The 144,179-nt window shown below is 44.5% G+C and overlaps 2 protein-coding genes and 4 non-coding genes across 10 annotated transcripts; all 6 read right to left on the bottom strand.

Annotated features, from left to right (window-relative positions):
- Positions 1–36,607: 36,607 nt before the first annotated feature.
- Positions 36,608–50,827, bottom strand: LOC148534743 (P2R1A-PPP2R2A-interacting phosphatase regulator 1-like). Its single transcript, XM_088465845.1, has 10 exons — positions 50,481–50,827; positions 49,631–49,709; positions 48,339–48,395; positions 47,469–47,512; positions 47,187–47,241; positions 46,006–46,107; positions 44,772–44,860; positions 43,093–43,157; positions 42,075–42,168; positions 36,608–39,904 (listed from the first exon to the last, which is right to left on the bottom strand). The coding sequence occupies exons 1-10, from the start codon at positions 50,570–50,572 to the stop codon at positions 39,760–39,762; spliced, it is 822 nt and encodes a 273-aa protein (XP_088321971.1). The 5' UTR covers positions 50,573–50,827; the 3' UTR covers positions 36,608–39,759.
- LOC148534744 (small nucleolar RNA U109) lies at positions 42,881–43,021 on the bottom strand. Its single transcript, XR_015876933.1, has one exon. It is a non-coding gene; the product is annotated as a small nucleolar RNA U109 (small nucleolar RNA).
- A 39,702-nt stretch (positions 50,828–90,529) lies between the features above and the next one.
- On the bottom strand, positions 90,530–110,016 carry LOC148534745 (P2R1A-PPP2R2A-interacting phosphatase regulator 1-like). 5 transcript variants are annotated; one of them, XM_088465753.1, is made up of 11 exons: positions 109,645–110,016; positions 106,265–106,343; positions 104,823–104,879; positions 102,785–102,828; positions 101,276–101,330; positions 99,980–100,081; positions 99,104–99,192; positions 94,170–94,234; positions 93,709–93,802; positions 93,516–93,562; positions 93,305–93,390 (listed from the first exon to the last, which is right to left on the bottom strand). In XM_088465753.1, coding segments are annotated over exons 1-10 (678 nt in total). In that variant the 5' UTR covers positions 109,737–110,016; the 3' UTR covers positions 93,305–93,390; positions 93,516–93,561. The 5 variants fall into 5 exon arrangements, with proteins under 5 accessions (XP_088321878.1, XP_088321877.1, XP_088321876.1 ...); XM_088465752.1 differs by lacking the exon at positions 93,516–93,562 and having other exon boundaries at positions 90,530–93,390; positions 94,170–94,231; positions 99,104–99,189; XM_088465751.1 differs by lacking the exon at positions 93,516–93,562 and having other exon boundaries at positions 90,530–93,390; positions 99,104–99,189.
- LOC148534746 (small nucleolar RNA U109) lies at positions 93,958–94,098 on the bottom strand. Its single transcript, XR_015876935.1, has one exon. It is a non-coding gene; the product is annotated as a small nucleolar RNA U109 (small nucleolar RNA).
- Positions 97,788–97,924, bottom strand: LOC148534747 (small nucleolar RNA U109). Its single transcript, XR_015876931.1, has one exon. It is a non-coding gene; the product is annotated as a small nucleolar RNA U109 (small nucleolar RNA).
- LOC148534748 (small nucleolar RNA U109) lies at positions 99,646–99,783 on the bottom strand. Its single transcript, XR_015876930.1, has one exon. It is a non-coding gene; the product is annotated as a small nucleolar RNA U109 (small nucleolar RNA).
- Positions 110,017–144,179: the final 34,163 nt, after the last annotated feature.

Raw genomic sequence — 144,179 nt, forward strand, 5'->3', positions numbered from 1 at the left:
TTCCCCAGACCTGCTCTATATGTTGGCAGGGTACAATTTGTGACGGGGTATGCTGGGATATAGGGCAACCCTGTACCAAAATTACAATATATTGCATTTTGATCGTACACAGAAGGAAACAAAAGAGAACAATTTACCTCTCTAGGGAACAGCCATCCATCTTGCCTCTCCTCCGCAATGTGGAACAAGTCGGAATTGGCAAGTACACGTGAGTCATGTGCACGGCCAGGCCAGCCAATATATACATCTGTGAAACTAATTTGTACACGTTTTAGTTGTGGATAATAAATACACATTATGGGCCCAGCATATCTCTCACTTTAGAACATAACATACAACTTACCAATACTTATGGTCCACTACAGCCTGCAGGATGATGGAGTGCCAGCCTTTATGGTTGTGGTAATCCGCTGGGTTCTCTGTGGGGGCAATAATGGGTATGTGGGTCCCATCTATGGCCCCAACACACTGGGGATATCCACGTTGCAGGAATCCTTTGATAGTATCATCCAGCCGATCACCTTGTGGTAAGGAGATGAAGCGGTGGTAAAGGGTCTCCAACAATGCCTGTGTCGCTTCCCGCACTAACACACACATCATTGAAATGCCAATACCAAACAAACAGGAGATGGTACGATATTCCCCCGGGGTTGCATACCACCACAACACAATTCCCAGTCTCCTGCATGGCTCGATGGTCTTGCGGTAGTTGGTGCTTCCCCTGCTGAGTGCTGGGGTGGGAAGTTCCAACAGGTAGTTGAAGGTCCCACGCGACATACGAAAGTGTGCCATCAACTGCAATGGTGCAAAAGCTTCCACAGTTGCCCAGAAAGCTTCTCCATGCCTGCGGTCTCTGGTCCACAATGAGCAATTAGACGCACTGGTAAGCCTCAGTGTGGACATAATGCTGCCCAAAATCAGGGCTCTCCTTCTCCGCAAATGCCTGCATCGACTAGAAGCCCTCTCCACCATAAATTGCTTCCTTCTCCTCCTGGCATAAGATTGTGCCAGGTAGCAAAGTGTAAGCACCTGTATCATGCTTTCATTTGCTGTGTAAAACAGCAATAACTGAGGAGCACTTGGCTACTGTGTAGTAACTCATCAGCCATGGTTAATGCAATGCAGTGAGCAGTCACCACCCACTTTCATGAACTCATCTCTGTGTGCCATAAAAGCAGTCCATTTTTTATGACACACTGTATATTGCACGGATAATCTGTGTTCTGTGTGAAAGAGGTCGACCCAGGAATTTCCCGGGAATTATGTGCTGTGTGAAAGGGGGTTAGGAGCAAATTCCCGGGTCCTTTCCAGGTTGAACGATACGGGGAAAACCCGGGTTTTGGGGATTTTCTGTCTGAAAGTGGTATAAGTTTACCGCTGTTTGAAACTGCATCGCTCTAGCTATCTTTAGATGGCGAGAGTGTTGGAGACCCGGCAGCAGCCTTTCCAACTTCAGCAAAGCCTTTCAGGCACTGTTAGGTCCCCGCTGGGTGAAACTATCATGCAGATGCCCTGACTAACCATCGTGCATACGCATAGTAGCCCGTCGCTGTCAGTGGTAGGCTACCAGCAGCTGAGCAGGGGACCCCTCTGCTGGTATTAAGGTTTGTTAATAATTGGTTCCCATAGTGCAAAGATCATTTGAGCTCTAATCCATATCAACCAATCAGGTACTACCTGTCATTCAGTACTGACAACCAGGGGTGTATCTAGGGATCCAAGCGACCCTGGCAAGGTAATGGACTGGCGCCCCCCATAATTTCAGGAAGTGCCCTCCAGTAGTAGTCCCCCCTAGGCAGTGCCCCCAGTAGTAGTCCCCTCTAGGCAGTGCCCCCAGTAGTAGTCCCCTCTATGCAGTGCCGCCAGTAGTAGTCCACCCTATGCAGTGCCCCCAGTAGTAGTCCTCCTTATGCATTGCCCCCAGTAGTAGTCCCCCCTATACATTGCCCCCAGTAGTGGCCAACCCCCCCCATAATGTGCCCCCAGTAATGGCCACCGCCCTATAACATACCCCCAGAAGCGGCCCCATTTATACAGTGCCCTCTAGTAGCCCCACCCCCCCTGTGCTGTGCCAGAAAAAAAACACACACACAGGAAAAATAAGCAACTTGCCTGATCCCCGCTCCTGCCGCTGCCCGCCGCTATCCACTGCTTTGGGCCTGCTCTCACTCTGCACTATGGAATGGGAGACCATCACCCACTGCGTGGGGGAGCTGGAAGGCGGAGCTCATGAGTGAGCTCCAGCTGGCTCCCTCCATGGACACAGCAGCCAATGAGAGTCTGTCTGACATTGGCTGGCTGCTATAACAAACACACAGCCGCAACTGGCCACTTGTGGGGCCCGGGGGACTAGCGGGGCTAGTTCAGGCCTCTGCGGTAGTCCACTCATTAGCTGCTGGTGGCACTGCCGGACGGTGCGCCCCCTTTGGCCAGTGCCCCTGGCGAGTGCCATCCTGGCCAATGGGTAGATACGCCCCTGCTGACAACTAAATTAATTAAAGAATATATCTGTTTAGTTGCTGTGGATTACAGAATATCCCTGCTATTCACATATTTTATAATGTGATCCCAATTCTATTCATCAAAATATTATGGCCATGTCCTTTATAAGAACAACTTGTCTTGTTTTCTGCAAGAAAAGTTCTCATGGGACATAAATCAGGAAATTCACAGATGACTATGTATATATGAGAGAACAATGAGCTTCAAAGAATACAGGGTATAATTGTTATGGTTTTGCTACTTATGTATGAAAACAAATACTGCGTATATACCTCGGGATTTTAAAGGCCCATATTTGCTAGTTGTATGCAAAGCTGATATACTTTGTATTCTAAAAGGTTCCATGTGTGTTGTGTCCACTAATGTCATTGTAATACGGGACCAAGATACTGTACTGGACATTACAGCCCTTTATGTTTGACACAAATATAAATATATTTTTTCTTTAAAAAGATTGAACAAAAATAACCAATGGAATGTGACTGACAACGCAATTATTAGTTGTCATTCAATATGGGTTTATTAGAAATAAAAAATGAATGGAAATCCAAATAGTTGCCAGTAAAGTAATATACCTGCCAATAATCCAGCATTTCCCTGCACAGTAGTGATTTCTGGTGAGCTGGGCTGACCTTAGCAAATGCAGAGGCCCTGTGCTATATCCAATATAGGACCACTCCATCCAACTAGAGGGAGTGTGGCTATTGCCATTGGGTCGATACAGTGGCACAGTGGTTATGAATGCTGCCTCAAAGGGTCATGGGTTTGATTCCAACTAGGGCCTTATCTGTGGGGAGTATGTATGTTCTCCTTCTATTGATGAGGATTTCCTGCAGCTGATCCGGCTTCCTCCCACACCTCAAAGACAGGTCAATCCACTTGTTTACGAAGGGTGCGAGTTGCCGTTGCCACGGCGTTAAAACGCTGGCAGCGGCACCGCATCTTGCATTGCTCGCAGCCCTCTCTGAGTCCGAATTTTGCTCAGAGCCCCATGGGGCTACGAGCACTTCTGTGCGAGTTTGGGCTGCCGTCAAATGCGGCTGTTGTTGCAATGACTCGCACTTGCAAGATCATCGCAGACAATTGGATCAAGCCTACCAAGGGCACTAACAGGGCGCTAACAGGGCACTACCCGGGGCACTAACAGGACACTGTTTGGGTCTGTAAATTTTCCTATTATCATTCTCACTTGTAGTTTCCTCTTCTTTTATCCCCAGCATCTCCTGGCCTCCCCTATCTCTTCCCTGGCTCTTCACCATGAGGCCATGGCCCAATTTTGGGGGGGGGGTTGCCAATGCTCTCTCTGGCACAGGGTACCAAAAAGTCTAGTTACAGCTCTGAGCTCTACTTGGGCAGTGACTGATGTGAATGATTCAGTGCTGCATAACATGTAGGCACCATGAGCTGATTCTGAGTAGCACATAAAGTGTCCATAGTTCCATGCAGCCGCGGAAGCCTTATTTACTATTTTATGGTAATGGGACTATACATTCAACAAATGCAGTGGTTCATGTGTATGCAAGCGGAAACTAGTGCCACCCATTCATTTTACACTGGGTTCCCACATCCGTCATCATCAGTATCTGCACTCGCATCAGCCCCATGCTAAGTGCAAGAGAACAGTCTAATGGAGCATACACATGCTCAGATTTGTCAGATGAACGATTGATCGATTTTTGACTGCATTAAAATGAATGGAATCGTCCAAGTCTGACTGTAAACACATCAGATGTCAGATACCGTTATCTGACCATCGGAAATGCGCATCGTTCATCGTCCATCGCTCAGGCATGTCAGATATGTCAGATTTTCCTTCAGATATGAACGATTGAACAATTTTTTAAATCGTTATCGTTCAGATCTGAAGAAAAATCTGACCGTGTGTATGCACCATAAAACAGTTTTCCTATTCCTGTACAAACGGCACAGAAACGCAGAATAGTTTTTGATACACGCCCACAACAATGTCACAGGTCAGCGTAATTATGTGTGATCGCATTGTCGCCGCCCAGTTCATGCCCCAAAATGCCCTATATCAAGGAAAGACAGATCCGCTCAAGTTCCATCCAACTCAGTATACGACGCATGTGCTGTATGGAAAAAGTCACCATTTACATCCGAGAACAGAGATCCGTATGTCTCAGTATCATCACCTATACTGGTTATATGTATGGTGGTGTCACACAGGTGCTCTGAAAGATTGTCTAGCGTACATAACATTCAGGCTGCTCTGTACTACTGAACCACTGATCTATCACCAGAGAGCACTTACCCTTATAAAATGTGTGGTGCTGAATCTACTTATCACCATAATGTCAGCACAAAGCGATTAAAGCAGTTGTTTGGCTAGAAAAAAAATAAAACAGTCAAAGCACTTGTGTGACACCATACTAACACAGTCACAGCACGAGCCCTGTACAGTATATTTATGATAATTGGCGATGATATGTTTGCATTATAGTTTGAATAGTAAACTGTATAATTCATATAATAAATCCCACCTAATTGCTTGCATCTCTCCTCACTCATCTCTCTTGAACAGTAGGCACACAGCACGTTATAAAGTTCCCACATTGTTTTCAACTGACAAATTCCAGCTGATAGAATTTGTAGTGTAGAAAGATGAAAGATGTCCAACCTTGTCCACATTGTGTTCAGTGGCGGATCTTGACTTTTCTTTTAGGGGGGCAGTTTACTGTTTAGTCCTGACTCCTCCCCTCTCCAGTCCCGACTCAATTAAATAGCCCCCATAGAAAGCACATTGGTTGCTAGGAAGATTGACCTGGCCGCAGAGTCACGACCATCACTATTGGGCAGAATAATAAGAGAGGCGACCGCACGCAATTAATTTTTATAATACAGGTGGCCATATCAGATATCTGCTTTGGTAAAATTGGTGTATTCGGGGATATCTCATATATTTGTTGATAAATTGTTATATATATATATATATATATATATATATATATATATATTAGTTGGCTTATTAATTAAAAGTGACAAAAGGTTTGCATGAGGAGAATCTTGGGGCATACCTAACCATCAGTGGCTGACTAAGCTGCTGCTAGTGCCATGGTGGAGTGAGCAGCCTGTGAGCTACTGTGACAAACCAACCAGCAGCAGAACATAGAGGAGAATTGATAAGTGGGACGGGAGACAGAAGGGGAGGAACAGGCCTAAAAAAGAATGCAGCTGATTGGTGGCTGGTCCTGTGGGAGGGGCCAGAAACCAGGAAACAACACAGTTAAGCTGCCCATGATGAAGCTGTGATCGCGGGCTTGCGGCCGCCATCACAGTGAAAGTCCCATACTCCTGGTTGCTATGTGGTGGGGAACATGTCCTTATGCCCCCTAGGCAATCCTGGCGCTCTGCCTGTGAGACCCTACAGCAGGCGGTCTCAGCTGACAGTAAAATGCCAGCTGTCAGTGTACGGACAGTGCGTGTGTGCTTCCCGTCACAGTCGTACTGGAGGCAGCAGTGTGCTAGGGTTGGCGATCGCTCCAATCGCCTCCCCCTGGATCCGCCACTGATTGTATTATGTCTATATAGATCAAATGCAGAAAATAATTGTGCTAGCACATATCTGCTTGGTTACCTCTGTCTCACACCACAAAGCTTTGTCTGAAGGGCCTGCTGTGACTGACTATCTGCTCCAGCCGCTCAGTGCTGGAGATTTCCCAGAAGTCCCAGAAAAATGTACCACGTTATTCCAGATATTAACCTTTTGGTATTAGTAGACTGGAGGTATATTATTGTGTATTACTGTTTATTAAATAGTGATTTATTAAACTTCTTTTGATTCCTTGTGTGTTTGTGCAGCGCTTTCCACCTATATTTATTCTATTTTTACTGTTGGGAAGATTGGCAATTATTCCCAGGTGGCAAGCGGCAGCATATATCACCTATATATTTTTCACCTGATAAGTGACTGTTTGGCGCCTGATATATTGCATTTATTTAACAGTTCTTGTTCCTTTTTTTGCCATATTGGGCAGCCGCCAGCACTTAGCTTGGTAAAGATGAATTTGACGTGTTATACAGATAGATTACGAAGGAGACATGATGTTTTGAAAAATTATGAAATCAATCAGTTGGCTGGGAAGCCAAGTCAACATGATGATATTTTTGATGGTTTCAATCAGTTAGAGAATCTTTTCAAAGCTGAGGCACGTCATTGGTGGGATAAAACTTCTTTACTTAAATATATTGAATATTCTAAAATCCCACGTGGCCTCAGGATTTTCAAAACGCTCTCGTTTAATGAAGACCCAAATTTACAAAAGCAATCGGACTTAATTTTAGATAAAAGCTCTTTTGCATTAATGCAATTGCTAATTGACTATAGAGAGAATAAATTTAAAACACTAGACATGGAGATTAAAAGTATACAGGAACAACTTTTAAAATTTAAAGAAGAAGCACACTATAAGGAGAGAGAATTACTCACAAACACTCGTTTAGATAAATATGAAAATGAAATAATAGAGAGAAAAGAGAAAAAGTTCAACAGGGATCTTGGTGACTACAGTACAGATACAGTGAGAACGTATCATAAAAAACCTAGGTTTCGGGGGAGGATATCATCAGAGAATAGGAGATATCCAGAGAATCCCCGAGATATATACGATACATCAGATCGCTTTAGATCCAGAAATCCATCTAGGATCTCTAAGCCTAAAATATGGACAGATAGAGAGAATTTTGGGAGATTTAATAATAGATCACCTGTAGTGACTAAATATTATCATCACAATAAGACTGGTGAGTCTAGTTGGCACTGAGAACTTCCCCTAAACTACATTTTTTAGAGAGAAAAAGGATGGACAGACGGGATCCTCCGAACTCCAACTTAGAACAGTTTCACAACCGAAACAGATTCGAACCCCTCTATCAATCACCCAAAATAAATAGAGAACAAGAGCTAGAGGTAGAAGAGGAGGGAGAAAGATCAACAAAAAAGAAAAATTACAGGTCCCACTAAACACCAAAGGAGTATTCAATTTGTCTTCAAAAGTATTGAGTGATGATGAGACTCGGATTTTAGCAAGAGGTCTCAATTTTGCACCTACATCATCACCCAATTTTTTTTAACTATTCATAGAACTTAATAAATATATTAGAAGCCTTTGCAGAGCCAGATACTTTGCCTCTCAGAAGATGAATAGAATTAAAGAAGATGGCCAGATTATTGTTCTAGATGAGATGGATCAAATTGGAGTTGAGATCTTAAATGACCTACTTTTTGAGAGCAGTGAGTTGCGTACGGACAGGAACTCAGAGGAAATCTTCTTGTTTGATGTAACTTCTCATACTGAGTATAAATTTAAAGCTAAATCTAATTTTTTTCCTATACAACACAAAACTAGTGCTATTGAAACCTTTTACTATACCACCCTTGAACAATTTAGAAAACTGTGTGAAAATAAGATACACCCCAGCTGTCACAATCTTACTGCTCAAGAAAGATGTGCCCTTAAAGTATTAACTGAAGACTCATCAATAACAATAAAAATGGCTGATAAGGGTGGAGGGGAAACCCTGGAAATCTAATTACCTGTTTGTGACTTGTGATGTACAAACTCTATACACCAATATCCCCCATGGTAAGGGAGTAGAAGCAACCGATTGGTATTTGAGTCGTGATAGTGAGATCTCGGAGGGACAGTGTAAATTAATTTTGTCATCTATTTTATTTATTTTAACTCACAATTATTTTTTGTTTGATCACCGTCACTATCTACAGACACTCGGCACGGCGATGGGGACCAGGTTCGCGCCGAGCTTCGCGAATCTATACATGGGCCGCCTTGAGGATGAGCTTGTGTGGGGCGGGGAGTTCGCCGCGAACCTGGTCCTCTTCTGCCGATATATTGATGATTTGTTTATTATTTAGGATGGGGATGTTTCTTCTATCACGAATTTTATTAGTTATTTGAATACTAAAACTTTTGATTTATCATTTACACACATTTGTCATCCTTCACTAATTAATTATTTGGACATCACATTGGAAGTGATTGAGAATAAGATTTCGGTTTCTACATTTAGAAAAACAGTAGATGTTTCTAGCTTTATACCTTATACTAGTAATCATAAAAAGAAATGGCTTAGCAATGTTCCGAAAAGCCAGCTTTACAGAATTCGTAGAAATTGTACATCGGTAAATAAATTCCGTGAGCATGCGGATGAAATGATGAAAGACTTCTCCAGGAAAGAATATCCACAAGCAGTTTTAGATGAAGCATTTGATTTTTCACTATCCTTAGACAGAGCACATATTTTGGGTCATGATAAGGAAGGTACCAATAAGAATATCAAGAAAGATAGGAAAAATAAGAAAAATATAGATACTAACCGTAATACCTTGAGACCAACATTTATCTCTAAATACAATGTAGCCGCAAATAAAATGTGATATTCTGAGAAACAACTATAAACTATTGTTAACAGATCCTATCCTGAAGACCACCCTTGAACACAAACCATCTCTAGTATTTAAAAAAGCCACTAATTTAAGAAACATCTTAGCTCCTAGTTTCTTTAGTAGCAAACATGATCCAAATGTTGCTCCAGTGCAGAAAACTATTATGGGCCCTAAAGTACTTTGGTGTTTTAAATGTAACCACAACAAATGTATCACGTGTTCTCATATTCTAAATAAAACTAAATATGTGTCAGCTTTGGTGGCTCCTACTAAATTTGAGATTAGGTCATTCATCAACTGTAACTCACAATTTGTGATATATTTGCTAATATGCCCATGTAATTTATACTACATTGGTCGTACAATTAGGACACTTAAACAAAGATTCCTTGAGCACAGACGGAATATTATTAAGAAATGTGTCAACCATAGTGTACCTAGACACTTTTTGGAACATCACTCCAGTAACACTAACAGCCTTAAGGTGGTGGGGGTAGAGCAGATCCCACAGATGCCAAGGGGCGGTGACAGGTTCAGACATTTATGTAGACAAGAGGCTGCATGGATCCTTAAAATGCAGACACTAAGTCCGCAGGGTCTTAATGAGACAATAGATCTTGAATTCATCTAAATATATACTCTACTATTCCTGTCATACGCATTTCTGCAATTCAAGGTGTTCACCCTAGATACATTTGGGTTGTGGATTTTCTAGGGATAGCTAATCTGAATACTTACATTTATTCTAGCTACCCACATCTACCATCTAATGTAGTATTGATCAGAAATGTGGTTAGCTATTCTCCTTATTATTTTCCTCTAGTCTCTCTTCACTTTCTTCCATATATATGGTCCGTTTGTACAATTTAACAATTTTCCATTCAGACTCTACTGCTGGGTAATGTTTAGATCTGCTTTGTGGATTAGCTTTAGTATATATATGTACCCTTTTTCTCTATTTTTATGTCCATGTATGTACTTTTATTTACATTATTTAACTAGAACTCTAGCTAGATTATTATTCTTTTTGGTTTTCTTCATATTTTTGCATAAATGTGTGTTATTCTTTATGATATTTTGATCATTATTAAATATCTCTTAGTCTAGATTTAATCGCTGGGCATTGTCTGTATGCACTTATATGTGTATTATAGAAACATATGTTTAACATTAATAGATCTAATCTTGTATCTATATCTCTCTGCTCTATATAAATGGCTTGAGAGGAATTAATAATTCCATGTATTTATTGTCCTTGTGGTTTCCTCACTCTCCTACAAATATAATTTCCATATTATCTTTGCGATAATTTATATATATATTTGGTTTGTATTAAATGAGTGTAGTTGATTAGGTCCTGAATATTAATTCATAATTGTAAACTCTCTCACTATAGTATAACACGTCAAATTATTTAATTTACTATTTATTTTTTATCTGGATATATGTTTTGGGGAATTGACATATGTATATACATATTTATACACATATTGTATTTTACGGGAATGTGTATTTATATGCATATGGTCATCTCAATGTGAATATTTTTTATATTTATTTTTTATATATATATTTTTTTTTATATTCTGTTATGTATTCCCTCTTACTTTAGTTTCTATTATCCATAATTTTTTGAATAATAAAATATAGTATGTGCTTGCTGCTGGAACTATTGATGCAAATGGTGGATTAGGAATTAGCTGCACCTGGTATGCTATTTTAAGCCTGGGAATTAATCAACTACAGACAGGTGTTTGAGCCCAACTACAGGCTATTTAAACCCCATTGTGGACATGGACAAGTTATCCTGCTTTTTTGATAAAGCCGCTGCTAGCGGTGAAACGCGTTAAAGGGAACACGTCTGTTCAATTTGTGCACTCCCACATTTCTGGAGCTGTTGCTGGCTGTCCCGTGGAGCCGCTCACACCGGCGCCGCTACTCCACATTGTCGGTTAGCTGACAGTCCTGATGCGATCCACTCGCCCTGTGCGGTGTAGGACTTCCTCTCTACAACACAGCAGACTTTGGCTGTGAGAACGCAGCTCACACTGGTGCGGCACGGACATATCCACAGGAGGGGACGGGTCCTGGCACTGACCACAGGGCTATTATACAGCTGGTAGGAACAGCGATCCCACTGTGCTGCCGGAGGATATATCCATTGCGGCAGGGACAGATCTGTCTACCTGAGGAAACGCTGTGGGTATGTGCAATATATGTGGTCATTTCGTCAGCTAACAACAGCCATCATTTGTCCTGCCTCATTCATCTAGCAAAGCCACCACTGCTTTATTTAGAGTGTGGCTCCTAAGCATATAAAAATATCTTCTTTCCACGGACAAACATTACGGTCCTACTAGTGACTTTATTTTTATGTAGGAGGGACTATTCAGTCATTTTTATCCATGACTTATTTGATATCTTTTATTGTATCCATTGGTATTGTTACATTGTGTATTTATGCTAGCAGTGTACCACGTTATTCCAGATATTAACCTTTTAGTATTAGTAGACTGGAGGTATATTATTATGTATTACTGTTTATTAAATAGTGATTTATTAAACTTCTTTTGATTCCTTGTGTATTTGTGCAGCGCTTTCCACCTATATTTATTCCAGAAAAATGATGTAAGCCCTGACATCACACAGTATAGAAAAGCTTCTGCACTTCAACCCATGCCTCACTAGTCTATGGGCGCTGCCATCTATCTAACCCAACCTGGCACTCCTTTTACTTATATCATGCTGATTGTTCATTTGTTAGAGGTCCCCAAATTTTAAAGTGGTTTATAGTTCAATGCTTGTTTTGTATACTAACTTATGAAAAGAAGCTACAATTCTACTAATTGGAATAAAATGGTTATATGGAATATTGTGACCTTTTGATGATAAAATATATTAAATGTGACATTAATCAAGTTTATCCTCCAGTGAGATGTTTATATTAACTGTCCTATGACAATAAGTAAGCCCTGAAGTGTGCATTTGCATACATAGCACAGATGTGGTGTTGTAGAGTAATGAACATAAACCTGTCTGGGCTTGTCCCAGGGTCCCCCGCAACTCCCACATGCGCTGGCCGATGGCCATGCATGCGCAGAGGGACTACCGGTTCATAAACCCAGAAGCCCCCACACCGGAAGTCCTTTGCTTAAATCATCATGCATACAGCCGCGTTACACAACGCTGGTATATTCATGCGACGATTGGTGGGGTGCACTTGATGCATCCCACCCCAGACATGGTTGGTCTTTACTCTGGTACTGTAGGGAGTGTGGCCTAATTGCATGGGCGTGGCAACATCCCTTACAAAAAATGTATGAAAAAAATATTAAATGTGGCACCACATGCCACTCAGGGGGGCGCCCTGTACCCCTCAGCCAGTGGCAGATCTTGGAAGGGGGGGAAGCACAATCGGTGCAATCGTTCCCCTCCCCACACACATTGGGTGCAGGCAGTGGAGACTGATGCTGAGCTCAGCGGCAGCAGACACTCTAGCCCACTGCTGCCACAGCAGTGTGTGCTGGGCTTGGAGGAAAGGCTGCTGCCACTGACAGAAAAGAGGGGGGGGGGGCTGTGAGAGGGAGCAGTGGACATGGACCTTTAACAAGCCAGGGCAAATAGTACCCGCTCCCCCACTCTCGGAGCCCCTGCTCAACACCAATCCTTTGTACAGTACATAACAAGTCTCTTATCAAACTACTCTCTCTACCTCCCCCTTAAGGTGCGTACACACGGGACTATGTGCACAGTGAATGAACATCGTCCCGTGTGTCCTCGGCAGGGGTGTGCTCAGTGTCGTTAACGACATTGAGCACACACACTGAACGAAATCAAAAACGATTTAGCTCAGTGCCGGGCTCCCTCCCTCATCCCCGAACATGTCCAACCTGAAAATATCGCTCAGTGCCGGGCTCCCTCCCTCATCCCCGAACATGTCCAACCTGACAATATCGTCAGGTTGGACAGGAAGTTCGGACGATGAACGAAAACTACAAACGACAAGCGGGAGCGCGAATTTGTAGTTTCCGTTTATTGTTTTGAGGCAAATACTGAACGATTCGTTAACATCAAATCGTTCAAAAAATCGTCCCGTGTGTACGCACCATTAGATTTACATATGAGCTGTGTCTTGTATGTGATAACCACCGTTCACTCCCACCTATAATACTTCTTCAAACCTACTCACTTACAGAATTCCCTAACACACCCCACCAGAGTCTTAAGGTGCCCATCCACTAGGTGATGCGGGGACGACGGCACAATTATGACGCCGTCGTCTCCCGCGGGGTGAAATCTGGAGAGGTTTTCCTCCTGGGTCCTCAGCGGTGATGGGCAGCAGTCCTCAGTGGTGACGGGCAGAGTCAGCAGGGCACTGGTCTCCGGCAGGCTGCAGGACCCCCTCTTCAGCGGCTCCCAACAGCGGACATTCCTTGGCAGCAGCGTCTAGACAGGTGAGTGACAGCGCTCTTGGCACTCTGCTATATGGTGGCAGGTTCATCCCCGAACAAGGCAACCTGACGGCGGTCGTCAGGTTGACCGTCATGTTCGGGCGATGATAGATGTTAAAAATGACCAGCGGGCGCGCGCATCGCTGGTCGTTTTTAACCTTTTACTGTACAATTTGCGGGCGATTACCAAGCGATGGAGCGATAACGACCGTCGTTATCGCTCCATTGCTAGGTTTAATCGCCTAGTGGATGGGCAGCATTACACAGACTTCAAATATTTAAACATGAAAATTCATCTCTATTAGAGTTTACCCTACTCCAGTGTTGGCTAACCTTGACACTCCAGCTGTTGTGGAACTATATATCCCAGCATGCCCTGCCACAGTTTTAGCATGCCCCAATAGCAAAACTGTAGCAGTGCATGCTGGGTTATGTAGTTCCATAACAGCTGGAGTGTCAAGGTTAGCCAACACTGCCCTACTCCCATGTATATTACCCAACACTAAAACACCCTCACAACTCTCCTTACCCTCCGCTCTCAGCCACACTTACTCCCCTTGCCTCAGCTGTGTTAGAATGTTATCTCTCTCATGAGCAAGACATTCCCTAACCTTTGTTTGCATGTCACTCTGCATTCATATTGTCTACCTTGTATGTCCCTGCATGTGGTATAGCCTGTTCTTCTCTACTGTCTAGAGCTGCACAACACTGTGACGCCTAACAAATAAATAAAATAATAATAATAATAATTGGGAAAATGTCTAAAAATCTACTGAAAGTGAATAACAACCAATCAGGAATTTGCTTTCACTATGTATTCAGCATAGGAAAAAGAACATAATCTGATTGGTTAAACCATTTTCCTTAACACAAGTTTGAATAGATGTCCATCCCCCAATTTTTACGTTCAGTCTCACTGTACAAGGAATTTTAATAATTAAAGAAAAGGCAATACTGTGTTTCCTTTTTTAAACAGCAAAACTCAGTAGCACCAGTGTCTGTAGTTCCCCTGCCCTGCAGGCTGACTACGGAGTTGCCCTGGTGCATAACAATAGCTTAATCATGAACACGTTTACACACACTTCCTGTTGTTGACATGTACTGGATAATGAGCACCACAGACAGAGCTAGGATAAAAATAACCTACCTTGGCCGATGGATCAGTTGAAGTTTCAATTGTGTTAACTTCAAATACTGTATGTCTATAAACTTACAGCATATAATGTGCAAGGATAGTAATAAAGTAACAGTATTCAAATTCCTTTGAATCTGGAGTTAATGTGAACACATTAGCTTGAAACATGTCTGACAGTATATCCTATGTGCATACTTAAACCCTGAACTGTGGCAAAAATATGGAAGTTATATACATACATTTCCTATGGTCTACAGAGAAAAGAAAACAAGGACAATGATGCTGAGAATATACAGGTAACATTTTAAGTCCTGGATAACTATGTGACAAATAGTTTTTATTGTCACTATGATTTATTAGAGTAATTGTTCTTATGTTTATGGGCCCTATTTAACAAATATCACAGTTTCATATATCACAGCATATCTCTGCAATAAGAAATTATTTGTTGGTGTTATTATTCAAAAAACTAATACAACAATAGCGGCTCCGATGAGAGTCTGACCCATCAACGTGTCCTTAGAAAAGTGATAGCTTTCTCTACCACTTTACTTCCAGATCCTCACCCAGGACATGCTGGCATTGCACGTGCAGAGAAAAAAAATCAAGATAGAAGTGAGGGGAGGATCATGGATCCTGCCGGAGAGGGATCAGAAGATCCAACTCCATAGGATAGAATGGATAACACCATTGTCAGATGACGTTAGCTATCGGAGCCAAGCTTTGTAATGCTAATCATTTTGGAGCTTGATCAATTGGACTAGTACGCAGTCCTCATTTAGAATAATTCGGGACTGTGGTATTGTAAGTTACTTATCTTTTAGTAAATAGAGCAGATACTAAAAATAAGGGGCTAATGATGCGGAAACAGCCATTCCTGAATGATAAATAGTCCCCTAAATAACAGTTGATATTTTTGTTTATCAGTGCAGTACCTTCTTGTAGCCTGTAGCTGTCCATAAAGTTCTAGGTATGTTTAATGTTATTTGCAGCCAGCCCTCACCGCAATTTGCACCAATAAGGCATCTTTATTTGACTGATTGTACCGTAAATGTGTTGCCGGGACAGGGGCTCCAATAGGGGCTGCTGCTGCTGTCAGAAATGGAAGGACTGCGGCAGATATTGGAGATATCTGCTGTGGTCCCTACTTGTTATATATTGGGGGTATTTATTATTTAATATTTGGGGATATTTTCCTGCAATTATACTTTAATAAATAGGCCCCATAGAATCATTCTGCGAGCCCTGGAAATCATAATCTTCTTAAGACTACATGGTGTCCTAGACAAGATATTGGTTTGATTCTCCTTCCATAACATCTGTTCCTAAGAAAACACCAAAACAAAATCACACGTTTAGGGGAGACTGTAAATGTGTGTGAATTTTTGGCAAATTTCCAGTCAATGAAAATCATGACATGATTTTGGTGAATTTGGCCTCCATGATATGGGTTCTAAAAGCAGATGAATTTGAAGTCACTAACCTACCGGCATTGTGTGGCGGGTTATGAAGGCACAAATTGCCTTTTTTATAGTGTGTTGTATTGAAAAATAAACAATAAACATTTAAAAAAACATGTAGGATTCCACCTAGTAAAGCAATCAGCACTGACGCTTCTGCCTAGACTGGTACTAGAGAAATCATGGGGACAAAGAGAGTGGGTTCCCCAAAATTTTGACATTACCATCCCTAATTCCCTGCATAATTTATTTATTTGCATGATTCTACTAATGGAGCCAGGAGAGAGAATTGCATTAGCTTAGCAGCCATCTTGCTGGCCAGAGGGACCTCTTTTATATGTATGTTAAAACAAGTGTCATCCTCTTACCACCAGACAGAGTGGCCGTGTATTGCTACTACCAGTGCTGACCATGAAGCGGTGAATGGGTATGCTGTTGCTGGTACAGCAGTGCCAGGGATGGACAGCACATCTTAATTTAAAAATAAAAGTAACTTTTTAAAAGGAAAAAACACATTATTGTCTGATTTCTCTCTCATACTTATAACTACCCAACCTCCCTTGTGCATTGGTGAAGGAGACTCTGCTGCTCCCTATCAGTACTACAGAATTGCAATTTGCTGAAACATGTTTTGTGAACAAGCATTTATGTCTATGAGATATGTAGCTGTTGCACAATTTGTCATGACAAGACTGCTATATATAGCCGGGCCTCCTAACTTTAGCTGAGCTAGCAAGGTGTCAGCATATTATTAAATGCAATTGTGCAGATGAATACAGTCTTCAATCTAGAATAACTTTTCCCATGTGTAGGTCTGTGACGTGCTATGGTTATCTAAGGACATTGATCGTTTAGCCACTGGATGTCCCTACAGGAGAATGCTGATCAGTGATAATTAAGGGCAGGGGTGTATCTAGAGGTCTGAACGCCCCTGGCAAAATAAGGGACTGGTGCCCCCCCACCTCCAAAATATATATATATTTATACACACACATACACTGTATGTGTGTGTATGTATATATGTATATATATATATATATATATATATATACACAGTCAGGTGCATAAATATTGGGAAATTTACAGAATGTTCATATTTTGGCCTCTATTCACCACCACAATGGCTTTGAAATGAAACAAACAAGATGTGCTTTAACTGCAGACTTTCAGATTTAATTTGAGGGTAATTACATCCAAATCAGGTGAACAGTGTAGGAATTACAACGGTTTCTATATGTGTCTCCCACTTTTTAAGGGGCCAAAAGTAATGGGACAAACTAAACAATCCTAAATCTAACTTTCACTTTTTAATACTTTGTTGCAAATCCTTTGCAGGCAATTACAGCCTGAAGTCTGGAACGCATAGACATCACCAGACGCTGGGTTTCATCCCTGGTGATGCTCTGCCAGGCCTCTACTGCAAATGTCTTCAGTTCCTGCTTGTTCTTGGGGCATTTTTCCTTCAGTTTTGTCTTCATCAAGTGAAATGCATGCTCAATCGGATTCAGGTCAGGGGATTGACTTGGCCATTGCATAACATTCCACTTTTTAGCCTTAAAAAACTCTTTGGTTGCTTTTGCAGTATGCTTCGGGTCATTGTCCATCTGCACTGTGAAGCGCCATCCAATGAGTTCTGAAGCATTTGACTGAATATGAGCATATAATATTGCCCAAAACACTTCAGAATTCATTCTGCTGCTTTTGTCAGCAGTCACATCATCAATAAATACAAGGGAACCAGTTCCATTGGCAGCCATACATGACCACGCCATGACACTACCACCACCATGCTTCACTGATGAGGTGGTATGTTTTGGATCATGAGCAGTTCCTTTCCTTCTCCATACTCTTCTCTTCCCATCACTCTGGTACAAGTTGATCTTTGTCTCATTTATCCATAGGATGTTGTTCCAGAACTGTAATGGATTTTTTAGATGATGTTTGGCAAACTCTAATCTGGTCTTTCTGTTTTTGTGGCTCACCAATGGTTTACATCTTGTGGTGAACCCTCTATATTCACTCTTGTGAAGTCTTCTCTTGATTGTTGACTTTGACACATATATACCTACCTCCTGGAGTGTTCTTGATTTGGCCAACTGTTGTGAAGGGGTTTTTCTTCACCAGGGAAATAATTCTGCTGTCATCCACCACAGTTGTTTTCCTTGGTCTTCCGGGTCTTTTGGTGTTGCTGAGCTCTCCGCTGCGTTCTTTCTTTTTAACAATGTTCCAAACAGTTGATTTGGCCACACCTAATGTTTTTGCTATCTCTCTGATGGGTTTGTTTTGATTTTTCAGCCTAATGATGGCTTGCTTCACTGATAGTGACAGCTCTTTGGATCTCATATTGAGAGTCAACAGCAACTGATTCCAAATGCAAATGTCACACCTAGAATCAACTCCAGACCTTTTACCTGCTTAATTGATAATGAAATAATGAGGGAATAGCCCACACCTGTCCATGAAATAACATTTGAGTTGATAGTCCCATTACTTTTGACCCCTTAAAAAGTAGGAGGCACATATAGAAACCGTTGTAATTCCTACACCGTTCACCTGATTTGGATGTAATTACCCTCAAATTAAATCTGAAAGTCTGCAGTTAAAGCACATCTTGTTTGTTTCATTTCAAAGCCATTGTGGTGGTGAATAGAGGCCAAAATATGAACATTCTGTCAATGTCCCAATATTTATGCACCTGACTGTATATATGTGTGTGTGTGTGTGTATATATATATATATATATATATATATATATACCAGTGTGGGTGGCACTCCCATGTAGCACAGCAATCACCAAGGTGCCCTCCGGAGAAGCTCCACAGCAAGGGACTCCAACATACAAACAGACCGGCGGCACTCTCTTGTAAAGAACAACTCGGACAGCATCTGTTTATACCTGCTGTCCGAGTTGTTCTTTACAAGAGAGTGCCGCCGGTCTGTTTGTATATATATATATATATATATATATATATATATATATATATAGAAAGTGGGGAAGAGGAAAAAGCGCCTAATAGTGTAATACGTTAAGTTTAAATGTGGGTAGACATACAACAAGTAATCCTTTATGCATGCGTACCAAATATTTTTCTTTAACCGGTAAACCGTGAGTATATTCCGGGTCCAATGTGCAGTGTCCCAAAAATGTGTTCCCCGCACACTCTGCACCCATTATAGATACGCCCCTGATATATATATATATATACACACATACAGGTAGAGAGAACTGTGGGTTGTTTTTGTTTAGCAATCTACACAATTTTTTTTTCATTAAAACTTACCCAGAGGTGCCATCTGTCTGCTTATGCTGGGTCTTGCTGCTGCACCTGCCATGGGCAGAAGATCAATGTGCATGGGGTGGGGTTCGAGGGGCTGGTCACTGCTGCGGGGTGGACGGGGCCAGCTGCAGCAGCAGCTCATACAGAGGGGGGTTCCAACCTAAAACAGGCACTTCTGTTGTTAAACAGACGGCTGTACGGGCTTCATAGAGGTGAGTAGCAGGATTGAAAATGAAGCCATGCTGCAGTTCCTAATTAATCAAGGCACTGCACTGCTGTTATAAAACATACAGCTGTACGGGTGGCGATCGCTCCCTCACTCCACACCCGTCATCGTCAAGTGCGGATGCGGACTGAGATCAACAGCAGCACTTTTGACAGGCAGTACTATTGGCCGTGGGTAGCACTGCCAGGTGGTGCCGGCGCCCGCTCCCGCGTCCGGCGCCCCTGGCGAGTGCCATCCTGGCCAATAGGAAGATACGCCCCTGATTAAGGGCCCAACACCATCCTGCTATGTCAGGGGTCACCCTATGCAGAGTGCATGGGACATCTGCTGGTTGCTGTTTGCCTTTAACTTTGAATGTTTTTGTTTTTCTAGAGTTCAGACTCACATTGTCACACCTAGATTAACAGAAGTGGCAGTAATATGTTCAAACAGCTGTCTCACTGCATTTGGCACACTGAAGGCAGCATGTAATGGCTTGGATAGACTAGAGAGTAAATTCTGTGCATCGGGGTCTCCACTTTGTGATAAAGCAATAATAGGATCCTGAGGAGGCATGGCAGGAAGTCATATGATAGCATTGCAATCACATTTTTTAATGTTTCTGCCAGATTTTAGTTTAGTGACTGAGTTGCATGTAACAATTCACTGCTGCAACAGTCACATAATGAGCTCCAGTACTGTTATGTAGCTGTCCTCCATACAAGACCTATAAATTTAAGTGGAATGCATGTGTCTGTTTCATTAAATATCTGTTCAGGCAGAGTTCATTGTTTAGTCAAGTCCTGAGTAATATCGCTCTGGCAGACATCCTAAACAGCGTGGCTCCTATTTATGTGCTACTTGCCAAACGGAATGTTTAGCCAACTTTCCACAAGTGTTCCCTTACTGCGATGGACTGCCAATGTAACATCCAGAGAATCCATTTCTGCTAACATAGGTGACTAAAGCTGTATGTTTCCCTATTACTAATAGCAAAGTAGTAGTTAGTGAATATTGATCTGGTTTGTACTGAATTTTGAAAGCGAGGATCCAAGCTTTTGCCTTCAACCAAAATATTTATATTCTATGTATATACATACTCTACAAATACTGCATACAGTATACACAGCAACATTATATATACACACTCTACTCTGGAAAATCTTACTTTATTACTGTATCCAATAAACCTTTACATTGTTTTCAGTACAGATTGGACTTTCATTTCATTGTACGAATGTGTGTGTGCATATATATATATATATATATATATATATATTATATATTTATATACGCACTCACAGGAAGTGTAACTAGAGATGTGAGCTGGATCAGTTTTGCAGGTTATGGTTCTAAATTAATTCGTCGTCCGGTTTTGGTTTTGCCAAAACGCTGTGACTGGTTTTGGTTTGGGATTTTTTCCAAAAACTGACAAAAATAAGCTAAAATCACATAATTTGGGCCTTTCGTTGTTCCTAGAGTATTATTAACCTCAATAACATTAATTTTCAGTCATTTCCACTCAATTTTGACCACCTTACAGCTCACAATATTGTTCACCAATCATGGGCATTTCAAGAGAGGAGGGGGCACATGTGCAGTCTCTGTCACGGGCCCCCTCCTCTCAGTTTGACTGACGGCAGCGCACTGAGCGCAGCGTGGCCAGTGCTACACTGATAGACTCTGGGCACTAGAGTGTGCCTAGAGTCTATAGCGCATGAGCAGGTCACCGAAAAAATGGCCTGTACTGCGCATGCGCAAAACAATGGGTAAAAGACCACAGCGGACATTTTGCAGGCATTTTTCCAGGCTGACGTGGGGCTCCGGAGAGGTAAGTATAATATGGGTGCAAGGTGTGCGGTACGGGCCCCCCCTGGACCCAGTGGCTCGTGTGCACCGCAAACCCTGCATCCATTATAAATACGCCCCTGTCACCAATATAAGCCAAAGACTGGCTGGCTAAACTAAGAAACAGAGCAGTGGCACAAATACACGGCAGTTATTTCTGTTTAAAAATGCTTTTCAAATTAGTAATGTGATCAATCAGCCGTTTTGTTGAGCAGTTCCCCAAAATCTCCCCAACCACAGAAACAGCGTTCCATAACTGCGGGCTGGATACAGTGCGGGTTGGAATCAGTGCGGGATACAGCGTGGGTACAGTTCGAGTCGCATACAATGCGGGATACAGTGTGGGTTGGATACAGTGCGGGATACAGAGTGGGTTGGATACAGTGTGGGTTGGATACAGTGTGGGTCGCATACAGGGTCTGATTCAGACCCACTCGCTATCAAGCGGCCACTCATTGCAGACGATGCTCGCTAATGTGCGCATGCGTGTAGTTCACAGTGCGCGTGCACAGAGTAGTACGAGCGATCGGAATGTGCTCGCTCACCCTGCAAAGACATCCCAGTGGAATGAGTGACAGGAGAGGTCGTTTGTGGGTGGTAACAGGGGCAGGCCAGTATTAATGGGGAAGTGGAGTTGCGGATGCAGGCATGCCAGAGTGTTTTCACGCCGTTTCTGGGGCGTGCATAATTAACAGGCAGCGTCATAGTACACATCACCGGGTTGAATAATACACTGAAGTGATCGCTGTGCAATACTTCTGTAGGGTACAGTCAACCGCAAGTGCTGCGGTCAGATCCGATGGAACCCGATGTACCGATGGTTGTATATACTTCCTGGAGATGACATTCGCTAGTGGGCGGCTAAAGACAGGCTGGTGGGTGTCTATAAACACAAAGTGATCGCTCGCCAAGACATAGTGGGTGTGCTTATGCCTTGCCGTGCGAGCGGCTGCCTTGACATCACTTAGCTGGAATTTCCATACGCTGGGAGCGAGCGGGTCTGAATCAGGCCCACAGTCCTGTTCGCATGCAGTGCGGGTCGGATACAGTGCAGGTTGGATTTACCAATGGTGTACTTACTGTGACAGAGGGTGGCGGCATTGTCCTAAAAGTGGGGGTGCCAGCAGTGTTGGCAGTGCAGGGGTGGTGGTGGTGTCCTCAGTGCAGGAGTGCTGGCTGTGTCGACAGTACAGGAGTGCCGGCAGTGTCCTGAGTGTGGGGTTGCTGGCGGTGTCGGCAGTTCAGGGGAGCCGGCGGTGACAGCAGTGCGGGGTGGCGGTGGTGTCCTCAGTGCGGAAGTGCTGGCGGTGTCGGCTGTGCAGGAGTGCCAGCAGTGTTCTCAGGGCCTTATTCTGTAAAGATCATATTTGCAAAGCTGCACTTAGGCAGCTTTGCAATTGCGATCCTTTGCAGATATGGTAATACAATAGGAGCAGGGCCGGTTCTCCCGTTACGCATGGTACGCAGCTGCGTAAGGCGCCACATAGTGAAGGGCGCCTCAGCTGCGTACCTTGCGGGCCGCGGTGCAGACTGTGTCTCTGTGACACAGCTGCACCGCGTGTGTAGCGCTGACCGGACGGAGTTCGGTCAGCGCTACACAGCACAAACACACAGCCGCCGGAGCCGGCAGCTGTGTGTTTGCTTTAGCAGCTGATGAGAGTCTGACAGACTCTCATCTGCTGCTGCTCCCACTGCCAGAGCCGGACATCTTCCGGCTCCCGCAGTGGGTAATGGGAGTGACATCATGATGTGACGTCACTCCCATAATGCAAAGCGGCGGACAAAGGAGCTGATATCGGCGGCGGGACCAGGAGCAGGAGCGGGTTTCAGGTAAGTGTTTTTTTTTTTATTTTTATTACGTCTATTCTGGGTGGTGGATTACTACTGGGGGTACTACAAGGGGGGATTACTACTGGGGGCACCAAAGGGGGGGCTACTACTGGGGGCACTACAAGGGGGGAATACTACTGGGGGCACTACAGGGGGGATTACTACTGGGGCAACTACAGGGAGGGGAATACTACTGGGGGCACTACAGGGGGGGAATACTACGGGGGGCACTACAGGGAGGGAATACTACTGGGGGCACTACAGGGAGGGAATACTACTGGGGGCACTACAGGGAGGGAATACTACTGGGGCACTACAAGGGGGGCTACTACTGGGAGCACTACAGGGGGGCTACTACTGGGGGCACTACAAGGGGGGGGAATACTACTGGGGGCACTACAGGGGGGATTACTACTGGGGCAACTACAGGGGGGGAATACTACTGGGGCACTACAGGGGGGAATACTACTGGGGGCACTACAGGGAGGGAATACTACTGGGGGCACTACAGGGAGGGAATACTACTGGGGGCACTACAAGGGGGGATTACTACTGGGGCACCACAAGGGGGGGAATACTACTGGGGGCACTACAGGGGGGGATTACTACTGGGGCAACTACAGGGGGGGAATACTACTGGGGGCACTACAGGGGGAATACTACTGGGGGCACTACGGGGGGAATACTACTGGGGGCACTATAGGGGGGGAAACACTACTTGGGCACTACAAGGGGGGGATTACTACTAGGGGCACTACAAGGGGGGGGCACCACTACTGGGGGCACTATATAAAGGGCACTGCATAGGGGGTACCACTACTTGGGGCACTGCATAGAGGGGGAGTACTCCTGGGGCACAAGGGGGACCACTACCGGGGGCACTGTAAAAGGGGCACTGCATAGGGGGGGCGCCAAAAAATTTACTTGCTTTCCTAAAAATTTGGGCTAGGGTCGGCCCTGAATAGGAGGCATCACGCCCCCTGTGCGTTACTTAACCGAGCTGCGTTGTCCAACGCAGCATCAGTTAATTTGCGTACGATCGGCCGGCTGCGGTGACCCATAGAGTCCCGCAGCCGGCCATCGCAGTTTAAAGGAAGAGGCCAGGAAATCTCCATCACTTGACGGTGATCCTGGCCTCTTCCCTCCCCCCAACGGTGGCGACACGCCTCTGTTTTGGGTAACGGAGGCTGTCGCCGCCCCCTCCCCGCCCTCAAATGGCAGCAGACCGGAATTGGGATTCTGCGTTCAGCAGTGCAGCTGAATCAGGCCCTCAGTGCGGGGGTGCTACCACTGTTGGCAGTGCAGGAGTGCTAACAGTCTTCTGAGTGTGGAAATGCCGGCGGTTGCGACAGTGCGGAGTTGCTGGCGGTGTCAGCACTGCCGGTGGTGATGTCCTCGGTGGGGTGGGGGCCATTTGCCCAACTGAAGTCTATGGGGAAGCGCTGATTGGCTGAGAGCCGTGACATCCGTCATCACAAATCATTTTCACCTGCCGCTTGTCTACTGCCTTGTGTTCTCCAACTTGGAAAGCACATACTTACCAACAGAAAACATCCCTCGTATTTCGTATAACACTTCTTATCCTGCCATTGCCCACACTGGAAATTGGAGCTCCCACTCTCTGAGTGTGGTTGTAACGTGTACTCCATCTCTTCCTCTTGGGGCTTGACCTGTTGCAACTGCTTAAACTATTGGAGCTTGCTTATTTGCCATTCCTGTGATGACCACAATTCATTTTAAACAATATCAGGAAAGTCTGCCTTAATAATTCTAAAAGTATGTACAGTATATGAATTATTCATTTCACTGTTGGATTATAACTACTACACTTTGAGCACCTTCTGGCTTTGTTTTTTGTTGTGATTTCTAGAACCACTGCTGACAAGGATCCTGCAGGAAGACCTGCTGCTATTTGCACTTGTACACTGTGGTTATTAGCGTACCAAGCGTTTGGTATATATTGTATATATATTTAACCCACTGCTCCATGCTCCTTCTGTTTCTCCCCTCTGTGTCACCCCTGTTTGTCTGCTACTCGCCTTTAGAATGTAAGCTCTCACGCGCAGGGCCCTCTTCCCTCAGGTGCTTCTCCTTCCCTTACTCATAGTATCATTTACTCCGAACGCCGCACCTAACACTTGGTTACTGACACCTTGCTGCTTATTTAGGTGTTATGATCACTAATGCTGCAATGTTTATAATCCATGTCCTTGTCCTGCACTGTTTTGCACCACTTTCTACATATGTGGAAGCTGCTGCTGTTAGCTGCTGTTGGTCGCAGCAGCATGCAGTAAGAGCGAGGGGCATCCAAAAATAAACCTGTGTCATTGCCCTAGAGAGTTTGACAGGCATTAACATAAATCTATAGAAGAGTAAAAGTCAATGGGTGCGATTTCTCACAAAAACTAAGTGCACTTTGATAAAAGTTGTGATACATTAATGGAGGGTACACACGGTCAGATATTCTTGACGATATGAACGTTAACGATGGAAATAATCGTTACATCGTTCATATCGTTGACATGTTTGGCATGCATCGACCAACGATGCGCGTACCCGCATGTCAGACAACGATATCTGAAGTTGTCTGTGTTTGTAGTCCAACTTGGGCGACTTCATCATTTAAATACTGTCAGAAATCGTTCATCATTAATTAGATCGTTGATAAAATCGATCAAATCGTTCTTCGTTATCGTTGATCTAGCAAGTCTGACCGTGTGTATGCATCATAAGACAAATTAAAGGTGACAATCAGTAACAAGTTGTTGCAGCTGACAAGTCACTGGTGTAGGTACCAAAATATTCTAATAGTTCCCTTGTTCATAGCAGGTTCGTCTGTATCTGCAAATTTTTACCAACTACCCCTTTTGTTTGTAGCTTTATGTTGAGTAAAATAATCTAATTTGTGTGTTTACAAAAAAAAGTTACAGATAAAAATACCTTTTTTTTGTTGTTACATTGCTGTCTGCAAATTCTGTCATTGTAATTTGTCCAAAAATTGCCACGTTAATCATTACTGACATCATAGAGTAATCTATACATAGTATAAAATAAAATCCCTGGTAGACATCGGTCTGGTTGTTTGGGGTAATCTTGAGAACCACTGGATGGATTTTGATGCAGTTTTCACTATTCTATAGACCAGAGGTTCCCAAACGCAGTCCTCAAAGTACCACAACAGTCCAGGTTTTAGAGCTATCCATGGTTGAGCAAAGGTTAAATCAAATTGACTGAGACACTAATTAAGTCACCTGTGGTCAAGCATGAATATCCTTAAAACCTGGACTGTTAGGGTACCTTGAGAACCAAGTTTGGGAACATCTGCTATAGAGCATTTGTCGGGGAAAAAATGTTTAGATGTATGACACATTAATGTATAACAAAAGGGAGCCAGGCAGTGACGATTTTAGTGAAGTCAATGAAAAAATGTACGTACGAGCGCTGTCTTGACTTACGCTACCTAAACCGTTAAAGATATATCACAATGACAGACTTTATTTTATACCATGTAGAGATTGATACGTATTATCCAGTTTCTCCAGAACAATTGATGTAAGCCCTATTTACTGATACATCATTTCAGTTTTTCCTTTTTTTTTACTGTTCCGATTTCATTTATGTGAAAAATGTTTTTTTAATTTCAAACGAGTCCATTTCCTGGTAAGACTCTGCTCTGGCATGACAGTAAATAAAGCACATGGGCAGACACTTAACGTGGGTGGAGACTTTTTACGTGGCCCTTTTGCATGTCATGTCAAAACAAAATCTTTTTGTGTTGACATCAGGAGGGAAAACTACTAAATGTTGTCTACATGGTATAAGACCTCGGTTAAATAGGACTATGGCCGTAAATTCAAATTTGCTCCCGTGCAAAGCTGGGGCAGGTCACTAGTGAAATATATATATTTTTTTCTAACAAATGATTTGTTACAATTAATTCAACCTGATGGACGACCCATGGGTACACACTGGCTGAAGTGGACGATATGTCAGCCCGATTTGCGAGATCAGGCGACATATCGTCTAGTGCACAGGTTCTCAAACTCAGTCCCCTCAGGACCCCAAACAGTGCATGTTTTCCAGGTCTTCTCACAGAATCACAAGTGCAATAAATAGCTCTACCTGTGGATCTTTCAAAATGTGTCAGTGAGTAATAAATGCACCTGAGCACCTGCCAAGTAACCTGCATGGGATTTATTGTCTTATTTTCATACATTTTATAATTAATTGAGAATTACTTATATTTTGTGTCACAGATATTGTTTTGCATTTGTTTTTGCAATGAAACAAAAATAAGGACGGCCTAACTCATGTGACCTTTTACAATCTAGTGGGAATATGGCACACCTGAGACGAGAAGAGGAATGGGCCCCAAACATCTGCCTACTGTTTCCCTGATGCGACCAGAAATGCTGATCCCGTGGTTTGAAATGCTGATCATCGAGAATACATCAGGGAATCTATGAAATTCTTTGTTAGACAGCCCTGATTTGCTGATAACAATCATATTTTGGATGTGATCAGCAGATCAGGGAAATCCAACATGTTGGATTTCACCGATGCCCCGACCCCAGCATTTGGGGATCGGGGAATTGCAAAAATCTGTCGCTAATGTATGGGGGCCTTAAGTGTGGTTCAGTGTTGGGATTGGCTACGTGAGGGTATTAGCGTGCTACAAGCTTTGTATTAGCATCAGTAGTATAGGTGACCGTACCATAGGCCCTAATAAACAGTTGGATGCTCAAAAATGTTAAAAGAGTTAAAGACTGGGAAAGTGTCCGGTCAGGCATGGTATGATATCCCATATATCCTTAGCAGCACTGGAGAAGTATTGTTAGCAGGAAGGAGATATGGTTAATAAAGACAAGGTTAGAGACAGGCAGATCTTAGAGGGCACAAGGGAGACTATTTTGAGATGAAATGTATGAAGGAGTGGTGGTGTTGAGGGATAGAAAGTTTAACTGGATTATGAGCAGTGGTCAAAGTGGGAATTTTGAAGTGGGGGTATGGAGACAAAGAAACTTGCAAAAATGGTTGTGGTCACACATCATGAGGGGGTGTGGTTGTGTCATGAGGGGTGTGGCCTCCTCATCTCTCACCCTATGCACATCTCACTAGCTTCTTCCCTTTCTCACCTCTCACTCCCTCCCCTCTCTTTGTAACCTCCTGCATCTCTCATTCTCGGCTTCTTTTTCTCATCCCATGTACCTCTTACTCTCTCCTTCCCTCTCTCTCCTTATAGACTGTCAGTAAATACTATAGACAGGTCATACACTGCCTTTAGATAGCACATATGCACCATACTAATTAACTGTCTCACTATAGCAAGCCTGGAACAACTGGAAGAAAAGGGATCTCACAGGCTGTACAGAGGTAATGTTCGCATGTAAAGCCAGCAGCACAGCATTATATTATCCTGCACAGGGATGGCAATGCCGTTTCATACGTGACGGGACAACTCCATTTTCCCGCGTCTGCTGCCAAACACACACCTGCTCTGGGCACACAGCCAATAGGCATGCATACACACGTTGGCATGATGGACACTAGTATGGCAGTGCCAAAAGAGGATGGATATTTCTGAATGCTCCGATCAGGCAATCCCAGCTGTGCCAGTGCCTTTCAAACCAAGTGTCTCTCTCACCAGTGTCCGTAATCCCAAACCTGACTGACTGTGGTAGTATGTGCTCCCTTACTGCCACACAGACGGCTACCCTGCAATGGTGCACAACCAGGCAGGTCTTTGCATCATGGCATACAGACTGACCGGACATGACACAGGCAGGTGGTGTGGCCCCAAGTGCCCTAAACTGTACCAATCCAGGGGGAAAATCCCACCCACCCCTGCTTCCATACTCTGCAGCCAGGGCTGCCCAATGCCTGGGTATTCTGCACCCCTCTGCAAACTATGAATTTGCACCCTCCTACAAATACATCCTTTTGACATATCTTTTCATTATATTTCATACTTTTAAATGTGCATGGGTGACAATTAGGGGATGGCTGGGGAGACAGATGTTCAGGCTTTCCTCCACCATAAGACTCTTAGGGGTATATTTACTAAAGTGCGAGTTTTTAGAAGTGGATATGTTGCCCATAACAACCAATAAGATTCTACTGTACATTTATGTAGCACCTTCTAGAACAGTGTTGGCTAACCTTGACACTCTAGCTGTTATGGAACTACATAACCCAGCATGCACTGCTACAGTTTTGCTATTAGGGCATGCTAAAACTGTGGCAGGGCATGCTGGGATATATAGTTCCACAACAGCTGGAGTGTCAAGGTTAGCCAACACTGTTCTAGAAGATAAAAGCTAGAATCTGATTGGTTGCTATGGGCAACATATCCATTCCTAAAAGCCTGCACTTTAGTAGATGTATCCCTTAGGGATGGCCATCGACGATTGATTTTTATTTAAATTTTTTACAAGGTGCCAGGATATGGAACATAGCTCTGCCCCAAACACCTGCAAAGCCCCACGCCCATTTTCTGATTGGCCCACGGGGGAGTCAGTCAATGAACAGGGATGACCATCGGTTGGTGAAACCATCAATGTTCATCCATTGCATAGTTGGTAACCACACAGATTGCCAATCCCTAGTACCGCTTTGACCAATTTTAAGGTAAAAGGGGAGATTAAGTTTCCTACAAGAAAATAGTTTCTTCAGCTCTCCCCAAAGGAAGAGAGCCTCAGGAGACTTTGGGAGAGGAATGCTCAGAAAAATCTAACCCAAACCAGCCGCTACGGGTACCATTCAAAACTAATTACATTGGGGGTAGTTTAAATCACACATGAGAAGCAAATTACTATTTATTTTTTCTATATGTAAACTACACAAAGAAAATTCAAACTTTGCTTCAATTAAGATCACAGTGCATCATGGGAATAATAATTTGAGAAGAAAGAATAAATTAGTTTTTGTTGCAGCTTCGGTTATAAAAGGGTGACTATTGCAAATATGGAGTTGGCAGGACTGGGAGAAAGACTGTGAAAGAGTGGGTGTAGTAAAGCAGAGGGCTTGGACAATGGTGGCAATTGTTTTGGACATGTTGAGATTTAGGTACCATTGCAGACAGATATGGATATGAGATAGAAAAGGGGTGAGGTCAGGGAAGGGGAGGCACAATTGGGTGTTGTCAGGGTAGAGATGGTACTGGAGAATGATTGAGCGAATTAGTTCACCATGAGAAGAAGAGGTGTACAGTGGGGAAGCCGACGCACAAAATCCAGACCGCCGGCTTCCCGACTGTCTAATCCCGGCAAGGTACTGACAGGCGTCGAAATCCCGACGCCTGTCATTAGACCTACACCGGGAACCCGATCGAAGGTAAGCCAGGCGCCGGGTGCGGACAGCCGCGGGGGGGCGGAGCGTTGTTAGGGGGGGGGGGGAGAGTTAGGGTTAGGCACCCCCCGGGAGGGTTAGGTTTAGGCACTTGGGGGGGGGGGGGGGAGGGATGTTAGGGTTAGGCACCCCTAAAGGAGGGTTAGGGGTGTAAAGAAAGGTTAGCAATACTTACCTTTTGTAGCTTCAGGATTTTCACCCCTGCCGGACTTTCGCTGTCGGGATTTGAACTGTGCCACAATGGCCAATGGAGTGATTGTTGTGCAGGAGAGGGGGGTGATCAATGGTGTTTAAAGCAGCAGAAGTCCAAGAGGATGAGTATGGAGATGTGACCCTTAGACTTTCATTGATACTTTAGTGAGTACAGCCTCAGGGGAAAGTTGGGTGTGGAAGGGAGACATGTGGTTGTATACAAGCCACAAGATGTTTGGAGACAAAGAGGAGAAAGAAACAGGATGGCAGTTGGTGAAATAAATGGATTGGTGAGGGGAGTATGTGGCAGTAATAGATTGGGTAAAGAGGTGAGGCATACATGCTGAAGTGTAGAGAGAACAGAGGAGATGGAAGTTTATAGGGTCAAGGGGGCTGGTTGTGCAGTGGAGAATAAACAGAGGGAAATTAGGGAGGGTAGGAGAAGGTTGGTAGGGTTTGTGAGGTTGAGCATGAGGATATATTTTATTAAATAGGATCAATTTAGTCTTTGAAGTGGATGTCAATCTCATGGGCCAGAATTTTGAAAATGGGGCAGGTGGGCAAGAAGCGATTTGAAGGTGACAAATGGACACTGAGGGTGAGAGGACTATAAGGATATTACTGGTGAGTGAACATTAGAGAAGTTAAGTAGTTTTGCTTGGGATCTGAAAGGGTAGTGATGTTAGATAAAGGGGGAATTTATAAGGAAGATGACCTGGGATCAAGATTTCCTCCAGTGGTGGCCAGCTGTGCAGTAGCAGTATTGGAGGTACAGTAGCAGGTATGTGTGGTGTGCCATTGTTCCAGGTTTTGGTGATTGTAAACTGTATTTGGTATCTGGAACTGCGCGGTCTATGGCTGTAGTATGTTGCAGAAAGGAGCAGCCAAATCAGGGCAGGAATATAGTTATAGGAGAGAGAAGCAGTTTTAGTGAAGATGAGAAATGGATCGTGAGGAAGGGAGTGTATCATAGTGAGTGGGAGATGATTACCACTGGCAGAAATCAAAGGAGCAAGTGTGTGAAAGAAGATCTGCAGTGGCAGAGACAGTGGGCCTGCCAATGGGAATATTCAAACCACCTCATGGGTGAGTATGTAGGGTAAAAGATGAATGAATGAAGCTAAAAAGATGTCATGAAACTGGGCCTTGGGGAAGTAAATGGCATCAACATAAAAAGTAAAGCAGAAAGAACTGTGAGCTTCAAATGGAAAGGAACTTGAGGGAGGGTAGAAAGACCAATCATAAGCCACAATGTCTTTATCATGGAATGCTAATTGTAGTCCCTCTGACACCAAAGTTTTCTTTCAGGGGTGTAAAAGGAATGAAACAGGCACCAGACTTGCAGCTGGTGAGGGGCTACATTCGTAAAATATTTTCTTCTTATGTACAATGGCGATATCACCAAGACAGACTCTAATGACTCAAACTTCCATTGCTGGGCAGCAGTACTAGAGCCACGAGATGGTCTGTGAAACAGTGACTATTAGCATTGTCCCTTTGAATTCAGTATTGTTTACCGCCGGCCAAATCCCGACAGCGGCATCCCGGCAGCAGTGAAAATCACGATCGTCAAGTGGAAAGTATTCACTAACCTAGTCTCCCCCCCTAACCCTAACTTAGGGGTGCCTAACCCTAAACCCCCCTTCCCCACCACCTAAACCTAAGTCCCATGGGGGGGTGCCTAACCCTAACCTCCTCCCGTGGGTGCCTAACCCTAAGTCCCCCCTGGGAACCCTAAACCTAACCCTGTCCGCGCTTGGTTTACCTTCGATCGGTAAGCCGGGTGTCGGGCTCCCGGCATAGGTAAAATGACAGACGTCAGGATTTCGACGCCTGTCATTTAGCCCTTGCCGGGATTAGACAGTCGGGAAGCAGTCTATCGGCTTCCCAACTGCTTCCCGTCCTTTTAGATGTGAAATGTGACTATGCTCTAGGTTAGTGATCATCACCGAGTGGGGAAAACACAAAGCGTTACACAGGGACACTTAGGATTCTAACTACACCACTAATGGTGCCAGTACCCTGCAGCTCGTACTGGAGACATAAAGCAATACATATGATTAACCCCTTTTACAAGGACACATTAGCCAAATTAAATCTAATCCAATGAAAATGGTGTAAACCATAGTATGATAAAGAACTACAAATTTATAATTATATATATCACACACACACACAGTCAGGTGCATAAATATTGGGACATTGACAGAATTTTCATATTTTGGCCTCTATTCACCACCACAATGGCTTTGAAATGAAACAAACAAGATGTGCTTTAACTGCAGACTTTCAGATTTAATTTGAGGGTAATTACATCCAAATCAGGTGAACAGTGTAGGAATTACAACGGTTTCTATATGTGTCTCCCACTTTTTAAGGGGCCAAAAGTAATGGGACAAACTAAACAATCCTAAATCTAACTTTCACTTTTTAATACTTTGTTGCAAATCCTTTGCAGGCAATTACAGCCTGAAGTCTGGAACGCATAGACATCACCAGATGCTGGGATTCATCCCTGGTGATGCTCTGCCAGGCCTCTACTGCAAATGTCTTCAGTTCCTGCTTGTTCTTGGGGCATTTTCCCTTCAGTTTTGTCTTCATCAAGTGAAATGCATGCTCAATCGGATTCAGGTCAGGGGATTGACTTGGCCATTGCATAACATTCCACTTTTTAGCCTTAAAAAACTCTTTGGTTGCTTTTGCAGTATGCTTTGGGTCATTGTCCATCTGCAATGTGAAGCGCCGTCCAATGAGTTCTGAAGCATTTGACTGAATATGAGCATATAATATTGCCCAAAACACTTCAGAATTCATTCTGCTGCTTTTGTCAGCAGTCACATCATCAATAAATACAAGGGAACCAGTTCCATTGGCAGCCATACATGCCCACACCATGACACTACCACCAACATGCTTCACTGATGAGGTGGTATGTTTTGGATCATGAGCAGTTCCTTTCCTTCTCCATACTCTTCTCTTCTAATCACTCTGGTACAAGTTGATCTTTGTCTCATCTGTCCATAGGATGTTGTTCCAGAACTGTAATGGCTTTTTTAGATGTTGTTTGGCAAACTATAATCTGGTCTTCCTCTTTTTGAGGCTCACATCTTGTGGTGAACCCTCTATATTCACTCTTGTGAAGTCTTCTCTTGATTGTTGACTTTGACACATATACACCTACCTCCTGGAGAGTGTTCTTGATTTGGCCAACTGTTGTGAAGGGGTTTTTCTTCACCAGGGAAATAATTCTTCTGTCATCCACCACAGTTGTTTTCCATGGTCTTCCGTGTCTTTTGGTGTTGCTGAGCTCTCTGGAACATTCTTAAAAAGAAAGAACGCACCAAACAGTTGATTTGGCCACACCTAATGTTTTTGCCATCTCTCTGATGGGTTTATTTTGAATTTTCAGCCTAATGATGGCTTGCTTCACTGATAGTGACAGATCTTTGGATCTCATATTGAGAGTCGACAACAACTGATTCCAAATGCAAATGTCACACCTAGAATCAACTCCAGACCTTTTACCTGCTTAATTAATAATGAAATAACGAGGGAATAGCCCACACCTGTCCATGAAATAGCTTTTGAGTTGATAGTCCCATTACTTTTGACCCCTTAAAAAGTGGGAGGCACATATATAAACCGTTGTAATTCCTACACCGTTCACCTGATTTGGATGTAATTACCCTCAAATTAAATCTGAAAGTCTGCAGATAAAGCACATCTTATTTGTTTCATGTCAAAGCCATTGTGGTGTTGAATAGAGACCAAAATATGAAAATTCTGTCAATGTCCCAATATTTATGCACCAGACTGTGTGTGTGTGTATATATATATATTTATATTTATTTTTAGCTCAACTACACCAGTCTATATTCAGAATCTCATTGGGTTCCCAACAGGACTATTAGTTGGGACTTCCATGCTGGTTGTGTCTCACCTCATCCTGATCAGTCAAGTTCAAAACAAGTCAGGCAGGTGACTATGCCTGTCTCTGTAAGCTTCTAATGTTGGTAGTGTAATCAGCAGGCCAACAGGGAAGATTAGAGGAGAGTCTGGCAGATGTATGAAGCTCTGGGAAGTGATAAAGTGGAGAGTGATAAATGACCAACCAATCAGCTCCCAACTGTCATTTTTCAAACACAGTCTGTAACATATAGTTAATGGTTGGTGAACCACGCTCAAATGGTATTTCTGTGTGCGGGTAGAGGAGGGTTGGGTGGTGGTGTTATGGGTAAGTGGTAGGAAGGGGGTAGATAAGTGTATTAGTATGGGTGTGTACCTGAAGGGGGAGGGGGAGAGTGCTGCACCTAAGGTGGGAGTACCGGTTCCTACCTGAGAGATGAACTGTATAGAGGGTTGGTCAGGTGCACTCTCTGGTTGTGTGGGATGGGGGTGTGTGTTCAGTGTAGTGATGAAAAAAAAAAAAAGAGACTGGACGCTGGGGTGTTGGGTCAAATGGTTTATTGAGTACACACAATGATGCTTAGGGATACGACTCAGGAGCTTCATGTGTGTGTCATGGGACCGTTTTAGAGAGTGGGGTGCCACATAAATACAGTAAACAAAGTGCTGAAATAAACCCAAAACATGTTTACTTCTATGTGGAGTTATTCTTTAAAGCTAAATCCTAATAAGATTATGTGAGAACCACACTACTATAGTTATACTGCTGAAGTAAATATCACCAGAGTGGAGATAGCAGTATGGTTGAGCTACTAAAATCTAAGTCTAGCTCTACAATGACATCTACAGGCTGATTTCTTATGGTAAATTACCTGTAAATGACAAGAAAAAATAAATGCTGTCCATATAGCATAGTAGAAGTCATGTGACTACGAGCAGGTGGTTACTTAACGCAGTGTAAGAACTTAGTTACTACACTGGGAGTAGGCAGTGCTCACAAATACAAACTTTACAAGTGTTATAACAATAATTAGGTTCCATACCAGACAGGACACACTTGTTAGATTTTCAAAGCTGCCAATATTTATTTTCCTGTTAAAATAATCTTATTTGTGCCAAAGCAGACTATTAATCTTTATACAGGCCTCAGTAAAGTTTTTAAGACCAGTTTGTATTCAAGAAATCAAGAACCTGGAGACGGTGCATTTTCACAAGGGTCAATTTGCATTAAGTTCTAAATAATCTGCGTGTGCACAAACGTGTCTATAGTGTCATACCCAGCAACACACCGATTGGTGGATGATACTGGCCCTTCACCAGTCTAGTGGGAGAACTTCACACAGATTAATTATTCTGTCCATGCAGACTGAAAGAAGGGTCAGCCTCTGCTAAAGTACCCCCCACTTCCTAAATAAAAACATGGGTTTACTTTTTTTGGTGGTCAAACATAAGTTATTGTTAGGGCTGCATACCCTCATTTAGAACATCTGCTCCCCTAATATGCAGGCAAGCTTTATAGTTGGGGAATGTAGAATTTTGACTAGCGCCGCCATGGGATGTAGTTATAATACAGACAGTGGGGATGCCAACACCTGTCAGAATCCCAGCGTTAGCATCCCAATGATAAGTTGATAGGGTTAGGCACTAGGGGGGGGGGGGGGTGTTAAGAATTAGGATATCTACAGACAGGTATCGGTATCCTAAATCCTGTCTGGATGCTGGCATTGGGATTCTGAACGCTGGGATCCCGAGCATCGGCATTCCGTACCCAACCCACTGCCATCACCGCAGCACTTGTAGCAGATGGCCAGGCAACTCTTCTTAGTTTAGAAGCGATCTAAATGTGTTTAGAGCATGAGCAGTACAAATACGAGCTTGATACAGTCCGTAAACAGGCATAAGAAGAAATCTGCATCATCTGTATTATTTCATGCATGTCTAACCTTAAAACTATTTGAAAACAGAATAGATAAATTACATATAATACTTCAGAACAATTACAAGAAAAAAAAAATATATACACAAAGACTTAAATATGCAGACATTTTTATTGTTGAATCGGCGACACTGCCTTAACAGATCTGTACAATACAAATCATACACAATACCTCCAGATACCTTACAGTAAAGGGGCAATTAACATGAGTGACAGTAACCCAGAAAATCTGTACAGTAATTGACATGAGGAAATTGCCAAAACTAGTCTAGCAATTCCTATTAATTTACAGAGGACCAAACCTCGCACAAAAATAAAAACAAACAAAAAATATATATACAAAAATATTTGCACAGTTAAATTTAAAGGACTTCCACTGCACTCTTAGTAACAGGTTACAGTGATTATTTAAAAACACACGTTACATTTTGGCACTACTAGCAGAAAAAGCTAAAGTGAATAAATGGCATTTGCATTTATAAAAGCAGCACAAAAACGCAACCATGGCACGGAATGGTTTGTGTACCTGGAAGACTATCTTGCCCACCAGATAAAACAATGAATGCAATAAGGCACAGCAGGAGTTGATTGGAGACATGCTACTGAAATGTTGGTCAAAGCCAGGTTAACCATATAAAAAGTACATTACAATCACTCTGTAAAACTCCTTGCCGAGGAAATAGCAAACAACCCAGTCGTCGATAGGCCAGAAGTATAAGGTTGCCATCTGTGCCAGGCTACCAAAGCGATCTCAAGGCCAATTTCAGCAGAGAAACATTATAAAACAGATTCACTCCCCTTACAAAGAAAATTTAACATTTTGGACTTCGCATGTGACACTACCTCATCGTTCTATGGTTAGATTTGCCAACAGATAGACAATGCAGAAAACAGCCACTCTCTTGCAGCATGCCGTAAAGGTGGCGGGTCACTATAGCAATAGGATGGAAGTTTCATACATGAAAAATGTCACTGTGTGACCTAATTGACTCATTGTGCAGCTTCTAAGCACTGGGAAGGTCTAATTAAATACATATTAAAAAAAACACAAAAAAAAAAACACATTGCAACAACTTACTTCAATTATATGAAGCTACTTGCATTTTAGATTCAAGGATTACATAAATATAAATGTAACGCAGAACACACAAACAAAAAAAAAAATTTTAAGCAAAATCCATGTCAAATAGATTTTTACACTACAGGGGACAAACTTTCTTGCATATGAAACTTCTTTTGGTTAACTATATAATGCAATTTTGTACAATTACATATAGAGAATATGCAATTATTCCCAGAACAGGAGGGAAACAAAATAAAATAATTAAAGGGGAAAATAATCCCTTTTTTATAACATTCCACTCAAATAAAGTTTTTTGTTCAAAGAATGTATCTGGTATTAAGTTTATTAATACCATTATGTATCACCCACTTCTTGGAAGCCCATCCTGGCTAGTGCACCAGTTTTAGGCTGGCCACATAAGGAAGTAGCCATCTCAACTCTATTCCTATACAAGCTGCAGAGAATGGTTTTATAATTAGTAACCTACATAGCTACACAATGTATATCTCATCAGTCAGTAACATTTCTGCAGAGTTCTAGTACAATGTAATAGCATCCAGCACCAACATGTTTATCAGCAGGAACACAGAAAACATCAAACAGATGTCATAGTGCCTGTACACAAGTGAATTTACAGAAGCTAACACAAGGACAGAGGGAAACAGATCAGCAAAGACATGTAGCCAGATTCTGCAACAGGCTGAGCGACAGTACCAAGTGACTGCAGGCAATCACTTCACTAGGAAAGCGACATCACTGAGGCATGGAGCCCACACTATGACTTACTGTCACCTCAGTGGCATCAAATGGTCCTAGTGAATTCAATTAGAGTGCAGCATCATTGATATTCACAAATATCATGAATAAGCTTTATTATATAGATCCTTCCCAATAACATAATATAATTACATGGAGAAAACAAGAAAGAAAAAAAGTTATCAACTATGGACTGTAGTTAGTGACACAGGGCTATACTGAAAATTTCAAGCAGCGCTAACATTCAGTGTAAAGCAAATACATGTTAACATAGCCCATAGTCCACTTCGCCGATTATGTTGGATAGTAGGTGTCACTAAGCCAGACTATAAAAAAAAATGTTTGACGTATTGGGAATTTCAGTCACATGTAATTTACAGACTGGATAAGGGATTGTAGGAGACATACCTTCCTTACTATCCCAATGTCTATGAGACAGTCCGAAATCCCGGGACATCAAAAGGAGGATGTTATAGGTCTGTCAGAGGGTGAACACTTCAAGTAATGTTTTAGCAATACATTTTTTTTTTATTTTTTTTTTAAATTAATCTTTCTGGAGGAAAGTGGTTTTCCTACAATAGTGAAGAAAGTTGGTGCTTTAATCAAACTCGTTTTATGTCACTGGCTACATACTAGTCCAAGTTAGAAACACTGACAGAAGTTAAAAGACAAACAGAAGGCAGATACAAGCCTTGATACAAGCTTGAAAATATCTGCCCGTCACCTACAGATATACTGTGGGCTGATCCAATATTCAAAATGGCTGCCTCAATTGTATGAAGGCAGCATGAGCACGTTAAAAAGAAGAGGCAGATTTACGAAGGCAAGCTAGGGAGCATGCAAGAGATACTGCAGAGACATTTAGGATGGGGGGAAATGGTAGCATGTTAGCCAGCCCTGTACCAAGTCACTTACCAAATAGCACATTCAGGTCACAGATTTCATGGTAAAACTTGAATTTGTGTCCACTTAATATAAACTAATGGTACGGGTGGTATATTTATTTTTCTAAGCCCCTCAAACGAAGCCACTTTAATGGCGAGCTAAATTAAATTACATTCTTAGTCTATGCTTGCAGACCACACACATATTCATCAAAAATAAATTAACACAGCAAAAATTTATATTTTGCATAAATACCTGGAACAAGCAGGCAATAGTTACACTGGTACTGTACAAACTATTCTGTACACAAAATACACAGACCCACTCCAATCATCCAGAGTCCTGTAACAGTCCTTCAGGCAGGTGGTGGGGGTGGGGGTGGGGGGGAGACGAAAAGGATTTATTTAAAAAAGGAAAAAAAAAAAAATAATAATAATAATACTACACAGGGTTAAGTAGGGAAGAGGAGCCAAAGTACTGGATGATCTTTCCACAGTCTTTAAATAGGGGAGGAAGGGAATTAGTGGCTGTATAACTGCAGTCACTTGGGCGATAGATCACCCAGGGATATGAATGAAGAGCAGGAGTTGGAACAGGTCAGAGGAGAGTCGGTGACACAGCCCTCTTTGGACGCAGAGTCAGAGGAGGAGCAGATACTGCTGCTGCTATCAAGGTCTGACGAAATGCTGCAAAACCAAACAGGTCAGAAATTTGAATAATGTACTATTAGTTATAACATTTCCAAATGATCTACAACTTACATATATTGGACGTTCTAATACGCAAGTGGCAGTGATATGTAACACAAAAGCTGGGATGTAGAAGTACACAGCCTGTATAATAGGTCATACTCAGCTTCTAATTTCTAGTTGTACAAGTAGCAATCTGGTTAGAATGGATCAAATAGGATTCTTGTGACACTGCTTAGTCTACAGCAGGGGCATCCAAAATTTGTTGGAGTGCCGTATTAAGAAAAGGACTTTGGACGGAGGGCCACAAAAAAATTTTTCACAGTTAGCCTCCCAGCAATTAGGCAACGTTATTTTTGATGAGAATCTTATTCTACGGAACGCTAAGATTAACAAAAAAAAAATCTTGAAATAAATGTATTTTGAAGGATTTTAGATTTCAAATTTGGCTTCCTGTGATAAGAGGCATAACATGCCACACAACACTGTCCCCAATTTTGTATTATGCCATGCAAAATAGTGCCCCCAATCGTAATATACCACAGAGTAATGCCCTAACTGATAATATGCCACACCGTAATACCCCCATATAGACAATGTCACATCGCAATTCCCTATTTGGTAATATACCACACCGTAATGCTCGCAGCTGGTAATATTCCACACAGAGACCTTTCACTAATATCCCTTTATATGCCAGACTGCCCCCCTCAGCCATGCCCCAGCTCACCAAGCTCCCTCAGGTCCTTATAATTTTAGCAGTCCCCTCATGTAATCTGCTAGCAAAGAGTCCCTCTAATGTCCTTATATGCCAGCTCATGTCTTTATATCCCAGTCCAGAGCCCCCACCTTTATGCCAGCCCAGAGTCCACCCCCCCCCCCCATTATGTGCCAGACCACAGTCCAGCCCCCCTCAATTAAGTGCAAACACAGATTCATCACTGCCTTTAAGTGCCAGCCCAGAGTTCCCCCTAACTGCCCTCCATCACGTGTAGTTGCTGGCCCACACAGACACTCAAAGAGCTAAGATACCTCCATAGTCCGGACAGAGATGTCCGGAGCTCCAGAGTCCGGGTCTACAGGGTGCAGGCCACATTTGTACAACAAAAGATATATGCAGCGCTCGATAAATATGGTGTATATAAAATGTAATAATATGAATCACATAAGATTAATGTTAAAATTAGCAATTTGAAAAAAAAAAAGTATATATATATATTCAAACAGCAATAAAGAAGTCGTGAAAAGGCATGCACATATTACACCCTGTAGGCACTGTTTGTGTAGCATAGATTAAAGCACCGGACATAGGTCTTTGGATGGTAAGTGTCCAGCAAAGAAAAAAAAGTGTGGTATTACCGGCTTGTAATGCAGTCTCAAGGGTGTCCTTAATTAGCGATGGTCCCACACTGAGGCTTTCATCCAACGCAAGGTTGACAAAGCTGCCTGGATGCAGTGAAACGCATAGGTGGACTCCCCCTGTTCTTCGGGCACTTGTCACTTTATAAACAAGCACCTAGCAATCTTCTAGGACATTACCTGGACTCAGGATACAGTGCAATATTTCCAGCTACCGGCAAGGTACAATTACAAGGATCCATTGTTTGCGTTGGATGGAAGCCTCAGTGTGGGACCATCGCTAATTAAGGACACCCTTGAGACTGCATTACAAGCCGGTAATACCACATCTTTTTCTTTGCTGGACACTTACCAGCCAAAGACCTTTTCAGGACTTATTTATTGCTGTTTGAATATATGTATATCATTCTTTTTGTTCAACTTGCTCATTTTTAACTTTGATCTTATGCGATTCATATTAAATTTTATATACAGCATATTTCTCGGGGGCTCAGCATATATCTTTTGATGTACTTTTTAGGAGATTGACTACCTCTGTTTTGCAGCTGCTTGGGGCAGTAACTTGCCACAGCGCCCTTCACTATATTTATTTATAGTTCTTTTTCCACTGCATGCCACATTTGGCTTGTGGGCCTTAGATTGGCCACCCCTGGTCTAGAGTATATTGGTTTTGACATAAAACTAGAGGCTGCTGACTATGTAATTCAGAGAAATGTATAAAAGGCGAAGAGGGTGTTATTTGTGCATTAAAAGTAATACAAATTCTTAATAATATTATTATTATATTATTAATGTATCTCTCTCTTACCAACTGAAATCTGACAGGTGCGTGATGTCCGGTGAAAGCATGGTAGTTGTTCCTTGAAACAATCTCTTTGGTTGACTTTCTATTTCCATTTCAACTGAAAAAGTGAAGGAGTACAAAAAATAAAAGAGGTTTACACAAAAACTGAGAAATAAGAGTATTTAGTAAGCAGCATATAGGATACAGATGTGTCCTCAGTTGTTGCTGCTGCAATCACATTAAGTAGCCCATCTAGGCGCGCCTAGTCCTGTGCGAGCACACATGCCGAGAGTCTTTTTCACAATGAGATGCGAATAAGACGCACAAGGAGACTACGCTGATTAATAGGATATAGAGCATGTGTATGTTCTGTGTGAGACTGCTGCACACAGAACATACGTTACAGTGTCAGCGGCTGTTTTCTGCAGATCATTTTAATCAGCAGGTCTGCTTGTGGGTCTTATTCGCATCACATTGCAGCTAAAGAGACGCCTGGCGCCGGCCAAGTTACATGGGAGCCAGCGGCTCTCATGCCCGCTGTGTAACGTGCCTCGTAGCGCACGGAGGATAGATGAGGAAGGTCATATCTGTAATACACATTTGCACATTTCTGTAATAAGTGAAAGCTGAACACAATACAGTAGGACACCCTGGTACCATGCAGCACTCACTCGTGTGCACTGTCAGCACTGTTTTCAGAGTTCTATGAAGCTTTGTTTCAGTGGACCTGAACATAACATGGACAGAGGGAAAGTGCCTTCAGTAAGTGAGACATGAACTAACAGCACGTGTCAATCATCCGGTACAATTGTGCTGGCACAGAGTCAGGATAGTGTAGGAGTAATATACTACCACTCAGTCTGTGCTTCATAACTGGCAGCCCTGATAACTCCTCATAGGATTTCTCTAGCATGACCTAGATACATTGATGCACCATGGAGCGGGGCACAAGAGTAACATCCGGCATGCACAAGTATAATACAGTTAGTACTGGAGGACAGCTCATATATACAAGGAACACTCAGCACAAGTAATGCCGTACCTTTTCTCTTTATGGGACCAAATGCACTCGGGCGTATACAGTTTATAGGACTCTGGCTCCTCCTGCTAAAAAAGAAAAGCAGAGTTTTATATAAATACATCAAAAAATAAATAAAACGCACAATTTCAAAATGAAAGGACTATCTAGGATTTTCAAATATAACACACACACACACACACACACACACACACACACGAAATTTAGCAGGAGATTCCCTACTTCTGTGTCATCTTGTGTAACACCGTAGGTCTGTGCAGGAGTGTATGCCAAGTTATTTATCATCATTAATTTAATTAGCACTAAACAGATTATGTACTCTGGAAAAAAATCTATGCCATTACTTAGAACAAAAAATGTCAATAGTAAATTGCATGCATAGTAGCACCTATGAAGACAGTAAATTGGATACTTTGCCCAGATTCATAACTAAATTTGAGGATGACCTGGTTACAAGTCAGAAAATATGACAGGAGAATTTATAGAAACACCTTGTCATATATTTCAAACAACTTTAAAAGAGAAAAACACAGGATACAGAATGTTCCATTTTGTCACCCATGAGAAGTGGGAAGAAAAAAAAATACTGACTGCACAGTTGTGATTATCGATTGGTTACCAATTATATTTAAATCCATCTAATAATGCAAATAGACGAATGTCATCATTCCAAACTCACGCAGTAATTATAATAACTTGGCCTCAGACAGTATCTATTGCATACACAGTGGAAGGAATCATTTCATTGGTGGAAATAATACTCTGGGGAATGCATAATGCGAGGAGATAAGACTACATGCCCATAAATATTGGCTTAGCTAATACAATGGCTGCCAAAATGGTGCCAACTACATCAATGACACAAAGTCCTAAATTTGATGTAATATGGAAAGTTATATACCCGAGAGAGTCCTGATATACAAACAGAGTTCAGTAAAATTAACACCGCTATAATAAAACTTATGGAGGGTGATAAAGATTTCTAGAAGAAGCTTTGGAGGCCCCAATCACAAAAGGGATTACAACTCCACACATAAAAAGGAAGACAAGGATCTACAAGAGGAGGCCACACAGTTATAAAGGGTATATCCATGCAAATTGTAAAGAATGAATGAACAAACTAATTAATAAACTGAGGAAAAGAGATTTCCGCAAGTAATAGACAAAAACCCCACCACACACCTTACTAAGCATGGCAAGTGAGCCCAGGCTGAATTTAGAGACATCACTGACTCTGGCGAGCAATCTGCAATACAGATTTTCTTACAGAAATGTTGAGCGTGCGCAATAGAAGTCTGAAGGCACCATAGCACAAGCCACTGGAGAAGGTATGCAGTCAGCATAGCAACATTGCCATAAAGTCAGTGTTACTGAGAGAATTAGACAAAAAAAAAAAAAATTCTTAACATGGTGACATACAACCATGTCGACACTCATGTCCACACTGTGAATGTTGGCATTGTGCAATACACCCTTTAAGAGTCCTCATGCGAATAGTGTGGGTGCCCAGGAACCCAGCCTGTGTTTGGTTACCACGCTCGCCTCTGCATAAAAAGGAAAGATATTGTGGAGATATCCTTTAAATCCAACCCCACCAAACGACTATTCCTCAGAAGGGAAAGAACTTCTTATTAACAAAATCCACATCTCCCTGTACTGTTTCACAAATATATTATACTTACGTCGTAAAGCGCCGTGTAGGGCTTGGAATAGGACTCGGAGGCAAGCCATTACTACTCACAAACATCTGTAGAGATGGTGAAAAGCACTGCTGTGGGTGACAAGGAGAGACAAAGATATAAGAATATATGTGCTGTGTAAACATTGTCACATATGGTAGTCACATTTCCCATCTACTCAAATATCTCCTTAGATTAACCACATCCCTGAAGAAGTTTTGAACCCAACGCGTTTCGTATGATATCCTGCCATCGCCAAAATTGGAAGTTTTACCACAACTGGAGCACTCAGTGCTGTTGTGACGTATGCTCCATCTCGTCCTCTTTGGTGAATTATATTTGATGAACATTTGTTATTAATAGGTTGCATACAATTGGATTTTTTTTTTTTTTTAAACGATTTGATTTAAATAGGATTTTTAATTAAAAAAAAAAAAATGTAAATAAATGTTTAAACATTTAAAAAGTTTACTTAAAAAAAAATTTTTTTTTTATTTCCCCCAAAAAAACACCAATATCTGAAAAAAAAAAAAAAAATCAAATAAATCAGTTATTTGCTTTTTTAAAAAAATTCTAATTTTATGCAACCCGTCACATATACAGGTTTTTAATCCCATTTTACGATTAAAAATTTTTAAAAAATACTACACTATGTTCTTTCGTGGTGTTTTTGGTGCTCAAATTTGTTGCAGATCTGGTGCAACTGCTTAAACTGTTGGGAGTTTGTTTTTAGGTCATTGCTGTGATATATCAGTTAAGCCTGTTTTAATTATTCTAAAAGTAAGCACAATGTAGAAGAGCTGCTATATTATACAATATGAGCACCCTCCTGCTTTTTTTTTTTTGTTGTTGTTGCGATTTCTAGATCCAGTGCTGATAAGGATCCTCCAGGAAGAGCTACTGCCATTTGTACTTATACACTGCGATGATTATTATTATTATTATGTTTATTAGTGCACCAAGGGTTCAGTTTGTTTAACTCCTTACAAATGTCCTATGAAACAGGCTTGTTTCTTTGTAGTTCTGATGCATGAAAATGAATCGGAACGCAGTAATACGCCACCATTTAGCCTGCAGCCTGGAAGCCATGACACCTGCCTCATGATTACATACACAACAGTGTGTCAAGATTAACTCAGCTAAATATCACATGGCATCATAAGGCTGCCAATCACTATCCTGCATTGCAAAATATATATCTGCAAAGACTATAGAGATACTCAAATATACCGCTTACCTTCCCTATGCCTCTGGTAGGTGAGGGAGCTGGCGACACCGGGGCAAAATCAATGCGTTTTGGCGAAGACGATTTTTCCAATTTGTCAAAATCATTATCACTCTGTAAAATAAAAAGACAATGAAAAAGGGCAGGGGCTCTAGTCTATTATATTATATATGAGCATTTTCAGTGATATGCAGAGCAATAGAGCTCATGGGTGCACAGAAAATGAGCATTGCTGTTTTATAGTAAATCAGAAGATTATACACAGCAGCACATTGCAAATGCATGTCACCCAGAATTATCAATCAGATTCCCCCAGATAGTATCTTCACTTTTACAAAGGACATTCAAGTGAAACATAACTGACTTTTGAACATAGTTTCAGGAAATCAAGAGCTTTCAAAAGTTACATTTTATGACGAAGACCAAGATCTACTGTGATACAGTCACTAGATCACATGGTGAAGAATAAATGGTGAATGTAAAGTAAAGCTGGCCACACTGACAGTCAGGCAGAATATTGCAGGATTTGACCACAGACATGTACAGTGATATCTGAGATGACATTGAGTGCTATGGCTGAATGCCCGTATCTGACGGAGAAACATCATCCATTATCCACCAACGTATACTGAGGTATATTTATTAAGTGGCGGCTTTTCAAACCCACCACTTCACAGTGGTTCTGGTAGCGGGAGATTAGAGGCAATACCCTTTAAAATCCTGTGGCCACCTCTGCTCATGTGAATAGCAATTTGCAGTCAATTATGTCACTACAACAGGCCATCCAAACCTAGTGTATATGGGAACCTAAAGTTATGTGAATATATCCTAGGGCAGGCCTTGCCCATCTGTAGCTCTCCAGCTCTTGCGAAAACTACAAATCCCAGCATGCTTTACCAACTGATCGGTGGGAGGGTATGCTGGGACTTGTAGTTACACAGACGCTGGAGCACCACAGGTTGTCCAGCCCTGCTCTAAGGAATATATAAATGATGCACAAAATCTTTAGCTGTGCCTATATCATATTCATCCCCACAAGGTCTGCCAGTGAGTTTCAGAATCAAGCTAAAACAGTGACTACACGTAAACCAACAGGCAAATTAGTATAATAGCTAGTCAATACTGGCAATGTGTATATGGAAAACAAAAATATATATTTTTTTTTTACATGTTCAAAATGATCTTAATCTTACCAGGCTAAAGTTCTCTTCCCAGGAGAGGCTCATCTGCATAGCAGTCTGGATCTCTCTAAACAAATCATAGAAAACAAGTATTTACATTAAATAGAAATAATACTAAACACCTCAATGATCCAAAAGAGATACATCAAGTTTTTTTTACAACCTTGAAGGAGAACTTGGACTAATTGCACGAGGGAATCAGACATTTTACCATTCCATGGATCTTACAGCTCCCATAGAGATGTAAAATTAACTTTAGTGTTTTTAAGGTTAAAAGTTCTAAAAGACACTCACCGCTCACGTGCAGTTTCACGATTCATCAAGTCCACTCCTTCCTCCTGTATAAACATAAACAAGGGTGAAGAGGTTACAAAGCATTGTCATGTAAACCATCAGTATCAGGCTAACATAGCTGAAACCAAGCCCTTCAGAGATAGATTTACATGACATACAAGCAAGAGACTCAAAATGCAAATATGCAGATGATTTCTCTCACATACTGCCGTTATAAATACAAACAACACACAATGAGATATTCTCTCTCCTTCCCTTGTGGGAATGAAAAACACCAATAAAAAAACTGAATGCAAGTAAACAGAAATAAACTGCTTTTCTATTATATACAAAAATCTAAAGTGCCAGGGGCAATGTTTTTTTTATATTACACTACTCCTTCATTGCATAAATATGCCACATGCAAAGACAATACAGCAGAAGGCCTGAGCTTATACATTTGGGCAAATAAAAAAAGGGGCAGTCACCAATAAAAAATAAAAAAAAAATGTTATAGATTTTTTTTTCAATTATCATTTTGCAATTCAATCACATTCGGGTAATTTATCATTACAGGTGAATGTAGGTGTGTTTTTTTATTTTAAATGTGCACTTTTGTACCTTAAATCTGAGAACATAATTTCAAATTACATATTTGGTTTCAGTAAAGAGATTACTACTGCACGTTGACAGCTTTATCTCTAAAATATTATATCTTCATAGAGTATTCTTCAAAGATCCTAAGGATTTGAAAACTATATATGCAACAAATATTAAACTTGTCATTCTAGAATCATTATTAGGATTCAAACAAATATAAATTTTGTAGGTCATTCTAGACAATTAGATCTAAACCGTATTTTGCTCCCTTCCCAGAATTCTTATTCCTACCCTTTTCAGTTGATACAGTCTGCTGCTTGGAATCCTGATAGGAGAGGATGAAGGTATCTGTGGGAGGAGGACAGACATTAGCAACTATAATTATCCAACAACAACAGTATGATTTTACCCCATACACTAAATAATACAATCTGGGGAGAGACATCATTGCTTATAATACCCATACATCTAGAAACATCTGAGTTTGCAGGTCCAAAAAATGTGAAAGCCCAATCAAGATCTCCTATGGATCACTAAGTTGTGGTGAAAATAGTTGCAGGAACATGACAGAGATTATAAGCCAACCGCACTAACTGGACCTTGTGACCGCTGAGCCTAAACGCCAAGTAACTATATTTCAGTTTGGCATCCTGTGTGAATAATATTGGATGGAGAGTCGAAAACAGAATGATCCCAGCAATGTGCAGATTTGAGCATTGGTTAAAACCAATGTAGGATTACCATTGTAGCCAAATTTTATATAAGGCAATTTAAACCTGTACATACATTTAGTGTATGTGGGTGTTACAGAGAGCTTATCCAAATTGAAGATATTTTAAAAGTTGGATCATTTATATTTTATTATGTATTAATTAGAAAACCTTGGTATTTCTCTCTGTCCTTAGACTAGTTTCTTTATAGATGCATACACCTCTTGGCTTCTGCAGCTGAACATGTTCCCGTTTTTATCAAAACACATGATCTAAACCAGTGTTTCTCAAACCAGGTCCTCAAGGAACCCTAAGGGTGGGTACACACCTAAACAACCGGCAATCGTGCCGATGTTCAGGGCGATTTGTCTTCACCCTGGACATCGCATGATTGCCGGTACACACTTAAAAGATGAAATGAAAGACGGAACGATCACTGTTCCGTCCTTCATTAACTTGTACTGGCTCACATGTGATATTGTGTGATTGTGCAGCACAGCCAATCGCACGATATCGCGGGAACGTGCAACTTGGGCATACACACTGCACAATATGCCCAATTTGGCTAAATCGGGCAAACATCGTACAGGTGTGTATGCACCATAACAGTGCATGTTTTCCAGATCATCTAGGTGGAGCACAGGTGTGTTAATTGACTAACACCATAGATCTAAAGCTACTGTAATTAATATGAGTTTCTTAATTAAAAATATAATTGAATGACACCAGAGGAATATGAAAGAAAGACTGTGCACTGAACAATTGTGGTGTAATTCCCAATGACCAATAACATTCTGATTGCTATGAGCAACACCACCTTTTTCTAGTGAGTACATTGTTCCAGTAGTGTGTACATTGTTTAGGTTATATTACCAGACTTTGCCGATGAACTACAGTAGTACTGTTCCTGCGTGCTCGGGCTCCATATGGCTGAAACACTTGTGCATGATCACTAAGATAAAGACAGTTATAAGAAGTTATATTAACGTACACTTTAATATCTTAATTCAACCCCTTAGTATTCTGCGACAACCATTTTAATGTTTAAGGGCACAACAGAGAGCCTATATTTACACTAGAGGGGCATGGTTGTAGCGCGCATGTAGACATGACTGTATACAAGTTGCAATGAAAGGTCATTAGAAATAGCCTTGAAGCAATTTCAATATGTGAACTAGATGACAACAAAAAAGTTTGTGAACATTGTCAGTTCTCTTTGCATTATGAGGGAGGTAGACCAATAGATTTCCATACTAGTTTGTGCCATCTCCAATATGCCTAGAATACGTTAAAATATATATTTAAGTACATCTGCCCATTCCTTTTGCAGAAAAAAAACATTTGAAAAATATCTAAAAAAATAAATAATAATATATATATATATACACACACAAACACTGGTGTCTAATGGAAGTAGTGGAGGCACATTCAAATAAGCAAATTGTTGTTATTGAAAGAGCAACTTTCCCCATCCAGTCTACCTGACAGCATATATTATTGCACACAGCAGGGTGGAGGGTGTGTGCACGGTGCAGTTATCCTTCTGCCATGGAGCACAATACACCCACTTCTGTTGCACCCAGAGGGAGCCTGCCAGGAGTTACAGAAGATAGTAGATGCACATGTATGTTGCACATCTGCCCCCACACATGAGCACAGCCCACCATGTTCTGCAGCAGGGATCCCCCTCCCATCCTGCACCCCCAGCAGTCTCCCCTCTCACCTCAGCCCGTTTATATGGGGGGCGCTGTTGGACCTCCTTAGGCTCCCATCCCCCGGGACCTCCACGTCCAGCTCCATCTTCTCCTGAGCCATGGTCGGTGCTAACGCTGCGCCCCCGGAGATGTGCGGGCTCCTCAGCCCTCAATGGCTCATCCCTGCCTCAGGCCTGGCTACAGCAGACGGACGCTCCGCTCTGCTTTCACGGCTCCATGGCTGTATGAAGGAAGACGGTGTGTCCTCTCCGTGACCGCCCCCTGCCGCCCCGCTCGTTGTGTATGAGGCCGCGGCGGCCCCGGGACAGCTCAGGCCCAGTACACACAGTGTAGCCCTGCAGAGACCCAGCTACTAGCACGCATGCGCAGTCAGAAGCCACTGTGTGTGAGCTCCGGGGAAATATATGGAATACACTGTGTCTGCAGATAAGCGCGACACCTCCCAGTGCCAACACACAGGCACATTAGCATCCCAATATAACTACAAATAACAAATCATGGGATTCATGCAGGAGGTAACCTCAGACAGTCACACACCCTTCACTTTATTATTATAATTATATAGAATGCAATTCTGTTACACATCACAATGTGTCTGCAAGACAAATAGACTTTTGTATTCTTGTGTTCACTCCACTACTAACTATGTATATATATATATATATATATATATATATATATATATATATATATATATATATATATATATATATATGTGGTATGTATATATGTATATATACATATATACATACCACATCAGATATCTCTAAATATACTACACAAAAGGCCTCCACACACGGTATGATTTTTTAAAAACGATATGGCCGTTTTCGACCGATTGGAACGACATATTGTTTAAAAAGTTCCGTGTGTGAACATGATACTGATGCCGATGCGTGCTCCCGCTGATCTTTTGAACGTGCAGAAAGATCTCGACCTGTCTCTCACGATTTGGCACACATCGTTCCATGTGTGCACACGATGAACGATGTCATGAATGATGAACGATTTGCCGTCACTTTTCCTGGCCACTCCCCTCCACCGTTTTGTGCCAGCCAACGGGAGGACAGAAGATGCATTGTGAGGTTGTTTGCTGCCAAACGATATATCGTTAACGATGACCCATCTATATCGTTTGATCGTTTGTACAAACGTTCCATGTGTATGCACAATATCGTTTGCCCGGGAGTGTTCAGGAGTTCAAAGGAAATCGCTAACGAGATCAGATCGTTACCTACATCGTTCCTTGTGTACCCATCTTAAGGCCCCCATTTATTAATGATCGCAATTGCAATGCGATCTGGGTGTGAGCCTGGCATCAGCTATCACCTTAATTCCAAAACCAGCAGCAGAAGCAATCCCCCATCTTGCCCGGTGCTCTTCTCTTCTTACTTGTGACATCTGTAGCACAGCACAGCCTGGCTCCGACACATCTGAGCCACTGGAAGAGCCCAGCACTGCCTGGGCCAGAACAGCACTGCGGAGAACACTTAACCACCATTTAGCTAACATCGAAATCCTGGGATTAAAATCCCAGAGTCTTTGAGGCTAAATCCCAGGATCCCTAGGATCGAGATCCCAGGATTGGCTTCCCTAACTACAATTCCCAGCAAACCTTGTACGCTCCAGGCTGTCACTGTGTAGCTCCTGCTGGTGACATCCCTGAAATACTACTGTTTAACCCCGGCACCAGGTATGTGCTATGGCGGTTTACTTTACCTGCCCCTGAGGGGACAACCTTCAGCGATTTAGGGGTGCCAAAATGATGCCTTGCCCCCTGACCACCTAACGTTTAAACATTTAGATGCCCATATATATATTATGGATTAAAGGACTTTTAACTTTGGAAACATCAGTCTCGTGAGTGCCTCCATTTGTGTGTGTGTGTATGTATATATATATATGCAGCTACGGTGCAGCACTCCCTTACGAAAAACCACACAGACCACCAGGGAAATAAAGGAACGTTTCAGTACTTTAAGTACTATCTTCAGATAATACTTAAAGTACTGAAACGTTCCTTTATTTCCCTGGTGGTCTGTGCGGTTTTTCATAAGGGAGTGCTGCACCGTAGCTGCATATTCAATCCTTTTTGTGCGGGCACCCCTGCAGGATATGTATCGTTTTTTGGAGTGCTGGACCTCTTGAACCGTGTATATGTATGTATGTATGTGTATATATATATATATATATATATATATATAGGAGATCTAAGAAATGCCTGGTATGGCAAAACAACAGACGGCACTGCGGTATACTCGTTAGTGATTTACTTCGACATTTCGAGGCACTGATGCCTCGTCCTCAGGAAGATATACAATACAGAATGATAACAAAAACTTACCTTATATCCCCACCGAGAGAGTGACAAAAAAGCTTCAGCAGCCGGAGCGGGTGCACGCGACCGGGGAAACTGTCGCGCCTGCATGACGTCATCCTCATGTTCCCCGGCGGTTGTCATAGGAACCATACACGCTACCCCGATCTCTGACTGCCTGACAGTGTGCCAATTTCAATAAACAGAAAAAAAGAAAAAGTGAGTGAATGAATAAAAGAGATGACAATAAAGATATGTGCATAACATCAGAACATATAAATAGATTCAGAACATGTAATATGGCATATTTATCAATGTAACTTCATCAAAACCATCACCTCCACCCCACTGCCTACAACAGCACCAAACCATTATCTCGGTATTATGACTGCTGACATTGGCCCTCATTCAGAGCCGTACGCTCTGAGCAGAGCGCACGCTCTGAATGAGGGCCGCCCTCCATAATTCTGGAGCCTATACGAGCGAATACACAGCCTATACGAGCGTGCAGTTTGATGGCCGCGATGGTCTTGACCATCGCGACCATCGAAACTGCGAGCCGGAGCCTGCGGTTGAGGTTTTCAACCGCAAGGCCCGGAGTGATTTTGGCTCTATCAGAGCCAAAATCACTCCCACTGACATCACTAGTGATGTCAGTGGGCCGGCTTCTGACGGTAGGCGTTCCCCTGGGAACGCCCCCGTCAGGGAGGCACGCCCCCGGCATGCCCACCAAAGGGGGCGTGCTGTCAATCAACATCGACAGCACGCCCCCTTTGATCAGACACAACGAGCGAAGGACTTTCCTTCGCTCGTCGCGTCTGGCGCATGCGCACGACGGAGCTCCCTCCGTCGTGCGCATGCTCAGTGCAGACCATCGACCCACTTGTGAGTGGACAGCCGCTTGCGAGTGGGTCTGAATCAGGGCCCTTGTCCATATCCTGCGACAGGCTGATGTATGCGTTCATGCGTCTGCACATGCGCATTGTTTTTTCTCCCAGCAGAGACTCAGAAAATCCTGGAAGGCCTATGCTGGGTCTCCATTTCCAGGAATGAGGATCATACCCCTAACACACTATCTATAGATGGCATCAGTGGTACAGTGACAAACAGCGGTAAGGTAAGCTTACTGCTGTTTGTTAAATACTGAATGGAGGGGGATACAGTAAGTAGCATGCCGGCGGCCTCGATGTTGGCGCTGATATTACTGGCGCCGGAATCCTGACACCTCTCACAATACCGATGCCGGCATCTGGACCGCTGGGATACAGAATGTAAGTAGCGGGGCGGGGGGGAGGGTTAAGTTTAGGAGTAGGCACTAGGGGGAGGGTTCGGGGAGGGGCAGCTTAGGTTCAGGTACTAGGGGGGGAGGTTAGGGTTATGCACCAAAGAGGGAGGGTTAGCATACCAAACAACAAGTATCAGTATGCTAGCCCTGTTGGAATACCGGTGTCGGGATTCTGACAGCTGGGATCCAGACTGCTGGCATCCTGTACCCATCCCCGAATGGAGGATATAACCTCTTTACTGAGTGCCAAAGGTGTTTAGTCTATTTGATAAATTGATATTTTATAGTAGTATCCATGCCCTCAGGGCTAAAGAGATTTTCATCAGGTTCTGGTGGCGTGACACTCTCTTGTCATGTACCTATTATGTGCACAACTGCAAAGCATTGGCACATGCCCAGGGGAGCTTGGTAGTGGCATTGCGGTGGGCACAGTTATGCCTCCCTTGCAATCCCATGCCCCTACAGAGGCCCAGGCCTAAGTAAACAGTACCCATCGGCATCCCTGCATACTCTTTACAAGTGTTCAGACACTTATTCATTTCTGAAATAACTCCACCGATTCCTTCCTGTTCCTGGAACTAGTTATAAGAATTAAAAATTATACAAAAAAAAAGTCCAGAATTGAAAAGTCCAATGAAACCAAATGAACATGACAGAGGAATAGGCTCCTATAATCAACTTACCTTATTTGACAATTTATTTAAATATACTGTAACTGATTACTGTAGCCATGTCACAAGTGAAATTTAAAGAAGTCTAAATAGTTGTTGCTATATGTGGTATTGGCCAAATAAAGGACAAATAGTTTATTTGACAAAGAACATAGGGGTTATATTTACCAAGATGTGGTATTTGAAAGGCCGCACTGTCGGTGACGATTTCAATATTATTCCAGTGTCATATACCGTGGTTGAACTGTAGCCAAAACCACGATACATTTCCTCATTTATGGCATTGGGCAAGGCAGTTCTTTGAGTGTACTGTATATATGTGACGCAGTTGGCCAGCTTAACAAATGATTGCAATATTTTGGAAAAAACACTCCCTGAATTTAAATGAAATCCGGTTTGGAGTGCATTTATGTGAGTGCAGAGCATGTATGATTTTTTATTTATGTAAATGGTGTGGTCACATACCTCAGGCACCACAGATTGTTTAGTGCTATGGATTAACCATCTAACTTACGTGGTCATATGGTATTTGAATGCAGCCAGCTGTACATCAGCTGACAAGGTGCGACCGCACTGCCCCGCTGTTTTTTTGACGAGGAAATTTGTACTACACATGCGCAGAACTAATCTCCTCTGACTCCACGGACTCTTCTGCGTACCTGGCAATCTCTGACTGGTTTTGCCAGAAAATCATCAGTTAAGTGGCTAAAGCCTGTTGTTTATAATACAATTTTGTGGGCACACTTTCTCTTGCACCCCATTTTCCTATATGTAAGCCAGTGGCGTAACTAGGGTATTTGGAGCCCAGGGCAAATAGAAAAATGGAGCCCCCCCCCATGTGTGCGCGCGGCAAAAATGGGCGTGGCCAAAAGGGGCATGGCCACTTAAAAATGGGGCGTGTCAACATGACACACACCCCTTTCTCGTCACTCTGAACATTCCATTCCATATGCACCTTAACGCAGTGAACCTTATACAGTCCCCCCTATGCATTGCCCCCTGGAGTGATCCCCCTTTTGCATGCCCCCAGTGGTGCCCCTTATACAGTACCCCCAGTAGTGGCTCCCCTTATGCAGCGCCCCATTAGTTTCCCTTATAAAGTGCCCCCAGTAGTGGTCCCCCTTATGCAGGCCCCCAGTAGTGCCCCTTATACAAAGCCCCCAGTAGTGGTTCCCATTATGCAGCCCACCATTAGTTCCCCTTATACAGTGCCCCCAATTGTGGGCCCCCTTATACAGTGCCCTCAGTAGTGGTCCACCTTATGCAGGCCCCCAGTAGTGCCTCTTTATACAGTGCCCCCAGTAGTAGTCCGCCTTATGCAGACCCCCAGTAGTGATCCCCCCTATCCAGTGCCCCTTATACATTGCCCCCAGTAGTGGTCCGCCTTATGCAGGCCCCCAGTAGTGATCCCCCCTATCCACTGCCCCTTATACATTGCCCCCAGTAGTGGTCCTACCTATTCAGTGCCCATAGTAATGGTCCCGCCAGTGCAGTGCCCTTTATATAGTGCCCCTAGTAGTAGTCCCCCTATGCAGTGTCCCCAGTAGTGGTCCCCCGATGCAGTGCTACAGTAGTAGTCCCCCCAGTAGTGCCCCCAGTAGAGGTCCCCCCCAGTAGTGCCCCCCAGTAGTAGTCCCCCCCAATGCAGTGCCCCTAGTAGTAGTTCCCCCCCCAGTAGAGGTCCCCCTCCCCCGATGCAGTGCCCCCAATAGTGCAGACAAAGACACACAAGTTAAAAAATAAGAAAGAAAAAATACTTACCTGAATCCCCGCCCCAGGTTCTGCTCCCGCCGCCGTTCACACCTCAATTCTCCCAGGCTAACGTGCTCTGCATTATGGGAGAGACGTCATGACGTCTCTCCCATCACCCACTGCAGGAGCCAGAAGGTGGAGCTCATGAGTGAGCTCCAGCCCGGCTCTTGCAGTGGGCGCAGCAGCAGCAGCCAATGGGAGTCTGTCTGACTCTCATTGGCTGCTGAAACACACACATCACCGTGTGTGTAAATGTGTAGTGCGACCGCACTCAGGCCCTGATTCAGAGCCGGACGCTCGCTCTGAATCAGGGCGTCTTTTTTTTAAATTGGAGCCGGCCTCCTGGCCGCTCGCTAAGCTGTGGGTAACCACCCACAGCTTTTACAAGCAGCCAGGTGATGGTCTCGACCATCGGGCTTGCGACGAGACCCTTGTGGTAGGGTCTCGTCTGCCACAAGCCCCAGTGAGTTTCCGGCTCTAACAGAGCCGGAAGCTCACCACTGACATCACTCGTGATGTCAGTGGGGCCGCCCCCAAATGGCAGGCGTTCCTTTGGGAACGCCTCCGTTTGCACAGCCACCCCCCCTCCCCGCCTACAAAATGGGGCGAGCTGTCAATCAATATCGACAGCCGCCCCGTCTTGTAGTGAGCCCAGGAGTGACGGAGCTGTGCATGCGCAGTGGGGGACCATCGACCCGCTTGCGAGCGCTGTGCGCTCACGAGCAGGTCTGAAACAGGCCCTCAGTGCTATACATATATCTATATATATGTAGACACGCACACACACACACACACACACACACACACACACACACATATATATATATATATATATATATATATATAAAACACATGTCTAGAGATATGTACATTTGATATAAATATGATATATTATATATGTAATATATACCATATATAAAGGCAACCAACTCACAGGTCAGATGAATATAGGAATAAGTGCCGACTGACAGTGCGGCAGTCAGTGGCGCGCTCGGGCTCTTCTCTTCACAGTGCAGTCTCCCTTACTCACTCACTCTGAGTATCTGCCCTACGGTCACCACTCACCTGCCTTTCTGCAATCTCTCCCGTCTCTGTCCGCCACCCGGAGGCTGGCACTGGTGTCTGAGTGCTGGTGATGGGAGAGAGCCTCGCGAGATCATCAGCTCCGCAGCGGTGCGGCTGCACTCCTGCAAGTGTGACAGAGATCCCTCACTCCCCCATCCGCCCGAACTGCCACCCTCGGCTGTTTAGTAAGGGTTACTTTAACAAAAATAAATAATAGATTTAAAAACAAAATGTGGTGTGCTGTGGCGGCCCGGGCCCCCTGCCATGCCCGGGCCCGGGTAATCTGTACCCGCTCCCCCCCCTCCCGGCACCCCTGCCTGTGCGGTCTGCACTACACTGGCTAACTAGGACGGGCCGGTACCGAGCCCCGGCGGCCCTGCCCTAGTTACGCCACCGCATGAAAAAAGCATAGTTTGTATATAAGCCCTGCGTGATACCTGATGACAAAGGATGCAGAGCAGCTCTCATGTGTGAGAGTGTAGGGACTGGCCAGAAGGGAAGACTGTGACAGAGTTGGGCAGCTTGACAAATTATTGAAATATTTTGGAACAAACATTACCTGAATTGAAATGAAATACAGTTTGGAGTGTAATTAGGTGAGTGCAGAGCATGTATGTTTTTTCTTTTATTTAAATGGTGTGGTCACATACCACACCATTCAGGCACTGCAGATAGTTGAGTGCCGTGTTTTGAAGTAATTATGGTGCAGCTGTTTCCCGTTTTCTGGGAATGCCACCTACCAATCCAGTTGAGGCCTAGTTTCAGAATCAGTACATTGAATGATCCCACCAGCACACACCTTAGTGTATAGTAAAAACAAAGGCCAAGTAAAAAGAAAGTGGTGAATGCCTTGTTATACCTCCAAAGTTTTTTGAAAACCCAACAACAGGGAAGCTAGGCAGAGACTGTTTGAAATCCCATGGGGCCCAAGGCAAAGTACAGGTTTCTGCCCCCTCCCCCTCCAATTAGTTATACAATGTATTTTCCAGCAGAATGGGCTCCGTGTTATATATTAATCATCAGATGGGATGTTTGTATAATGGACAAGCTGTAAAAACAGGTATCTTGTTTCTGTGAAAAAACTCCCACTGCCAATGTCATCGTCACTGACTTTGAGGCAAATGAAGCAGAGTTTAGTTTACTACTCATCTGGCTTCTCTCCTTATAAATGTACCAATTTGTCCTTTGGTGATGCATCGCATGCCCAGGTTAAAGGGCTCAAGTTAAAGGGACGTGACCTCTTTTGTGCCGCATTTTGTTTTGAATTGTGCAATGTGCCCTCTTTTCTCTATTCTATATATGGTTGTACCCAGGGCTGCCACCAGAAATTGTGGGGCCCGGTACTAATAAAATAGGCAGGGCCCCCCTGGGGGAGAGCATAGGACAGAGAATGCTGAACCTTATTGGGGGGGGGGGGGGGGGGGCAGGATAGGAAAGGCTGGAGTAGGGGGAGGCACAGGGGAGGGAGGGCCGTTAGGAGTAGGGCAGAGGCAGACTCTGGCAGAGGGCAGGGGAGGCTGTCTGGATTTGGGGGGGCGGACGAGCAGTGAAAGGCTACTGCATCAGGAGGACTTATGTACTTATCTATTTACTGACTTCAGCTGGTCCGGAGAGAGCGGGGGCCCGGGTTGCAGGAGTGCAGTTATGCACCGGCAGCCAGCTAGAAAGCGTCGGTGTCTGTGGCACTTCAAATATGGCACTGACCGCGAGCCAATCACGGCTCGCAGACCAGCAGCCAATCAGGAGCAGGATTGGTTGTCGTTCTGCAAGCAGCCAATCAGGAGCGGCTACTCCTGATTGGCTGCCCTTCCGCTAGCTTTAATTGGCTCACGGCTGGCAACTTATTTGGAATGCTGCCTGCGCAACGCTAGGTCTTCTCCCTGGCTTCCCATATAATAATGACCAATACATTAATTCCGACATCCGGGCCCCCTCTCTCTCCGGGCCCGGGACTACAGGCCCGGCAGTCCCCCCCTGATGGCGGCCCTGGTTGTACCATGTGTGAAGCTGCTTTCATTTCTCAAATGTCATTTGTCAAAATTAAGATCTACTTGGACTACACAGACGCTTTAATTTGCACCAGTTTTCATGGGTGCCCCCAGCATGTGGTGTTTGATACCTACATGCATCATATAAAGAAGCTGGTTTGAGCCTTGGCCTGATTGGTCAAAACCAAAGGGCCGTGCGGAAGCACAGCATGGAATGGCAGTTGGTGCAGCCATGCTAATGTCTGTAGAGGATGCAGAGGCCAACTCACAAAGGTAAAATGTATCAAGCCTTGGAGAGAGATAAAGTGGAGAAGTTGCCTAAATTAATCAATCTGCTTCTAACTGTCATTTATCTAGCACAGTCTTTAAAAATGGCAGTTAGCTGATTGGTTGCTTTGGGCAACTGCTCTACTGTATCTCTCTCCAAGGCTCGATACATCTCCCCTTAATTACTTAAAGAAAAAGTTACCAGATGGGTAAGAAATATTTACTAGCTAATAGAGACGTAAGTCATATATCTACTTACCGAGGTCGTGGAACCTGTGGTATCTTAGTGGAAGAGAGATATAAAAATGGTAATAAGTAATAATCAGTAATAATATTGGTGTAAAATGTAAAAGTAGCTTCCTAAGGTCCCCGGTAGCACAGATTACAGGGGGAAGACCAGATTTTTCTTAAAACTGTAATTTATTGATAGGAACCAATTTACAACCATCATTAAATCTCAGTATCCACAGGCAACACAAATAAACCAATGTACTTTCACTCACATTGTATTTTCATATAATGAGGGATCCAATATGCACCTTTATCCAGTACTATGTACTATTCATAAATATCACATGTCAGTTTATTATAACAATTTATACAATTAAATGGTACTTGTTATATAATTATTATTACTATTATTATTATTATTATTATTATTAAAGTATTAAAGCATATAACTAAGCTAAATAACATACTTGAAAGAATTGAAGTTTCTATAGTTATCCACATCTGATCGGGTTGCAATCCCTTTGCGGAGAGTCATTGCGATGAGAAGCTGTGGAGACGGTTAGACAACCATCTCACACATCCCACTGCAGTGGTTTGACATTGCATCAAGTATCCTAGGTGACAGCATGAACATTCTGCTGTTATGTCATAATTAGTTAATTTGCATATAGTGTAATATTTAAAGGGACAGGGCAGTCTCAACTGTATATATTTATATTTATGTTTAAACATAGCATTAAAGAGCACATAGTTCTTAACTGTTTTGACTGATAAAATTACATATTCTGGTATTTGTTGATTACATGTAGTACTTTATAGCTGGCCTCAAGGTTTTTTTCAGTACTACAAAACCTTAATTATCTCAATCATTATTAATCAGCTAGTAGTGTCCGCCATGGTTTACATAGCCTGAGCCAGATTAATTGAGTGAAAGGAACAAGAGAGCATCAAGCGCGACAAGCGAGAGTTGAGGTCAGTCCATCAAGGGTTTGGTAAGTTACCTCTGGTAAAATGAATGTTTAGTATATTGTACTTCTTTAGCCTCCAATTACTCCGCTCTGCATGTACAAACTTCTGTTACTCAACAATTGTCACTTTTTGATCCAAATACCATGTACCTTGCCGGCAATCTGGACGCAGCAGTGCTGCATAGTAGACATTTTGCTCTATGTAATTTATTCCAGTATAGGCAGCTATTATGTGAGGTGAAATAATATTTATGAGAACCAGTACCTGCTCAGGCCAGGGCACGGGGCAAATCTCAGCCCGTATGAGTTTGTAGGGTATATTTACTAAACTTTGGGTTTTTAGAAGTGGAGATGTTGCCCATAGCAACCAATTAGATACTAGCTATTATCTTCTAGAAGGTACTAGAGAAATTATAAGTAGAATCTGATTGGTTGCTATGGGCAACATCTCCACTTCTAAAAACTCTCACTTTAGTAAATATACCCCTGTGTGTTGTTATGTGGTCCGATAAGATCATATCTAATAGGTCAAATAGGTTGTATGGTGTTGAAAAGTGGGTAAATGGTCTGCTTATGGGGTATAGGATTTGCTAAGGAGGTTACGTTTCTTGATACTTGCGAGGGTCCAGAAGGAGAGGGGGCAGATTTATTATCGAGTCTTAAACCTGATGATTAGAATTATTAAAGTTATTATGTTTCTCCCGAAAGTATTAAAATACACTCACAGGGACAGGGGCAATCCCTTCACTAGATCTAGGAGCAGGGCGCACTACTGAGCATGCATGGTCTGCTGACCACTCATCCGCTAATGGTGAGTGACAGCGACGGATTCTACAGATCCTGCTCCCGATGCTTTTTGCAAAATGTAACCCATAGGCTACAATGGGCTAACACGATCTTCAGATGGCATTAGCTGGCAGGGCCAAACATCACGTTCTGAAGCTTGACAAATTCAGCTAAAAACAGCCCCCATAGAAACCTATGGGGGCTGCTTTTGTGAACGAAAATGGGAGACTGCAGTATATATCACAGATATCTGCTGCGGTCACTAGGTGTATACATTCTTATGATTTGCGAATATCCCGCAAATAATAATGATAATTAAGCCCCTTCATAATAATTTTGCCTTTGGGTACTTACCGGTAGATACATTTTTTTAAGAATTCTGTGAATAAGGTGCTCTGTCCCAGGTTTGCAGCATAAAAAAGGCTATTGTAAGCGCATTGAGCCAGAGTTTACCTATTTTATTACACATCTGTCTTAAGGATGGGCTAGTGCAGTGTTATTTATAAAAATGATTTTGCAGTGCCTTATGGTGGATGAAAGTAACAGTTAACAGTGTATATCTATCTTAGAACTATGGGTGTTATCAGAGGAAAGCGCAGTGTGTGATAGGCCCTGTTTAAAAGGATTTAGCTTGGTAAAGATAAACTAGGTACAATCAATTTTTAAAGGGTGGGGTGGCCTGAAGCCACGGACACACAATGACTGTTAGCATTAACATTATGTAGGAGGTTAGATTCTTCAGTTTAAATAAACATCAGGTAAGAGTAAATCTGTAAAATATGTTACATTAGTATAACAGGCTAAACATAATTATTAAATGTGGACCCAAACTACAATAGAAACACAACAATTTGAACAGTGTAAACGTTAGATAAGAGTAGGCAGGGCCGGCTTGAGGAGGAGCCCCGCCCTGTGCAGAGAGAGACTCCGACGCCTCCTTACCCTGCGCGTGGCTTAGCTGTGTGTGTCTGAAAAGGAGGTGTTGCCTAATTATCATAAGCCACACCCCCTAAATGACACTAAATGGCGGCGTGTCCACATGACATGCCTCCCATTTAACATCTGGCTGGGGGCGAGCCCAGCACTCCTTCAATAGCTGGGCTGCCCCCAGCCCTCTCCTTGCACTGAATGGATGCCACATGCATTCGCACGGCATCCATTCCACTTCTTCGGGGCCGGCACCGCCGCACAGCTGCGGTGGTGGGGGTACCCAACCTCCCGACCACCGGCAGGACACTTCAGACCGCGGGTGGAACAGCAGGGCAGTGCCCGAGAAACGGGACTGTCCCACTGAAATCGGGATGGTTGAGAGGGGTGCGCCCTCTAGGGGGTGGCGCCCCTGTTCGACCGCACTGGTCGAACATTCCTTGAGCAGGCTCTGAGTTTAGGAGGGTACCAGGGAAGTCCTTCCATGAGGCAAGGTAATTACCAAATTTTAGACAGCATCATTTTTTGCTCATCTCTTTATTTAGTATAATAGCTGACATAAAAAGCAAAATACCAGAAAAACTAACGTAGAACATGTACAATATAGTACAAATAAAACACTGATCTTAAATGACACATTGTACATCGAAATTATTGTACAACCAGTAGTTTTATAATTATAGCATTGTAAAAAAAAATAACAAAAGAAGGAAAAGAAAAGAAATACATAACAAATAAATAACACAGGAGTAAATATAAGTTGTACAAAAAGGAGGTACAGAGGGGCAACATGTAGTACACTACATAACCAGAGAAGACCAGATTCATTCTATACCTGGTAACCATTTGTGTAATGTAGAGTACCAAGGGTACCAAGCTGCATGAATTTTAAAACAGTACAGTATCATGAAGAAGGGCAGTTATATACTCCATTGAGGCTAGGTACCACAGTTTAGCAGCAATATAAATGTGGCCACAAAATATATTTTGAGGTTTTGAGAGAGATCTGCGTGGTTTACAAAGGACCATATACAATGGGTCTGTGAGGAAGGAAACACCAAGAACCTTAGACACCAAAATTATTTAGATATCAGCGGGCAGTCCCACCATATGTGCAGGTAGGATCCATTATGGCCTCATTGTCTCCAGCAAAGGTCCCAAGACTCCGGGAAAATATGGTATAACCTTGCAGGGACCATTTACCAGAGTGAATACACACACAGGAATTTTCCTTTATGTTGGTGCTAATGGTGGACTTAGCTACCCATTGTCTGATGTCTTCCCAATCATCTTCTGGACATATTCCCAGGTCCCTTTCCCAGACCTGCTCAAATGATTCCCTAAAACTTAGAAGGTGAGGGTGCTGAAAGTGAGTATAGAATTGAGATAGAGTCCTTTTAACTTGGATTATAAATACACTGACATTCAAATGGAGTGGGTTGCCACACTTTTTGAGGCTTACTTAGAGAACAAATAAAACTACAAATTTGTAAATATGCAAACTTGTGACTGGAGGACACATTATGCCTTTCACAAAGGTCTGAAAAAAAGTTTCTAGTCATCCCGGCTGATACCAAGGGGCGCATTTATGATGACATGCATCCCAAAAGGAAATGAGGATGATGCCACAATGGAGTCATGTGGGATGGGTAGGGTACCAGTTCTAAACATTTGTTTATTTTGTCCCAAACCAGTAGGACAGCCTTCACACAAGGGACTTCCTGTCCCGAGGCTGGTCTCATGTTCGATGGAAACCATCTTAGGAAACTTACTGAATGATCGCCCACCAGGTCACTTTCAAGTAATACCCATTTTTTACACCCCTCTACTGAGCCAGCACAATTTTGGGTGCAACATACACAAGAGTACCATCTTTCCTCCTAGGAGTGGGCATCTGGATTATGGGAGAAAGGCAGAGCAGAGCCGTATCTATACTTTTTGGTGCCCTTGGCCAGAAAAAGCATTGCTCCCCCCCATCTCTCACTCCTCCTCCTCTGTATACATACATGAGAAGGAGCAGCAGAGCCTATGGGCAGAATCTTTATCCCTGACTTTTCTTTACACCTCCCTGGAGACTTCATTGTCCCAATATTCTTATTTCCCAGTGATTCCCATACCGACCTGAGAATCCTCTCATTGTTTGTCCAATACTTTTGGTAAGACAACCAACAGTAGAGATTGGGGTTGATGAAGTGGATCACTGTTTTTTTCTTTTCAAGGGGTGTTTGCACTAGCAGATCTCTCATTTCCTCTCCTCTACATTGTATGAGAGGAAACAGCAGAGCCTAGTTGCATTACTGGATGCACCCAACTATTATTTCACTCTAAGGTTTTCTTTTATTGTGGATCATACAGTGACAGTGGTCATCTCATGTCCTATTAAAGGACCAATTATTGACTAATTTTTTCTGAACCTGGTGTTTTTTACATTAAGACCTTTTAATCTTTTGTTAGTAATGTATTTATGTGAATTTTGTAATATTTTGCCTCAAGTATGAAATGACAACTATGGTGATTTCAGTATACCTTAGTTTTGCCAATTCATTTAAATTGGTCAGTATTTGTTATATGTGATTGTGAGTCCGATTTTATTCTCTTTAATATAATCCTATTAAAGGTTAAGTTTTACCAATGATTGACAAATTGCTGATTTGAGTGCTCTCCTTATGGAGTCTTCTGTGGTTGGCTATACCTCCCACTCCTTTCTTTTTCGGTGAAGCAGACTGTTCAGCCACTTTTAGCTGAACAGGTTAAGACACATTCAGCTGCATTAAAGCATGCAGTTAATGATATCAAAAGCCAATGTAAGCAACTGGCAAAAAGAGTATTCACATTCTAACATGAAGTGGGGGAAATTTTTCAAGAGTTAAACACTTTGAAAGAGCTTACAGCTATTTGCTATTTTGCAAAAATCAGATTCCCAGGTGTGGGCGAAATTGGATGACTTTGAAAACAGGTCTCACAGGAACAACCTAAGGGTTGTAGGCCTACCCAAATCCTTCAAGGGTCCTACCCTATACCAATTCTTGAAACAAACTCTCCCGCAGTTACTCAATATAGAAGGTATTTGTGAAGATCTGGTAATTGAAAGACCACACAGACCTGGCCCAAACAGGCCATCGAATTCTTCCAGACCACGTGTGGTTTTAATCAAATGTCTCAATTTTTTGCACAAGGAAGTCATATGGAATGCATCCAGACGCAAAAAGGAACCTTTCCTGGGAAGATACAAAAATTCTTATTTTTCAAGATTATTCGCCGGAACTCACAAGACCCCATAAAACCTTCTCTTCAGTCTGTTCGCAACTGATTAAGTCAGGTTGGAAATTTGCATTCATATACCCTGCTCATTTACTGCTCTTTGAAGGCATTTCCTTTAAAGACTTCACTAACGCACCTGATGCTGAGGCTTTTCTGTAAGAATTATCACAAGCAGCTTCTGAGTCTCCTCTTGATCTTCAAGCTCACCATTCAAAGGACTAATGTTCTCCCGTGAATTCTGGGCTGTCAAGTTTCCCCATCCTTATCAGATCACTCCATGCTGATCCTCATGTATAGGTGGGATTTATATTGACTCAAATCATGACACTAGTCTATTGCCAGCATATTTTCTTCAATTTGCTTTCATATTTTCAGAACTTTTGATATGTTGAAATATCAAGGGCGGGATGTATTAGAGATCGAGTCTGCCGGAGGTGCAGGATGTAGACTGATCTCGATCGTTTTTTTAAAGTTGCAGTCATTTACAAGGCAAAATCGAACTGGCTTTGCCTTGTAAATGACTGCAACTTTAAAAAAACGATCGCAATCAATCTACATCCCGCACCTCCGGCAGACTCGATCTCTATTACATACCGCCCAGAGTGTCAGATGGTGATGTATAATTGGTACACTTATTCTATATGATAGCTTTCGCTAAAATAAATTTTTTGCTAAATAATTATTGTTCTAGAAATTTCTCCTGTTTAATTCATCAGTCATTCCTCTGTCTAGAATTTACAATTGCTGCTCTATTTGTACTATTAAGGTTGCAAAGTATTAGCTTTATTTTTTCATGCTAATTAAATGTTGGATTAGGGCTAGGAGCAAATTGCTCCATTCTCTTACAATTTAGTGATTATGGGGTCTAGTTACTATTACTAAGCAGTGTTAGGAGACAGAGTGAAAAATGATAAGGTGCCAGCCAATCAGCTCCCAGCTGCCATCTCATAGGTTGTGTTTGAAAAATGACATTTGGGAGCTGATTGGCTGGCACCTTATCACTCTTCACTCTGTCTCCTAACACTGCTTAGTAAATAGACCCCTAGGTTTCTTAATGTAAAGTTCTACTTTCAGTATTTACTGAGAAATTTTCAAAGTCTCTTAAGTTTCTATTGTTCTGTTTTATGTTTTGTCTTTTACTCTTCCTATCGTGTTTCCCTTTCCCCCTCCTAACCTTGTCTATCTGCTTAATTTGGAAGAATGTGATATGTTTTAAGCAGTTTTCTCCAAAATTTTTCTTCATGGCTTTCCGTCCTAACATTATAAAGTTTGACAATGGAATTTAAAGTGGGATCTTGGAACGTGGGTGGGATTAACTCACCTATCAAAAGAAAAAAGGTATTGCTCTACTTAAATTAATTGCATTTAGATATAAATCAAGAGGAGTGGCAATTATGGTATCTAAAAGCCTCACTATTTCTATTAATAATGTTCTCACAGACCCTGCAGGTAGTTTTGATTTGGCTGATATTATGCTTGATGATGACAGATATGTCCTTTGCAATGTCTACACCTCTAATTTATGCAAAAAAAATCCTTTTTTGATCACTTATCTAATCTTTTGCAACCTTTTTCTTCTGGTTAAATGATAATAGGTGGTGATTTTAACTTAATCACATCATATTTTATGGATAAAAACACCCATCCCCCATCTCGTTCTCATCTTCCTAGAAATGGTATTACTTGGCTTAATTCTCAACTTCACACTACTGATGTATAGGTGGGGCCAAACATCCAATCAATAAAGAATTTACCTGTCTGTCAGCTGCCTATGGCACTTTATCCAGAATTGATTACTTGTGTCAGATATATTGTTCCCTAGGACTGTCTCCACTGTTATAGAACCGATAAGTTTATCGGATCACGCACTGGTGTGGTTTTCTATGATAACTAAAATAGACCGAGGATCGTCTAGACAATGGCGATTCCCATATCACTTAGTGAATCCTCTCAAATTTCGTAGTAAGGTGGAGTCGTTCTGGGAAGAATATAAAAATAATAATATACAGCATACGTCCGAGGATCCAATTTTATTCTGGCAAATGGCCAAATCTGTAATTAGAGGCTCTATTATTTCGTATGTCACTCAATCTCGCAAATATACTGAGAAATTCCACATGGCCCAACAGAATCTCACTGACTCATACCAAAATGACAAACAACCCTCCTCCCCTCAAACAAAACTAGCATATTCAATAGCCAAGTAACATTACGATTAAATTCTTCAATTTTATGGAGACAGATATTCTTTTCATAAAGATTTTAGATTCCATAAACATGGTAATCGAGTAGGTAAACTTCTTTAGAATCTTTTGCGTAGTTCACGTACATCTCCTATAATCCAGTCACTGAAAAGGCCTGATGACACTAGAACTACCTCTAGTGTGCAAACTTTAGAAGGTTTTACAAGGTTTTTTGAAAAAATATACTCTTAGCCTAGCTCAGATGTAGCAGCTCCCTTGATTCTAATCAAGCTATAACCTTATTAGCCCCTATTACTCAATTAGAGGTACAAACTTGTATTTCTCATTTGCAGCCTTCCAAAGCCCTGAGTCCGGACGGTTTCACAGGCGATTTTTCTAAGATACTTTCTAACGGAGCCAGTGAATCACTTACCAATGTTTTTTAACTATATTCTAGATAACTGTAAAATGAACCCCAATATTTCAATTCAGCTCTTATTCGTGTGTTGCCGAAGCCGGGAAGGGATTTAAAATTACCAGGGTCTTATAGACCAATATCCCTATTGAATGTCTATCATAAAATCTTAGCTGACCGTATTAAATTACTTTTACCTAGCATTATTCATCAAGATCAAATCAGCTTTATTTGGTGTCGCCATTCAACATGTTACATCAGGAAAGTCTTGGCTGCAGCACATTGGGTTGAATCAAATGCTCATCCTGATGCCCATGTATTGATGGCCTTAGACGCTGAAAAGGTCTTTGATATGGTCTCTGGGGATCATTTGTTTGAATCCCTTTCTCGCTTTGGCTTCACAGACGAATTTATTACTCATAAAAACAATAATTCAGATTAGTTGACCGAAGCGCTGCACCTCATTGTCCCTTTTCGAAATGGTCTAACTAGTGTGTTATGTGCCTACCTAATTAATGGTCAATGGGGTTCAATAATCTAATAGATAGATCAATCTAAATATGAATAACTGTAACGGCGTACATAGGATGTAAGCTGCAGGTTATGCAATAAATTCTTTACTTCAAAAATGATGCTCAAGCATCGTCTGCATCAAGTATCAAGAACTATGTAAGCACATGCCAAGTAACAGACATAATCAAATATTAAGAATGAAAATACAATTAAATAAAAGTACCCTTTTTAAGAGCAATCAGTCAGAGTTATGTATATGCAGTTCTCCTTTACAAACACACTGAGCAAAATGATTCAGTCCTCTTGAGTTAAAGGCGAATATGTAAGATAGTATGGGAGCTGATGAAGTCAATGTATTCAAAGCTAAAAGTTTGTGGTTATCATAGACCTAGGTCCCAGATAATTTGTGAATCAATGAAAATAGGTCCCAAGGTAGCTAACAGATCCCTGGACGGTGTGTGGGATGTTAGGAGACCTGCGGCGTTCCACTGGTCTAATGGTTAATGATGAGGTTTTCAGTGCCCGGAGGGTCTTCCCGAGGCAAGGAGTACAGCAGTGTGCCTGACTGACGGGGATTGCTCTCGACTGAGCATCCTCACTCCGGGTGCAATGCCGGCGATGCACCTGGATCACAGGCGCCGATTTGCAATGCACACCAGAGGGGACAGCTGCTGTCTGGGGAGGGAATGTTACGGTTTAGGCTCCGAATGGAACCGTTCACTGTGCACCCCCACCCTTGATCCTGTCAGTTTGCCGCTCCTCCCCCTTGCCAACTTGATGTTCTTTGGTGGCTCTCTCCTTCTTGGTCGATACACTTCCAGCTTGAGCCGCGTGACCGCGGTTAGCTCCTGGTGCTTCTTAATCGGTTGAAAGTAATGAATGTTAGCTGTCTTGTGCCCTCCTAGAGTGTGTTATGTTAGGTTTCTCCAACGCATTTCGGCTTCTGCCTTCATCAAGGAGTTGTTTGACAGTGGTGTTCGTGGGAAGCAGTCGGGAAGCCGACAGACGAAATCCCGACCGCCGTCTTCCCGACTGTCTAATCCCGGCAAGGTACTAATGACAGGCGTCAGGATTTCGATGCCTGACATTAGACCTACGGCGGGAGCCCGACACCCAGCATACCGATCGAAGGTAAGCCGGGTGCTGGGCACAGACAGCCGCGGCTGGGAGGGTTAGGTTAGGGGTGGTTAGGGTTAGGCACCCCCGGGGCGAGGTTAGGGTTAGGCAACCCCCCCCCCAGGAGACAGGGTTAGGCTGCAGGGAAGGGGGGACTTAGGGTTAGGCTCCCCCCGGGAAGGTTAGGCTAGGAGAAGGGGAGGTTAGGGTTAGGCACCTCCAGGGTGAGGTTAGGGTTAGGCACCCCCCCAGGAGACTTAGGGTTAGGCTGGGGGGAAGGGGGGGTTAGGTTTAGGCACTTAGAGGAGGGTTAGGGTTAGGCACCCCTAAAGGAGGGTTAGGGTAGGGAATTAGGTTAGCTATACTTACCAGAATGAACGATCGGGATCTTCACCCCTGCCGGGCTGCTGCTGTCGGGATTAGAACCGATTCCGTGTTTGTTGTGGTATTAATTCCACACCTCCCTCTTCAATTGGCTTGATGGTGGGGGGTGGGAAGCTGATGGGCGTGTTTAATAAAGCAAGTTTATGTACTGTTTAAACGAGTCCGCTTGTCTTGACTTGGTTGATATATTGTTCCCAAAATATGTCCATATAACAGACTGTACCAAGTTAGATAATGTTCATATTCCTAGGTTACCTTGTTGACATAGGGAAAAAAAATCAAAACTTATTTTATATGTAACTTTGATAACAATTACACATGCTAATGCAGGTAGAGTAAAAAGGAGCTTCTATTATCTGTTATGAATGTTCAATGGAATATATTCTGTCTGATAAGATCTTGCATATTAATACAGCACCATGAACATTTACATGTCTTGTGTTGGGCAATTGTATTACAAGTATCCTATTAAGCAAATTATAATGTGGTTGGGTCAGGGCTGTAACTAGACTTTTTGGTGACCCCCCCCCCATTTTTTAAATAGGGACATAAGATAGTGCACCTGAAAAAGGGCCATGGCCTCATGGGGAAGGGCCAGGGAAGAGACAGGGGAGGCCAGGAGATGCTGGGGACAAAAGAAGAGGAAGCTACAAGTGAGAATGATAATAAACATGAAAATTGACAGGTCCAAACAGCGCCCCCTGCCCTGCGGTGCCCTGTGTCATGGCACAAGTCCCACTACCCTAGTTACGCCCTGGGTTGGATATATTCATTACATTATTCTATATCTCTTAACACAATATATCCATAAGGCTGTATATGTATCACTTATCTGTAAGTGATACATGACTATGGTGGATATTTTACCCCTGTGTATTTAACTAAGGGATCAATTCAGACCCGCTCGCTAGATGCGATCGCATATGCAAATCCCGCGATCACACTTCAAGGCATTGGTACGCCCACTATGTCTTAGCGTGCAATAGTGATGTGTAACTAGACGCCTACAAGACTGTCTTAAGACAACCACTAATGCCATTGGTAACATCGAGTACCAGCACTTGTGGTTGACCATACCCTACCGCAAGCACTGCGAGCGCTTCAGTGTGTAAAACAACCAAGGGACATGTACTATGATGCTGTGTCTTAATTATGCACGCCTCTGTAACGGTGTTGACGCTCAGGCATGTCTGCGTTCGCACCACCACTCCCCCGTTTCCAGTCACCACCCAGAAACAGCTTATTCTGTCACTCATTCTAGCGAGGTGGCTATGCTCAACGAGCGAGCCCTTTGCGATCCCATGGACTGGTTCGTGCACGTGCACTGCGATGCGTATGCATGCGCAAATTGCAAATGAGCGCGTCTGAAATGGGCCCTAAATTTGGTCTATAATGTAAATGCTAATGCCTATTTGTGTAAAAGACTGGCGATATTAAAATCACTACTTAACCCTCTGGGCTCTAATGTCTGTAGATTGTATATCCATTGAATTTTGGTTTTGTTTATTATGTGTGTAAAGTCACCTACTCTCCAGTTATGTATAGGCTTATCAATTGCTAGAAAGTCCAAACCCGAATATCTAATCTTTAACCTTTAGACCAGAGGGATGCCACAGGTCTCCTAACATCCCCCACACCATCCCGGGATCTGTTAGCTGTTGCTCTGCGCTCTAATAAATCCTTCAAGGGAATATCAATTAATAAGGAAGAAATTAAGCTCGCTCTATTTGCAGACGATATGCTTCTTTTCATATCGGACCCAGTCAATTCTATCCCTAATCTCCTCCAACTATCTCAACATTCAAAGCTTTTTCGGGTTCTAAGATAAATTCTGACAAATCCGAAATTTTACCTTTGGGTGGTGTGTCTATACAACAACCAATTTGTCTCCCGCTTAATCAGTTTACATTTTTAACATCGCCTATGAAATATTTAGGAACACACATTCCATCCAAATTGACTGATTTATATAAGACCAAATGCTCCCCTTTATTGAAAAAGATTACCAAACAATTAGAAGATTGGGCTTCCTTACCGCTTTCTTTGTTGGGCCGTGTGGCAATTTTGAAGAGTCTCATCTTTCCCAAATTATCGTATATATTACAGATTATACCTTTAAGTCTTACCCCCTCAAATTTGGCTGAAAAATTGTTTCTAAATTTTTATGGTCTGGGAAAAAGCCAGAATCTCCATATCCAAATTGTGTCTTAAAAGGGAGGTTTAGCTCTCCCCAACATCAAATTATTTATGTATTCTGTATTTCTTCAGATATATTTCTGATTGGTTATTGTCTCTCTCCACTGTCACTAATTTATATATTGAAGAAGCCTTGGCCTCCCCTTTCTTTGGTGCCCTATTACATATGTAAATTATTGTCTACAATAGCAAAGTGTAATGCTCTTGTTAGAGACACTTATGACTGGGTAAAAATGATTAAACTTGTATCTGGCAGTCACACCTCATCTAAATATATTCCCATCTGTGGTAACCCATGCTTCTCTCCGGCTCTTGAAAATACTCAATTAAAAAAATGGAAGTCTAAGGCTATTATTGCAATTAAAGACGTATTTGACCCTGGTGGGGATCTTTTTTCTTTTCGAAGGGTAAAGTCTGCTTTTGGTTTGCCGAATACTCACTTTTATATGTACCTACAAGTAAAACATTTTATAAATTCTTTATCCACACCTATTTGTATGTCAAATGATGATGATGTCTTACAAGCATTATTATCCTTTGTGGTATCCATCTTATATAAAACAAAATACCTTTATTGGGGTCTCATGTCTGTAGATAAAACAACGTTATGAAAGATGTTGAATGATAAATGGCTTCAGGATTTTCCTGAGAATTTCACTTTAGCGGAGTTGCTGACCACAATGGAGCTTCCTTTAAACAATCTCCTCCCTGCCAGTCTTCAAGAAGTACATTTTCGTACTATACATAGGGCTTATATTTTCATGGGGGCAATACATAGATTCATCCGCGGAAAAGTATCGCGGATGACATCATTTCGCCAGGTGGAAAGTTTCTGCTGTATTCAATTCCAAAGACTTTTCGCGTACGCGAAAAGTCAATGCAATGTAATCGGCAGAAAAGTTTTGCCTATAAATAGCAGGTGGAAAGAAGTGCAGAATTTTGGGGTGCAAACTTCGGGAAACCCCCTTGCACCCTTGGTACAGTCCCCCAAAGATAAACTGTGTCAAACAAAAAATGAAAAAAGACTTTAGAACTCCCCAAAAAAAGTACTTTCATTATGGGGGCAAAAGAGTGTAAAGTTGGGGGACAAACTTAAAAACTAGCGAAATAGACTTATGGGGGGTCCCCAAGTATGGGGCAAGTGTTTTTATGATTGCAGGTGCTTGCCAGGTGGATTTTTTACATAATTTAAAACTTCACTTTAGCAACTTAAAAATGTGCTAGCACCCATTTTCATGTACTCCAAATTTGCTGGGAGTAGTTATTTTCTCAAAAAAATACCGCTAAATGCTTTTCTTCACCACTTGTGTTAAGGCAGTAATTAGAACCAGCTGTCACAACTTAAGTACCCCAAATACCTTCATTAGGGCTAATCGGGGGCAACTAGTGATCACCAATGTTAGTGCATCTTTTGGGGGTTGCCAGACTGAGTTCTCCATTTTTGACAGGACTTTTCGCCTGTTTCAGTTTCGCCGGGTGCCGTTTTTGCGTCCATTCTAATTGAATACGGCGAATAGCGGGAGTGCGCCCGATACTTTTTCACACGCAAAACACGCGATGTAGGTGAAAAGTCCGGGAGGCGAAAAGTATCGCGGGTGCTAAACTAATTGAATACGGCCCTAAGTCTTTTTGAAAATAGAAGTTGGTTCCTTCTTTTAAATATTCATTAATGCTGACTGTTCTGCTCCCCATATGGATATTGAAGACTATGATCTATTATACAGTATGACCGTTTTCTCCTCCCCCAACTTTTATTTTGTGATTCTCCTTCCTTATCTTGTCTTGGTCTAGTCTAATTTTGTGATGTACAGTATGTTTCTTCTAATGGAAATGAGAGATTGTATATTCCAATACTATTTATTACTATTTATAGTAATTACGCTATTGTGTTTCACTGGTCTGTTACCTTTAACAGTTGTTAAAGTCTATTGTTACTAAAACAGTATTGATTTCGTTCTGTAACCTAATTTATGTATATCATTAGATATGTTGTTTCGTATGATTTCTCAGACAATATCTTTATACTATCTTATTTGTGTTATCTGAGGGCCTGATTCAGCGTGCACTGCTGAACGTAGATTCTTGATGTTTGGGAATCTTCACAGAGGCCAGACCCGTTCTGCGCGTGCATCTGCGAGTACGCTTGCAAACTGGCAGCAGACTGTCAGTAATTGACAGTCTGCTGCCAGTGGGGGGCGGCAACAGCCTCCGTTACCCAGAACAGAGGCGTGTTGCCGCAGTTGGGGGGGAGGGAAGAGGCCAGGATCTCTGCCGGGTGACGGAGATTTCCTGGTCTCTTCCTGTAAACTGCGGCGGATGGCTGCGGGATCCTATGGGTCACTGCAGCCGGCCGATGGTACGCAGATTAACTGATTCTGCGTTGAACAACGCAGCATGGTTAAGTAATGCACAGGGGGCGTGATGCCTCCTTCTGCATTACCATATCTGCAAGGATCGCAATTGCAAAGCTGCCTGAGTGCATACATCATATCTATTGCCTGAGTGCAGCTTTGCAATTACGATCCTTACAGAATCAGGCCCTGTGTTTGTATTTTATATTGGAAGATTCAATAAAATACATTTAAAAAAAAAAAAAGACTGACAGACCTTTTCTGTCTTGTCAGTCATAGACTCAAGCTGTGGTGTTTAGCCTGCTGATCTTGGTGCCTGGAGAAACTCTGTGTTGCTGGTACCCCGATTCATTTGTGCACGTCCAGTGTGGTCTATAGTCTATCATCTGTATCACCTGTTGCTAAGTATAGCTTTACTTAATTTTGAAAAAGTGCTGTTTGTCTGCAGTTACCATTATCAAGCTAAAAACAGAAAGGGGGTGTCCCCCAGCAAATTAAATTGTACCTGCAACAATGCTTAAAAACTATATGGTAATAGAAATTCAGAGATATTTGTTGCATGCATTTACAAATACATGGTAAGCCACCAAGTCAACTTCACGGCTTCTCTGATACTGGTGGTCCCTACACTGCATAACCGTACAAACTTTAGGCCATGTAATTGTCTATTGTAATGCCTCATGGTAAAGGCACATACAGAAAAACATCCAAATTGAGAGCCAGCTTACATGGGAGTCAATTAGCACTATAAGAACCAGCATGCTCTCCAAATGCTGGTTCCATGTATGCCTCTCAAACAACAAACTAAACAAAGTATAAGCTGCTCAAATCAATTTGGCAATACTCTTCAGGTGCAAGAAAGGTGGGGATCATACTAAACAAAAAAACAGAAAGGGGGTGTCTCCCAGCATACTAAATTGTACCTGCCATGATACTTAAAAACTATGGCCCGTATTCAATTAGTTTTGCGTCCGCGATAAAGTTTTGTCTGTCCGATTTTCTGGTTACATTGCGTGTTTTGGATGAGGAAACTTATCGGGCGCATCCCCGCTATTCACCGTATTCAATTCCAAAACACGCGAAAACGTCAACCCGCAAAGTCTGAACAGGCGGAAAGTGCTGTCAGAAATAGGGAAACCTGCCAAAACACCCCAAAAAGATGCACTAACTTTGGGGATCAATGTAGAGGTGCCCGAATAGCCAAAATAGAGCTATTTGGGGTACTATTGTTTTTTGGGGTGTTAAGTTTTATTTAGGAATTTTGTGATGCAGTTATCCTTTGGGGGGCTGTCTTCCACCAGGCGAAATGACGTCATCCGCGATACTTTTTCGCAGATCTTAGCTTTTCGCTTCTAATTGAATACGGGCCTATATAGTAATAGACATTCTGGGATATTTGTTGCATGCATTTGCAAAAACATGGTAAGCCACCAGGCTAACTTCATAGCTTCTCTGATACTGGTGGTCCCTACACTGCTTGATAACAGTACCCGCTCTAGGCCATGTAATTGTCTATTGTAAGGCCTCATGGTAAAGGCACATACAGAAATACTTACCATTACCAAGCTATATGTTGTAATACAGCTTCAGTTGCCATTGTCAAAATCATGTGTTAAACCAGGGGTCCTCAAACTTTTTAAACAGGGGGCCAGTTCACTGTCCCTCAGACCGTTGGAGGGCCGGACTATAGTAAAAACAAAAACTATGAACAAATTCCTATGCACACTGCATATATCTTATTTTGAAGTGAAGAAACAAAACGGGAACAAATACAATATTTAAAATGAAGTAAAGTTAAATCAACAAATTTACCAGTATTTCAATGGGAACTATGGGCCTGCTTTTGGCTAATGAGATGGTCAATGTCTGGTTCCATATTTGTCACTGCTAGTCGAAACAAGTGATGCAAGTGTGCATCCGTTAGTCTTGATCTGGTTGGAGATTTCAAATGTTTCATTCTAGAAAAAGTCTGTTCACAGACATAAGTGCTGCCAAAGATGGTTGCCATTTTGAGTGCATGGTTCCTGAGATGAGGATATGTCTCAGAGGGGAGAGATGCATAGAAATATCAAATTGAATATCCTACACTCCGAGTCAATTTTTCTTTTTCTTGACATCATTGTTTCCTAGGGATTCCAAATTGCTATTAGTAAAATACCAATATATATATACAGCGCTACAAAAACAATATACCAGCAATAACTTTGCCCACACAGAGACATACAGACTGCAATGCCCATCATTGCAGTCTGATTGGTGAAACTCCGCTTTTACCTCAGGCTCACACTGAGGTAATAATGCTCCCAACTTCCTCCAAGCTGCCTCTGCGCTGTGATGCCTCCGTTTCCCGCACACTCTCTCCCGCTCTTCGCGCTCCCGACCTTCACTGCCCACAAGTCACCGCTCAGGCAGCCCTCCCAAATGCCCTGGCTTCCTCTGAATCCTGGGAGATGAGAGTTGTAGTCCGGCTGCGCTGTTCGGTTCCTCTCACCGCCTGAAGCTAGATTGCAGCCAACAATTCTCATGATCCAGCACTTCAGCCGGCCAGCCTATCGGCAGCGGCGGCCGCCGCCCCCTCTCCCTCTTCCACCAATGACCGTCCTTCTCATGTAACAAAAAATGACAGACAGGCAGCGGCGGCATAAACACCCGGCGGGCCATATAAATGTCCTCAGCGGGCCGCATGTGGCCCGCGGGCCGTAGTTTGAGGACCCCTGTGTTAAACCATAGTTTCAGTATACTCACATATTGCATTGAGTAACTCCAGCATTATCCCTGTGATTACCTGTTAATTGTATGTGCTCCAATTATCCTAAATGAAGTCCTGAGGGCATCTCAGTACCGGGGAGAGCTTCCCTCTCTATGGGAAAAGAGCGGCTGTTATAGACGAAGACCTCTGTAGCATGGTTCTAGGGGTCTCATGCAATTATTCGGGTGTATCATAACAAAACCAAAAGAATTTCCTGGAAAGGGCATTGGGAACTACAGAAGTATGCAGAGAAGCCCTGGCAGTGGCGTTCACGTTGATTATGCTGACACATTCAATCAAGAATAAAATGGATTATTTTTATTCTGCAGATCATGTAAATGTAATTTCAAAATGTAATTTATTGAATAAATGTTACCGATGACTGATTTTTACTGAATTCATAGATATTTAATTTGGGAGAGTGACTAGCAGAAGGAGAAATTGAGTTGTAACAGAGTAACTTGTATCGTTAAGGGGATTCATTGCCGCTGACTTCACAAAGTTCATTTTTAAATTAATAAGACAGAAAAATACAAATCAGCAGTGAAGGTTGCAAAGTGACAAAAAGAGATTAAGCTAGTGGTTCCCAAACTGGGTGCCACCAGGCACTTGCAGGGGTGCCACGGTTAGGGGTCCAGGACAAAAATCACATTATTTATAGTAAATGTGATACCCAGAGCTGATGGCTGCCTATCATATAATATGTGAACAAACAGAAGCACAACCATGTCAACCACCACATAACTGAACCTCAGGATGACAGGTAAGCACAATTTACTTAATTTTAATAATTTTTTGCAGAGTTTCTCAATAAGAAACTTTTGGCCTAGGGGTGTTGTGAAAAAAATGCTGATACTCTAGGGAGCCGTAATTAAAAAAGTTTGGAACGACTGGTTTAGACAATGACTAAAGCTGAGTACACACTTGTGGATATATATTGTTTGTTTAAACGACAAACGAGATATCGCAAGTGCATCAGCGGGTGCGTACACCCAATATGTCCGTGAACGACATAATTCAGACATATCAGATCAACTATGAAGCACAGCCGATGCCGATATATCTTGCAGCTATATTGGTACGTCTGGCTGTGTGTATGGGCGGCTTGCCGAACGCTGACACGAACATTGAAACTGGGCAGACAAATTTAAATGCCACCCCAGTTGTGGTATCAGGCCAGGGGGAGAAGAGTGTGTGACTGGTTGCTGGTGGGGTGTGGGAAGTGAAGGTGGAGGGTGTGAGTCTGGCTGCTGCTGGGGTGTTGGAAGTGAATGCAGAGGGAGGACTGGATGCTATTGGTAGTTAATGTGGTTTAGGGGGAGTGTGTACGAGTGCTGCTGGGACTGGGGTGTTGGTAATGAATGCGAGGGGAGCACCAACAACTATCTCACCTCTGGGCTCCTGGTACGAATTTACGCCCCTGGATGCGGCCGAAAGTTAGGATTCACTGACCCGTCACCAGGCACCCACTATCCACTGTGATGTGGCCAAAAGTTGCGATGCACAGACTTTTCAATGGCTGCATCACAGTGCCGGGCGGTGTCAGACTGTAGGGCAGAGAAGATCCCGCCTGTTTCAAAGAAAGGGGGCGGTTGCTGGTAGCAACAGTTGCCGGTGAACAGTGAAGAGAGTGGTCCTCCTGCGTCCACTATCTGCGTTTCCTGGGAAGCCTTCTGTGGGGACAGTGAGCCTGATTCAGACCCAGACTCTATGCTGCGCTCGCTCGCTTGCAAGTGCTTGCCCGTAGCCCGCAGACGGGCCGCTATTTTGAGTGACAGATAGTGCCGCTTGTGGGTGGTAACAGGGGAAGGTGCTTTTAAACGGGGGTGTGGATGTGCGAACGCAGGTGTGCCTGACCGTCAGAACAGCGTTTAATGGGTGTGCATAATTAGCAAAGTAGCGTCTTTGCACACGTGACTGGGTTGTATTTTAACCTGAACTGCTCGCAGTGTTGTGGTGGGAAAAGGCTACCACAAGCGCTGCGAGCAGCTCCCAGGGCTCGATGTTCCAGATTGATCCTACAATTGCCGGAGATGACGTGTGTTGCGAGTGGCAAAGGGCGTCTTTATACAGGTGCGAGCACATAGTGCGGCCGCTCGCTATTATTTAGTGGGCGGCTTTACACGACACAGTGCGAGCACATGATTTAAATAGCCGGCCCCTTTTAGCCAGCGAGCGGCCGCAAATAGTGTCCGGGTCTGAATAAGGCACACGAAAAAAAAATTGTGTCCAAAAAGCAATTGTGCAGTATCTGGGTGCTATTTAAAAATGTTTATGTCCAGGAAACAAATGGGCAGAATCAAAGTGCTGTTAAAAATATATATCTGTGTTCAGCCAGGTATTACCCATAATAAGTAAGAATCTATATCATCAGAGCCACAGATTTCCGATAAGGGACACTGCAGACGAGGCTGGTCCATCTTATGAATCACAGTCTGTTTTGTAAGAAGAATGTTTCTCCAAATATCGCATAACAGGAGTAAACAGTGACTGGTTTGAAACATGTCAGGGGTTGTTGGTAAAGATAATAGATTGATGTGTTCCACATGTAGAAAGTATGGAACGAGACCGGCCAAAAACAATTAAGTGACTTGGGTTACTGGGATGCCGATGCTTAGAATGCCGGCACCAGAATCCCGACACCTGTCAGAATCCTGGTGCTGGCATCCCGATGTTAAGTACTGGGGTTAGGCACTAAGGGGGAGGGGGAGGTTTGGTATAGGCACCAAGGAGGGAGGGTTAGGGGTAGAAAGAGGGAGAGGTTTAGGATACAAACCGACAAGTGTCTGTATCCTTACCCTGTCGGGATGCCAGAGCCGACATCCCGAGCGCAGACATCCCGTACCCAATCCGGGTGACTATTCCATACAAAAGACTTTGAAAAGAAAGTTTACTTGACCATGAGCAAAGTAAGTTACACACTGATCCATTTTAAATATACTTTAAAAACATTGGCCCTCATTCAGAGCCGTACGCTCTGAGCAGAGCGCACGCTCTGAATGAGGGCCGGCCTCCATGAAAATGGAGCGTCCTCCTGGACGCTCGTATAGCTGTGGGTCACCACCCACAGGCTATACAAGCGTGCAGTTTGATGGCCGCGATGGTCTTGACCATCGCGACCATCGAAACTGCGAGCCGGAGCCTGCGGTTGAGGTTTTCAACCGCAAGCTCCGGAGTGATTTTGGCTCTATCAGAGCCAAAATCACTCCCACTGACATCACTAGTGATGTCAGTGGGCCGGCTTCTGACGGGAGGCGTTCCCGTGGGAACGCCCCCGTCAGGGAGGCACGCCCCCGGCACTCCCACCAAAGGGGGCGTGCTGTCAATCAACATCGACAGCACGCCCCCTTTGATCAGACACAACGAGCGAAGGACTTTCCTTCGCTCGTCGCGTCTGGCGCATGCGCACGACGGAGCTCCCTCCGTCGTGCGCATGCTCAGTGCACACCATCGACCCACTTGCGAGCGGACAGCCGCTTGCGAGTGGGTCTGAATCAGGCCCATTGTTTCAAAGAAACTGGGATAGGAGAAAATGAACGATCAAGTTAAGTTTTGATTAACTTGCAGATATATTTTGTGGGAACTTTAAGAACTGTGTATTAATGACTGGGGCTATAAGAAGAGAAGAATATATAAAATGTTAATCTCAAGTTTAAATGAAGATAAGGTCAGGATTTCAACATTTGGCTCCTTCTTAATGCCAACTGGCTAGCAAAATTTTGTGGGGAGAACACTGACAAGAAATCCTCCATTGGCAGATTTAAGGGTCAGACCGCCCCCTAGGCACAACATTATTGTCCCATCCCCCCTTGCATCAGAGCAGCTGCTGATCTAGAGCGTTTATTCAGAGCCACCTATCACAGCTACTGGATGGTTTTAGCTCCAACCCCTTCATGACGACTGGGTCCAGCTAGTCCCAAAGCTGAAGTCTCCAGGACCCAGTAGGTATCCCCATCCACCATCACCCCGCTGGTAGTGATACACAAAAAAGCAGATCAGCAGCTGCTCTTATGCAGAAGGGGGGTGAGAGGCGACTTGCCGTGCCACCCCCAGCAGGTGGGGCCCTTAGCCACGTGACTCACATGCTTAATGGGAAATCCGCCACTGAGATCCACTGAATCTAACTGAAAACTCTGCGGGTTCCAAAGAGTTTATTGTTGCTGGAAACCCACAACCTATTGCATTCACGTAAGGCTGGCCATTCATCTACCAGCCGGCCGAAAACATTTATCAGACACCGGCTCACACACCATGCTGGGTGCTGCAAGTTAGCTCTGGTATTTTTACAGGTGCAGTGAGAACTAACAGTGCCTGGAGGCATGTGAATAGAAAGGGAACTATACACTATTGATTACACACTCACTGTACTGCTGTCCCATACAGCCCAGCGCTGCAACCATCTCCGGTAGTCTGAGATGCTCATTATTATAATCCTTGTAACTGCGTGACTTGAACTTGTGGTTCCTAGGAACTGATTTTAGTTAATATTCCCTGGTGGCCCCTAGACCATTGCATTGAGACAGTATGTTCCTCAGACTGGTTAACTTTATATTCCTTCATTTTATAAGCAAAATTCTGCTAATCATATTTGCGAGCCATTTCTCCCCGATGTTTAGATTCTAATAGATGAATTTACGCTATATTCTCCACACGTGTATTTATATTGAAATTTTTCAATTGAGATTTTTTATTGCATGCATAATACAATTTATTTTTATATATATATATATATATATATATATATATTTATATATGACAAATGCCCTCACTTTTCGCTAATTCTTTTAAAAGTAGTGATAAAAATCCAAAATATTACAAACAATACTATAAATGGCTGCACCTTTCTCTTTATATCTCTGTTAGATATAAGATAGTATAGATAGTAACAAAACAAAAAGAAGAGAAGGGGTGCTCACAGACACAAATAAAATATAGATATTTATAAAACTAGATGTAATACAGTCAATGTAGATAGCAATCTAAGTGCTCAAACAAACAGTCCTAGATGAAGGAATAGATGGTAGATTCTCTTTTATGCTCAAAGATATTCTATTATTAAGTTCTTATAGATCTTTGTGGTTTTAGATATTGGATACAATACAGTTGCTTGGTGGAAGATTTTATATTTTTTTTTCTTCTGTGTTTTGCTTCACTAAAATAGTCACTGCTCAGCTTCCTTTGACACAGGTGAATGGTTCATACATCTAAACCTCATGCGTGTGTCTATGTCTATTTACTATTACTCTTTATATTGGTCTCCCATTTGTCAATCATTATAATCCTTTATTTTATTAGTGATTGTTTGATTACAATACAACTGTATTATCTGCGCTCTCCAACCCTCTCCCCTTTTATATCCTTATAAGATCCTGCAGTGCTTCCACGGGGCTGAGATATCCCAGGAATCCATGCACTGACCGGGACTGATCTAACTTTTAATGTGCTCTAGGGTTTCTCTTTCCCCTTTGTATGTGGTTAGGTACATATTAAGAGACAAATGTATATATACATTTTGCAAGAAAAGACAGATATGGTAAAACTTATTTTGTTAACACTCTTTCTTCAAAGTCCACAGGTGAGAGAATAGGGTGTAGGTGGGTCCTGTAGTACCGACACCAACAGCAAAGCTATTCAATCCGAGGATCCTCCGGTCCTTCCCCCTATACCCCACCCACAGCCTGAGGGCAACTCACTTTTGTTAACAAGCCCAAGGCAGGAGCAGGGTATTATATATTTATTAATAGTTTCTTATATAGCGCAGCAATTTCCATTGCGCTTTACAATTTGAAACAACATTAACATTTTAGTGGGTTGTAAAAGACAGACATACATACATACATGAGACATACATAAGTGTAAGAGGGCCCTGCTCGCAAGGGTAGGAGAGAAGGAAGACTGTTACACTGAAGAATCACTCACAAAGAGAAGGAAACCAGTAACAAAGAGATGTAACCCATAGAAGCCAGTTGCATTAGGGTGGGTGCCCTGTGGATCCTATGGACTTCAAAGAAAGAGTTAAGGGTAAGTCTTACCATAACTCTTTTCTTCTTCAGGGTCAGAAGACCACGTGGCCACCTTCCATAGCTGTACAGCAGAGGCGCCACGCCGGGCTGCCCACAAGGGACTCACAGAGCGAGTAAAATGAGCAGTAACTGTAGCCGGTACAGGAAGGCCCATCTGAGTGTAAGCCTGTGAGATATTTTGGCCAGATGGCATCGCATGACTGTTTGTTAGCTGGCCATCCCTTCTTATGGAATCCGTATAAGATGAAGAGGGAGTCTGCTTTTCTGATGAAACACGGTCCACGTCGATCTTCAGAGCACAGACCACATAAAAATAAGCCTCACCTGCTGAGAGGTCAGGTGATTGAAAGGCCGGAACCACAATTTCCTCATTAAGGTGGAAACGAGAAACCACCTTGGGAAGGAAGCCCAGCCGCATTCTAAGAACAGCCCTGTCCTGATGAAAGATTAAAAAGGGGGAGTGTCACGAAAGCGCCCCTAAATCCGATGCCCGTAGGGCAGATGCTATAGCCAGAAGAAACAGAGTATTTGCAGTGAGCCACTTGACACCTACTGATTCCAGGGGTTCGAATGGAGGTTCCTGAAGTGGGTGGAGAACCACTGAAAAATCCCACGGAGCCACAGGAGGGACAAAGGGAGGTTGTATACGTAGAAGACCTTGCAGTAATTCTGCACTGGAATCAGATGGACAGAGCAGAGATGTGCACTTTCAGAGATGCTGGCGGAGCCCAAGATCCAATCCAGCCTGAAGAAAGGCAAGTATTATAGAAAACTTAAAAACCTGAGGGTCATAGTTTCTAGGAGCACACCACTGAAAATATGTATGCCAAATCTGGTGATAAATCCTGGCAGAGGCCAGTTTACGTGCTCAGAGCATGATCTGAACCACAGAGCTAGAAAATCCCTTAGACCTCAAGAGGGATGTCTCAAGAACCAAGCCGTTAAAGACAGGCGGGTCAGGTCCAGATGTAGAGAGGGATTCTGAGACAACAAGTCTGGTCGCAGAGGAACATCTATGGAGAGACTTTGACAATCGGAGTACCAATGGCGCCTGTGCCAAGCCAGAGCTACCAACAGAACTGTGCCCCTTTCCTGTTTGAACTTCCGAAGAACCTGTGGAAGAAGGGATATTGGAGAGAAGAGGTATGCCAAATGAAAGGTCCACCCTCACAGATAATGTGCCCACGAAGGCCACGTTGGGGTCCCTTGCCCTGACTCCATACACTGGAAGTTTGTAGTGGTGGTGTCTTGAGGCCATGAGGTCCACATCCAGTAGACCCCATTTGTCCACCAGGAGCTGAAAGACTTCTGGATGTAGAGATCACTCATGCATGCACGTTGTGATGGCTGAGGAAATCCACTTCCCAATTGAGAATTCCTGGGATGAACACTGCGGAGATGGCCTTCGGCCCATGTGAGAATGCAAGACACTTCTACCATTGCTGTCCGACTTAGAATGCCTCCTTGGTGATTGAGGTAGGCCAAAGTTGTGGAGTTGTCGGACTGTACTGGTACTGGCCTGTCCTGAAGAACATCCTGAGCCAGAGTGACAGCTCTGTAGATGGCTCGGAGTTCCAGGACGTTGATTGGTAAGACCGCCTCGGCTGGACTCCAGCGGCCCTTGAAGGATTGTGCCCCACCTGCAGAGGCTTGCGTAAATGGTGAGGAGTGCCCAGCCCGGGATCCAAAAGGGACGTCCCTTTTTAAGTGGGACGTCTGTAGCCACCAGGCTAGGGACAGGCGAACCTCCGGGGAGAGGCCTATCCTCTGGGATCTGAGGAGATGGGGCAGCCCGTTCCACCTGGAGAGGATCAGGTGTTCTAGGGGCCTGGAATGAAACTGAGCGAACTCCACCATGTCGAAGGTGGACACCATGGATCCCAGGGTCTGCATTGCAGAGTGAATTGACATTCGGTGACTGTGTAGTAGTCTGCACACCCGATGCTGTAATACAGAGATTTTGTCTGCTGTTAGGAAGATTCTCTGAACCGGAGAGTCCAGGAGGGCTCCCAGATGTACTATTCTTTGAGAAGGTGTCAAGGAAGACTTTTTCCAGTTGAACAGCCAACTGTCCGTTTGTAGAAAGGAAATGGTTACCTGTAGATGGCGGTGAAGAATTTCTGGGGAGTTTTCCAACAGCAAGAGATCGTCCAAGTATGGGAGCAGCCATAACTGTGCTATGATCTTGGTAAAGACCCCAGGAGCCATTGAAAGGCCAAACAGCAGAGCATGAAATTAGTAATGTTGCTGTAGTATAGCAAACCGGAGTTGTTGATGAGAAGGTACTATAGGTACATGTAGGTAAGCATCCTGAATGTCCAGAGAGACATCATAAAGTTCCCAGGCTCCACACCCAGGACAACAGAGAGGAGGGTTTCCATACAAAACCTGGGCACCCTGATCAACTTGTTCAGAGACTTGAGGTTGAGGATAGGCAGATGAGACCAGTTGGGCATCTGAACTAAGAAAAGGGTAGAATAAACCTCGCTGTGAGGAGGGAACCAGAATTATTACTCCTAAGAGCAGCAAGGACTGAATGGCCTTTTGGAGCAGAGGCCCGCCTCGTCAGGCTGAAGGCTTGTCCTCAGATTTGGTAGGTGGACGTCTAGTAGCCCAAGTCTGTTTGGTCCTAGGCTTGGAGGCCTTAGTTGATGCCTGATGCCTTGGAAAGAACTGACCTTTAGCATTTCCTTGAGGACGAAAGGATGACAGCCGAGGCTTTGCATTATATGCAGAGGGCAGAAACGCCATCTTGGAAGCTGCCAAGGTAGTCACAATCTTGTCCAATTCTGGGCCAAACAGGATATCCCCAAAATAAGGCAGATATTCCAATGCCTTTTTAGAGTCTGAATCTGCCTTCCATGAGCAGAGCCAAACAATACGGCGGGCTACTACAGAAGTGGCAGATGCTGTGGAAGCTAGGAGAGCCGTATCCAGAGCAGCTTCACCCAAATAGGAGGCTGCATCTCTATTGCGAGATATGTAGGACAGCTGTTCCCTCGAAGCATCAGAGGGAAATGTCTCTTCAAGGGCCTCTGCCCAACTCTCAATGGCTTTTGCCACCCAGGCCGTAGCCCTGGCAGGACGAGTGGAATCAGTAGCGGTAAGAGGGTAAAAGGAACCTAAATGTTTAGGCAGCTGAAATCTTTTATTGGGCATATTCCATGCCTCACTCATATGATCAGATAGCTGATCAGAGTGAGGAAACTCTGGGAAAATGACCTTTTGTCATTTAATGAGGGGCTCCTTTGTTTTAGGAGCAGGTTCTGTCTCTTCTATTTGGATAATAGATTTTACAGCTCTCACAAGTGCATGTATATTCAATTTAGAGGGGGGTTCCTCATCACCCGAGGGGGAGTGAGAGAGGTCTGCTTCTTCTGCTCCCCCAAAAATGATTCAGAATCTGATAGCTGGGTGGACTGGGAAGATAACACAGCACGCTTAGTAGGTTTAAGAGGTAGGGGTCGCTCCTTTTGCACCATTTGTTGAAAGGCTGTAGAGGTATCCACCAGACTCTGCACTGAGGTAGAAAGTACCAAAGTCTACCCAGGGGTGAGGCAAAGGAGTTGCAGGGAGTACCTGCTGTGGCCATCCCATAGGGGTAGTTACCACAGGGACCGCTAGGTGGTAGCCCAGGGTGGGTCCTGAGGAGGGGACACCGGGGCTGATGAACCCGGGGCAGTATAAGATGCACAAAGACCATCCTGAATGAGGTCCTCTGAAGCCAAGCCTGCTGAGCAGGACTTACAAGACACCAGAGTGGGAGCAGTTGGCTGCTTGTTATTCTTGCCTCTGCCAGACATAGCTGCAAGAATAATGTAACACAATCTGACAGTGCAGTGAACAACCCAGATGTATGTGTAATATGGCACAGTGTAGTGGGGAACAGCAATAAATATTATGTGATAGCTCTCACAAATATAGGGAGATGTGATGTAGAATGAACCCCCTATACCAGTGGTGGTGAACCTTGGCACTACAGCTGCTGTGGGACTACATATCCCAGCATGCACTGCCAGAGTTTTTCCATTAGGGATGCTAAAACTGTGGCAGGACATGCTGGGATATGTAGTCCCAGGTGTTTAGAGGGTACTACTTACTTACCCTAGTCGGGATCTTCATCTGCTGGGATTCCGGCGTCGGGATTTCATCCGGCGGTGTTGCATATCTATTGCGCCGACAGTAATAGGCAAACAGACAGCAGTGCTAGCAAGTCACATACAAATGCAGAAATATACAATACAACTGTAGTGGGCACTAAAATCAACTACACAGACCGCAGTGTAGCACTGTATAAACCTGGAACTTGGGAGAGGTATACAAGGAGACTGGACCCAGCGTTCCCGGAGACCTAAATGCAGAAAATGTATGCAGTGTGTCTCAGAGGGGGCGGAGGGTGAGGGTGGAGCAGCAAGACCGCAGTGGAATGGTACCCTGAGCTGGGGGAGGGGCCACAGGGAGAGCACCTTCTCCCCTATGCTGACATTAAGCCCTGGTGGTCTGGTGGGGTCCCGGACGCACCAGTGTCCACATCAGCACCTTCGGTCTGTCTCCTGAGACCGGAGACAAGACTAAGCATAAACGCAAGGATCCGCCTTACCTATCACCTTGAGTCCCGGCTGCAGTCTGGGATCCGGGAAGCCCTGCTAGCTAGGTCCCCCTTGGAGTCCCGCCGGAAGTACCTAGCCAAGGCTGGTGTCACGGCGCCATGGAGGAGGTTGATGGAGCAGCAGTGCAGACGTCCAAAGGACGGTCTCATGCTGCTGCTCAGTTAGAATAAATGAAAATAAAATTAATCATAAAAATAAGCTTGGGCTGCTAAATAGCAGCCACACTGTTAAAACGGTGATGCAGCTCCTGCCGGACACAAACAAAACTGAGAGGCTATGGGCAGGGTATATGGGGATGGACCTGAGCATCCTGGGATTGAAAAGCTTTGCTGTTGATGTCCGGTACTCCAAGTCCCACCTATACCCCATTGTCTCCCCCGTGGAGCCCTAGGGACCCTGAAGAAGAAATGATCTTTAATGATGCTATTACATAACCTTCAGAGCTCAACTAGCCTATAGAACATTTACTTTCTTTTCAACCTTATCTTCTCTGAATGCTATTGATCATAAATTGCTCACACAATTTAACCAAATTGACCGACAATTGTACAGTGTGTGACCTAATTTGATGCAATGAAATATCAGGTTGGTCAATAACACCCATTGGAACATATGTGATCAGTGTTCGTCACTTAAATAGTGACACGTGCAGGAAATTTCCATTTTATTACGCTGATCATTGTACGCTTGCTGGATCTGTAAAGGTAGTAAGAATAGACGGCTTGCGCACACTAAGTAACCCGCTAAATGTACCAAGTGCTGCTAGCTTTATGAGGTGTTCCAAACCTCTCCAAATATATTGTGAAGAAAATTTTAAGCTAAGCGCTCTATGGTACTGCAATAAGTATTCTATTCGCGTCCTAATGTATGTCGACATACATTAGGACTCAAATAGAACACTTATTGCAGTACCAAGGATCTGTAAAGGGCCTTTAACGTGTGGCTTAACTGCATACAAATTGTATTCAATTGGAGGATGTGCAGCCAGCGTTATTCATATATGATAATCTTCGCATAATACAATTTGTTGGCGTGGCCCAGTTATCATCAAGAGCGTTAAGCTGGGTACACACTGTCATGACGGATTGGTCATTAGACCGATCCACCAACAGAGCAGCCAATTTGTTAGTTATACACCACTTAACAATCGATATGTCCAGGCAGACATCACAACTGGTCGGGCATTTAAATTTACCCACCCAGTTGGGATGTCAGTGTCAGCTGCTCCTGCAACACGTGCATGGGTGGTCGGCAGGTCACCCATACCTATACATCTGCAAAATATTTTGGCATCGGTTGTGCAACTGGTGCAGTGGTTCCCGAACATTCCTGAATCACGGTACGCTAGAGTATCAGCATTTTCTTCACGGCACTCCTAGGCCAACAGTTCTCACTGAGAAATTCAGAAAAATCATAAAGTATATTGTGCTAACCTGCCATCCTTAGGGCCAGTTATGTGGTGGGCAGAGTTGTGCTTGTCCACACATTTTATGATTGGCATCCACTGTCACTGATCTTGCCCATCACACTGACCGGAAATAATTTGATTTGGTCCGTGTACCACCAACCCACGGTGCCCCTGCCAGTATCCCACCGTGACACAATGTTTGGCAACCAGTGAACTGGTCTTTATCCACCTTACTGGGCTGGAAGTAAGGAAATAGGCCAGACTATAGACAAGGGGAAGGCAAGTACAGCCCCTTAGATTACTCATATCAGTGTCAATCACGCTAAAAAATATCTTGCACAAGCAGATGCATTTTTTCGTCATGTCCACCGGGAGGAGGGCAAAATATTCCCAACTCAGAAAAACAGTAGGGAACAGTAGGGAAGCTATCGGAATTTGTCTTTGCCACAAGCTTTTCCTTACTATCCACAAAACAGGTCATGTTTTGCATATCAAGACACATGGAATAGTGGTGGACCCAACCAAAAAACAAACAAAAAAAGAAAGCAAATGTCTAAATGTATTTATAATATAAAAATATTTTTTTTTATTCTTTTAGCCATATTCTAATAACACTGCCCAGAACGCAACGGCACAGTGATAACTGGGATGATGTTAATACTCAGACAAAACAATTGCAAGTACACCATACAGAAACATTTATTCCAAGAATAAAACTATACAAATATAGGAATTTATTTATGCAACTCTTATCTTAATACAAAATAGACGACTAGCTTACGTAAAGCTGTTCTAACAAATAAAGGGAGTACATTTTAATCTATAAAAATGCGGAAAACAAACGTTCAGCAACCTTAAAATATACACTATTTATAAATATAATTTTTTTACTTAAAGGGCCACTAAAATCAATTTAAAATAATAAAGGTTTACCCAAACTGAAAACACACTTAAAACTTTATAAATACATATGTAAAACAGTCTAATAATAGTACAGTGAGAGATAGTTTACATTAATTCTGCAAAATTCTAGCTGAAAGTATAGTGGATAAGTGAATATGTTATTGGATTTGAGGCTCCGAGTGGTTCTCTGTAGTGTCCTTTAATAGATTTAGTACTACAGACATTGTATGGAAATTGGATAAAGAACTGTCTCATATGCACATTAGCCCATCTAGGGGCTCACTCTCACATCACAGTCACGCGTGCACTGGTGTTTGGCTGGAATGATACAATGCATAGCGTATTGCAAACAGAGCAGAGACTGGGACCAGTGAATCTCCTCCTCCACCTTTCATGCTAACATTACTACCACATGCTAAAGCACCATGTATTTATTAATGTCCCTTATATATTAGAGCTCCTCCACATTACAAAGCCCTTTATATTGAAGGTTCAATCATTCACATCAGTCTCTGCCCTAAAGGAGCTTACGATCTAAATTGTTCCACACTCACACCAGGGTTAACTTTTTTTTTTTTTTTTTTGGAACACTGGAACAAAAGTATGTTTTTGGACTGTAGGAGGAAACCGGAGTAAGCCACGGGAAGACTTTCCACTCAATAGTGCCCTGGGTGGCAACAATACAAACCACTGTGCCCCCCACATGTAGCTTTCGTGGGTTTTCGTGATTTGTGGTCATTACGGTGTTGTTCTATGACATCAGATCTCCCCATTCCAGTTGTTTTCATGCATTATGCCTGGTCTCAGTCCAGTGCAATACCACACTACCTGCACAAAGCATATCAGGGTGATATAGAACAGGTGCTTTAACAGGTCACTAAGATTTGCATATACAATTGTGAATATTGCCACTTATTGCTAGCTTTTGTAGTCATTTCAGTTGACTTTAAAACAAGTGGACATAGTTTGTGTGCAAACATGCAATTCAGTGCATACTGACTTACAGATATACATTGTTGGGGCTATAATGATTCTGACAATATTTGCAAAATTCCTTGAATTCTATTCTTGATGTCTTTTGCATTATGTCCCCCAACTACAAGAATGTAAGAGTCTATCAAGCAACAATAGGCTAACCCTAAATTCATGGGAATCCCTGAAAGATTTCATTAGCACTCCTAGACAGAAAGTAGTCCCTCACGCCCAGCTGCCTGCAACATAAAATAACGCAGCAAATACCTTTTAGCTCCTAATGTGACATAGGCTCCAGTGTGATTTAAGGAACAAATACTTAAAATCAATAGCAAATTATTAAAATAAAAAATATCCCTGGTGTATGGCCTAACCCTTGTCATCATTTTGAGACCAGGAATATTTTTTTTTCCCCCCCTCAGGCCCCAATGTCCAAACGGAATGCTGCTGACACATCATCACTTACTGAGGGAATCCTGTGACATCACACTGCACCGTAACCGGGGTCTAACAGCTACTTTGTATTATTATAGAAGCAGCCTATACAGGTTGGGGAAAGTTAATGTGGTGGTGGCCATTTTGTGGCTTCAACTTATCTTATTAGTAACAATACTGAGACTCATGCTACTGGCTCACGAGGCTGAATATCCATGTGGGGAAGGGTGTCTATTAGTGTATATTAGAAGAATCACAAGTGCTTCTGGAACATGGGATGAAGGCATTTCACTACCGGTACCGTTGCTAATTTTACACTAACATTAGGTAATATGCAGTCAGACATTGCGGTGATGGCCGATGGCACATAGCTATTAACTGTATTTTTCCATGGTGTTAAAGACAGATCCATTTAAAGGTGGAAAAAAAAAAAAAAAATGGACAAAACTGAAAAACAAGTAAAACCATTTTTAGGAGAGATGGTCCATGGGTTACGCGATAGGCAGCGTACACATTCATTTCAGGGGAACAGAATTAACCTAATCTACTATAGCTCATCTGTGTTATGCAGCGGAGGTTTACAGACTCCCACTAAAGTATTTAAACTACGGGCAACTGATCATTTTACATTACTAAGTGTCATTTTGTGTCCCATTACTCAAAAGATGGCCAACTTTGATTACAATCTAAATAAAATGACTGTCTGTGATTGCATAAACATACATAAAAAAAAAAACACAGCAAAAAAACACTTCAAAATGACACAACAACACCTGGAACAAGCAGGCAATATCTACACTAATACTGTACATACTATTCTGTACATAAAATACAAAGTCCCCTGCACCATCTTTCAAAAGTCCTGTAACAGTCCTTCCAGCATGACAGGAATTATGTACATAATGATTGAAAAACAACAACCTAGTACGCAGTGCAAAGGACCAAGGTACCTGGCACAGTCTTTAAATAGGGAAATAAAGAACTTGTGGCTGTATAACTGCAGTCACTTGGGCGATAGATCACCCAGGGATATGAATGAAGAGCAGGAGTTGGAACAGGTCAGAGGAGAGTCGGTGACACAGCCCTCTTTGGACGCAGAGCCAGAGGAGGAGAAGATGCTGTTATCAATGTCTGACGAAATGCTGCAAAATCAGAAGGAAGATTAGACTTAATTATGACCTATAAACTATATGTATATTGTGTAACACGTATGACAAAGCTCATGGACATGTAACCGCCCCAAAACCGTACGGTGCTACTACTACACCTGTGTGATACAAATCCATCTTCATTTTATTCTAGATTTTCATATATCTAAAAAACAAACACAAAGCCCATGTACAGTTCCATGTTCCATCCTCTCTTACTGGGGAAGAATAGCTACCTAGTGTCAGAAACCAGGTAGTAAACATCACAGGTCACCTTACAAAGTACACACAGACAACAATATGTCTCCTTACCAGCTGAAGTGAGACAGCTGGGCGATGTCCGGAGAAAGCATGTGTGTTGTTCCTTGAAATAATCTCTTTGGTTGGGTTTCTATTTCCATTTCAACTGAAAAAGTAAATAAAGAATGTTTGCACAAGGTTCAGAAGTCTTTGCATACGTAAAACATTTAGTTCTTTTCTTTTTAATTCTTCAGTAAGTGAGACATGAACTAACAGCACGTGTCAATCATCCTGTACAATTGTGCTGGCACAGAGTCAGGATAGTGTAGGAGTAATATACTACCACTCAGTCTGTGCTTCATAACTGGCAGCCCTGATAACTCCTCATAGGATTTCTCTAGCATGACCTAGATACATTGATGCACCATGGAGCGGGGCACAAGAGTAACATCCGGCATGCACAAGTATAATACAGTTAGTACTGGAGGACAGCTCATATATACAAGGAACACTCAGCACAAGTAATGCCGTACCTTTTCTCTTTATGGGACCAAGCGCACTCGGGCGTATACAGTTTATAGGACTCTGGCTCCTCCTGCTAGTGAAAACGATCAGAATTTTAGAACTTTAAGGGTAAAAAATAAATAAATAAATAAATAAAAAGGGAAAGTATATTTTACACTTCTGCTTTTTTAGAAAACCACTGAAGGAAAAGCCTAATGAGTTCATTTCTTGTTTATTACAGGTGTGGGGTCATTTTTAAGAATCATTAAATATTTTTCCCCTCTGCCAGAATAAGCCCTTCTTATGGACCAACATAAAAGTTAAGGAAAACTAGTTAGCGGGGTGGAGAAAAAGCCTTGGCGAAATGGCGAGTGTGCAGTAACTATAGTAACAGCACTCAAGTAGAAGGAATGGAAGAAAAACTCTTAAATTAAGAAACACCCTTATAGTTTAAAATATAATATAATATAATATAGTAAGTAATATGTTCTCTAGACAAATGTGTCAGGAAAGCAAAAAAGAGAAACCTAAATCAATCTTTACCACAATAGGAGCCCATACTCGGAAATGTAGAACTGGCCATAGGCTGTAAATGGAACATATTCCCAGTTCTGAAAATCATTACAGTTGGCTGTGTTAGAATATTCTAGCACAGCCAGTCATCCTCTCTCTAATGATCTGTTTTCTAAAGTCCGTAATCATTATTATTTAATGTTAAGTGTATACCAGATTGAATTCCAAAGTAAACCATGTCATATGTTTATTAAACTTCACTTATAGGGCACCACAAGTGGTCTGCTGCGCCATACAGAGGGCAAAACAATACCACAATACAGGGTAAAACAGAGTTCAGTAGACAAGTAACAAATAGCACTACAACTCTTAACAGCCACTGATGCAAGGGGCGCATGGAAAAATTCAGCGTAAGCCTAAACCTGTACTTATTAGCATGGGTACAGATAATGGGCCTAGGTCATCTGAAGAAACTAAAACAATGGATTAGGAGTTGAGTCAGGGGCAGAGAGCCCAAGGGGAAGGTGTACAGTGTAGCTGGCGTGCAAGAGACGTAGGTAATGACAACAGGAGGGAGGAGGGCCTCGCTCAAGGAGCTTACAGTCTAAAGGTAGCCATCAAATTAAACTGACAGCCCCAATATCCGTAGGAAGAACTAAGGCCCTCATTCAGACCTGCTCGCAAGCGGGTCAATGGTGGGGCACTGAGCACGCGCCGCACGTGTGTGCAAGCCCCGGAGCCAGTGAGAAATTGACTCGCTCCAGGGCTCGCTACAAAAGGGGCGGCTGTCGATGTTGATCGACAGCTCGCCCCATTTTGTAGGCGGGGTGGCTGGACAAACGGAGGCGTTCCTGAAGGAACGCCTGCCGTTTGTGGGCGGCCCTACTGACATCACTCGTGATGTCAGTAGTGAGCTTCCTGCTCTATTGGAGCAGGAAGTACACTGGGGCTTGCGGCAGACGAGACCCTACCACAAAGGCCTCGTCGCAAGCCCGATGGTCGCGACCATCGCCTGGCCGCTCGCAAAAGCTGTGGGTGGTCACCCACAGCTTAGCGAGCGGCCAGGAGGCCGGCTAAAAAAAAAAAAAAAAAAGCATTCGCCCTCATTCAGAGCGAGCGGCTCTGAATGAGGTCCTAAACACACAGTCCTAAGGTTCCAGTGTCATCTCAAAAAAAATCTAATGCCCAGATCAGAACCACTACCATCACTTAACACTCTGATCAGAGTAACTTATTTCCCCACCCTAAATTGAGCAACTTTAGTGTATTATATAATTACACACTAATCAATATATATCTATTATAGCACATAAGGTGATTTCCCCTCCTCTAAAGGGGGATGCAGTTAGGAAGCCGACGATCGCAATGCCGACCGCCGGGTTCCCGACTGTAATCTCGTCAGGAGACTAATGACAGGCGTCGAAATACTGACACCTATCTTTATCCCTACGCCAGGAGCCCGACATAACCCGGGCAGGGTAGGGTAGGTTTCAGGGCTCCCGGGGAGACTTCGGCAGCCCCCTGGGAGGGTTAGGCGCCCCCCCCCAGGAGACTTAGGTTTAGGCTGCGGGAAGGGGATAACTTTAGGCACCCCTAAGGGACGGTTAGGAATAGGTAAAATACTTACCTTGTCGGGATCTCCTCTGTCTGGCATCCACTGCCGGGATTTGAACCGCCGGTCATTCATACCGATCCCCTCTAAGATGCCCAAACCAGAAGCCTGATCTCAGTGACTCTAAATACATAGCTCTGAAATCTAGTCCATAGAGATCTTTTACAGTGATACAGAGGACCTCATTCAGAGTCAGTCGTTGCGGACGCACGGTCGTACGCCACCGATGTTCGCTAAACTGCGCATGCGTAAAGTTCGCAATGCGTGTGCGCAAACTAGTTGCTACGATCAGAAATTTCTCTCTCCTTGAACACAGCCAGGCCAGTAGTTTGAGTGACAGAATGAGGCGTTTGTGGGTGGTAAAAGGGGGAAGGTGTTTGAAAACGGGGGAGTGGAGATCCGAACGCAGGCGTGCCTAATTATGCGAACAGCGTTTTATGGGAGTGCATAATTAACAAAGTAGTGTCATGGCACATGTGACATGGGTTGTTTGTACACTGACCTGTTAGTAATGCTTAAGAGAGGGTATGGTCAACCTTAAGCTCTACGACCAGTTCCGATGGTCTCGATTAATCCTTATATGGCCAGAGATGACGTGTAATGCGTACGAGAAGGGGGTGTATTTTTTGTCTTACGGCAGCATCCTCCCCTTGGTCGGCCAGCTAACGATCCGATCTTAAGGACGCAACTTGCGAGTGCATCATTTGCATATCCGGCCCCTTTTCCCTTACGACCGTGCGGCCGCAACGACCGACTCTGAATGAGGTCCAGAGTGCTTACAGTATGCAGGCTTCCCTAGCAAGAATGATTTGAGGTAATGGTGGGTGGGGATGACCAGGGGTCTACACACATTCGCTATCTGTGAAAGGCAGGATTGATTAATAAGTGTGCTGCGATATTACCAGAAATTCTGTAAGTTTGAAATAGACAGAGCAAATGCTGAAGAGGTAAAGTTTGCCATTTCCCTGCTACTTCTTCATTTGTAACACACCTACAGTATCTGGTTGTTCTCACCCTAACTGTTCCTGTGAGTTTCTCAAAGGCCTAATACAAACACAAAGAAGATTGGGCACCACCTTCCTATTTATGCAATCAGTGAGCGCTCTATAAATCCTGTACCCCTCATACTTCTGGCTGTTCCGCTGGACTCCTTTTGTTTTTCAAGCACCAGACTCAGAAAATGTCCTACCTGCCGCAACCATTGCCTAGCCTGCATTATTTCACCTAGACAGCAGCTTTATTTTCTGTATAAAATTACAGTATGTAATCCAACTGGATACCAGTCAGCTCAGCCTGAAACGGCTTAAATATGCAATAGTAAATACAATGGTTATATAGACCTGTGAATGCTATCATTTGGTCCTTAGTGTGTTTGAGTTTAGTGATACTTTTAAACGAAAACATATTGTAAAGAAAATAAATCACTGCTAAATCCCACTTTGAGGTTTATCTATAAATTGAAAATGTATCAAACAACAAAACACACACATACTTGGAGAGTTAATAGTTTTCTGGAGATTATTATTGTAGGGGTAATATACTACCACTCAGCCTGTACTTAAAAGGCTGGCAGCCCTGATAACCCCTTGTGATTATATTGCATGTATAGAGGAAATGTGTCCTATGGAAAAAAGGACACAATAATTATCCAACATGCAGGAGCGAAGCCTCACTCCTCAAAATATATAGTCTACATTATACCAGATAACCCCACAGAAGACCATAATGATCACTAATGCTGCCCATCCACTAGGCGATTAAACCTAGCGATGGAGCGATAACGACAGTCGGTATCGCTCCATCGCTTGGTAATCGCTTGCAAATCGGGCAGTAAAAGGTTAAAAACAACCAGCGATGCCCGCGCGCGCTGGTCGTTTTTAACATCAATCATCGCCCGAACATGACGGTCAACCTGATGACCGCCGTGTTCGGGGATGATTGATCTGCATACACTGAATGTCTGAACATTCAGTGTATGCAGTTCACCCCGCAGGAGACGACGGCGTCGTAATCGTGCCGTCGTCTTCCGCATCGCCTAGTGGATGGGCAGCTTGAGACTGGATAGAAATACAGCATTGGAAGCTAAGCTCTGAAAAAATATATGTTAGCACTTAAAAAATTATCTTAAAATTGCACCAAGAAAGTGTTTTTTTTTTTTTTTTAATTATCCCCCAATAATTAAAATATGGCGGAGGGTACTAACATATTGGAGCAATGCAATTCTGCCCCAGTGTGGAGATCATACTTACCACAGAATGATTCTATCGCTAATTAGTAGCAGTGGGTTTATGCACTGCCTGGACTGACCTGGCTGTGTTCGTGAACAGGGATGACCTGAGTAAATACAGGCGCACTGTCAGGGGTGAAGCAGGGCTAGAAGGACCGGATCCCACATCACAACCTGGACCTCATTCCCATAGGAAGGAGCAGGGCTCTGGGTAACAACGCCATCTTGAGATTGCATAGGTTCCACCAGGCAAACTCTGAAAACTTTCAATTTTTAGAGTTTGCTGGATACTGAGCAGCCACATGGGACAACAAATGATAAGTTATTAAAAATCTATACATACATACACACACTTACATGTCATTTTGCTACTTTGTTACCCCGTTTGTTTAGCTTTGCAGAACTTTGTAGTGCACTATACATACATGCTAATAAGAACAACATTAGTATCATAGTTTCCATTTTCTGAGGCCAATCATTTGGCATCTGTCATTTTGAACATATTAAAAACAACAGGTGCATACAATGCATCCGTGTATATACATCTCTATCAAAATGTTTCTCATCAACCCGCTACCATTCCAGATCATACTTCAATGTGTCATACTTACGTTGTGAAGCGTCTAGTAGGGCTGGGGACGGGGCTCGGAGGTAAGCCATTACTACTCAAACACATTTGCAGAGAAGGAGAGAAACACTGCTGTGGGTGACAAAGTGACAATTAAGCCTCTTGCTCTGTCCTGATATTAACATATAATTTCAACACAGAACTATCCTTATATGAAGAGGTTTCATCAGAAACTCCTGGTTATACAGTGCTAAAGAACCAATTTAGTGCATCAGCAGATCCAACAAGTTAAAAGCAAGAGGCACCATTACATTGCAAGCTCTCAAGAGCAGGGCCCTCTACCCTCTTGTGCTTCCCCCTACTCATACCTTCATCTACTCCTCACTCTTGGGCACCTAATACTTGGTTGCTTATGTGCTGTCGCTTATTTGGGTGTTATGATCGTTAATGCAGCAGTGTATATAATCCTTGTCCTGCATTGTACTGAACTGTAAATCACTGGTTTATTTCTGTACTTTGTAAGGCGCTGCGGAACATTTGTGGCGCCATATAAATAGAGGATAATAATAGTAGATTTCTGATTATTATTGTAGGGGTAATATACTACCACTCAGCCTGTACTTAAAGGCTGGCAGCCCTGATAACCCCTTGTGCTTATATTGCATGTATAGAGGAAATGTGTCCTACGGGAATAAAGGACACAATGAAAGCCCCAACATGCATGAAGATTAGAGTCCACATTATATAAGATCACTCCACTTCCTCCATGGAGACCATATAATATTGATCTCTAAGATTTGGAAAGGAAAGATAGCAAAGGAAAATTATGCTCTAAAAAACAAACAAGAGACAGCTTTAATACATACGTTACGGTAAAAATAACAGTAGTAATAATTGACAGATTAATCTTACATATTACCTTCCCTATTCCTCTGGTAGGAGACGGGGCAGGTGACACAGGGGCAAAATCCACACGCTTTGGGGATGAAGGTTTATCAAGTCTGTCAAAATCATTATCACTCTGTAAAGGAAAAGTAAAATGCAAATAAAAAGTAGTACAAAAAGCAACTTCTAGCAAAAAGTATGCAAAAAACTATAACACAAAAATCACATTTTAATTAATGATCATTTGTTTCCTCTCTCTTTTGCACGCTATGTCAAATTGTAAATTAACCCTCACTAAAATAATTGACCATGTGCATTTGCATCTTATGATCAGAATGATGGATGTCCTTAAGCTCAGATATCATATAGAAGTGGAGACTGGTATGCATGCTGGCAGGCCGGGTGCACCACTGCCACACTGCTAAGCTCTGGAAGGATAAAATGGGCACCCTGGAAAGTGGCAGACATCAGTCCTGGACAAACTGTCGCTATCCAGGTGTTAAACAACTTCTGGGGAGCAAGAGGTAGTCCTCCTTCATCTGGAACTCCTGCTCCCAAATCACTATTCTGAAGTCTCTCACTATGGCGAAAGAGACCAATAGTCTACCTGGCCTGTGCTAACACAGCCTACTAAAGCACAATAAATAAAATACCTTGTTACAGATTTGTCCTCATACACTATTGCCGCAGTAACTCCTAACAGCCCTTCTCGGCACACCAGGTCTCCTGTGATCTGACTTACTCCGAATGGCTTTACTGCTCAAATGTGCATCATAGTCACAACGTAATGTGACATAAGAGCTTGACGAGACTGCACTCATTAATATGATTGCGACTGTGCCTGAATCTGCATACTGTGCCTGAATCTGTATACGAAGTGCTACGATGCATCTCCAAATTCCATTCTACAGAATATATATTTAAGAATATATTTATTTCTTGAAATGTGTGAGGACTAAATTACAAATATAAAACGCTCATATTGCAGGTTCCTAGATTAGATTTCAGAGCATGTATAAAGGTTTAGATACTAGAGGAAAAATATCTCGTACAAGGGAGTTACCACGAAGTAGGTGCAGGCCGATAAAATATCTGTAATTAGAAACGGGAGCAACTAAGGAGTGTAGATGAGAGGAGCAGATCGGAGAAGTCGTCAGGAGATATTTTGAGGTAAGAGATGCGTTGTGTGTACATGCAGTTTTGCTAATGGCTTTGGCTTTAGTAGTTTGTCATATTGGACTCAGTAAAGAACAAGCAAGCAATGTAGGTAGTGACAAAGCGCAGCAGCAGTAAAACAACAATTTGCAATAAATAGAAGTCAGCCACTTACCAAGCTAAAGCTTTCCTCCCAGGAGAAGCTCATCTGCATTGCTGTTTGCACTTCACTAATGAAAGAAAAAAAAAAAAAAAAAACACACAAGCATTATTACCATAGTTCCATGTTCCATCACGGGTATATTAACCGTCCATAGAAGAAAAAACAAAACAAAAAACAACCAACTGTCACAAAGAGTATAGGGCCTGATTCAGAGCCGTTCGCTATTTGTGGTCGTTCGTTCAAAAACAAGGGGTGGCTATTCAAATGATCCGTTCGCAAATTGCAGTCTGTTCACACCTCTAAGTCTGAACGAGCGAGCAAAACATACGCTCGTTTGATAAAAACGCCCCCTGGCCGCACGCACCATACGTCATGTCCGCTATTTATTAGATTAATCGAGTACATCGTACAGCGTATGAACTGCTCGCTATTCTTGTGGTTGGTGTTTTCAACCGCTATTTTGCGAGCAGTTCTGAGTTAAAAAAAACCAAGTGACGTGGTCAATGACGCTGCTGTATTAATTATGCACTCCCTTAAAACTCCCGTTTTGACCTTTAAGCACGCCTGCGTTCGGATCTCCACTCCCCGTTTTCAAGCACCTTCCCCTGTTACCACCCACATACGCCTCATTCTGTCACTCAAAATAGCAGGCCCTCGCTATATTGCGTACCAACGATTTTCGGCTGCACTGACTGGTTCGCGCATGCGTACTAAAAACCGTACGCATGCGCAGATGTGCGAACATCGCTCGGAACGAGCGTACTGCCGCTAGCGAGTGGCTCTGAATGAGGGCCATAGACAGCAGGCTCAGATGCTTGACTGGAGGCGAAGTTTACACTTAGGGCCGGATTCAGCAAGGAGTGCAGTTGCCAATATGCACGCAACTGGCAGATTGTTGCATACTGCGCATGCATTGCAGTGCGCAAACTAGCCACTGGGACTGCGAACGCGATGACTACACAGACCCATCGCAGAGTGACTGACCAGAAGGGCCGTTTGTGGGTGGTAACAGGTGGAGGGGGGGGTTGTTCGGCACAGGCGTGTAAGTGCGTTTGAATGCAGTTACATGGGCGTGCATAAATTATCCACTGCGATGCCGTACGCAGCTTGAGGACTCATGGCGTGCGTGGAAGTTAGCAATTTCTGAGTAGGGTCAGGGCTTGTGCTAGTGTGCGTGAGGCTGCGATGGTACTCAACTAACGATGGTTTTGCAGTCTTGCTAAACATTACGGATGTGCGTAAGGTAAAGTGGGCGTCCTTGTGCAGTGCAAAGGCAGCATTGTGATCGCAATGGATTAGCATACTATCGCAGTTGAACTGCGTGTGTAATCGCTATTGCATTCGCAGTTGCGTTCTGAAGTGAACCAGGTCCTTACTTCAATATTACTTATAAGATCAATAATTTGAAGCTATGTATAAGAATTCTGGGCCCCACTGTTTTAAAGATAATTGTGTTTTATATAGATCACTGTTACTCAGATGTGATTTTATTGCACACCTACACAAACAGCAAAAACTCACCGCTCGCGCGCCGTTTCCAGGTTCATCAAGTCCACTCCTTCCTCCTTTACAGACCAAGAGAATAAGGAACATGTCAGCTACTATTAGAAGATGGTTATTTAAAATCTTAATTGGCAAATCATTTGGGGTGATGTGTGGCTGGATATCCCATGCTGATCGGTTGCGTACATATATGACCATTATAAAACACTGATCACCACAACACTTCCTGCGCACCTCTATGTAGTATGAGGAATAACTTTCTAGGTTGCTGGTTGGGATGTGCTGTCCTGGAACAACACATTGCAGCCAAGCTGCTAATTGAATTGTCCCCATAGGGAGAGTTATCAATATACAGATGTGTCCTCTCTCATCTAGCCTCAAATCACCATGCAACGCGCTATATATGGCGTGAGAGAGCCGCCTGGTCCTGTGAGACTGTGCTAGCATCGGGCAACTTTTTTTGCCGAAAATGCATCTATGTAGCAATGTGATGTGACCAGGACGCATCAGGAGACAGATATACAGTGTCGCTTATCAAATGAATCAGCAGTCTACTGGTGCGTCCTAGTCGCATTGTATTGCAGGTTAGACGCATTGTCAGCAAAAAAGACGAACAACGCTAACAGTGTCTCACGAGACCAGGCGCAGCAGGAGGGGCGCGACTGCAGCAAAGACGAGTAAGGACACATCTGTACCATTTATTTTGTATAAACCCTTAATGTCTTCTTAATTGTATTTTCTAATAACAAATTTGATTCACTTATTGACTTCCATCAGGAACGATCGCAAAATATCCGCCATAGCGCGTATTTACGCAATACAGGCACTAAGGGACCCAGTTTTTAAAAGTGACCGCGCTGCAGCTGCCGGCCCAGTGACTGCGGGAGGCAGCTACTATCAACCAATGACTGAGGGAGACAGTTTCTCATCATCCAAATGGCGCCTGAGACCTCCGCCTCCCAGTCACGTGACGCCGCCGGACTCTCTCCAGCAGCTGCCGTTTTCTGCGCAACACGGACTGCCAGTGTGCCCTGGCGCCTCCCTGCTCTGTCTTGCGGCTAGGCGACACCAGATTCTCCCCCGAGCCCGATCCTCTTCCTGCCAGACCCCCCCGCCTGGAGCAGCAATGTCTGTCCAGAGCAACACAGATTGCCAGGACCATTACCAGGAACATCTGCAAGGCCACCACCCACGAGGTCACTCCAAGAAGAAGCACCTGAACGGTCAGCAGCCGCTCTCTGGGGCCACATCCTCTGTTAATCGGTGCCCGGTGTCTTACCTGGGGCTGCCAGTGTGTGGTGGGGGCACTCCTTTGCTGTGCAGTGCCAGAATGGTACCAGTTTGTGGAGGTGCTGTACTGTGTGGAACATGGTGGTACCAGGGTGAGCTGAGGCCCCTCGTGTTACACCAGGTGTTCTCCATTGTGTTGTGGGACACTCATTTCCCAGTATGGTTGGACCCTGCTCTATTGTGCCCATATGTGGTGGGACCCTTCTGTGCAATGCCAGGGTGGTGCTATTGTATAGCTGGAGCCTTCTGTGTGGTGCCATGGTGCTGCCAGTGTGTGGTGGTACCAGTCTGTGCAATGCCAGTGAAAGCACCTAACCCCATCCTTGCCCCCAGTGCTGCGCCAGCTGCGATCTACCCTTGTCTCCTCCCTACCTCCAGTACTGCCTTCCCCTAGCCCCCTCCTTGCCCCGTAGCACTGTCGCAACTGCTATCTGCACTTCTCCCCTCCCCACCAACCTCCAGCACTGCTTGCCCTTACTCCTCTCTACCCCAACTGCTGCTTGCCCTTAACCCCTTCTAAACCAACTCCTGCCTGTCCTCACCCCCATAATATGTAATGGAACCCAGAAACAGTGAAGTAGGACCCCAATATTAGTGAGGGGTCCCCAGGACCCACAAATTTTTTCACTCAGCGCGACCACTGTACAAGAGTGCTCACTGCACACAGCATGGATAAAACATTCAGAATTACCCTATGATCCTAAAAGTCACAAATCCTAACTGCTCGAATGTGAAAAGAAAAAGTTAGTGAAATATGGCGTCTTACCCTTTTTAACTGATGAAGTCTGCTGCTCGGGATTCGAATAGGAGAGGAAGAGGTCACCTATGTAAAGAGAGTAAAATATTAATTATTTTTCCGATGAGATTAGCTCTGCACAAATTTCACCAAATAAACCTTAAATCCTACCCTGCTTGCCGTACTTAGGGGTGAATCCAATTAGGTGTGATTTGCCGTTGGAACGGCATTGAAACGTCGGCAATGGCACAATTGGAATTAGTCTTCTTAACAGTATTGCCCTCTACAACAGGGGGAATGTCGGGCATACACTGCTGGATTCAGACTATTAATTATCAATTTTTGGGGAATTGCTGGATGATGTCAGCATGTCCGACAGACCAATAATTAGTGGTCGGTTGCTGCAATAACACTGTACAATTATCTTATTGACCCTCCGATATCAGAACTATAGTGTCTGCCCAGCATTAGTCTCAGTGACAAATGTACCCCTTGCCTAAAAAATAAAACAAATTGCTGCTTTAAAATCTTGCAGCGAAATCAACAAAATCTTTGCACTTCTGGTGCTGGTGAACTGGGGAGACAAGGATCTGCCTAGAATACTTTCCTCCATGCCAAGTACTTTAGAGAAGAGCAGGGCAGAACTCTGCCTCTCCACTTCTCATTAGTGGCCTAGTACCAGTTTATTGGGGTGAATGGGGGCACATGTGCCAAAATTAGTACGAACCAGATACTATCTAGTGCAGCGATGGGCAACCTAATGCTCTTAAAGAGCCACATCAGCTGCCTCTAACCTACATTTGGTCAGAGAACAATATGTAGTTACAGATCATGAGGCATTTTAATATAATGTAAAACAAGTACAGAACAGTGAGACCTCTGGCTGACCACATTTTCCACCACCCCTTAAAAGCTAGGCTTTTATTAGTCAAACTTTTGCACTTGTTGTATTCACGCATGTTGTGTTCACGTATGTAAGTGAAACTGAAAATATGACCACAACTTTGCAGCACACTGGTGTATGGCAGGGCCTATATAAACATGGCTTACCTTGTTTTAAAGTAAGCAGGAATCACAATCAAGTTCAGTCTTATTCTATATTATATGACTGTCCATTACTTCAACTATTAAATAAACTGGGGTCAGGGGTGCAGTTCGGCAAGGTACAAAGCAGAAAATAAGAGCTGGGGTCGATGAAGCATGAATGAGGAAGGAGTTAGGGGCCACAGATGACAGCTCAGCCTGTTGCCCATCTAGTGCTTATGAAACTCCAGCACAGTAACAAAAACTAAGCGCATACATTCAAGTACAAAGTGAATAAAATGTTCAAACCATTACACTATGAGAACTTGCACTCTGTATGAATAGATGTTCTACATCACACGTTCCATTGCATAATTAAGCACACTGTACATTAACAAAGTAAACAAGTCAGTCAGTAAATGTAATTTTATCTATAGTTAACCTCTTACCATGCTCTGGCGGTTAACTATCGTAGTGCTGTTCCGACGTGCCCGGGCTATGTAGGGTTGAAATACCTGTGAGTGATCACTGAGGGGAAAGAAAAATAAAGATGGGGAAACCTTTCAGAAAGCAAAATTTACATCAAACATTAAACACAAAACATCAAAGAACAATATAGATTGTGGTCTTGATCCAATGTCAAAGCCACAGAATACAGTATAAAGAGAATGGGCAAACAAGAAAAGTCTTCATTGCCGCATTCTGACTTGGAGTGGCACTGCAATCTGCCACCACTGTGCATTCGAGGGGAAGGAGCTTGTCAGTGCATTTCTCCCTCCCATATATGCCAATTCTGCTTCATATTTTTACCATTTGCTACCTGTTGCTTTTCTTTGGACTTTTTTTTGTTTTATAATCATTGCTTTTCAAGATTGATGCAAGTCCATTTCATGGTACCAAGGTGATATTCATGCAACAGCTGTCTACAGAGAATGTTCCATAAACACAGAGAAGACAAATATAAGAAATAACTACTAGCTGGTGCCCGAGACTTCGTCCACAATGAAATCGCTTCTGCCAACATTTTATTTGAGGTGTTTGAGTTGTATTGCTTTGCATAGGAGCCCTGTCGCTGGAGTGGCCCACGTGACCAGCGGCGCTATAATGACCGGTGGCGGCAGCACCTTCATCCACATCACTGTGGCCCTGAGCACAGACTACCGTGTTTCCCCGATAATAAGACACTGTCTTATTTTTTTTTTTGTTAACAAAAACACCATAGGGCTTATTTTCGGGGTAGGTCTTATATTAATTTTGACAGCAGTGCCCTTATGCAGGCCCCCCCTTGCAGAAGTGTCCCATATGCAGGCCACCCCCTTGCAGAAATGCCCCTTATGCAGGCCCCCCCTTGTGGAAGTGCCGCTTATGCATGCCCCCCCCTTGCAGGCCCCCTTGTGGAAGTGCCGCTTATGCAGGTCCCCCCCTGTAGCAGTGTCCCTTATTGCAGTGCACTTAACTGACTCGCCGCCGTCCGGGATATCGCTCTCACCTGCGCACTGACTGGATCTAACATGATCCAGCAGGCGCGACCATACAGGATCCTCAGCGCGCGGGTGACGTCATGAAGTCACCCGCGCACTGCATGACTGGGAATGCTGGTCTCTGCAGCCTTCCCAGCTGAAAATGAGTTCAGGTAGGTCTTATTTTCGGGGTAGGGCTTAATTTGGACCGGGTTTCAAAATTAAGGGTAGGTCTTATTTTCGGGGTAGGTCTTATTATCGGGGAAACACGGTATGTAGCCTATCCTATTTACCCACCCCTCACACCAATGTCACTGTGTGCCCTGTGCACAGACTGCTATGTAGCCTATCCTATTCACCCACCACTCACGCCAATGTCACTGTGTGCTCTGTGCACAGACTGCTATGTAGCCTATCCCATTCACCCACGCCAATGTCACTGGGTGCCCTGTGCACAGACTGCTATGTAGCCTATCCCATTCACCCACGCCAATGTCACTGTGTGCCCTGTGCATAGACTGCTATGTAACCTATCCTATTCACCCACCACTCACACCAATGTCACTGTGTGCACAGACTGCTATGTAACCTATCCTATTCACCCACACCAATGTCACTGTGTGTACAGACTGCTATGTAGCCTATCCTATTCACCCACCTCTCACACCAATGTCACTGTGTGCCTTGTGCACAGACTGCTATGTAGCCTATCCTATTCACCCACCTCTCACACCAATGTCACTGTGTGCCCTGTGCACAGACTGCAATGTAGCCTATCCCATTCACCCACCACTCACACCAATGTCACTGTGTGCTCTGTGCACAGACTGCTATGTAGCCTATCCTATTCACCCACCACTCACACCAATGTCACTGTGTGCCCTGTGCACAGACTGCAATGTAGCCTATCCCATTCACCCACCACTCACACCAATGTCACTGTGTGCCCTGTGCACAGACTGCTACGTAGCCTATCCTATTCACCCACCTCTCACACCAATGTCACTGTGTGCCCTGTGCACAGACTGCTACGTAGCCTATCCTATTCAAGTGAACGTGAGCCCAAAGCACCTCTCCCCCACCCCTTACCGGAAGCGCACATGGAGCCACACCTATCTCTTGCATTGATGTCAATAAATGTTGTTTTTGTTATTGATCAGCTTTAACATGGCAGATCAAGATGGAACAATGTACAGGTTATTTCTAGGAGTTTCCACTACAAAATGATGCAGTTTTCATGAAAATCAGTTCTGTAGTTTTTGCACCAGATTGGAAAAGACAGACAGACAACTTTCACTGCCACAGAAATGCTTTTCAGATAAATTGAGCTACTACACTATCTACATTGTACGCCCAAGACTGTGTAGAATATCTGTTTTAACAGTAATAAGACTTCTTCACAGAGTAAGTATTCTGGGCAGCATGGAGGGAGTAATGGTTAGCAATACTGCTTTATTGCACTGAGATTGTGGGTTCGCTTCCCACCAGGGCCCGGTGTGGAGTTTGTATATTCTCCCCATGCCTGAGTGTTTCCTTCAGCACTCCAAAAATATAATGGAAGGTTAATTGTCTCACAAAAAAAAAAAACACACAACAACCCTAGTGGGTGTTTCCACAGGGAATATAGATTGTAAGCTCCACGATGGCAGGGATTGATGTGAATGGCTAAAAATGGGGGCAATTCAATTCAGGTCACTATTAATAGCACCATGAAGGATTTCCCGGAGGTTTTCAATTCAGCGCACTGTTAAGCCCGACTAAAGACACTTAAGTCGGAGAATGCCGATTAGTGCGACTAAAGCTGGGTGTTTAGTCGCGCTAACCGACAGACTCCTACTAAAGTGCGACCTAAGCCGGAAAACAGCCTCTTGGATTTCTGCTCGCACCCTCAGGAGGGTGAGACCAAAAATCCTTTAGTCGGGCTAACAGTGCGGTGAATTGAATAGCTCTGGGAACTCCTTACTAGGGATACTCAGCATCGCACTGAATTGAATGGCCCCAATGTCCTCTGTGAAGAACTGCGGAATATGTGTTGGCTATATAAAAAATGCTAATAAATAATATTAAAGATCAGTGTACTCAACAAGAGGATGACCACCACAGCTGGCGATACAGGGTTACAGTGTACATCAGTGGTCACTATGCTAGTGAAGGTGACATATATGGTATGTTGCATAAAACAAACTTATCTAATTTATTTTACAAATATTCATCCTAGAACCTCAGCTATATACCTCTTATCCAAAACACGATCATTACCCCCAATGTACTGTCCCTCCCCCATTACATGCCCAGGGATCTCACCTACACTCCCCTCGCTGCTTCTGTGCATCCCAATCTCTATTACACACCACTATGCCCCCTCTCACCTGAGCACGTTTATATGGGGGGCGCTATTGGACCTCCTTAGGCTTCCATCCCCCGGGACCTCCACATCCAGCTCCATCTTCTCCTGAGCCATGGTCGGTGCTAACGCTGCGACCCCGGAGATATGCGGGCTCCTCAGCCCTCAATAGCTCATCCTTGCTCTAGACCTCTCTATAGGTGACGGACGCCCCGGTCCGAAAGCGATGTTCCATGACCTACAGAGGGCTGGCAATTTCTGCAGTCCTGCCTCCCCGCCTCGGCCTCCTGCGGCCCAGCTCTGTGAGTATGAGGCCGCTGCAGCCCCGGGACAACTCAGGCCCAGCACACTCAGCTGCAGCCCTTGAGAGAGCCAGCCGCCGGCACGCATGCGTGAAGCTGCTGCCCGCCGCTAATACTAGAGATGAGGGCTTGGCGCCTGTAGGGGGCAGCAAAGAGCGCAGGAGGAGGAATGTACCAAACTCACACTACACACACAGTAATGTCCATATAATAAGTTAGAATTTTATTAAACACCCGGCCATACAACATGCCACAGCCTAGCTGGTTACACACAAATTAACCTTTGTCGCCCTAGATAGAAGATTATATTTATAATTACTAAGGATTTAATATGCATCTATTTTTTCATCACACCGTATAGTACTCGTTTTCCAGTATTCTGTTTATCTTTTTATGTGTTTATCTTTTATCATATGCTTATTTTCTGCAATATAAAAGTGGTATGAGTCCTGTTGTAAAAAACGTGCTGTAATAATGAAATTAATATTATAAGTTCTGGCATCTGACAATACATAACTGGCAGGGAATGCTTAAGCTGGGTACACACTAAACGATGTGTGTACTCAGCGATGTCGCTGACAATACCAGGGCAGACATATCAGGCGGTCCATGCACGCTGGGCAATCCGGTGCTCGACAGTCCGATATGCTGGACCCCCCGCATAGAGCTGCATGGGATCATCAGCCGCATCGCCTGATCTTACATGCTGCACATATGATCAGGCAATGAGACTGACCACACCACAGACTTGCGCACTACACGATGTATTGCAGGCCTGGCCTACCTGTGGCTCTCCAGCTGTTGTAAAACTACAGTTCCCAGCATGCTTTACCAAGTGATCGGTTGGAGGGTATGCTGGGACTTGTAGTTTCACAACAGCTGGAGAGCCACAGGTTGGCCAGGCCTGATGTAGTGCATGCATACTAAACATTTTTAACGATTTAACGTACTAATGTGTCGGAATCAGCCAAATCGTTAAAGATATGTAGTGTGTACATAGCTTAAGCCTTCTAGGTCTACAACAGACTCCCACTGTGGCACACTAAGGCGGGGCAAGACGGTTTCTAGGCACCAGGAACCTCCTTCCTTTCCCCTCCCTCGGTTGCTCAAAAAATCCCTCCCTCGCATCCTAAATCCTGAACAGGGAGTTAGCTCTCTGTTGGTATGTGGAGGTAGATGGGAGAGTGAGCACGGCAATAAGGTGGCCTGCTTACATGCCATTCACTCACAGTAACATCTGTTGTCTCCAGGGGCGTATTTAGAGAGTAGGGGGCCCGTGTTCACTTACCATCCGGGGCCCCTTCCTCTCTCTCCAGCGGCATACTGACACATTCAGTAGACTTCGGGCACTAGTCTGTGCCCAGAGTCTACTGCGCATGCGCAGCTCACCGGGAAAATGGTATGGCAGCTATTTTCACCTGCTTCGGCCACTTTCCAGGCATACTGTTTAACGCCTCTCCAGCTGACGTGGGACTTCGGAAAGGTAAGTATTTGGAAGTATGGTTGCAGGGTGTGTGGTGTAGGCCCCGCACACCCTGCACCCATTATAGATACGCCCCTGGTTGTCTACTGGTAGCCGTGTGGCGGTGCGTGTGGACTGGCTCCCTCACTGATGAGGAAAAAAAATGTTGTCGGAAAAGCAAAAAAAGAGCAAGGAGGACTTCCCTAACTTTACAGCAGATGATTAAGAACTCCTGGCTGGCCTCAGCAATTTAGTGACACCTTCTCTACATTTACATTCTTGTCCAGCTCTCCCATCAATGGCAGGGATATGGCAATGTTCTTTTTTTTGCATGGCATCTAGGGCCTGATTCAGGGAGTTTGCAAATGCACCAGACCTGTACTGTGCGTGTGCAGGATGGGTCTGCGATGTTGGATGGAGTTCGGCAGCAGACTGTCAGTGATTGATAGTCTGCTGCCGTTTCTGGACCTGAATGGGGCGGTGACGACCTCTGTTTCTCAAAAGGAATAGTGTCGCCGCCGTTGGGGGTGGGGTGGGGGGGATGAAAAGACCAGGATCTCCGTTGGCTAACGGATATATCCTGGTCTGTCTTGAGGATCTGCATCGGTCGGCTACAGTGATCCTATGGTCACTCACCTGGCCAATGGAATTTGTCATGCCTGAGGGTTGGAGTTGGTTGGAACAGGCGTGGGAGGCAGATGGGGAGCCTAGGGAGGCGTGATTGAAGCTGGATGGCTCGCGCCAGGACTTCCTCAAACAATGAGGGAAGATAGGAGGCAGTGCAGGGCCGACTATAGGGGTGTTCGACCTGAGCGGTCGCACAGGGGCTCCACCCATAGAGGGCGCACCCCTCCCCAACATCCCGGTTTCAGCGTGACATTAATGTCCCACTCTTCCACCCGTGGGCCGAAGTGGCCTGCGGTTGGTGAAATAGGGAGGTTGGGGACCCCCCAGCAGCTGTGTGGCGGTGCCGGACCCCGGAGACTCTGAATGGATCCAGCGCGCATGCGCGCGGCATCCATTCAGTGACGGGAGAGGGCTGGGGGAAGCCCAGCTAGTGAGGCTCCACCCAGCCTGAAGTTATTTGGAGGCAGACAAGCCTCCTAATAATGTCATGTAGGGGGCATGGCCAATGGTAATTAGGCCACGCCCCCATTTTCGGTAGAAGATAGGGCGCTCTGGAGGGGGCCAGCACTGGGTGCTCCAACCCCTGGAGTCGGCCCTGAGGCAGTGGAACTACTGGAGGTGATGAGTCCGAAGGCAAGGACAATAGGGAACAATTTTATTAAACAGGAAATTGAGTTGGAACTATAGTGGCAGAATCGGATAGGAACCAATGTACAAGCATGATGAAATGGAATTAGTGAAGCAGAGTCGGATTGGAACCGATGCTGTAGAATCCATGGAGTAGAATCGATGACATAGAATTGATGAAGCAGGATCGGATTGTGGGCCTGATTCAGACCCGCTCGCGAGCGCTGAGCGCTCGCAAGCGGGTCAATGGTGCCCTAGTGCGCATGCGCACGACGGAGGGAGCTCCGTCGTGCGCATGCGCGAGACCCGGATAGCGACAGCCAAGCTGTCGCTCCGGGTCTCGCACCAAAGGGGACGTGCTGTCGATGGTGAGTGACAGCACGCCCCCTTTGGTGGGCGTGCCGGGGGCGTGGCTGCCAGACGGAGGCGTTCCCATGGGAACGCCTACCGTCTGGGGCCGGCCCCACTGACATCACTAGTGATGTCAGTGGGAGTGATTTTGGCTCTGATAGAGCCAAAATCACTTCAGGGCTTGCGGTCACCGAGACCCGCCCGCAGGGTCTCGTTGCAAGCCCGATGGTCGTGATGGTCTTGACCATCGCGACCATCATCATGGACGCTCGCATAAGCTGTGGGTGGTAACCCACAGCTATGCGAGCTTCCAGGAGGACGCTCCAAAAAAAAGCAAAAAATGCCCTGATTCAGAGCGGGCGCTCGTTCAGAGCGTCCGGCTCTGAATCAGGCCCTGTATTCGATGTTTGTAGACAATCAGATTGGAACCAATGTTTGGATACAATTGGACGGAGACCGATGTTGATGAATTGACTAACTGGATCGGTTTGAGACCGATGTTGATTAATTTAAGTGCTGGATTGGTTTGGGACCGATGATGATAAATTGAAGTACTGGATTGGTCCGGGACCAATGAGTGGAAATATCGGTTTTGGACCGATGATTGGAGATATCGGCTGGGACCGATGATTAGAGATATCAGATGGGACCGATGGTGGTAGGGATGAGCAAGTCTCTGTGGTAAAACAAGACTGGTGTACTAGACGGAATTGGAGACTTGATAATCAGACTTGGAACTGGAATGATACGGACTGGGGGCCTGATTCAGACCCGCTCGCGAGCGCACAGCACTCGCAAGCGGGTCGATGTTCCCCCACTGCGCATGCACCGCCTTCGGTGTGCGCATGCGCAAGCCCCAGTGACCGACGGCAGCTCCGTCGCTCCGGGGCTCACTACAAGACGGGGAGGCTGTCGATGTTGATTGACAGCTTGCCCCGTTTTGTAGAGGGGGGAGGGGGAGTGGCTGCACAAATGCAGGCGTTCCCTTAGGAACGCCTGCCGTTTGTAGGCGGCCATACTGACATCACTCGTGATGTCAGCAGTGGACTTACTGGTCTATTAGAGCAGGAAGTCCACTCGGGCTTGCGGGAGCCGAGACCCTTCCGCAGGGTGACAGCGCAAGCCCGATGGTCGCGATTATCGTGACCATCGCCAGGCCGTTCGCACAAGCTGTGGGTGGTCATCCACAGCTTAGCGAGCGGCCTGGAGGCCGGATAAAAAAAAAACACCCTGATTCAGAGCGAGCACTCGCAAACAGCGAGCACCTCTGAATCAGGCCCTGGAACCGTTCAGATACAGAGTACCTGGGAACTCAGCACAGAACTGTAACTACAGCAGAAGGGACGTTGTACTGGCAATGTGGGCCAGTCAGGAAATGGATTTTATAGGGGTGGAACCCCAGGGATTGGCGCTGCGATCAGCACTCTGAGTGGTGGAGGAAAGTCAGTTGACTGAATCCAATATTGCTGCGCTCATACTGAGTTTGGGAGGGAACTGGTGTGCAGCCTGAGTGCTAGCATGCTGAGTAAGCACACTGAGAGCACAGAGCAGAAAAAGTGCGGACAGACCTCATAGCCAGCTGAATGTGTTGTGCAGTGCAGGTGGACCCCTGCATTATCTGGGAGTGATGTGCGACCACAGTGTGAGCAGACACCAGCACCAGCTGGAACACACAGCAGGGGTAAAACATAGGAGACACTAATAGAATATGGGAAAAATTAGTCAGGATCGTCATAGGATTGCAGATGGTCCAATGCTGCATCCTTGGACACAGCTTGGATCAGTAATGCATGCAGGAGGCGTGATGCCTCTTGTTGCATAGATTTGAAAAGGTGGAGGATGATCTCTTCCTAGGATCCTTATCAGGGGGTCACTCTGCAAATAGTGAGCAGTCCTGTCACACTCAACCAACGTGTTTCGGGAGTGTCCTCTCCCTTCCTCAAAGCAGTGTGACAGGAGTACTCAGGACTCGTCTTAAATACTGAGGGCGGGATGTAATAGAGATCGAGTCTGCCGGAGGTGCGGGATGTAGATTGATCGCGATCGTTTTTTTAAAGTTGCAGTCATTTACAAGGCAAAGCCAGTTCGACTTTGCCTTGTAAATGACTGCAACTTTAAAAAAACTATCGAAATCAGTCTGCATCCCGCACCTCCGGCAGACTCAATCTCTATTACATCCCGCCCTGAGTGCCTGATTCAGACCCGCTCGCGAGCACATTGCGCTCGCGAGTGGGTCGATGGTGGGACAATGCGCAACTCGCGTGTGCAAGCCCCATGAAATCACTCGCTCCGGGGCTCGCAACCAAACGGGGCGGCTGTCGATGTTGATCGGCAGCTCGCCCCGTTTTGTAGGCGGGGAGGGGGGGTGGCTGTACAAACAGAGGCGTTCCCGAAGGAATGCCTGCCGTTTGTGGGCGCCCTACTGACATCACTCAGTAGTGGACTTCCTGCTCTATTAGGTCAGGAAGTTCACTTGGCATTGCGAGTGCTGAGACCCTACCACAAGGGTCTCCTCACAATGCCGATGGTCGCGATAATCGCGACCATCGACAGGCCGCTCGCACAAGCTGTGGAGGCTGGAACCTTTTAAAAAAGGGACGCCCTGATTCAGAGCGAGCGCACGCAAATAGCGTGCGCCTCTGAATCAGGCCCTGAGTGTCTAATACACAACCGGTTCATAGGTCACTGCTATTGAAAAAATCCTTAAAATGCTAATATAATCATAACATCAGGTTATGTAGGGCAAACACAACCCATCACCCTCTTATGTTCAAAATAACACGGGGCATATTCATTTAGACGTGAAAGGTTTCGCCTGCCGTACTTTTCGCCAACTTCACATGTTTTGGAGATGAAAACTTTTTGTGCGCGGCCCCGCTATTCGCCCTATTCAATTCCAAAGGATGCAAAAACGGGACTCGGCGAAACGCAAATAGGTGAAAAGTGCTGTCAGATTTGGGGAAATCAGCATGACACCCCCAAAAAAGATGCACTAACATTGGGGATCAATGTAGTTGCCCCCGAATACCCTTACTGAAGTACTTAAATGCCCTCAATAGCATTTAGCAGTTTTTTGGGTGAAAATAACTAGTCCCAGCAAATTTGGGTTACATGAAAATGGGTGCAAGCATGGTTAAAAATCGCAAAAGTGGAGTTTTAAAAAACGAGAAAAGCGTACCTTCAGTAAGCACCTGCAATCAAAAAAACACCTCAACCATACTTGCAGACCCCCCAAAAGCTTATTTCACTAGTCTTTAAGTTTGTACCCCAACTTTGTACTTTTTCACCCCCTTTTTCAAAGTCATTTTTTGGGGTGTTCTTCAATTTGTTTTAGGATTTTTTTGACGCAGTTAACCTTTGGGGGCCTGTCCCAAGGGTGCAGTGTGGTTTCCCCAACTTTGCACCCCAAAACCTCAATTCTGCACTTTTTTTCGCCAGGTTTCAAAGGCAAATCTTTTTCGCCTATACCAATGCATTGATTTTCCGCATAGGCGAAAAGTCTTTGGAATTTAATACAGGGATAGCTTTTCGCCTGGCGAAATGACGTCATCAGCAAAACTTTTCTGCCGAAAACGGCTTATCACGGTTAATTGAATATGCCCCAAAGTCGGTAAGTGTGAAGTACAGGTGACACCATTAATAGAAATCATTTTACAGAATATTCTTGCTCTCTTAAAAAAAAAAATTATAATCATTATTATTATTAATCATCAATGTTATGTATGAACAACAAAAATATGTGTGGCCAGGGATCCATACTTGCCTAATCTCCCGTGTATCATCACTCTGACCACTTGCCCGCGCCACTCCATCAATCGCTACCCTGGCTGCCCTCTCTCACAGAGGCCTGTTTTTGTAAATGAGGAGTACCGGTCACCTGCCAAATGAATTTGTAAATCTGCATATTCTGAATTTCTCGCTCTGTATTATCTCAAACACATAGCAATACCAGGCCAATTTGCCAATATCATGGTCAGTGGCGTAGCAACAGCCCCTGTAGACCTCACAGTGATTTCAGGGTGCCGGTGTGAGCGTGGGGGCAGCAGCCGCCATTTTCCCAGTGATCTGCGCATGCGCAGAAAAGATGTCCCCGGGAAAGTAGGCGCGGCTGCCATTTTCCCAGAGACCTGTACATGCACTGTAGATTCTGGGGGTCATTCAGACCCGCTCGCGAGCACAGGACGATCGCAAGCGGGTCGATGTTACCCCAATGCGCATTCGCACGATGGAGGGAACTGCGATTGCAGTGAGGACGCAGACCTATCGCAGAGTGATTGACAGGAAGTACCATTTGGGGGTGGTGATGGGGGGTTGGTCGGTGAAACGCAGGCATGCCAGTGCATTTAAACACCATTGCAGGGACGTGCATAAATTAGCCACTGCGATGGCATACACAAACTGAGCTCTCACTGCATACAGGAAAGTTAGCAATTTAGTGGTAGGGTCAGACCTGCCTTAGATGTGCGAGTGGTTCCAATGTACTTCGATGTTACCGATGTTTTGGCTGGATTGCAAGGTATTACGGATGTGCGAGAGGGGAAGTGGGTGTCTGCATGCTGTCCGTGCGAGTGCTTTGTGATTGCAATTATTAGCATACTTTCGCAGCAGAACTGCGTACATGATTGCAGCCACGATCACATCAACGATCCTTGCTGAAACAGGCCCTTAGTTTGTCCATTATGCACAGTGGACCACATTCAGAGCCGGACGCTATCAGCCGTTCGCTCGTACGCATTCGATTGTTTTAAACCACGCATGCGTCCGGATCTCATTGCGCATGTGCGGCCGGATCATTGCGGTCATTTCTCGATCGCTCGTATACACAGCGAACAGGAAGTGACCTATGTCATTTGATTGACAGAATGTTCCGTTTATGGGTGGTAACGGGGGTGGAGATAAGAAAACGCAGGCGTGGCAAGGCGTTTTTTGGGCGTACATGTATTATCTTGTGCGAACGTCCAATGTGGACGCTATTTTGTACACGTCACTGTGTGACCCATTTTCCATTAAGACTGCTCGCTCAGCTTTGGGTCTGGTATAGTCTACCGCAATGACGATGGTCTCCTCGTACTTCCCCGGACTCATCGAAGGTGTTGCGATTAATCAAGTGAGGCAACAAAAACAATTAACTTTTAATTGCTAAACAGCTTGTAAGGTGTTTAGCAAATAGACCTTTTTTAGTAGCTAAAAACTGAACGCAGGTGAACTACTCAGCTGCTAATTTCTGGGGCATACAATCAATTAGCTAACAAATGTTTGGGTTTTTTGAGTGCTTTTTACATATTTGTAAGTATTTATTTTGTAGGCAAACAATATTGTACGCATGTTTGTTTTTTTTCTATTTTATTTTTTGACCAAGAAACCAATCGTCCTTTTGTTTTTTGATAATTGTTAATTAAAACTCATAAATTGATTTTAACCCTTGTTTTTAGGCAAAATATGAAATGTTTCTATTTCCGTTGTACTGTTTGTAAGTTTGTTAGAGGGATTACCTTTTAACCAGTTTGTGAATAAATCAACAATAGAATTTTGCCATTTTGTTTCCAAAGTTTATTAATATTTTGTTTTTTTTTGTTTCAAGTTTTTTTTAAAGTAAACATATTTTTTTCATTGGGCCAAAATCTAGAAATCATTTTGCCCACACACCAACAAAATAAGTGGCATTTGAACACAAATAAAACAAATAAAAACAATTCACAAGAAAGGAGAGGGAGGTTTTTGCCATGCAGGAATATGGGGCAAACACAGAGATGGATTGTGGGGAAATTAGCCAGTGCTGTCATCGCCTTTTAGGCGGGGGTTGGAGGGAGCCTGAACGGGTACGGGAAGTCCTTCGGCTGGCCTGGCCAGAGGCAGATGTTGTGGCCTCTGGACTAGGCATAGGGCTAGGCACATTTGGAGGGATGGCTGTTGTTGTGCCAGAGGTGGAGGGTCCTGATGTTCCAGCAGGAAGGGAGGCCGGCTCCAACATGTGTTGGCGAACGAGCTGCTCCAGGGCATTTGCTATTCGCACATTGGCCCCAGTATTTTCCGCAAGGGCCTTAGCAATGGTCATGTTGGCTGCAGCACTTTGCTCCAGGGCGTCCGCCACCCGTAGCAGATTGGCGTCCATCCTCTGCAGAATCTCGGTCTGCTGATCCGTTTTACCATTGAGATCAGAGAGGAGGGCCACTGCCTGCGAGGTGGAATGCCCTGGACTGTCTGCCACAGGGTCCCCAGCCGGATCTACTGCTTCCTCCCCTACAGAGCCAGAAGAAATTCTGCGGCCAAAGCTCACCTCTAGAGCAGACTCATCCACCTGTGTCTCTGTGAGAGAAAAGAGTAAAATTATAATCTAGATATTGTCAAAAACACATTTCTGAGTTGGTAACCTTACAACATTTACTTGGGGCAACATGAGGAGCCGCAAAGCCTGGCATGTCGGCATCCATGTTTGACACACCAAACACCTCCTCATCCTGCACACACCCCTGAGATAGCTCCTCCAAATCCATGAGCTCAAGTGACACAGGGGTGGGACCCCCACCTGTCCCCCCTGCATGCCTAGCCCTATCAGCCAGTTTTTGTTTAAGCCGATATTTGAAGTCGCTCCATCTGTTGGTTTAAAATTTGGCATTATTCCTGCAGTATTTTGACCTGTAAACACTTTTACTAAAATGTAGTTTTTACGTACCGGCGTTTGACCTCCCGGGTTGAACGTTCAAACTCACCCACACCATTGACACCACTGGCTATGTCGTCCCACAGTTTCCATCTCTGGGTTGCACCCATATTCCTTGGTGCCTGTGCCAAGTTGTCATTGCACATTTGCACCAAAACCTCCATCTCCTTCCTTGTGAATTGTGGCTGCCTTTTTTTTTTGGCCCTAGTTTGCCTACTAGGGCCAGCAGCCTCTTCCATGGCATCCTCCACACCTTTTTTTTTAAATGTTAAAAATGTTTTTTAGTAAAATGTTTTAAAATGTAATGTTAAACATACGCATTTTCCCATAAAAAAAAAAAAACACTTACATGGTGCCTGTTGGCTAGTACTTTGCTTCTCTGTACTCATTTTTTTCGGTCAATGTAGCAGACCGATTTTGGCCTTCAGTGACGTTTTTATACATGCGTCAGCATTATTTGGCCGCATCATTCCTTGTCGCTCCTATTGTCCGTCCTTAATTTGAGCGGGAAAATAAAGCCTATTTATGGCTTGGTGTGACTCGAGTCGAGGTGGCATGTTTTGATTGTTGGAGGTTTAGCGTTGGAGTTGATTGTTGGCGATTGGTTTGGAGAAGGAGGACTGGTTTATTTTGATCTTTTGGCTTTTTTTCTTCGTTATTTTCCGTTCGCATTTTTTTATCTTTTTCAGCTTTTTGGATTTGCATTTTTGAGTAAGTATTTAAAAAATCCACCATAAAAAATAATAGAAAATAGTTTACATTTGTTTCTAATTTTTTTTTCTTTTACAGTTATTTTTTCAGTGACCGAGTGAAGTTTTTGAACTTTGGGATATTTGTCTGTTTTTGGTAAGTGTTTTTGGTTTCATGATTTTACAAATTCGATGTGTTGGTCTTAGCATATGTTTCGCTAAGTAATGTTGTTTTTTTTCTTTGAACAATCATGTCTTACCACTAAATGTAGCGTACTATTTAGCGAACTAATGTTTCCTTATTTAACTGTTAAAGTAGCATACTAGTTAGCGAACTAATGTATCCTTATTCAACTGTAAAAGTAGCGTACTATTTAGCGAACTAATGTATCCTTATTCAACTGTAAAAGTAGCGTACTATTTAGCGAACTAATGTATCCTTATTCAACTGTAAAAGTAGCATACTATTTAGCGAACTAATGTATCCTTATTCAACTGTAAAAGTAGCGTACTATTTAGCGAACTAATGTATCCTTATTCAACTGTAAAAGTAGCGTACTATTTAGCGAACTAATGTATCCTTATTCAACTGTAAAAGTAGCATACTATTTAGCGAACTAATGTATCCTTATTCAACTGTAAAAGTAGCGTACTATTTAGCGAACTAATGTATCCTTATTCAACTGTAAAAGTAGCGTACTATTTAGCGAACTAATGTATCCTTATTTAACTGTAAAAGTAGCATACTATTTAGCGAACTAATGTATCCTTATTCAACTGTAAAAGTAGCGTACTATTTAGCGAACTAATGTATCCTTATTCAACTGTAAAAGTAGCGTACTATTTAGCGAACTAAAGTATCCTTATTCAACTGTAAAAGTAGTGTACTATTTAGCGAACTAATGTATCCTTATTCAACTGTAAAAGTAGCGTACTATTTAGCGAACTAAAGTATCCTTATTCAACTGTAAAAGTAGCGTACTATTTAGCGAACTAATGTATACTTATTCAACTGTAAAAGTAGCGTACTATTTAGCGAACTAATGTTTCCTTATTCAACTGTAAAAGTAGCATACTATTTAGCGAACTAATGTATCCTTATTCAACTGTAAAAGTAGCGTACTATTTAGCGAACTAATGTATCCTTATTCAACTGTAAAAGTAACGTACTATTTAGCAAACTAATGTATACTTATTCAACTGTAAAAGTAGCGTACTATTTAGCGAACGAATGTATCCTTATTCAACTGTAAAAGTAGCGTACTATTTAGCGAACTAATGTGTTTTCAATTTTTCTGTGTAAAATCATGTCTTCCCACTAAATGTAGCGTACTATTTTGAGAACTAATGTGTGCTCCCTTCTCTATTTTTTAGATTATGAATTTTTTTCAAAATCCTAGTTTTTGAAATTAATATCTGTAAAAATTTCTAGTTTTGAAATGTAGGTTGATTTGCCCATGACACATCCCAGGCCTGTAAGCATCTTTGGTTTTCTTGGAAAAGATAAGTATATTTTTCTTAACACATTTGTCTAAACCTATAACTACCTTGCTTAACATTTCAGGTTGATGTTGGTCGTAGAATATTGGCCATGGTTCCAGAACCCGACCAACCTCAACTGTGTCCCAGGCGTAGGCCTCATAGGCGTGCAAGGCCCCAGATATATAGAACACGTGTCACCCTTTTTGGAATGCCAGATGATGAGGTGTTAAGGCACTACCGTCTTCCGCCACAACTCATCATAGACACTCTCTGATTAATAGAGAGTGATCTTGAACGGCAAATTGACAGTCCTACAGCAATACCACCACTTACACAATTAATGTCGGTGTTCCATTTTTGTGCCTCAGGATCCTTTCAAACCACTGTGGGAATAGTCGCTGGAATTTCCCAATCCTCCTTTTCAAGGATCCTGAGGGCAGTGATGGAGGCCCTTTTCAAACACCTCCATCATTTTATTAAAATGCCATTGGATATGGGTTCCCTTAATGTGGCGAAGGCTAATTTTTATCAAATAGCTGGCTTCCCACACATTATAGGGGTAGTGGATGGCACTCACATACCACTTCAGCCTCCAGCAAGGCTGGAGGCTATATTTAGGAACCGCAAACACTTTCACTCGATGAATGTAATGGTGGTATGTGATGCCTCACTCCAGATCCTGTCCCTGAATGCCAAATTCTCCGGCAGTGCACATGATTCCTTCGTCATCCGGCAATCAGGGATTTGGCACAAATTAAACAACCTACAAGCTGGTGATGTGTGGCTTCTGGGTAAGTTGACACCTTCTGTTGAAACCAATGCAAAGCTTGTTACACAATGGTCCTGATGTTTTTTTATCTGTTTTCACAGGAGACAGTGGTTACCCTTGCACGCCCTGGCTGCTCACTCCTTATTTGGCTCCCACACCAGGGCCACAAAGTGAGTATAATTCCACACTTACAGCCACCAGGCAGGTGGTGGAGTGCTGTATCGGCCTTTTAAAAGGCCGATTCAGATGCCTCCACCGCTCTGGTGGCGACCTCATGTATTTGCCGGCTATGGTTTAAAAAATTGTGGTCCTGTGTGGGATATTTCACAACATCGCCACAAGGAGTGGTGTCCCAATGCAGCCAGAGGATGCCTTGCCTGAGGACGGCCCCCCCGAGGTTGGTCGGAGGTCAGTATGTGGGGGGGCCATATGCGATGAAGTTGTGGCCAGATTTTTTAGGTAATTATTTCCTCATAATGTTTAAAAATGCCACAATGTAGACATGTAATATTTTAAAGTACACTTTTAACTGATTTTTTTTTTTTTTTTTTTTAATCCCTAAAATGACCATTAAAAACCATGCCTACTACCTGATCAACACAAATGACTTTATGTGGACACATTGGATATAACTTCGGGAACAATGATTTCTTCTCCTCATTTGTGGATTCATGTTGGCATGCTCCTTCAAACAGTTCCTGATTTAGTTTTTTGGGGGTTTTGGTGTGTTTTTTACGTGTGTGTGTGTTTTGAATTTTTGTATTTATTGTGTGTATTCACTTGGTGTTTATTATTTTATGTATTAAAAATTTATTTTACGTTCACCAACGATTTCCATCGTAAATTACAACCAAGTGTAACCTGTTTCTAAAAATGCAAAGTTGCTTAATGCCTAATACTGTAAGTTTAGTACCCTGCTTTGTTGCTAAAAACAAACACCAAAGGTATTATGGTGAATCAGTATGTTTGCAATTGTAGGCCTAAGCAGGTACATTTAAATTTAACATTACCCACACCGAAAAAAAAAAATCACATTTTGAGGTTACTTCTCCAAACCTATTGGTATTGTTATGTGTTTAATGTGCAAGCTTACATACTTACTTGAGCTTTCGACAAACACATTTACATTTCTTAAAAAATCATGGACAAATAGTAAGGTCCAACAATCTAAGATTTATACACAAGGAATGAGACTTAAATAAATCAAAATAAATTTTATTTTTTTAGACATTTTTGGAGTGAAACAAAAGAATTAGTGGCACAGGCGCGCCAAAATGTAATCCAAGGCCACAAGCATGGCAACTACATGGCCCCTCAAATTCAGCAAGCCTGCATAAATTTCAGCGTTACGCCTCTGGTCCTCTGTGGGTAAAAAAAATGGGCGGATTACTAAAATGGCACCTTAATTTATATGTGAAAAAACAACTAAAAAATCATACTATACAAAAAAAGGTGACAAAAAAAACTACAAAACAAAAGGAATGCCAAACGAAAAGATTGTCGAAAAACCAAGCCAAAAAATCTATGGCAAAAATAACATAAAAGAGAGTTACAACGACGCAAAAATACAACATTTGTTGGTACCGTAAACAAGAAAGACACAAGTATGAGTGTTTGGACATGTGTCATATGTGTAAGGGGAAAACATCCTAGACATTGTTTCACAAAGATATATATCAAAAACATTAAAAATACTTTACAATTTTGAAATGCACAGGCAAAAGGACAACATCAACCAAAATCAAAATAATGAAAAAACAGCCATAGTTTTAAAGCGAAACATACCGGTCCTAATGGTGCCTGGTTCTGGAGCCCCAAAATCGTCCTCATCAGAGGTGGGCCAGTGCAGCAGGGATGGAGGAGGGGTGATTTGGGATGAAGTTGAGGGTGAGGAAAAGAGAGGGGGGGTTGAGGGGAGTGTGAATTGGGAGGGATGGGAATGTGAGGAGAGGGAGGGGCCTCACGGTCGGCCAGGTCTGGGTTGGAGGGGGAATTTGGGGAAGAATGGGCAGAGGAGGTTTGGGTGGGAGTGGGGGATAGGGGACGAGCCCGACATCGCTGACGTTGGCGATGTTGTAGTCTGCGCTCAGCCCCTAAATGATGTTGAAAAATTTTGATTATTACATATTTCATTTTTTGTTACAACAATTTACACACCAAAAAAAACCAAAAAAAAAAACAGGGCTATACGGTAAACATGCACACGCAGGTATGTACAAAATAAAGAAAAAGGGCTATACAGTAAACATGCACACACAGGTATGTCCAAAATAAAGAAACAGGGCTATACAGTAAACATGCACACGCAGGTATGCTTACATTTTAAATATAATTAAAAAAAATACTTACTTTCCTGTATTTGCTGACGCAAATTGGCCAACTGACGTGGGGATCTGCGCCCCAGATCGGACCACCTCTGTTCCAGTTGGCCGATATTCCGGCGGTAGCCGATCGTACGCAGGCAGCGCGGCACCTCCGCGCAAAACAAGAGTAGCGTTCAAACAAACTTTTAATTTTGAAAAACCATCCCCTTGGTCCAACCGTACGTATTCTGCGAAAGCAATGACACACACTAACAATAATAAAGTTTATTGACATTGAAAAAAAAAAAAGGATTGCAAACATGTGAATAACAATTAAGCTAATTAATATAGTGATTGCTATTAATCGATTCAAGTATGTTTGCTGAATGAAATAGCAGGCAATCGAAAACTGACAGGGCCACTTCCGGATTTGACTTGTGCGAGCGTTCCCTGCAACTAAAGAGGAGACGGACGGTCGCTATTTCGAACGTTCACTAGCTAGAGGAGGGGTTGTGAGAATATGAGGCGGAAGATTAGCTGCGAGCGAACATACGAGCGAGCGCTTGAATTTACATTTTTTCGCTCGTACGGTGGACCAGTCTTCAATATTCAGAGGAGGACGCAATGTGTTGTTTGCAATTATTTGCTATCAGGGCCGCCATAACTAGGGCTGTACGAGCAGTGCCACCGCGAGACCCCAGTCCGGGACCCCCGCCAAGACAGTGCAGCGCGACCCTGAAGGTGAACCAGGTACCAGACAGAATCTTTGCAGCAGTAAGTCCTCGAGCATCCTTAGCTTCAAACGGGCACACCGCTGCCCTTACAGCCCCCCCCCCTGCCTGAGGATGCTCCAGGCATTGCTGTAATTAGTTACCAGTGATTTTGGGTCCACCCTCTCCATATGACATCACACGGAGGGGGCGTGGCTTGCATCGGGCGCCGGAACCCCTAGTTACGGTGCTATTTGCATGAAAGAAAAGCCCTGGAACCCCTACGGCACATATAGGGCCGTAATTAGGGTGGTGCGGCCGGTGCCACCACACAGAGCGCAGGATGCCCTGGAGTGGAAACGGCCACCTGCTGCAATCTCTCTTTTGCCAGGCACCTGCTGCTGTGGTTATCAGTAGCAGTGCACTCGGCACCTTCACTGAAGCCCTTCCTGTCTGTCACTTACAGGCAGCTCTGCCTTCCCCATGGCTTCCACACTCGGCACACTCTCTGTAGGGACAGAAGAGATGTTATTACGTCTCTCCACACTGTCAGGAACCACAGTGGAAAGAGGGAGGAGGAGCTGTTGGGCGCGTACACAAGCGGCAGACAGCCAGGCAGATTCCTCAGTCCACTCAGACACAATCTGTGTCAGTGTCATTCTGTGCCTGGTCATAAAGTATCATTGACCAGATGATTGCACTGCTGACTCCATATAGGAGAGAGCCCGTGGAATAGGATGGGAAGAGGGGGGGAATTACAATATGACATGATAATAATATTAAAATGAACATTACTGTAAGGTAGGGGTGTGCACCGGCCACTTTTCGTGTTTTGGTTTTGGATCTGGATCTTTCTTCGTGTTTTGGATCTGGATTGGTTTTGCCAAAACCACCCTTCCGTGTTTTGGGTTCTGGGTTTTGTGTTTTGGATCTGTATTTTTTTGAAAAAAAAGCATAAAAACAACTAAAATCACAGAATTTGTAGGTTTTTCTGCTCCTATGCTATTATTAACCTCAATAACCTTAATTTCCACTCATTTCCAGTCTATTCTGAACACCTCACACCTCACAATAGTGTTTTTATGTCCAAAAGGTTGCACCGAGGTAGCTGGATGACTATGCTAAGCGACATGAGTGGGCGGCACAAACACGTGACCCATCTAGGCGTGATACTGCAGTGGCAGACAGGATGGCAGTTTGAAAAACTAGGCCCCAAACTGTACAAACTGTAATGCAAAGAAAAAAAAGAGGTGCAAGATGGAATTGTCCTTGGGCCCTCCCACCCACCCTTATTTTGTATAAACAGGATATGCACACTTTAACAAACCAATCATTTCAGCGCCAGGGTCTGCCACACAACTGTGGCTGAAATGATTGGTTCGTTTGGGCCCCCACAAAACAAGCTGGCAATTAATCTGTCCCTGCACAAACTGGCTCTACGGAGGCAAGATGTCATCCTCATCCTCCTCATCCACCGATTCCTCACCCTCTTCAGTGTGTACATCCTCATCCTCACAAAGTATTAACTCGTCCCCACTTGAATCCACCACCACAGGTCCCTCTGTACGTTCTGGAGGCTGGTCTCCCTGGAAGAGCTGATAATTCATTTTGATGAACATCATCTTCTCCACATTCTGTGGAAGCAACCTCCTACGCCTTTCGCTGACAAGGTTCCCGGCTGCACTAAACACTCTTTCGGAGTATACACTGGAGGGGGGGCAACTCAGGTAAAATAGAGCCAGTTTGTACAGGGGCCTCCAAATTGCCTCTTTTTCCTGCCAGTACAGGTATGGACTGTCTGACATGCCTACTTGGATGCTGTCACCGATGTAATCCTCCACCATTCTGTCAATGGTGACAGTATCATATGCAGTGACAGTAGACATGTCACAAATTGTTGCCAGGTCCTTCAGTCCGGACCAGATGTCCAAACTTGGTCCTGCCTGCCCTGCATCACCGCCAGCGGGTTGCTTAGGATACCTAAGTTTTTTCCTGGCAGCCCCAGTTGCGGGAGAAAATGAAGAAGGAGCTGTTGACGTGTCACGTTCCGCTTCAGCTGACAGTGTGTTCACCAGCAGGTCTTTGCACCTTTGCAGGCTTGTGTCGGCCGGAAAGAGAGACACCACATAGGCTTTAAACCTAGGATCGAGCACGGTGGCCAAAATGTAGTGGTCTGATTTCAACAGATTGATCACCCTGGAATCCTGGCAAAGCGAATGAAGGGCTTCATCCACAAGTCCCACATGCCGAGCGGAATCGCTCCGTCTTAGCTCCTCCTTCACTTTCTCCAGCTGCTTCTGCAAAAGCCTGATGAGGGGAATGACCTGACTCAAGCTGGCAGTGTCTGAACTGACTTCACGTGTGGCAAGTTCGAAGGGCTGAAGAACCTTGCACAACACGGAAATCATTCTCCACTGCACTTGAGTCAGGTGCATACCCCCTCCTTTGCCTATGTCATAGGTGGATGTATAGGCTTGAATGGCCTTTTGCTGCTCCTCCATCCTCTGAAGCATATAGAGGGTTGAGTTCCACCGCGTCACAACCTCTTGCTTCAGGTGATGGCGGGGCAGGTTCAAGAGTGTTTGCTGGCGCTCCAGTCTTCGGCACGCAGTCGCTGAATGGCGAAAGTGGCCTGAAATTTTTCGGGCCACCCAAAGCATCTCCTGCACGCCCCTGTCGCTTTTCAGAAAATTCTGCACCACCAAGTTTATTGTGTGAGCAAAACATGGGACGTGCTGGAATTTGCCCAGATGTAATGCCCGCACAATATTGGTGGCATTGTCAGATATCACAAATCCCCAGGAGAGTCTAAGTGGGGTAAGCCACTGGGCGATGATTTCCCTCAGTTTCTCTAAGAGGTTGTCGGCGGTGTGCCTCTTACTGAAACCGGTGATACACAGCGTAGCCTGCCTTGGAACGAGCTGGCGTTTCTGAGATGCTGCGACTGGTGACGCTGCTGCTGTTGCTGCGTAAGGTGATACATCTACCCAGTGGGCTGTCACAGTCATATAGTCCTTAGTCTGCCCTGTTCCACTTGTCCACATGTCCGTGGTTAAGTGGACATTGGGTACAATGGCATTTTTCAGGACACTGAGGACACTTTTTCTGACGTTTCTGTACAGTCTCGGTATCGCCTGCCTAGTGAAGTGGAATCTTTAACGGTCAAGCCAGCCGGCCCTTTACTTATGACACAGGCGCACGCTTGGCACTACTTTGTTGATGCACGTGCGGCTACTGCGCACACAATTCACAAACACAGAAAATATATATTTTTTGGTTTGGAGTGTACTTTGGGGGTTACAGCACCCTTTAACGGTCAAGCCAGCCGGCCCTTTACTTATGACACAGGTGCACGCTTGGCACTACTTTGTTGATGCACGTGCGGCTACTGCGCACACAATTCACAAACACACAAAAAATATAAATTTTTTAGCACTTGGGGGGAGCACCCCTGATGGACAGAGCACCCCCTGGACAACACTACAGCACCCCTTTAGGACTGGGACACTGCACAGGACTTTGGAGTGGACACAGCCCCTATGGAGAACTGACTGCACAACACAGTCCATCCAGCCCCTATGGACTTTGAAGTAGTGGACACAGCCCCTATTAACAACAGCAGCACAGCACAACACAGCCAGCCCCTATGGACTTTGAAGTAGTGGACAACAGCAGCACAGCGCAGTACAGCACAGCACAGCACAGCACAACACTACTCTGCACTACACTACACTACACAGCCCAGCCAGCCCTAACTCCCACCCTCCCTCTTCACTGTCCACAGCCGAGTGAGAAAATGGCGCAGACGCGGGTACCTTATATAGGATCCAAAACCCGCGAGACTCGGAAAGCGGGATGATGACATTTTGCCTCGATTTCAGATCCGAGTCAGGCGGGAAAAGTCGAGCCTGACTCGGATCGGGGGGGCTCGGGGGGGTTCGGATTTCAGAAATCCAAACCCGCTCACCCCTACTGTAAGGTAATAATTTAATTATCCTGTGTCTTCATTTTAATAAGACAATGGCAAACAAGAAGATATTATTGCTTATTGGTTACCTGTTAAATTATTACCTTATACTTGGAACAGTATGGATCATTTTAATTTATTGGTCGGGTGAGTGCTGCATCTGGGAGAGAGACATGGAAGTGGGAGGGGGGGGGCACCGATTCTCTTGCTCACACAGGGCACCAAAATGTCTAGTTACAGCTCTGGGCACATGTGTACCACTGAGTGGTGCTGTACCCCGGAGGGATAGACGGGACGGACCACAGTGCTTGTGAACGCTATTTAACAGAAGCCAGTGCCTGGAGAGATCATTTTAGGAAAACAACCGGTAAGTTTTAATTAGCGTTTGTTCATAAATTAGGGTTGCCATCTGGATTTTATAAGGAAACGTTAAAATATAGCGCTTCTGTATCCAAACCATATGCATGCTGTAATAAAGATCAGGAACACTTGTTTACTGTCAAAAACGGGTTTAACTACCTGAAACTCTTTAGTAAATGGAGCCCGCATTTTTCCTTTAGTACATCCCGGCCTAAGTTCTCTATAGAAACGGTTTCACATGAGCTGTCATCCTCTGTATATTCTTTAACCTGACTGTATAATAGGAACTCTTCAGCACTAGGTTATAGAAGAGTAGGATGTGGGGTAAGTTGTATGCATTGTGAGCACATACAGGCCCTGATTCAGAGCCGGACGCTCTGACAGAGCGCTCGCTCTGAATCAGGGCTATCCTTCCTGATTTTAGAGCAGCCTCCTGGCCGCTCGCATAGCTGTGGGTGACCACCCACAGCTATAGCGAGCAGCCAAAAAGATGGTCGCGATGGTCTTGACCATCGCGACCATCGGGCTTGCGACGAGACCCTTGTGGTAGGGTCTCGTCTGCCGCAAGCCCTGGAGTGCTTTTGGCTCTATCAGAGCCAAAAGCACTCCCACTGACATCACTTCTGATGTCAGTGGGGCCGGCCCCAGACAGTAGGTGCTCCCATGGGAACGCCTCCGTCTGGCCAGCCATGCCCCCGGCACGCCCACCAAAGGGGGCGTGCTGTCACTCACCATCGACAGCACGCCCCCTTTGTAGCGAGACCCATAGCGATGGCTTGCAAGTCGCTATCCGGGTCTCACGCATGCCGACGATGGAGCCGGGTCCGTCGTTCGCATGCGCACTGGCCCAACATCGACCCGCTTGCGAGCGCTCAGCGCTCCCGAGCGGGTCTGAATCAGGTCCACTGTCCATAATTCCTTCTGTACATCTAGAGAGACTGAACCCTGTGTAACTGTCCACTGTGCTCCCCTTCACCGCTATATTGCAAGCTATTCACTCACTGTGCCTGAGAACTGATTAATCCCTGTGTCTTGGGGGTGAAGGAAGAAGCAGGGTGATGGAGGAGAGGAGGGCATGGAGTGTGATGGGAAGAGCAGGGTGTTGGAGGAGAGGATGTGGCTGGAGTGTGATGGGAAGAGCAGGGTGATGGAGGAGAGGATGTGGCTGGAGTGTGATGGGAAGAGCAGGGTGATGGAGGAGAGGATGTGGCTGGGGTGTGGTGGGAAGAGCAGGGTGATGGAGGAGAGGATGTGGCTGGGGTGTGGTGGGAAGAGCAGGGTGATGGAGAGTATGTGGCTGGAGTGTGATGGGAAGAGCAGGGTGATGGAGGAGAGGATGTGGCTGGGGTGTGGTGGGAAGAGCAGGGTGATGGAGGAGAGGATGTGGCTGGGGTGTGGTGGGAAGAGCAGGGTGATGGAGAGTGTATGTGGCTGGAGTGTGATGGGAAGAGCAGGGTGATGGAGGAGAGGATGTGGCTGGGGTGTGAGGGAAGTTGCAGGTTTATGGAGGAGAGGATGGGGCTGGGGTGTGATGGGAAGAGCAGGGTGATGGAGGAGAGGATGTGGATGGAGTGTGATGGGAAGAGCAGGGTGATGGAGGAGAGGATGTGGCTGGAGTGTGATGGGAAGAGCAGGGTGATGGAGGAGAGGATGTGACTGGAGTGTGGTGGGAAGAGCAGGGTGATGGAGAGTATGTGGCTGGAGTGTGATGGGAAGAGCAGGGTGATGGAGGAGAGGATGTGGCTGGGGTGTGAGGGAAGTTGCAGGTTTATGGAGGAGAGGATGGGGCTGGGGTGTGATGGGAAGAGCAGGGTGATGGAGGAGAGGATGTGGATGGAGTGTGATGGGAAGAGCAGGGTGATGGAGGAGAGGATGTGGCTGGAGTGTGATGGGAAGAGCAGGGTGATGGAGGAGAGGATGTGACTGGAGTGTGGTGGGAAGAGCAGGGTGATGGAGAGTATGTGGCTGGAGTGTGATGGGAAGAGCAGGGTGATGGAGGAGAGGATGTGGCTGGGGTGTGAGGGAAGTTGCAGGTTGATGGAGGAAAGGATGGGGCTGGGGTGTGATGGGAAGAGCAGGGTGATGGAGGAGAGGATGTGGCTGGGGTGTGATGGGAAGAGCAGGTTGATGGAGTAGAGGATGTGGCTGGGGTGTGAGGGAAGTTGCAGGGTGATGGAGGAGAGGATGGAGCCAGAGTGTGATGGAAGGAGTAAGGTAATGGCGGTTACAGGAAGAGGTCCATGGAGGGGTGACACTGTGCAGTGTCAGAGACTATTCCCGCAGAGCAGCTGTTGGGTATTAGTACCCAGTGGCTGTCCACGGAACCATGACCTCCGACATGCATCTTTTGTGTATGTGAGGCACCCTACCAAGTCCTCTTCTCTGCCCGGCAAATACAGACATGCCCAAGTAGTCCCACAAGTGTGGAAGATAAAGTGTGTGAGAATCCAATATCCACTGTGCCACCACTGAATGAGGATGGTGCTGACAAGAGGGAGAGGGCCGCAGGAGTGGGGGTGGGCCCCCCTGTCTTAAGTGTCTCTGGCCCCTCGAAGGCTTAATCCAGTCCTGCTGAGACTAGCATTTGCGTGTTGTTGCAGTTGCGAATCCAAAATAAATCACAGCCACACTTGTATTAGCGTCTATCTCAGGGCCAATATGCTACAGAATGTCACCATGCCTTGCCGTGTTGTACGTGAGGTGCAAAAGCATTTCTTTCTCCAGTCCTTCACCATAGACCCCATGGCCGGTTTAAGGGGGGGCGAAAGGAGTGGTTATCCCGGGTCCCCCACACACAGAGGGGTCCCCTCACAGGGTCGATGTGACCCTGCCGAGAACAATAGTCCAGCTGGACACCTGTTCATGGCTCAGCAGCCGCGGCTATTCTACCTAATGCAGCAGCACAGTCAGTGCATCTGCATCAGCTTTCAACTAGGGAGGAAAGGGATTGGCTCCACACACTTACGGATGCAGGGGGAGTTTTTGAGTGCCTAGAACCCCCCCGAAACACCAATTCTTTCCTACAGTGACTGTCTGCATCGGGGATGGAGCCAATTCGGTAAGGCATGCCCCCCTTAACACCCGCAAATAGCGGCATTACATCATGGGGGGGCTAATGAAACGAGGTGCCCAGCCCCGGTTGCAACCCCAGGACTGGTTCTACAGTGGCTGCTGCATCGTGAAGGTATGTATGTGATTCTGTGTGTATATGTGTCATAGTATATATGTGTTATGTGTATACTGTGTATGTGTTAGTGTGTACGTATGTGTTAATGTATATATATGCGCTAGTGTGTGTATACTGGTTATGTGTGTGTATGTTGTATATGTATATTTATATTTAGGACACCCACCCCCAAAGAAGATACTGCGTTTGGCCATGTCTTCATGTGGCCGGGGGGGTGGGGTAGGCTCTGTTTGGTGCTTTAAGTGGAGGCAGGCTCTGTATGGCTTGGAGGGGGCCCCCACAAGTTAGTTGCGCAGGGATCCCCACAAGCCTTAATCCGGCCATGATAGACTCTACCTCTTCCATGTATTTTGGTTTAAAAAAAATAAATGTAAGATATAAGTGTATTATGTGTGTGTTCTACTAGTAATTAGTTATTGGTTGGTTGCTATAGGCAACATCTCCACTTCTAAAATCCCTCATTTTAGTAAATATACCCCATAGAGTGTGTACCTGCATTTCCTTTTCATGCATGGCACTACAAGTCTGAGCATTGTAGCACCTCTTACTATGTGCAAAATTCAGACAAAGGCCCTGATTCAGACCCACTCGCAAGCGGCTGTCCGCTCGCAAGTGGGTCGATGTTGTGCACTGCGCATGCGCACGACGGTGGGAGCTCCGTCGTGCGCATGCGCCAGACGCGACGAGCGAAGGACTTTCCTTCGCTCGTTGTGTCTGATCAAAGGGGGCGTGCTGTCGATGTTGATTGACAGCACGCCCCCTTTGGTGGGCGTGCCGGGGGCGTGCCTCCCTGACGGAGGCGTTCCCAAGGGAACGCCTACCGTCAGAAGCCGGCCCACTGACATCACTAGTGATGTCAGTGGGAGTGATTTTGGCTCTGATAGAGCCAAAATCACTCCGGGCCTTGCGGTTGAAAACCTCAACCGCAGGCTCCGGCTCGCAGTGGCGATGGTCGCGATGGTCAAGACCATCGCGGCCATCAAACTGCACGCTCGTATAGGCTGTGGGTGGTGACCCACAGCTATACGAGCGTCCAGGAGGACGCTCCATAATTATGGAGGGCGGCCCTCATTCAGAGCGTGCGCTCTGCTCAGAGCGTACGGCTCTGAATGAGGGCCAAAGCTCCAAGCCCCCCCACCCACCCCCTTAAAAAAAAATCTCAAAATTGGTGATGTGTTCCATTGAAGGGGGTGCAGTGGCTATGGGACCTAGAGGTGCCAGGCAGTGCTTCACTCCACAATATTCTGACCCAGAAAGGCAGGGAAAAGGGTGATGAATGTCCCTCCCAGTCAAAACAAAATTGTTGCTGTTGGGCCTGGTGGTAGGGTTGTGGAGTGTTATGTTGTTGGTTTTATGTATAGCATAAGCATGTTTTTGATTTACAACTCATTCCCAATGGAATTGATTAGTGCAGCACAGTTATTTTTTCTTATTGATCATTTTAATATACACACCAGCAGGCTTCACGATAATAAGTATTTAAAGTGCCCTGGATGGTATTATGTCTGAATATAAATCTTAACTATTTTATAGAAGAGCGCTTTTCCCCACTGCAAATCAGATAATGCTGGAAGTGGTCTGACAGGGTTATGTTCTCTCTGAATTAGGACTCATTTAGCTAACATATAAATGGATAGTAAACCATTAAAACATATCATGATAGATATTGCACCAGACAGCTTGCCCTGGAAGTTCAAAAACACTCTATGTGGCTCTGTTTTTAGAAATAGGAGATTGGAAAAACCCTTGCATTTAATACAATAGTGTTTAATGTTCTTACTTTATAGTAAGGGCAGTGTAGATACTGTTTTAGAGCCAGAGCAAATTATGGCCTTCATTCAGAGCTGTACGCTCTGAGCAGATCGCACGCTCTGAATGAGGGCCGGCCTCCATAACTATGGAGCGTCCTCCTGGACGCTCGTATAGCTGTGGGTCACCACCCACAGCCTATACGAGCGTGCAGTTTGATGGCCGCGATGGTCTTGACCATCGCGACCATCGAAACTGCGAGCCGGAGCCTGCGGTTGAGGTTTTCAACCACAAGGCCCGGAGTGATTTTGGCTCTATCAGAGCCAAAATCACTCCCACTGACATCACTAGTGATGTCAGTGGGCCGGCGTCTGATGGGAGGCGTTCCCTTAGGAACGCCCCCGTCAGGGAGGCACGCCCCCGGCACGCCCACCAAAGGGGGCGTGCTGTCAATCAACATCGACAGCACGCCCCCTTTGATCAGACACAACGAGCGAAGGAAAGTCCTTCGCTCGTCGCGTCTGGCGCATGCGCACGACGGAGCTCCCTCCGTCGTGCGCATGCTCAGTGCAGAACATCGACCCACTTGCGAGCGGACAGCCGCTCGCGAGTGGGTCTGAATCAGGGCCTATGATTGCAGTAAGGTTAACAACCATTGCTTGTTTGCTACCAATGGTTGATTGTTTTGACATTGATTTGATGGTTCTCCACCATCGATGGCTGTCAGGCCATGATGTTTTTATATTTTTATAGCCCACTAAGGGCCTGATTCAGACCCGATCGCAAGCGCTGAGCGCTCGCAACCGGGTCGATGGTGGCCCAGAGCGCATGCGCACGACGGAGCCGGCCCCGGCGTGCGCATGCGCGAGACCCGGATAGCGACGGGCAATTCGTCGCTCCGGGTCTCGCACCAAAGGGGGCGTGCTGTTGATGTTGAGTGACAGCACGCCCCCTTTGGTGGGCGGGCCGGGGGGGTGGCTGCCCAGACGGAGGCGTTCCCATGAGAACGCGTACCGTTTGGGGGCGGCCCCACTGACATCACAAGTGATGTCAGTGGGAGAGCTTTCAGCTCTGGTTGAGCCGAAAGCTCTCTGGGGCTTGCCACCACGAGACCCTACCGCAAGGGTCTCGTTGCAAGCCCGATGGTCGCAATGGTCTTGACCATCCCGACCATCATCCTGGCCGCTCGCATTAGCTGTGGGTGGCAACTGTGGGGGCGATTCAAATAGGCACCCAACAGAGCAATTCAATTGTTGCTCCGTTTGGACACCCGTGCTACATGTGCGCGCCCAAAGGCACAGAGTTTAGCCACGTATAGCAGCTAACCCCGTCTAAAGTCCTGTTTTGGGTGCCCAAGCGCCTATTTGCTAGCTGACTTATCGCACACTTCTGCTCGCCACCTTGAGAGGCTACAAGCCAACATTTGTCTAACTGTAGTTATGCACTCCTGAATGGAACAACAATTGAATTGCTCTGTCTGGCGCCAATTAATTTAGGCGCCCTAAAAAACAATTGAATCTCCCTCTTAGAGTCGTAGAAGAGGTGCCTCAAAAACGTCTTAAGCTGGGTACCCACTATATGATGTATCATACGATATGCTGTTCCCACGTGGATCGGAATGACATATTATACACATTGTATAGTGTGTACTCCAATTCCATCATTCTCAACGGTCGTTCATTGCCTCGTCCCATCAGCTGTCCTGCATGCCAGATGGCACAATGCAATGAACAGGGCAGTGCTGCTACTTGCAGCATGTAATGATGTAATGATACATTTTGCCATCGCAATGTGTCGTTACATCGGTCGCAGCATAGCTGGGTTGCATTATCGTATGGTGTGTACCCAGCTTTAGTTTCACATTTCTGCTAAAGCAATAGCTATATTCCTTATGACAGGAGTCTCCATAGGATGTAGATATAGAACCCAGGGCCTGATTCAGACCCGGTCGCAAATGCTGAGCGCTCGCAACCGGGTCGATGGTGGCCCACAGTGCATGCGCACGATGGAGCCGGCTCTGTCGTGCGCATGCGCGAGACCCAGCTAGTGATGGGCAATCCGTCACTCCGGGTCTCGCACCAAAGGGGGCGAGCTGTCGATGTTGAGTAACAGCTCGCCACATTTGGTGGGCGGGCCGGGGGGGTGGCTGCCCAAATGGAGGCATTCCCGAGGGAACGCTTGCCGTTTGGGGGCGGCCCCACTGACATCACGAGTGATGTCAGTGGAGAGCTTCCGGCTCTGTTAGAGCCGAAAGCTCTCTGGGGCTTGCGATGAATGAGACCCTACCACAAGGGTCTCGTCACAAGCCCGATGGTCGCAATGGTCTTGACCATCACAACCATCATCATGGCCGCTCGCTATAGCTGTGGGTGGTCACCCACAGCTATGCGATCGGCCAAGAGGCCGCTCCACAAAAAAAAAAGCCCGGCCCTGATTCAGAGCGAGCACTCTGTCAGAGCGAGCGGCTGTGAATTAGGCCCCCTATCCCCTAGAGCAGTGATTCCCAACCTCGGTCCTCAAAGCACACTAACAGTCCTGGTTTTGGTGATATCCATGCTAAAGCACAGATGGTTTAATCAAAATAACTGAGGTACCAATTAAGGCCCTCATTCAGAGCCGCACGCTATTTGCGGTCGTTCGTTTAAAATCAAGGGGTGGCTATTTAAATGATCCGTACGCACATTGCAGTGTGTTCACACCTCTAAGTCTGAACGAACGAGCAAAACATACGCTCGTTTATTTGTTAAAAACGCCCCCTGGCCGCACGCATCCTACGTCATGTCCGCTATTTATTAGATTAATCGAGTACATCGACCAGCGTATGAACTGCTCGCTATTCTTGTGGTTGGTGTTTGCTACCACAAATTTGCGTGCAGTTCTGGCTATAAAATAACCCAGTAACGTGGTCAATGACGCTGCTGTTTTAAACATACACACCCATAAAACGCCCGTTTTGACCTTTAAGCACGCCTGCGTTCGGATCTCCACTCCCCATTTTCAAGCACCTTCCCCTGTTACCACCCACATACGCCTCATTCTGTCACTCAAAATAGCAGGCACTCGCTATATAGCGTACAAAGGATTTTCGGCCGCACTGACTGGTTCGCGCATGCGTACTAAAATGCGTACGCATGCGCAGATGTGCAAACATCGCTCGGAACGAGCGTACTGCCGCTAACGAGCGGCTCTGAATGAGGGCCTAAGTTGCTTGTGCTCAAGTATGGCTATCCTTGAAACCTGGACTGTTAGTGTGCCTTGAGGACCGTGGTTGGGAACCCATACCCTATAGCTTTGGGATTGCTTTTGACATTTTAGCTCCAGCCATCTGTCTAACCATTCCCTTACTACACGGGTATTCAACATGCAGCACTCCAGCTGCTGTGGAATTACACAACCCAGAATTACCTGCCACAGTTTTACTATTAGGGCATGATAAACATGTGTCTGGTCATGCTGGGATGAGTAGTTCCACAACAGCTGGAGGGCCACATGTTCAACAGACCTGGCCTACTGGCTAAACTGAACCCACCATCTTCTGCTTTTGCACATCTCTTCTCTTTATCCTCTTATAGCCCTTTCACACTGCCAACAATAACCCGGTTTATTTCTCATGAACGCGCAGCAAACCAGGTTACTGTGCAGTGTAAAAGTGTGGTACCCCAGAACCTGGGTGTACTCCATGTTGAGAGGGCATATGTATATTATGATTGTGACCCTTACATCGGGATATTATCCTTTTAAGTGGTGCTGTATATATATATATATATATATTAATATAAACCCCCTCTCAGAGGGGAAGTGGTTTGACCCTGCCTGGGACTGGCTGAAGGGGCTCTCCCATCTCTGGCTGAGCGGGGGAGTCCTGCCTGCACTGTGAGGTAGAAGGCAACTGTCAGATTCAGCAGCGCATGTGGTCAGTTGGAAACTAACTGTCATGTGACTACAGTGTATAAATAGGGACCCTGCACTGGCTGTTGGGGGGAACTCCTGAGGTAACTGGCTGTGAGGCAGGAGCTGAGCTGGCCGGTGATCGGTGCCTGTCACTGGTGAGGGAGGTCAGGCCTTCTCCATCATGTCTGCTGCTGGGGGGCTGTCTTAAGAAGGAAGAGAGCTCCAGAGCCGCCTCTTTTCCTCCATGAGTGACAGCTGTGGCTCAGTGCTGAGAAGAGAGGGCTGTCTGGCTTTTGGTGGTGTTGAACACAGAGATCTGCCAACGAGGAACAGGTCTGTCAGTATTAGGGGTGTGCACCAGCCACTTTTCGTGTTTTGTGTTTTGGTTTTGGATCTGGATCTTTCTTCGTGTTTTGGATCTGGATTGGTTTTGCCAAAACCACCCTTCCGTGTTTTGGGTTCTGGGTTTTGTGTTTTGGATCTGTATTTTTTTTTAAAAAAGCATAAAAACAGCTAAAATCACGGAATTTGTGGGTTTTTCTGCTCCTATGCTATTATTAACCTCAATAACCTTCATTTCCACTCATTTCCAGTCTATTCTGAACACCTCACACCTCACAATATTGTTTTGGCAAGATGTCGTCCTCATCCTCCTCATCCACCGATTCCTTGGATAAAACAGGAAAAAGGGATTTAGGTGACCCTGGACTGCTTACGGTCTGAGCCAAAGTTTCTGAACTTGACAGTAACTTTTTATGAACGCGCTGCAGGTGCCGTATAAGGGAGGATGTTCCTAGGTGGTTAACGTCCCTACCCCTACTTATTTCACCTTTACATATGGTACATATGGCAAGACAGTTGTTGTCTGGATTTGGATAGAAATATTGCCAGACCAAAGAGGTGGAATGTTTGGTCTTCTGCCCAGGCATGACCGTGATGGGCTTTTTCATCCCACGGACAACAACTGTCTCCCCCGGAGCCTGATTTAAACAAACCACATCACCATCAGAATCCTCCTCGCCAACTTCCTCCTTAGTGCCAGCTACACCAGTTTCCTCATCCTGTTGTACTTCAACAGTGACATCTTCAATTTGCATATCAGCAAGTGGACTGTGGGTGCTCCTTTCAGCACTTGCAGGGGGCGTGCAAATGGTGGAAAGAGCCACCTCTTCCCGTCCAGTGCTGGGAAGGTCAGGCATCGCAACCGCCACCACACTTGGACTCTCCTTGGGGATTTGTGATATCTTCTTAGAAAGCACAGTTCTTCGCTGTGCTTTTGCCAGCTTAACTCGTTTGATTTTTTTAGCAGGAGGAGGGCTTCCATCGTCATGTGAAGCTGAACCACTAGTCATGAACATAGGGAAAGACCTTAGCCGTTCCTTGCCACTCCGTGTCGTAAATGGCTTATTGGCAAGTTTACGTTTCTCTTCAGATGATTTAAATGTTTTTTTCAAGGTCATTTTCCTGAACTTTGTCATTTGGGATTGTATGTGCCCTCTACTATGACATGGGGCATCGGCCTTGGCAGACGACGTTGATGGCATGTTATCGTCTATGTCATGACTAGTGGCAGCAGCTTCAGCACTAGGAGGAAGTGGTTCTTGATCTCTCCCTATTTTATTTTTATCGGAGAAAGTTTGGTCCTCCATTTATGTTATATTGATATATACGTGCGGCTAAGGCGCACACAAACACAGAAAATAATTTTTTATTTTTGTTGGAGACTAGTGCACTTTGTGGGTTACACCACCCTTTAAGAAATGAGCCAGCCGGCCCTTTACTTATGGGACACAGGCGCACGCTTGGCACTACTTTGTTGATGCACGTGCGGCTACTGCGCACACAATTCACAAACACAGAAAATATTTTTTTATTTGGTTTGGACTGGAGTGTACTTTGGGGGTTACAGCACCCTTTAACGGTCAAGCCTGGCGGCCCTTTACTTATGACACAGGCGCACGCTTGGCACTACTTTGTTGATGCACGTGCGGCTACTGCGCACACAATTCACAAACACAGAAAAAAATGTTTTATTTGGTTTGGAGTGTACTTTGGGGGTTACAGCACCCTTTAAAGGTCAAGACAGCCGGCCCTTTACTTATGACACAGGCGCACGCTTGGCACTACTTTGTTGATGCACGTGCGGCTACTGCGCACACAATTCACAAATACAGAAAATATTTTTTTATTTGGTTTGGAGTGTACTTTGGGGGTTACAGCACCCTTTAACGGTCAAGCCAGGCGGCCCTTTACTTATGACACAGGCGCACGCTTGGCACTACTTTGTTGATGCACGTGCGGCTACTGCGCACACAATTCACAAACACAGAAAAAGTTGTTTTATTTGGTTTGGAGTGTACTTTGGGGGTTACAGCACCCTTTAACGGTCAAGACAGCCGGCCCTTTACTTATGACACAGGCGCACGCTTGGTACTACTTTGTTGATGCACGTGCGGCTACTGCGCACACAATTCACAAATACAGAAAATATTTTTTTATTTGGTTTGGAGTGTACTTTGGGGGTTACAGCACCCTTTAACGGTCAAGCCAGCCGGCCCTTTACTTATGACACAGGCGCACGCTTGGCACTACTTTGATGATGCACGTGCGGCTACTGCGCACATAATTCACAAACACAGAAAAAAAAATGTATTTGGTTTGGAGTGTACTTTGGGGGTTACAGCACCCTTTAACGGTCAAGCCAGCCGGCCCTTTACTTATGACACAGGCGCACGCTTGGCACTACTTTGTTGATGCACGTGCGGCTACTGCGCACACAATTCACAAACACAGAAAATATTTTTTTATTTGGTTTGGACTGGAGTGTACTTTGGGGGTTACAGCACCCTTTAACGGTCAAGCCAGGCGGCCCTTTACTTATGACACAGGCGCACGCTTGGCACTACTTTGTTGATGCACGTGCGGCTACTGCGCACACAATTCACAAACACAGAAAAAATTTTTTTATTTGGTTTGGAGTGTACTTTGGGGGTTACAGCACCCTTTAACGGTCAAGACAGCCGGCCCTTTACTTATGACACAGGCGCACGCTTGGCACTACTTTGTTGATGCACGTGCGGCTACTGCGCACACAATTCACAAACACAGAAAAAAATGTTTTATTTGGTTTGGAGTGTACTTTGGGGGTTACAGCACCCTTTAACGGTCAAGACAGCCGGCCCTTTACTTATGACACAGGCGCACGCTTGGCACTACTTTGTTGATGCACGTGCGGCTACTGCGCACACAATTCACAAATACAGAAAATATTTTTTTATTTGGTTTGGAGTGTACTTTGGGGGTTACAGCACCCTTTAACGGTCAAGCCAGGCGGCCCTTTACTTATGACACAGGCGCACGCTTGGCACTACTTTGTTGATGCACGTGCGGCTACTGCGCACACAATTCACAAACACAGAAAAAAATGTTTTATTTGGTTTGGAGTGTACTTTGGGGGTTACAGCACCCTTTAACGGTCAAGACAGCCGGCCCTTTACTTATGACACAGGCGCACGCTTGGCACTACTTTGTTGATGCACGTGCGGCTACTGCGCACACAATTCACAAATACAGAAAATATTTTTTTATTTGGTTTGGAGTGTACTTTGGGGGTTACAGCACCCTTTAACGGTCAAGCCAGCCGGCCCTTTACTTATGACACAGGCGCACGCTTGGCACTACTTTGATGATGCACGTGCGGCTACTGCGCACATAATTCACAAACACAGAAAAAAAAATGTATTTGGTTTGGAGTGTACTTTGGGGGTTACAGCACCCTTTAACGGTCAAGCCAGCCGGCCCTTTACTTATGACACAGGCGCACGCTTGGCACTACTTTGTTGATGCACGTGCGGCTACTGCGCACACAATTCACAAACACAGAAAATATTTTTTTATTTGGTTTGGACTGGAGTGTACTTTGGGGGTTACAGCACCCTTTAACGGTCAAGCCAGGCGGCCCTTTACTTATGACACAGGCGCACGCTTGGCACTACTTTGTTGATGCACGTGCGGCTACTGCGCACACAATTCACAAACACAGAAAAAAATGTTTTATTTGGTTTGGAGTGTACTTTGGGGGTTACAGCACCCTTTAACGGTCAAGCCAGCCGGCCCTTTACTTATGACACAGGCGCACGCTTGGCACTACTTTGTTGATGCACGTGCGGCTACTGCGCACACAATTCACAAACACAGAAAAAATATTTTTTTTTAGCACTTGGGGGGAGCACCCCTGACGAACAGAGCACCCCATGGACAACACTACAGCACCCCTTTAGGACTGGGACACTGCACAGGACTTTGGAGTGGACACAGCCCCTATGGACAACTGACTGCACAACACAGTCCAGCCAGCCCCTATGGACTTTGAAGTAGTGGACACAGCCCCTATTAACAACAGCAGCACAGCACAACACAGCCAGCCCCTATGGACTTTGAAGTAGTGGACACAGCCCCTATGGACAACAGCAGCACAGCGCAGCACAGCACAGCACAACACTACTCTGCACTACACTACACTACACAGCCCAGCCAGCCCTAACTCCCACCCTCCCTCTTCACTGTCCACAGCCGAGTGAGAAAATGGCGCCGACGCGGGTACCTTATATAGGATCCAAAACCCGCGAGACTCGGAAGGCGGGATGATGACGTTTTGCCTCGATTTCAGAATCCGAGTCAGGCGGGAAAAGTCGAGCCTGACTCGGATCGGACTCGGATCGGGGGGGCTCGGGGGGGTTCGGATTTCAGAAATCCGAACCCGCTCACCCCTAGTCAGTATACATGTGACAGCAGCACACCATTCAGGTCTGTCAGTATACTTGTCACAGCAGCACACCATTCAAGTCTGTCAGTATACATGTCACAGCAGCACACCATTCAGGTCTGTCAGTATACATGTGACAGCAGCACACCATTCAGCTACTGTCACAGGCACATTCTGCAGGAGACACGTAGTAGTGACTCTCCCTTCTCTTCATGAGACAGCTGCAGCACAAAGACACATATACTAAACCATAACTTCACCAGGACTAGTATAGGGGAGCTGACAAGTCTTATGTTAACATCAACATCTCCTTTATGAGGTGCAGTGACTTTTATTCTTACAGTTAAACGTCCTGAGGTAATTGCCCTGTCAAGCTGTCAGATTTTGTCATAGAATAGAAGTGCTCAGGTTTGCAGCTCTTCCAGGTAACTGAGGAGAACTCAGCCCATATAAGCTGATTGCCCAAAACGGGGACTAATCAGAGCAATGAACATTTAGTACTCCGAGCTATTAGTGTTTTAGCTGCACCAGGAAGGCAACCAACCCTAATTAGTCTTCAGACTCTGCAGCTTAAAAGTATTAGCACTTCCCAAATACTGTTTAAACTTTTTGGATACTAAGACATTAATGGACTTAGTAATTTGCTATAGACACAGAA

The sequence above is a fragment of the Taudactylus pleione genome, unplaced genomic scaffold (genome assembly GCF_031769625.1).
Source record: "Taudactylus pleione unplaced genomic scaffold, aTauple2 ptg000064l, whole genome shotgun sequence".
NCBI classification, from domain to species: Eukaryota; Metazoa; Chordata; class Amphibia; order Anura; family Myobatrachidae; genus Taudactylus; species Taudactylus pleione.

What these genes read in the sequence shown, in the direction of transcription:
- LOC148534743 (XM_088465845.1), bottom strand. Translation starts at nt 50,572, where the DNA reads ATGGCTCAGGAGAAGATGGAGCTGGACGTGGAGGTCCCGGGGGATGGG. An exon ending in CCCCATATAAACGGGCTGAG is followed by an intron (nt 49,710 to 50,480) that starts GTGAGAGGGGAG and finishes TCTTTATCTTAG; the next exon opens with TGATCATGCACAAGTGTTTC. An exon ending in GGGAAGAGAACTTTAGCCTG is followed by an intron (nt 46,108 to 47,186) that starts GTAAGATTAAGA and finishes TTTATTTTACAG; the next exon opens with AGTGATAATGATTTTGACAA.
- LOC148534745 (XM_088465749.1), bottom strand. Translation starts at nt 109,736, where the DNA reads ATGGCTCAGGAGAAGATGGAGCTGGATGTGGAGGTCCCGGGGGATGGA. An exon ending in CCCCATATAAACGTGCTCAG is followed by an intron (nt 106,344 to 109,644) that starts GTGAGAGGGGGC and finishes CTTTCCCCTCAG; the next exon opens with TGATCACTCACAGGTATTTC. An exon ending in CTACCAGAGGAATAGGGAAG is followed by an intron (nt 99,193 to 99,979) that starts GTAATATGTAAG and finishes TGTCACCCACAG; the next exon opens with CAGTGTTTCTCTCCTTCTCT.